At 42.8% G+C, this 128,818-nt stretch overlaps 4 protein-coding genes and 1 long non-coding RNA gene across 12 annotated transcripts in view; 1 reads left to right on the top strand and 4 right to left on the bottom strand.

Moving 5' to 3' along the window:
• Nucleotides 1–10,400: 10,400 nt before the first annotated feature.
• Nucleotides 10,401–37,095, bottom strand: asph (aspartate beta-hydroxylase). Of its 7 annotated transcripts, none has more exons than XM_063886860.1 (12): nt 36,920–37,095; nt 30,907–31,065; nt 28,925–28,969; nt 27,674–27,742; nt 17,109–17,198; nt 16,121–16,201; nt 15,692–15,768; nt 15,490–15,570; nt 14,529–15,399; nt 14,035–14,073; nt 13,857–13,901; nt 10,401–12,525 (listed from the first exon to the last, which is right to left on the bottom strand). In XM_063886860.1, exons 1-12 carry the CDS (start codon nt 36,960–36,962, stop codon nt 12,518–12,520), a joined length of 1,608 nt encoding a protein of 535 aa, XP_063742930.1. In that variant the 5' UTR covers nt 36,963–37,095; the 3' UTR covers nt 10,401–12,517. The 7 variants fall into 7 exon arrangements, with proteins under 7 accessions (XP_063742930.1, XP_063742929.1, XP_063742933.1 ...); XM_063886859.1 differs by lacking the exon at nt 36,920–37,095 and adding an exon at nt 32,435–32,685; XM_063886863.1 differs by lacking the exon at nt 28,925–28,969.
• A 2,613-nt stretch (nt 37,096–39,708) lies between these two features.
• On the bottom strand, nt 39,709–56,890 carry ttpa (tocopherol (alpha) transfer protein). The gene is made up of 5 exons (XM_063884885.1): nt 56,648–56,890; nt 45,634–45,787; nt 43,800–43,993; nt 42,398–42,508; nt 39,709–42,308 (listed from the first exon to the last, which is right to left on the bottom strand). Exons 1-5 carry the CDS (start codon nt 56,819–56,821, stop codon nt 42,060–42,062), a joined length of 882 nt encoding a protein of 293 aa, XP_063740955.1. The 5' UTR covers nt 56,822–56,890; the 3' UTR covers nt 39,709–42,059.
• Nucleotides 56,891–59,338: 2,448 nt separating this feature from the next.
• LOC134865804 (xenotropic and polytropic retrovirus receptor 1 homolog) lies at nt 59,339–102,492 on the bottom strand. Of its 2 annotated transcripts, XM_063885535.1 has the most exons (16): nt 102,059–102,492; nt 84,496–84,547; nt 77,895–77,996; nt 77,536–77,759; nt 76,884–77,033; nt 76,591–76,674; nt 74,313–74,394; nt 70,518–70,607; nt 66,682–66,779; nt 66,383–66,562; nt 65,586–65,751; nt 65,298–65,492; nt 64,033–64,199; nt 63,592–63,731; nt 63,052–63,273; nt 59,339–62,600 (listed from the first exon to the last, which is right to left on the bottom strand). In XM_063885535.1, the coding sequence occupies exons 1-16, from the start codon at nt 102,125–102,127 to the stop codon at nt 62,546–62,548; spliced, it is 2,076 nt and encodes a 691-aa protein (XP_063741605.1). In that variant the 5' UTR covers nt 102,128–102,492; the 3' UTR covers nt 59,339–62,545. The 2 variants fall into 2 exon arrangements, with proteins under 2 accessions (XP_063741605.1, XP_063741606.1); XM_063885536.1 differs by lacking the exon at nt 76,884–77,033.
• A 3,040-nt stretch (nt 102,493–105,532) lies between these two features.
• On the top strand, nt 105,533–112,166 carry LOC134865803 (uncharacterized). Its single transcript, XR_010166000.1, has 4 exons — nt 105,533–105,695; nt 108,297–108,436; nt 111,204–111,353; nt 111,823–112,166. It is a non-coding gene; the product is annotated as an uncharacterized LOC134865803 (long non-coding RNA).
• Nucleotides 112,167–126,956: 14,790 nt separating this feature from the next.
• The window catches only part of tmem70 (transmembrane protein 70), a 4,030-nt gene continuing 2,168 nt past the window's right edge, over nt 126,957–128,818 (bottom strand). Inside the window, exon 3 of the mRNA XM_063885534.1 lies at nt 126,957–127,619. Within this exon, the coding sequence (XP_063741604.1) occupies nt 127,174–127,619 (446 nt within the window). The 3' untranslated portion in view covers nt 126,957–127,173. The remainder of the gene's footprint in view (nt 127,620–128,818) is intronic.

Here is a 128,818-nt window from a genome sequence, read left to right as displayed (position 1 = left end):
CATTCATTCTTTCCTTTACACGGATCAGTCGTCCTGGTCCCTTTGCAGAGAAACATCCCCAAAGCATGATGTTTCCACCCCCATGCTTCACAGTAGGTATGGTGTTCTTTGGATGCAACTCTGCATTCTTTCTCCTCCAAACACGACGAGTTGAGTTTTTACCAAAAAGTTCTATTTTGGTTTCATCTGACCATATGACATTCTCCCAATCCTCTTCTGGATCATCCAAATGCCCTCTAGCAAACTTCAGACGGGCCTGGACATGTACTGGCTTAAGCAGGGAGACACGTCTGGAACTGCAGGATTTAAGTCCCTGGCGGCGTAGTGTGTTACTGATGGTAGCCTCTGTTACTTTGGTCCCAGCTCTCTGCAGGTCATTCACTAGGTCCCCCCGTGTGGTTCTGGGATTTTTGCTCACCGTTCTTGTGATCATTTTGACCCACGGGGTGAGATCTTGCGTGGAGCCCAAGATCGAGGGAGATTAGCAGTGGTCTTGTATGTCTTCCAGTTTCTAATAATTGCTCCCACAGTTGATTTCTTCACACCAAGCTGCTTACCTATTGCAGATTCACTTTTCCCAGCCTGGTGCAGGTCTACAATTTTGTCTCTGGTCTCCTTTGACAGCTCTTTGGTCTTGGCCATAGTGGAGTTTGGAGTATGACTGTTTGAGGTTGTGGACAGGTGTCTTTTATACTGATAACGAGTTCAAAAAGGTGCCATTAATACAGGTAACGAGTGGAGGACAGAGGAGCCTCTTAAAGAAGAAGTTACAGGTCTGTGAGAGCCAGAAATCTTGCTTGTTTGTTATTGACCAAATACTTATTTTACCGAGGAATTGACCAATGAATTCATTAAAAATCCTACAATGTGATTTCCTGGATTGTTTTTTCTCATTTTGTCTCTCATGGTTGAAGTGTACCTATGATAAAAATTACAGGCCTCTCTCATCTTTTTAAATGGGAGAACTTGCACAATTGGTGGCTGACTAAATACTTTTTTGCCCCACTGTACATACAGTACCTACTGACCCCAGAGTCACACGTAACTGCTGAGTCAGCAGCCTTTGCTGAGGCTCTTCTTAATTGAACATCTTTTAATGCTGATATGCACAGATGTGTTGGCCCAACACCTGCATATTATGCAAAAACGTATTTCTATTCAAAACATTTTATATCATTATATCAAAGGGGAATGAGCAACCATTAAGTTTCATTTTCCTTTATTTATTTTCAAACCAAAACAGTACACATCTCCCTGTTGTTCAGGTGTATAAAGCGTGCAGGAAGAACATGATGATAACGCACAGCGGGATTCATGTGCTTTCATTCCATCTTCAGAAAATGAGTTCAGAATCAGAATACCTTTAATCGTCCCACAGAGGAAATTTTCATTTGTACAGCAAAAAGTGCCAAAAATAGCTTAATGTTACACCCAAGATACAAACAAATATTTACATTAATCACACAATTTACAAAGCACACAAAAACAGACCTCAGAAACCATTCTGAGTATAGCAGCCAGATATATATTACACAGTTAAGGTGTTCGGTGGGTGCAGTCTCTTCCTGACTGCTGTGGAACTCTCTCCTCTGTCTCCTCTCTTACTGAGGTTGAGGAAACGTGCTGAGGAGACACACAGAACCTGTTTCCTTTGTAATCTCTCCTGCCTGATCAGGAGCATGGTATCAAAGCTGACACCACCATCTGCTGGTGTTCAGAGCACACTACCAGGGCTAATAGAAGAGCTGAACGCGGGACACAGAGGAAAGAGACTCATGTCTTCAGAGAGCGTTGTATTATGGGTTGTATGGCCTTGAAGTAGCTGGGAGTTCCATCTGTCCGCCTGCACTGTCGTGCTACAGCTGGTCTTATATCAGACCCTGTCATTCAGCTGACACTTTTTTCCAAAGCGACCAACAAAAAGGGAATTAAACATTAAGAATCAGAATCCCTTTATTCGTCCTACAAAAGGGGAAATTTAAATTTGCTACAGCAGCAACAGAGCCAAAGACAGCTTTACAAAAGAAAATATGCATTTAAAAAATATGAAATAAAGAAAACACACAATTTACAAAATACACATCCTGTAGTGAGATATGGTAGGAAGGTAAAGATTGCACAGTTATTGATAATGGCATATTTCTGTTTATATATTGCACATAAACTATTATTGCACAACTAGTCCGTTTTTTGTTGTATATATGTGGGGTCTACCAGGGTCCATGCTGGTTGTAAAGTCTGACCGCCGCAGGAAGGAAGGACCTGCGGTATCTCTCCGTGAGACACCATGGGTGCAGCAGCCTGTCACTGAAGGAGCTGCACAGTGCGGACAGGTAGTCCTGAAGGGGGTGGGAAACATTGTCCAGCAGGGAGGACAGCTTGAAAGGAGAGTCCTGCAGGAACACCAGCCCTCAATGTGCCAAACAGGGTTCTCAGTCTGCCATGGAAGACTCTCTGCTGTCCTGATATCAATAGGGAGCTTGTTGCACCAGATTGGAGCCAGGATAGCCAACAGGTGTGTTTGAGCTCAGGGGTGATTCCCATTCAAGGTGTGAGGCGATTGTCCGATGCAGAGTGAAGTGCACGTGAAATATCAATAGCTTATAGCAATAACATTTCATTTTCAGCCTAAATCTTTTCATTTGTTTAAAAAAGTTTATATTGTACAGATTATTTTATTATTTCTGCCATTACGACAAAGGACAAATACTTGGTGGTGTTCCCTCTCCTGTAGTGTGTTCCATAGCTTTTGGTGCATATAAATGTTCTGCAAAGGCTAAAATCCTGTAATTAAAAAAATGTAGCACCTTCAAGGTTCAGCCCATTTGAAGCCAGACTTCACATGATATGTGATTTAGCTGATGTCTTTATTTAAAGTGACGTACACACACCTCATACCAAACAGAACTGTCCAACCTCCACCACAGAGGGCACTGAACCAGATCGGCTTTCTCTCGGTGTTCAGAGACTCATCAAGTGTTGGAATGTGTGCTTGGTAATATAATTCAAATGTATTGGAACATTGTAATCCTGATATAAGTCCCCGATCTTTACACATGTAACGTAATCCGATTACATTGTATTTTCATGTAACGGTAAGACAATATAGAACCATTTATCTTAAAAATAGAGGTAGTGGTAAGACTTAGGCTGCATTTGCCCACCTGGCTGGGTCGCGTGACCAAAGCCAAAAGGGTGGGTGGAGGGGCTCTGGAGGTGGGATTCGGGTGAACGGCCTGGGGGCAAGGCAGAGGACAAGGAGGGTGTCTCGGGCGGACGGCCCGGGAGCGAGGCAGAAGACGAGGCAGAACATGGACAGGGCCGGTGGCAGGGGAACCGAGGGGGTCAGAGATATGGGCGTAGACCACGGCGAGGGAATTCCAGAGGCCGGAGACATGGGCGTAGATCACGGCGAGGGAACTCCGAAGGCCGCAGACATGGGCGGAGACAGGGGCGGAGACAGGGGCGGAGACCGTGGCGAGGAAACTCTGGAGGACAACGGAATAGCTCCGGAGGGCGCCGAGACAGTTCCGGGGGACAGGCTGTAGGATGGACTGGCGGACGACAGGACGCCTCTGGACGACGGGCTGTAGGACGGGCTGTAGGACGGCGAGACGCCTCTGGACGACGGGCTGGAGGACGGGCAGGAGGCCAGCGGGACCGCTCTGGGCCACCGAGGAGACATGAGCTGTTGTCGGCGGGAACCCGGGTGGTACTGGCGTCTGCGGGAACCCCGGTGGTACTGGCGTCGGTGGGACCCCCAAAGAATCAGGTGTATGGGGGCAGCATCACCGACGGGACTTGAACTAGAGTTGGCGGGACATGAGTTTGAGTCGGCGGGGCCCCCGACTGGAAAGGGACAGGGATTGGTGGGACCACCAACGGAACGGGTTTCGGATGGACCACCGACTTGACGGGGTGAGGAGCTGGCGAGACCCCCTGTGGAACAGGTGACGGCGGGAACCGAAATGGAGCAGGTGTTGGCGGGATCCCCCTCGGAACAGGTGACGGCAGGACCCCCATCGGAACAGGTGACGGCACGACCCCAATCAGAAAAGGAGCAGATGTTGATGGGACCCCCATCGGGACAAGAGCAGGTGTTGGCGGGACCCCCATCGGAACAGGTGACGGCAGGACCCCCAACGGAACAAGTTGCAGTTGTTGGCGGGAACCCCATCAGAGCAGGTGACGGCAGGACCCCCAGTGGAGCGGGCGGGAACCCCATCGGAACAAGAGACGGCAGGACCCCCAACGGAACAGGATCAGGTGTTGGCGGGACCCCCGGTGGATCAGGTGACGGCGGGACCCCCATCGGAACAGGTGACGGTGGGACCCCCAACGGAACAGGAGCAGGTGTTGGCGGGACACTCATCGGAACAGATGATGGCGGAACCCCCAACGGAACAAGAGCTGGTATTGGCGAAACCCCAATCGGAACAAGTGACGGTGGGACCCCCAAAGGAACAAGAGCAGGTATTGGCGAGACCCCCATCGGAATAGGTGATGGTGGGACCCCCAAAGGAACAAGAGCAGGTATTGGCGAGAGCCCCATCGGAATAGGTGATGGCGGGACCCCCAACGGAGTAGGACATGATGTCGACTGGATCCCCGACTGGACAGGCGAGGCTGGAGTCGACTGGACAGGCAAGGCTGGAGTCTGCCGGGCCGCCGACAGGGCAGGCGGGACTGGAGTCGGCCGGGCCGCCGACAGGGCGCCCGGACTGCAGCTGGAAGCATGGCGGCCAGGGCTTGGCTTGGAGTCATGGCGGCCAGGGCTTGGCCTGGAAACATGGCGGCTGGGGCCGGAACTGCAGCCGAAAGCGTTACTGCAGGAGGCTTGGCTGCAGGAGGATTGGCTGCAGGAGGATTGGCTGCGGGAGGCTTGGCTGCAGGAGGATTGGCTGCAGGAGGCTTGGCTGCAGGAGGCTTGGCTGCAGGAGGCTTGGCTGCAGGAGGCTTGGCTGCAAGAGGCTTGACAGTAGGAGGCTTGGCTGCAGGAGGCTTGGCTGCAGGAGGCTTGGCTGCAGGAGGCTTCGCTGGTAGCCGGGCCTTGCGACCCTTTTGAGCTTGTTGAATGCTCCGCGGGCCTCCGAAGGCGTGGCGGGAACCCAAAAAGGGGTCCACAAGAGAAGCTAAGTTGGGAATGGGCAGAGGGCTAGCATGCCTGGAGCTAGCAGGCCGGGAATCAGATTTGGTCTCATGATCACCTATGAAGTATTTTTCCCAATCGGGAAATGAGAACCCTTGAGCCCCCAGGGCCTTGACGTCACTTCTTGGCGCACCATGGACCAGAAACACTGCCTTTCCTCTATACTTGAGGCATATCGACACAAATTCTTTAAGCTAATTAATTTGTATGTCACCTCGTGTAACTCAGCTGCTGGGTTCATCTTTGGCAGTTTGTTCTGTCAAGGGTGGGGGAAATAGGACCCAAGTGCAGCAGCAAAGGGAGGCAGGTGTGGGTCCAAACAAAAGGTGAGCTTTATTCCAAAAAGCTGTTTCACAAAAATACAAAGTTTGGGAAATCCAGGACATGAAAAACATCTAACTCGACATATGAAGAACGACAACGAACTGACAAAGAGCCCAAGGGAAAGCAGGATTAAATACAAAGACACTAATCACAACACAAGCCACAGCTGGGGAGGGGAAGAAGAAACACCAGGGCAACAGGTGACAACAATGAAACAATCAGACACAAGGAAAACCAAAGACAGGAAGTAAAACTACACATGACACAACAGAGGGAAAACATTTCTAAATAAAACAGGAAACAGACACAAAACAAGGATCATGACAGGGATCCCTAGATCTGTGTCAAACCAACTACACACTGTTGCTCTCAATCTAAAGCACTTTCATCTGGCTGTCAAGTCAAGCTTAGTGGTTAGAGCTGGTGGCCTACACACAGAAAACTTTAGCCCAGTAGGCTGGTTCGAGTTAGAGCCGGCTGGTCAATTCTGGCTTCCATTTACCCCTTTACTCTCCAATAAAAAGGCCATCTGGCCAAAAGATACCTTTGTTCTGAAAATGTTTGTTACAAAATTCTGCACTAGAGAAATACAAGTAGAAACACCATTATACTGTTGGAACAAAACACACCACCATGCACGCACAGGAAGAGTTGTGTGAACAAAAATATGCTTTCTATCAAATACAGTACAAGGAAATATAATTTTGAGCTAAAAAAATAAAGATTTATTTATTCAAAAAATAATTTTGATTTGTGGCCAAGCTGTGTGTGGCCCCGGCACCTCCTCACCCTCACAGAGGATATCTCCCCTCTCTCCCACTGCCTGTAGAAGAGGCATGGACACAGGGTTGACGCTCATACAGCTCCATGCTGAAAACAACTCCTCCATCACTAGATCTCCCTCTACCTCTTCATTTTGCTGCTATGTCCATGTATCCATTGTTGTTGTAAAACGTTATTATGTGCTTTATGTCTTTTTCTAGTGCTGACATCCTGATTATTGTGTCAAGACTAAAAGAAGTTCCGTGTTTATGGTCATATATGGCGATTGTATTTGTTAACTGGTTTGTGTGTGTCGCATTTTTAATGGCAGTGTTTTGAATATGGCAAACAAGTGAATCTGACAGATGTCTGTGTCTTACTGGGAGAAATATGTGCAGTGTTTTGCAAGACGTGCCAAGATGAATTAAAAATTGAGTGCAAAACTGAGAATGTGTTTAGAGTTTTGGAGACTTGAGCTGAGGTTTTGCTCTTTGAGTGTCACTTTAAATGATTAGGCTTTATGTGTCATTTTAGTGTGTTAGCAATGGAAAAAAACTGTAACACAGAAATTAGTGTATGGCCCTCAGGGAGCAGGGCTGGGTGCTGTGCACAGGAACCTTCACTGAAAGAGCGTCCCCTCTGACTGTCAGATGGCCTCTGTTATCAACCAATCACATTTTATTTATAAAGCCCACCATCAGGTGGTTACAGCATGTACAGCATACTGTTGTATGGTGTGACCCACCAAAAAATGATAACTTGGTAGTCAGGCAGGAACACAGGGACAGGCACAGCCACGACTCATGATCTTTAATATTGACAACGTGCACCTTCCTGGTGGTGCCACAGATGCTGACTTATGAAGACATGGGTCATGAGCTTAGAGAAAGGGAGGACATGAGTGTGTACAGAAGAAAAGGGAAGAGAGGAGAGAGGAGAGTGTAAGCCTGTGGCAGCAACACTACGTCTGGTTCCAGGCCTGAGCCGGCCCTGCAAGCTTTAAGCTTCTGGCTGTTGGCTCCAGGATGTCCATGTTATAATAATCATATAATAATACATTTTATTTGTATAGAACACTTTAAAAACAACTTCATCTCAATGTGCTTCAAAATACTATGAGGAAAAAAAATTAAAATAATAAAGGACAGTCAGTAAAACGCGGTGAGGAACAGGTGGATCTTGAGGCTTTTCTTAAAAACTGAGAGGTCCTTACGTGTAGAGGCTATTGAGCTCCTTATGTTCCCTGGAAGCTGATTGCAAAGACGTGGACCCAGGGAGGAGAAAGCATGGTCTCCCACGATGTCCAGTTTTGTCCGCAGCACAGCAAGGAGATTGGTGCCGGCAGACCTGAGGGTGTGTGAGGTTTGTAAATGTTGTTTTTTCCTGGAGGTAAGTGGGGCCACTGTGGTCAATGGCTTTGTAAACCATTACTTATAATTCTAATAAACTGCATTTAAAAGGGAAATAATCTCATTACATTTATTTAACAATGATGACAAATTATTTAAATATTTTACAAAAAGTCAATCAGAACTCTGTCTACAACAGTAAAATGCTATATGATGCAACAATATTATGAAATGTCATGTATAGAAATATAATTGTAAACACACATAAAGGCAGTTTTTCTGCACAATGAGCACTTTTACTTTTTATACTTTGAGTACATGTTGCTGATAATACTGTTGTAGTTTTCCGTTTCCTATTATGCTATATTTGAACAATATAATGTAGGGCCATACCTATCCAAAACATGTCTATGTAGTGTTTTGCTCAACATACCAAACAGATCCCCCATTGTAGCATGCCTCACCCCCCTCTATTTCAGCCCTGTTCCTGAAGTGCTGATTCTGTGACTGTAGCTTTAAATGAACTAGCTGCTGCTGGCCACGCTCCTTTTGAGCTACTGCTGGCCACGCCCCGTTGGAGCTGCTGCTGGCCACGCCCCTTTGGAGCTGCTGCTGGTCACGCCCCATTGGAGCGTCATGATCTCTCCTCTGAAGAGAGTTTTCTACCGGGAGAAACTCTGCTAAACGCTGCCGTGATTAAACGCCATATTATGTTCCAAACTACATCCAGCATTATCTCTGAAACAGTATGGAGCTCAAACGTTTCTCTCTCTCGGTTTATCACAAGGATAGGAGCTTTTAAATCCGGCTTTTTACAAACGTCTCTACCATGGATGTATAATAAGAACTGGATACAGCGTTGGAGGCGGGGCCTTGTTAATTCCTATGAAAGCTGCAACGCATGAAGACAAAATGAAGGTTCAATTTCAAGCTTGTTATAGAAATAACTTATTGGGCTTTTTTTTTTTATCAACTAAGATTTGTTAGAAAATGTTTTAAATTCTAAATGAATGAATTTATTTGAAAATTGGGCCGATTAATATATTTTAACATATTTGAGAAGTACAATATAAGACAAGCTAAAGTTTAATTTGTGGGCCATATTCCATTATAATTTTAGAATTTGCTGAGGGCCGATTCAAAATGGCCTGCGGGCCACATCTGGCCCCCGGGCCGTAGTTTGGACACCCTTGTTCGAATATTTTGCTGTCAAAATACTTCATTACCAGAAAAAGGTTTTTCAGAATCCCTTTATTCATCCCACAGAGGGTATATTTAAAGGGTCTCTGCATTTGACCCATCCCAGTGTTAGGAGCAGTGGGCTGCCATTATGCACAGCTCCGGGGGAGCAGTGTAGGGAACGGTGCCTTGCTCAGGGACACCACGGAAGCACTTGGTCTTTTGGGGACTTGAACTGGTGACCTTCCAGTTCCAGTCCCAGGCCAAGTCCCTATGGACTTTGCCACCACTGCCTGACCTTTAATGTCTTTTATATATAAATGTGTAAGTATACTCACAAAGTGTCAGAAAATACAACCCTCTCTCTGTTCCTCCTTACCCACATCTCTAAAAACGGGGGTACAACGGAGCTGATCCAGATTTGCCGTTCTTATGGCGTAATGACCGAAATGTGGGCTGACTTTACATTGAACTCCTGGCAACCTCCCGCCCACGTGACACGTTTACATTAGCAAGCATCGCTAACATTCAGAGCTAACGCTGGACTGGAGAGAAGTATAGACGTAGAGACCGAGACCCCAGGAAATGCTCCGGACTCTGAGGAAAATATTCGTAGTGGCTAAACAGCGGGTACTACAACTTCCGTATCAGTCCGTGACGTCACTCGGCCCAGAAATACTTTTTCCCATTGACTTACATTGGGAAAGAGAAGTCTGTAAATCAGTGGATATTTTTTTTAACTAAATAAATTACCCAGTATGAATCGTTTCATAGCCCTTATGAAAAACATTATGTCATTGAAGTTGTAAAATGCACTAAAAGCTGAATCCAGAGTTATTTTCTCAATCCATTCATTCTAGTGAGCTGAAGCGGGAGATCGGGGGCGGGGCTTAAGGGGAAACTCAACGGTGCGCTCGACAGCCAGGCACTATGGGTAATTTGTGACGTTTTGCTCTCGAGCATCTCAGGCTATATTTACTCTTATAAGCAATCGGAGGCTTCTGTTTTAAGGAATGAGCTGCCATCAAAATAATGAAACCCTAAAGAGAGATTGGATGTAGGCTGTTTTTTCCTTAAAGCATTTGAAAGTATCGTGCATTGTTCACCTACATTTGATTTGTTTTGCTAATTTATAATCTAACTTATGAGGCAATATTCACCTACAAAAGTTAACATAACTCAAGCCTTCACTCTCTCTCCTTATTATAACTTGATCTAAACACAGCCAGATTTAATTGAAATGAATGAATTGATGAAATGGAATAGATGGGTTGATTTTAGTAGTAGTAGAGTATCAAGCCGTCTCCATCTGGATAATCATTTCAAAATGACACAGCATTATGAACTTTAATATAACCTGTTTGTAATGTGTAAAACCTTTTCATTTTAACAAAGGAGTACCACCAAGATGGTAGATATTTTTACAATAACTGGGATTACATGTATTTTCTATACTTTCAGTCATTTGCAATAAAAACCACAGATGTTCAGCTCTGTGGAAAGTATAATGAGATGAGAGCTTAAAGCTGAACCCAGAGCTACGCGGATGGAGCACCGCCATTACACATGATGAACTGCATGCTTGTCTTGAGTGAACTGAGTCAAATACACAATATTAAAAAGATTGGAGTCATTGCCAAGCTGTCCCAAACCTTTTATTAAAGCAACAGATCGTTTACAGAAAACTGAAAATCCATCATTACTTCATAATAATTTATTCACCGTCATTACAGAGTCCAGAACATGTGCTGAAACACTGAGGCAAAGAGGGGCGTTCAACCAGCAGCAGGTCTGCTGCACAGCAGACGGCTAGTTAATCACTCCTTTGTCTGGGAGCGCATAGGTGTTCCCTTCTGATCTCACATGAAAAGATCGCTCGCAGGCTGCTGTAGTGTGGTTTCTGTTTTTGTTATTGAAGTCGCACAGCTCCTTTAACTTGTCGAACAGTTTATGGCTTTACAAAAAGCTATTAAAGCATTTTCAGAAAATTCTTTTTTTATTTTATTTCTCCATGTCCTTTTTAAAAATGTTCCTTTTATAAATCTAGAAGCTCTCTCTCGGTAAAGATTGTAATCTTTAATGTTAAAAAGGTTTTACAGTTCACATAGACTTTCAAAGTGTCAGGAAGTAGAAAAAGACCAGCTAGTGGGCAAGACATTCTACAAAAACCACTTATGCACACTGGACAGACAATCTGGTGTCACAAGTCAGGGACAGCGACACCCTGATGATAGGGGAACAAAAATAAGGAGGTATGTTTAACCCGGCGTATGCTTTTCACAGAAGTGTTGAGAAAAAATGAACCGTAAAAACATTGAGCTAAATATTGTTTATGGTCAGTCTCACTACAGAATGTGTTTTTCTCCACAGTGCTGCACCCATTGTTGATGTCCAGATCATACCTGCTGTGATAGAACAGGAGCTTTCCCTGCAGACAGATCCCTCCCTGAGGACAGTGAGATGCTAACACCCAGGCAGCTTTCTAAAACACTTCTGCCAGACATGATGCAGGAGGAAGTTTTGATCTGTGATCTTCTGCTACCATGAATCAATGAAACAAATTCTGACATCACAAAGGAAAAGGGAACAGGGACTAAAGAAAGTTTCCATTTGAGCTGAACACCAGCCACTGAGGATGAAAACACAGAGCTGGGGTAACCGTCAGCTGGTGTTGGCCCACAGGAACATGACGTCGGATCCATGGAACCCTGTGTGAGCTGCAGAGCCTTCACACTGCACCAGGGGTCCAGATCACACAGGGTTACATGTGTCATGTCATGGTCCAATCTCAATCTGGGGACACATCCATTCTTTACATCACAGTTTAAACCTAAAGAGCTCAACATTAATTAGAAAGTATTCGAACAGATTATTTTTTAGTCTAGTTAGATGGTCTTGGTAGTCATTACAGGAAATGAGAAAAAAATAAAGAACAGCTAGGATTCTACACAACTCACACAGAGGTAAAGGGAGAGGTACAACACACCAGAAGAAAAAGTCTACAGGTCACAAAAACGACTTCATGACATTAACGGCTCACACAAAGGTCTGACTAGTAAAAGAGACTCGCCCACACAAGAACATGCTCATACACACCAACACACACACGCTCTCCTTCACATGCTAGCACACGGCTCATCCTGGATTCAACACATACTGAGTGGTAGGTAAATGGCTGGGTGGGTGGAGGGGGGCAGACACCACCACAGCTTTGCATAGAAACACAGAGCAGAACTAAACACAGCTGAGTGGAATGACCTCTGATCAGCGCTGCCACAGAGAGACAGTTATACTGGGAGGCTGGAGCAGAGGCGTGTCAAACAGCTGGCTGCTACACCGTCTCAGCAGCCTGAGCTCCCCTGGCAACAGATTCACATCCAGGAAGCCAGACTACGTCAATGAGACTTCCACATTAAGTTCCAGCTCTACAGATTGACTGCAGACTGAAGGTGGAGCCGATTCACACTGACCCCCCCCCCCCCCGACAAAAAGAAAATGGACTATCTACTTAAAGAAAAAAAGGGTAGAATCAGGAGTACCAGATCATGGAACAATTCAAAGATCATCACAAACCAACAGCAAGAGGAAAGTATAAGGGAGATGTGAGAACAGAGGGATGGGGAGAGTGTTGTCATGACGACTCAATTGTTTCTCTGGGGGTGGAGAGGTGCATCACTGCTCTGAGCGAGCATAGACGGTGCTTATGCAAGGTCAGTGGGTCCCTGCTCCGTCACCACGACGACCACAGCAGGCTCTACGTTTCTATGGAGAGCACAGACAGGAAGTTTAGTATACTGACGCAGCCGGGGTTCAGTCAGCTCACAGAATAATATGTAACCTTCCAGAGAGAAAACAACCAGCAGATCTCAGAGGTATCAATGAGAGCATGTATGTATGTATGTATGTATGTGTGTGTGTGTGTGTGGGGGGGCGCAAGTCTCCTGTCCCCGGGGATTACTTGCATCTGCCTTTTTTATGGTGCTCGGGCTACGCTGCTTTCGGATATGCCAGAGGCTTTAGAGGCATAGGGCAGGAGGGGGGGGGGTCAAAGTGGATCCTCAGATTGAGGAGGAGCCATGTGGTCCTGGTGGTGGAGTAAGCCTAGCCGGTCTGTGTGTTTTGCAGTTTTGGAAAAGGCGAATGTTAACACCCACAACCAGGTTCTTCACCTGGAAAGACTATGGGAGGGGCTACAGTAGTATGGGGGGAGGGGGAAAGGGCCTTCCAAACCCTGTACGCCCAGAGAGAGTGTACAGGACCAGGCAGTAAGTGGGACTAGTTTTAGGTGAGACTTGGCCTCTGCCAGCGTTGCGCTCTGTTACCATCCCGTTTATGATATTCATGAACAGGGACTCTAGGCATAGTCGGGGGAGGGGGGCTGCGCTTTGTTGGGCTAAAGATTAAATTGTTGCATTGGGTCTGATGGCGTCATCCGACTGCAACTTCAGAGAGCCCATGGGTTTACTCTACGTAGGGAGGGGTGTCCCCACCCAGAGTGAAGAGCCCTTAATGAGTTCAAGAATCTCGGGTCTTGTTTTTGAGAGAGGGGATGCTGAGAATCAGAGCAGCACAAGCTTGTGAGAGCTGAGCCAGAAGCTCCTACTCTCCCAGCTGTGTTTTAACACAGAGGGGGCTCAGGACCAAAAGAAAGGGGGTTGCTTCTCCCTTAGGGATAAGGTGAGTTCAGTCATGGGGAGGGACTCTGAGGAGAAAAGATCCAGTTTAGGATGCCATCCAGCCCACTCCGTAGAAAGGTGGTCCAGTCACATCCTGCTGGGAGGACACCGGGGCCAGCTGTAGGGGCTCTCTGAGCCTCTGATGTGGCCAGGGAAAGAGAAGTTGGGGGGCCCAAATCTACCAAACATTCTCTCGTTTCATCTTCCTAAGGGATGGATTGGTGTCCTGCTTACTCAGCAGTTTCAAATGGGGACAGGGGACCGCCAGATGATCACTGAGGAGGATCTGTCCACAGTGGACAACCACATTCTGTGGTGCTGGTGGAGCGGAGCTAACGTGGTGGTAATTGGGCTTTAGTGTGAAGGTTTTCTTTGGTCACAGAAGAAATCACCCATCTGAATAAAAACACTGTTTACCTATGGTCTCATCCTGAATCTGTTCCTCTGTCTCAAACACAGCTGCTGCAAAAAGAAACAAAGATGCACAGGTAAATCCACCAGATCTTAAACGTATTGTAAATCGTACCCCCTCACAAAGCCCAATTCATGCACAGTGCACCCATCCCAGTTGGAAGGTGTGTGTGAGTGTGCCTACCTTCTGCTACTGCTTCCTCTACTTCCTGTGCTTCTGCCTCTGAAGACGGAACAAAGACATGTGAAACCATTAACCAAGTGTTTGCCAAGACGCCTCCACATACAGTAAGAGGAGAGGTCTCAGACTACTGCAGTGTCAAATAAAGATAATAATGAACACTGGCATACTAAGATTTCACTGACCCTCACACCATGTCAAACTAATGATTCTGCTTTTAGATCATCCATATAAAAAGATACTGAGATTTTAGTTTTTTGTTTTACTGCTGCAACAGCTGGGGGCGAGGGGCAAGCAAGTGTCATATGCAGGAAATGACCATCTAACTGCTTCCAAACGGGTCTGCCTCAGCCTCTTAAAGCACTGAAACACTTTGGTATGGTAAAGACTGATCAAACATGACCAAATGTCTTCATCAGTCTGAGGAGTTCCCCTCTAATGTGGAAAGCAGTTATACAACCCTGGTCTAACTGTCGAGGGTCAGTACTCCTGCTTACCTGGCTCTTTCTGCTCCTCCTCTACTGCTTCTGGACCTGCCTCTGCCTCAACAGCTTCTTCTGAGGATGCTGCCTCCTCTTCCTCCACAGGTGCTGCCTCTTCCTCCAGTGCTGCCTCCACAGGTGCTGCCTCTTCCTCCAGTGCTGCCTCCACAGGTGCTGCCTCTTCCTCCAGTGCTGCCTCCACAGGTGCTGCCTCTTCCTCCAGTGCTGCCTCCACAGGTGCTGCCTCTTCCTCCAGTGCTGCCTCCACAGGTGCTGCCTCTTCCTCCAGTGCTGCCTCCACAGGTGCTGCCTCTTCCTCCAGTGCTGCCTCTTCCTCCAGTGCTGCCTCCACAGGTGCTGCCTCTTCCTCCAGTGCCGCCTCCACAGGTGCTGCCTCTTCCTCCAGTGCTGCCTCTTCCTCCACAGCTTCTTCTGAAGGTGCTGCCTCCTCTTCTTCCAATGGTGCAACTTCCTCTTCCACAGCTTCTTCTAGAGGTGCTGCCTCCTCTTCCCCTGCGGGTGCTGCCTCCTCTTCCTCTGCGAGTGCCGCCTCCTCTTCCACAGCTTCTTCTGCAGGTTCCTCTTCCTCAGCAACTGCTTCTTCCTCAGCTGCTGGCTCTTCCTCAGCTGCTGGCTCTTCCTCAGCTGCTGGCTCTTCCTCAGCTGCTGGCTCCTCCTCAGCTGGCTCCTCGACAGCATCAACCTCTGATGCCACCTGTTCAGCACCAGCCTCTTCATCAGTGTCTTCAAATGCAGCCTCCACCTCTGCCAGAGGTTCCTCCACAGCTGGTTCAATGGCCTCCTCCTCCTCCTCCACCACAGCTGGCTCTATTGCCATGTCCTCTTCAGCTGCTGCCTCCTCTTCCACCTCCTCCACAGGTTCAGCCTGGATCAAGCAACAAAGAATGTTTCTTTAGGACCCATCAGCATATTTTCGTCTATCAGGGAGCTAACACAAAATAGCTTAACTACAGACCTCAGGGGCCTCCTCCACAGGGAACTCCTCTTCGAGAGCAGGAAGCTCCTCCTCTAGCACCTCTGGATCTTCCTCAATAACCTGAAAAGAGATTCATCGACAGGTTTACTTTACAAAGTGACCAGACTACATAGCAGTATAATATAGAGTAATAACTCACTAATCACTGCATCTTTCATAAAATAACTTGGCCTGTACCAACCTCCTCAACCTCGGGTTCGGGTTCCGGTTCAGCCTCGGGTTCAGGTTCTGCCTCAGGTACCACCTCGGGTTCAGGCTCTAGAGGAGGGTCAGATCGTTGGCGAAATTTACACAAATACGTCACAGTTCAAGCCTTCATTCTGATATCCATTTGAGACATCTTCAGTTAGTGAAACAAAAAAAAGATGGTAGAAATGTTATAGTTTTAACTGCCGCCTACCACACCTGGATCAAACATCAGTGTTCAGTTCCCAGAGATGACACTTCATACACATTATATCAAGAAAAATATCCCATCTATTCCGGAGTGAAAACAGACCTTTTATTGAACCAAAAACCTGTTCTCTGCATTTTTTAACTGCCTGAACTGATGAATGATTTTCTAACACTCGTCACATGCAGACATTAGTGTACACACACGCACACGCACCTGCTGGAGGGGCAGAGGTGTCCTCTGCTACAGCAGCTTCAACCACATCCTCCACAATCTCAGGTTCAGGCTCAACAACAGCTGTGGAGGGGGGGGGGGGGGTATGTTACATGTATGAAACATCAAGTAAGCAGAATCATTTAATAAAATGTGAATATGGAACATGTCGCTGCAGTTAGATATGCCCTTGTGCACTGCAGATTCAGCTGAGGTGCAAACTGTGTATTTAGTCCTGCAGAACATGAGATGCTGCACAGCATTAAGGCGTGATGTAATAAACTGAAGTGAAAGCAACTGCAGTGCATTTCTTGTCTTTGCATTGAGAGCATTTATAAACCCAGATTATCACTGAAGCATCTTTTAAACATGGGTTATAACTTTTAAAGCTTCAAGTTCCAGGGATATCTGAAATGATGGATGTCCAAACTCTACGCTCAAGAGTGGTTCTTCACTGGCCACTGAAGTCCTTTCGCTGACTGACTTGCTCTTGTGAAGGGCCTATCCTTCCATACATTGTCAAAATGTACTCTTTCTGCATTTAATTTTATTCATAAAAAAGTTAATGAAAGAAAAAACGGATCATGAAAGGAATCATTTGTTTTCTATATTTTCTAATATGAACGTTTTGTGGTCCTTTTAATGTTTGCATCTAGGCTACACTAAACAGATTTGAGACAACTCTTTAGAGTGACGCTCTTGAAGTTTATTCTGTTATCAACTCGGTGATGTTTCAGATCACCAATAACTGATATACAAGGGCAGCTTTAACAGCCAACATCGAGGTGTAACTTTTTGCAAGATACAACTTCTTTAGGATGTTATAATATTAAAAATAAAAAAAATTATCAATGCAATACCAATTTGTCCTTTAAATTCTACTGCACCTAAAGAAATACATGTTCAGTGCACAGCATTGGTGGTCTCCAGGAGCGGCTGTGCCATTCACATGTTCCTGTGAGGAACAGCACGTTTAAAGAACATGTGGTACCTGGTCGGGCGGGTTCGTCTTCCGGAGTCTTCCCTGGGTAGGCAGCTTCTTCGCTTCGGGAGGTTACCACCACAGCCTTCTCTTTGAGCCCTACATGGGATGAACGCACACGTTGCTGCCACCATTTACATTACAGACACAGGATACCATAACAGTCCTTGGTCCCATTGAAAAAAAATAGCAGATAAATCTGGATTTAAATATGCCAGATGACAGTGATGCACAATAATGAAGAAGAAACTAAATAGTGGGAAATGTTTGTATCAGACAGGAACTTGTCCAGGAACTCTCAGGACATTGGGTTTCTTTTGCTAACAGACTCAGGTTTGATCAGATAACTAAATTTAGTGGATTCATAATTAGGCTCAACATTTGTGTTGCATTTCAACAGTTCTTTTGAATGCCTAAACTGAATCTAGGCCATTAGGTTCTGATTGATCAGATGTTCTTTGCGTCTTCCCAACATGCACTTCAGGATACCACAGACTTTCACTTTAGAAAGGAAGCACTTGCAGAGATCAGAAAACTTTATTGACAAAAGAAAAGAAAACATAATTAATTATGCACAAAAATCATACATTAAGAAAAACTTTTTAAACAATCATTAACACTACATATATATATATCATAAAATGGTTCAGTGCTTGTTTTTGCACATGCAGTTTCCATCCTCTCCGTTTCCATTTGTCTTTACTAACCCTTTAATAAAAAGTACAGCCAGAAAATAAAAAAACAAACAAACTATTATTACTGTTAATCCCAAATAATACCCCAAACATTTAGCAGCTGTACCGCAGGACACTTAATGGTGCCCGCTCACTACAGCCTAGGTTTTTTTTAAAAAGGCTATTGCAGTCCTTTAAAAGTCACTCTCGCTAGTCTATTTACCAACACAAGCCTTTTTAGATCGAACATTACTTTCCGTTTAACTTTTAAACCAAGGATCTGTTCTTATTCATGGTTCTTTGGCGTTATAACATCTACACAGCTCTGGCATGATTTGAAATGTTTTAATTATAGTGCCAATGCCAGTGCTTCCACCACCAGATCATCCCTCTTCATTTCTGGCCTTTCCTGGCAGATCTCTCAGCTTTCCCCTTTCGTTTGTCTTTGGCATTCTCTTTCCCTCTCAATTTGTCTTCCCCCTGTGCCTTCTTTACCTCCCCCTCCCTATTACTCTCAACTTTCTCTTCTTTCTCCTGTCCTTTCTTTGATTTATTCTCCCCATCCTTCTCCTTGCTTGCCTCATCCACCTGTTTTGCTTTTTCCTTCCTTTGTTTCTCCGGAGCGTTCTTCATTTCTTCCTTCTCCATATTTTCCTCTTCCTCTTGCAGTCTTGCCGCAACTCGTTCCTTCACTCTGGTTCTTATTTCCTCTCTCCCTAGCTCAAGCTTCTTTTCCTCCTCCTCTTTGGCCAGGAGCTGTCTGACCTCGGCCAGAGCCAGCTTGGCGATCTTCTTTGCCTCCACACGTTCGTGGATGATGGCCAGCTGCTGCTTTAGAGCCTCCCGAAGCTTTTTGCCCACATCCTTGGTTGGAAAGGATTCTGGGAATGGATGAACAAACTGTTGGGTGTTCACCACTTCCAGACTGACCAAGACCATGCTCAATCTCACTCAGTTATTGGAACACAGCACGCACAGAGCAGGCATGTATGGCAGAATTAGAACCAGAAACCGGTTCATTCCAGACTCTTGCGTTCACCTCCAAGCAGTGAGTAGACCTCTACATCACACTGGTATGTTACTCAGTTTAGACTGATGCTAAACAGGATTAACACTGGTTTGTTAAAATGTCACCAAAATGTGTGTACTGAAGAGAAACCCGTGTTGACCCTAGAGGTGTTCTAATCAAACATCTTTAAGATATTGCAAATCGTCACTCGAAAAATCAGGTTGAACTCCATCATTATTAACATGCTTTGTGAGTAGTTGGATCTTATTCCAACAGCGTGCTGGAGGAGGATACCTCTCTCAGATCCTGCTGTTGCTGCTCCAGGTTTCTCATCTGATGTTGCAAACAGAAGAAACAAGAGTTACACTTGGACCGTTTCCAGGTTCTACCTTTTTAGCTGTCACACACCACTTAGAGATCAGTCCATTACCACAAGTCACCATCTGTTGCACAACCCAATAGACGGATTAATACCATAAACTAGACATGCTGCATAACGCGCATCTCAGCCTCCAGCTGAAGCCTAATTGACTCTATGTCGCCATGTTGTCTTAACTTTGCTATACATCAAGGAGATAAACTCAACATAGAGTGCATAATCTGACATACGCATGGTATAGGCATTTTTCATAGGACGCGCCAGTGCCATCAAAAAGCAGCCATGGGTAATACCAGGATCATGTGTAAATATGAACTATGGTTTGTATTAAAGGACACAGTCAGCAGCTCACCTAAGCCTGGAGACGCTGCTCTCACTCCAGAAAAGTAATTGCTCATCTGCTCCGTTTCCTTATAAATACATAATTTAGAAGCTTGGTCTTTCAATTCCTTGATTTAACAATTTCATGATATTAAACACGTCTTATTTTCATTTAAAAAAATGATGGGTAATAATTAGGGTTGGGAACCGAAACTCTGTTCCAAATGAAAACCTATAACAAAATGCTGGGTACCAGTTACCCATAAAAAATAAAATAATTTCGGTTCTGCTTAACGGTTCTTAAATGCGGTAACCCGTTAGTATTACAAAGAAAGGACTACATATATGCACGGACCTAGGCTATCTGACAGGACCTGTATACTTAACGTGACTACGTCATGCATCAACGCAACGTGTGATTTGTTTAGATACCAGCATGCAGCATGGCCCAGTCACAACAACACTATCAAAGATGGAACGCGGTAAGCGCTCCAAAGTGTGGCTTCACTACGCTAAAAAAGACAGCGACAAGGCACAGTGCAATGCCTGTGGGAAGTTAATTAGCTGTTCGTCAGGTTGCACTTCGAATTTGAGCAAACATTTAAGACAGCACGGCATCGATATCAAAGAATGTACCGTCTTTGATGTCTTGCGGTCTCCGAGCCCGAGTATGCTATCAACAGCTAGCACTAGTAGCACCCGCTATGTTCAGTAGAGACAGGTAGAGCTGACCGCGACACACCGTTCTCTTTAGCATTAAAAGGAAAGCTGACCAAAGAAAAAACGGAGGAGTGTCACAGAGCGGTAACGGCATTTGTAGTAAAAGGGCTTCATCCCTTCTCTGTGGTCGAATCTTTGTCGTTTAGGTATGCAAGGTTAAAAAAAAGTTTGTGGGATTGTAGGGTACTTGTACAATAACAGATACTGTTATGTTGAGTTGTTTTTTGCAGGGAAATGACCAAGGCCCTAAATCCAAAGTACACGCCTCCCTCCAGAGATAGCTTAACCAATGAGTTGATTCCTGCCTGGTATATATCCTTTGCTATCAGAGGTGGCCTTTTCGTATTTGTGCGTGCAGGCTTCCTCAACCCCTAGCGAGAGGGTTTTCTCCACTGCTGGAGACACTATTTGCCCAGAAAGATCACGCATACTACCAGAAAAAGCTGATATACTGATTTTTCTTAACAAGAACTGTTGAGTTGCATACATCTTTAACATACCCTCTGTTTTATTGACTTTGTTTATTTGGTTGCAGGCAGCTGGGTGCTGTGCACTGAATGCACTTTAGTTCTAGCATTTGGCTCCTATTGCTGCTCGGACGGACTTTCATTTTTCTCGAATGTGACTTGTATGATTTATGTCAGTAGGTTTCCTATAAACACACAACATGCAGCTCAAAACATTATTATCCATAAATGGTTCAACCGCTACTGCTTTCCATTGTGTTGTCCACATTTGAATTATATGCATTTAGTATATACTGTTTAGTTTGTGAAATGTTCAGTTCACGCTTAAAAGAATAAAGATATTTTTGTTATCTAAACATTTGACCTCTTTTTTTACCATTTTGGAATCGAAACGGGGAATCGATAAGAACCGGAATCGATAAGCAGAATCGGAATTGATAAATTTCAAACGATACCCAACCCTTGTAATAATACATCACGATAGACCAGGAGAGTCAAGCGGAACCTGACTGTCGAGATATTCAAGGCTTTGTAATTGTTTGTAGGACTAGTCCTCATTCAGAGTTCTGATAAAGGGCTGAAAGAAGGTTCCTTTTTTAAAAATAATAAAGCTGTACTTGTTTAGCTAGCATAAATGATGAATAAATAAAATCGGCTGAGAAATGTGCAAACAGTGCGTCTGATAGTCACACATCTAATGACTAGTTAGTTTGATTCCACACACACACACACACACACACACACACACACACACACACACAAATATGGAATCACAGACAATAAGTTAATGCCAGAAATGCAATAAAACAATTAGATATAATTCAGCAATGTCCTGGTAAAAAGCTGTTATAGGAATTAGTACTGAATGTAGGAGAGACTAAAGACCATGTGGCCTGAAAGCTGCAGGCTCCCATTTATTTATATTAGAGTAGATATGGAATATGTTTGTCACTCATCTTCCAGTGTTTGTTTTTGTTCATCAATGACGGAAGTTTTCAAAACCATTTCTGGTCTCTCCAACATTTCCAGTGAAACGGCAACTGCACGTGCAGCATTAGAAATTCCATCCTTCAAAATAAAAGTGGCCGTGATTTTTTTTTTTCACTTGCATAACTGCGACCCACTCAGAATGTGTCCACGACCCACCAGTTGAGAACCACTGATGTAAATGATCCTTTAGAAAAGCAGTCGCTGGAGTCCAGAGCAGGAAGAGCCTGTTTCTTAATCAGGTTGCTCCATGCATTCAACAGCCATCGAGTTCTTTGCACACACCCTCTGTAGGAACAGAGAGAAGCTTAATGGATAGGCCTCTCCTCTGTGTCACATGACTGTTCTCTCATTGTTCACACAGAACCAAACCAACTGGAAGGTTACCAATAGAACATGAGTGTATTCTACTCGTGCAAAGTCAAAAACTGAACCAGCCAAACAAGTTGGCTTCATGACTGATAACTGCTCTAGGTGTGAGACGTGCATTATGTGTAAAAAAGGAGAGTGGAACAAAGGATTCTAAATCACATCGGCATTTTGACTAGTCAGAGCAGAGGGGAGCACGGAAATAAGCCAGAGGAGAAGGGAAGAGAAGTTTTAGGCATACGTTAGGCAGCGTAGGAAATAATAAGACAGTTAGAAAAGAACATACTGTATGAAAAGTAAAACATTTACAATGGCTCAGTTCCATTTTGTGGAATGCAGAATAGCAGGGCTGTTCCTTGTGCAATGGACTTAAAATGAATCACTTCGCTTTTCAAAATGTATGTGCATGTCAATATCCGCCACAAAAAAAAAAAAAAAGTATATATGCTGTTAATGTCATAAGACAAACAATATGAAGCTTGACTCTAGATTATAGAGAGCCTGATGAATGTGTTGCTTCAGGTCAATTTACTGACACTAAAGTTAAAAACTAATATACCACAAACCTTAGTGCCAAGTATGAGCCCAAGGGCCCATTTCCCTCCTTAAATAAGCCTGCATACCCAACCTGAACCTTTCACTCAGTATCAATACAGGTGGCAGAGAACCATCACTATAAAAGCTTCTCCACGTCCAGATGTTGGCAGGAGGTAGGCTTCATTAATCCAATTTGTTCTCACCCAAACACACCTTATGTGTTAAGGGTCCAGAGTGAAGGCTGAGGATTTGTTCATGGCATGCAGCAGTAGAGGAAAGGTAAAGTGGAGCAGCTGTCTAAGTGGAAATTGCATTAAATATTTTGGAGAATTGCAAACATCTGTGCAAAAGAAAAAAATATACATGTTCTAATAAAGCAGGACTTCTAAAAAAGTGTTCCTGAGTATTGTGTCCATGTTCTAGCACATGGTTCATCATCACAGAACTCCTTCGGACAGGGCATTCACCCTCTCAAGACTCTGCTGATCCAAGAATGAAGCGCGTTTGTCAAATTTCACAATATTATTCTTTGAAACCTGGGATGGGTTGAGCTTACAACACAATGTTGGACTGGACATATTCATATCCAAGGAGACTAGATGGGTCAAGTTTCCAGAAACTCTCCTGAGTCAGCAGAGACATTTGATTGTAGGAACACTTTTCTTGACATCGTATCCTGGGCTGATGAAAGTGCAGCTATTGGTTATGTAAGCCGACTATGACAATCTTCTGGCCCTGATTTCCATTATCATTTGCTCCTCTTTTTCTGACCCCCCGCTCATCTTCGTCCTCCTCGTCCTCCTCCTGTGCCTCGTAGAGTCCTCCTGAGGCATGGTACTCCTCCTGCTCCTCCTCCAGGTACTCCAGGGGGTTTATCAGACCGTACAGCAAAGTGAAGAAACCGTTTAACCAATCAGAGCCGCCCTCCTCCACTTCTTCTAACCAATCCAGAACCTCCGATTCCCCCTGACCATCGCCCTCACTGGTGAGGCCTACGCAAACAAGAGGGGAGGTGGGGGGGTGGCATGTGTGGATGGAGGGTAGAGTTTTTGTGCACAACGTTTGGAAGTGATATAGAAAGGAATGGAATAAACTCATAAAAAAAGGCAGGAAGAGAGATGGGGGAAGAGACATGAGATGATATAATGCCAGAGGGTTAAGAGCAGAGGGGAGGAGGGAAAGAAACAAGAAGAGAAGGTAAGAGAAGTTTTAGGCGTATGTTAGGCAGCGTGGGAACTAATAAGGCTTTATCATCAGCAGCTGGCTCTGGCTGTCTACACATCACCCAGAAATCTGGTCAATAAAATCAAATAAAATCAGATAAAGGAATCTACTTTGAAGTTAAGTTGAGCTCATACTCCTTATCATGTGGAGACAGCCTAACAATCATAGATGGGTTAACAGAAAAATAAAGATAAGCTGAAATGTGGACACAGCCACATGCCGGTGAGCATACACTTATGCTATAAATAATTAATTTTCAGCGTACCGGAGGAAGGCAGTGGAGCAAGATTATTCTACTAAAACTTTTGCTCAAAATGTACTTGTACTGGACAGCTATGTTTGAGCCAGCCATTTAAGTGTGTTATGACAGATTTCCTATGGTTCTATAAAAACAACGCTATGGAGGGACGGGCTCGCACATACACGACAAAGGTTTCAAAATAAAAAAAGGAAAAGAGCAGCATCTGTTTTGGAGCATGCATAACGATGCCATGAAGCAAACTTTGAGGTTGAAGTGTTAACCACGTGTCCGAGCTCATTTGTGTAGGGATGGTATGGATGATGGATTACTAAAGGGATAGAAAGACTAAAAGTGGGCAGGACTTAAGTTCCACCTTACTGAAGAAGGATCAACTGGTGCGAGTGCCTACAACTTTCTATCAGTATAACTGACACTACAGAGCATAAGCTGGAATGCATGTACCTCCGACAGGGAAGATACAAGCAAAGATTGCTGCGTGTAATGATAGCATTCCAAATGTTTTCTTTAAGAGCCAAATGGTGGAGGATTATTTGTTCGTGTATTCGAATGCCAAGTCCATCCGTCTTATCTGCAATGCAAATGTGGCTTTACCAAAGAAAGGGAATTTGGAGCGGCATTTCAAGACGGTCCACAAGAGCTACGATACACACTTCCCAGCTAAATCACCACTGCGCGCCCGAAAAGTCAAGGAATTGAAAAGTCAGCTAGCAGCACAACAGTCCATTTTTACCAGGCCCAATACCACGAGTAAGGCTGCAACCATAGCTTCTTATCGTGTCTGTCGTGTTCTCGCAAAAGGAAAGAAATCTTTCAAGGATGGTGAGATTGTGAAAGAAGCGTTCATGGAAGCTGCAGATTCGCTTTTTGCCGATTTTAAAAATCGAAAGGAGATTGTGTCTGCTATTCAGGATGTGCAGCTATCAAGAAATTCTGTTACACGGCGATGCGAGGGAATGGCGGAGGATGTTGAACAGCAATTGAGGAATGATATTGACACATGCGAGTGTTTTTCTCTGCAATTCGATGAATCCACTGATGCTGTGGATGTGGCTCAGCTATGCGTGTTCATTAGAATGGTTTTCGACAATATGAGTGTAAAAGAAGAGCTGCTGACCATTTTGCCTTTGAAAGGGCACACAAGAGGCACAGATATTTTTCAGGTTTTTATGGAATTCGTTAGTAAGAGCAAGTTGCCCCTCTTCAAACTCATCTCCATTACAACCGATGGGGCTCCAGCATTGATTGGACGCACTGCTGGGTTCATTGGATTGTGCAAACAGTCTGAATCTTTCCCAGATTTCCTGAATTACCATTGTATAATTCACCAGCAAGGAAGATTTTAAATATGAAAGACGTGATGGATGTGGCTAACAAGATTGCCTGTTCTGTTCGGGCCAGGAGTCTGCGGAGGCGATTATTCCGTGCGCAACTGGAGGAGACCGGTGCAGAACACACAGATCTGCTGCTGCACACAGACGTAAGGTGGCTCAGCAGAGGTACATTTCTGGAACGGTTTTCTGAATTGTTGCCCGAAATTAAAGACTTTCTGAAACGTTCAAACCATGCTGAATGCACAGCTAGAAGACAGTCAGTGGCTCTTGGATTTAGCCTTTCTTACTGATCTGACTGACAAGCTCAATAACTTGAATCTAGAGCTGCAGGGTAAGAACAAACACATCATCAACATGATCAGCTCCGTGAACACCTTTAAAAGCAAGTTACAGCTGCTATCAAGCAGGTTGCAACAGTGTGATCTGCAGAACTTTCCACACATGGACACAGAACTTAAGCGTCAGGGCAAAGACTGTGCGGAGCTTGAGAGTGCACGTTATGATGATCAAGTGCAAAGCATCTTTTCAGAATTGGACAGGCGCTTTACTGACTTTGCATCCATTGAGCCTGTCCATCACTCTTCAACTGGATAGCGGTGCTATTGAGAATGAGATCCTCACACTAAATAATGACATTGAGCTCAAATCAAGAGCTACACCTGACACAAATGTCCAATTCTGGAATCTAATGCAGAAAGAGAAGTACCCCAACCTCAGACAAACTGCAAAGAATTTGACTGCACTTTTTGGATCAACATATTTGTGTGAGTCTGCGTTTTCACATATGAAAATCATTAAGTCAAAATACAGATCCATCATGACTGATGACCACCTTGTGGCCTGCTTACGGCTGGCACTCAGCTCCTATTGTCTATGAGAGACTAGCTTCCTCCTCTCAGTGCCAGAAGTCCCACTAAGGTAGAGAACCACTTTTCCAACTTGAATTAGGCATTGTATTAATTAGGTTGTATGTTGTTGAGTTGTTACGGGCCAGTCCTAGGCCTACTTGTGCTTATTCTTTGCACGACGTACATTTACTTCAATAAATGTATTATTATTGTTAAAACTGGATCTTTGTGTCAGAAAATTGTGTTATTATATAGGTGCACAATTAATTGTGGCTACGCTATGGCTTTCGATATGGCTTGGTAGATCTCGACACACCATCAACTTTAAAAGTAGAACTTGGTTCAAAAAAGGTTGGGCAACCCTGGACTAAACCGTACTTTCTCTCCCCTGGTTATTTGTTAGGCAGCCGCAGCGTCAAAGAAGTGACACAGAGCCAGGGAGTCAGGTCAGCTGTGTTTGAGTCAATGGATAAGAAAAGTAAAGTAGACATGGCTAGTGCATGTCAGAATGAAGCCATCACTAAATCATTGGCCTACTTTATAGCAAAGCATGATGTCCTGTAGAATTGTTAGAGGTCAAGGTTTAAAGCACTGATGACAACAGTTGCTCCAAAATCCAAAGAAGACAACCGTTTTTGGTGTTTTTGTACGCTACAAATTGTACGACAAAATGCACAATAACCTAATGAATTTGAGATGAATTTGACTGATAGCATTATTACTATTATCATTATTATTTTGTTAACATTTTCTATAGATCGTGATAATATCTTTATTGTCAATTATTTTGGCCACGATAACCGTGGAATGAAAATCTGATATCACGACAGCCCTACACTGACACCTACATTTTAGTATCTTCTCCTAGCTGTCTTCAATGCTTCACAGGGAGAAGTGTCCAAAATTGGTGCATGTGAGAAGACTGTTAGCCATAATCTCCTCAGGCGGCCTTAAATTATCTTTTGTTAAAAAAGGGAAAAGGGGGACAGGAGCAGCTACCTTCTTGTTGGAACCTTAGCTTTAACAATCTTACATCAATTCAAACTGTAATACTTTGTGTAATACTGAAAGTACAGACATTCAAAGTGGGTTTATTAAGAAAACAAACCAGTTAAGGAAACACCCAGACCTGCGATGCTGAGGTCGGAAGGATTTGGGGAGGGGGCTTTTCATTGATAAGATATTCTCTATGGTAAGTGACGGTTTTTCAATAGTCAGTCATGCAAATCAAACCCAGATTGCAGTTAAATGTAATTAAGGTACACAACACTTCAGTGGCCAGCAATGCTCAAACAAGTGTGTTCCGACTGCATGGCGACGGAGTCATGCACCTCGTCCCCATAATGCAGTGAGAAGCTCCAGATGTTTGGCATTGGAGACGCAGATTCCCCTAATGCTAGATCGTAACATCAAAATGAGTTGTAAATTAGAGATGAATCAACTTGCCTAGGAGAACTTTAGCATCCTCGACATCAAAATCACCATCGCCATCTGTATCGTATGCGACCAGTTTACCTACAGCAGTAACAAACACATGTAGACTTACAGTTTGTACTCACAGGAAAAACAAAGACACATCGCTAACTATACACTGACATGCACCATTCCACACAGACGGACACTTAAAGACATGCACCAAGCTTATCTTTACACTGTAGCAGCTTTTCTGAATCACATTCATAATGTGTGCTCTTTATTTGATTGGGTATACAAGCAAAGGTTACAATCAGCTAACAGCTTGATGAATGTCTTATTGTGAGGGGGTCAAGATACAGCGACAGAGGGTACTAAACGGAGGCATCAGTAAGGGGATTCATGCAAGATGTCTTAGACTAGACAAAAACCAATATGGATATAAACAGTGTGTGTTATTAACATTATTAAACCTTAAGAGAAGTGCCCCAACAACAGCTGGTTAGCAAGGTTACTGTTAACCTGTGTTCTAGGGTTAGTGTGTCCAGGGTAAGGATCAAGAGGACTGGAGCTGAGGCAGAAGCCCTGGATCTACAGCAGTAACTGACAGATGGCTGCTCTAAGAACAATGCAGTAGATTTTGAGCCAGCTGAACATCGACGAACTCTACAGCAATGGTAGCTGTCAGGAAATCAACATGACTTACTAAACCACAGTCATTGATTATTTTCATCAATTGTCATTTTTTCTTTATTATATTACTGTCAGGCAAAAAGAAAAGTTAGCTTAAAAAACAGACATTTATCAATTATTCTATTTCAAAACATTTCTTAACAGAATGTTAGATATATGTTAACATTTATTATACCTCCAATTGTGATTATTTGTATGTGACAAACAGACTTTGACACAGGTGCACCCTACAGGGTCTAGTGCAAATGTCATTATAGCTACTACTAAATAATGTTCTAACCCCTTCAAACATGAATCTCAGATCCATGCAGCACAGTCAAGTCGGAATACGGCAGCCACTTAAACTTTTTGACCGGCCCAGTCTAAGAATACTCCCAACCTTCTTGCACACCATCGACCTGTGTGCAGTTCCTTTACTCTTACTAACAGCCCCAGCAGCCAGCCTCACACTGCCTTCTTTTTTTTTTTATAGATCCAGGGCTCTGAGAAGTATGCAAGGGAGTTAGGAAAATATTTATAAAAGGCAACAATCACCACAGACAACAACCATTCATGTTAATACAGTAATAGAAATATGTCAGTGACTTTTACCTTGCAAGGCCTCAGACAGGTTAATTTGTAAGCCCTTAGCCTTGTCTGCATGCAAAAAAAAAACATATTCATATTGGAGCCATAGCTGGATTAAGACATCAGGGATCCAAAATTCACCAATAAATAATTACAAACTGAAAATGAATAATTAAGGGTGCATATTAATGAGAGACAGTATCATGTGATAGGATGACAGACATGCATCAACAGGAAAAATCAGGTTATCATTTACGGTCCGCATGCTACAGACCTTATAACCCTTTCCCACCAAATCAGTTACCATTAATGCTCCAAGTATGTGCTTTTGTGGTTATGAACCGGTTCTTCTTTTTAGCACCACTTCCACTGCCCAAAGCCCGACTGGTGCTGCGTCATGACATCACAGTTTACGGTACTGATTTTCTCAGCAGCGTTGCTCACAACAACAACAACAACAACAACAACGGAGGACTGCGTTGGGTTGATGCTTGTGTTACTATTAATCGCACAAAGTCAGATTAAATTAAAGCACGACTTATCTGATGTTATACTCTTTCCCAGAGTGCCGTGGTTCACTAATGTGGTTCAGCGGCATTTACCGCCCGCTGCAGTGCTGCTCGTCCACCGGCGTTTAGTCTGCCATTAACTCACGGCTGCGGCAGCTGTAAAGTATTCACTGTCTGACTGTCACACGAGCAGCTGATCATACCCCCCATCCCCATCAGTGCAAGGGTTTTGGTCTGAACTGACGCCGTTTGGCATCACAACGCTGTTATGAACGTTTCTCTGGCATTAGACAGGTGATGTTAGCATAGCAACCGACGCTACTCTGACTATCTTGTTTATTGTAATCATAATGTGGCATAAGCCGTTTTCTACAGGATATTTTACCGGCATATTTTTCATTTTTACTTTCCTTGTGTAGCCCATGTACGGATTCCACCCAACAGCTGCTAGAATACGAAAACAGGAAAGCACACAAGGCAGTGTGCTGGTCTTGAAACAGTGAACAGAGGGTGATTAAAGCAAGGTAAAACAAACAGCATCACACCATGCCCCGTTAGTGTTGCTTCACTTTATACAAGTGGGTTTTTTATAAGTGTGTGGTTCTAGTCACTTTGTTCAGCGCCCCTCCCCCCCACAGACATTAGCCTGTCGTATTTGGTTCTTGAATCTTGACAGGCAGTCGAGAGGGGCTGGATAAGACCCGGTTTTCGGGCCAGAAGCCGACCCCACTTTGGTGGAAACAAGAAGAACCAGTGCTTAATCCGGCACTAGCTCCCAACTGTCCTTAGAACTGCTTTGGTGGGAAAGGGGCATAACAAGGGGTAACAATGTTTGCTGTGTGAAAATGCACTGTTTCTGCAAAAAGCTATAACAATTTTACCATGCAACTGTTAACACATACACAATCAAAAGATGAAAATGGCAAGGCTATAAAAAGCTATGACAATTATATGCCCAACTTCAGTCAAACACTAAATTAGCAATGGACTGGTGTTCTTTGACCAGTTTTTCTGCACCTGATTTGACAGACTCCTATTGAAGTAGACACATGTCAGGTTGGGAATGACTGCTCAGTGTTTCTTACAGAAATAAATCCTTTCAGCTGGCAGCTGATGGGGGGGTGTGGGTTGGGGAGTGGATAGGCACAATAACTTAAAGTTGGGGGCCAAATATACAGCCGTTACTACGCCTATGTAGCTCTGTGCAAAGGAGTATTAACAGCTGTATATTTGTATGACACTGTTGGAAACACTGCTTGTTCTGTGACAATGGTGAATCATAGATAGACTAGTTCTTGCACTGACAGGTGACAGGTGCATGTGTGTGAGACTTGTATGTGAGAAGAGGGAAATGTCACAGGACTTGCTACCACACCTTCTCAGCAACGTGCATGAGGTGTGAGATATTACAGAAAGTCAGCTACTTTCCCCCGGGATAAATGAAGCTTCTTGAATCTACTCTTCAACACACGCATTTGTGAGGCAGCCAATACTCACCAAGGACTCCCTGATAGTCGACCAGATCGAAGTAGACCACAGCTACAGAGGTCCACACACCCAGCAGAGCCAGGACAATAAACCATGTGAAGAAGCTGCTGCTGGACCCAGAGTCCGCCTTCTTCCCATTCTTATTGGCTGATGAGGTTTTGGTAGCATCTGCAACCAAAAGACAGTAGAAGATGTCAGGGTCATATTTAAACTCAAAGTCATGCTATACATTCAAAATACTAATCTCTCAAATCAATCAAAATCCAATAACAGCTAATGCATCATTCAGTGTGTGTGTGTGTGTGTGTGTGTGTGTGTGTGTACATTTTTATATTAGCAGTGCTTAAATCGATAAGCTGGCAGCCATGCATGTTATTTGCGTCAAAGAGGGAACACTACCAATTATATGAAGGCTGAATTTCTTCCCAACGATAACCCCGTTTAAATAAATAAATGAATAACCTTGGATAAGCTTGATTGGTTAACCTTTGCGTTGCCTTCTCTTGACCTTTTTCCCCAGCACAATTGTTAAAACCCCTTCCTTACTTTCAAACAGGAGGAGAACTAACCACGTTTAGGTGGAGAGACCTGATAAGACTCCACTGGAAATGGTACATTAAAACATGGCGTGTCTATAAGGAATAATGGCATCACTGGTATTTGCAATACTCCATCAAAACTGGCTCTAAGGTAAGGCGATGAGGTGAAAGATAAAAAAGCCATAACAAGGTGTTCCATGGGTGCTGAAGTCCCACAATGCAAATGTGAAAAATACTGCGGCAAAGAGAATGAACAGGTGTTGGGGTCTGTTACATGGAGCGAGGTCAACCAAACGATTTGTAACACACAGTTCAAAGTACAGAGCAGAGTATATTCAGATCTACAGTGTAACCTTAGTCTGAACACACACATTCACATAACACAATCTGAGAAGACACTAAAAAACACATACAGCGAGATCAAAGTTAGAGCAAGACTTAATAATTCCATTCTTAAGTTTAAAGTCCACTGAAAGTAACACAAAATAGAGTTCGATATCTTAAATTCATTTTGGGAAATCTTTTTTGTTTGTCATCTGAGAATATCAATCAGCCTGGTTTCCTCACTTTATTACAAACATCTGTCTGCTGTAGAACACAAAATGAAGCAGAGGAACTCTGGCAATTTGCCTTAACTGATTGCTTTATTATTTTATAATAGACATTAATGTTCGTCAAAGATAATATGATCAGATGGAACCATGAGTAATGTATAAAAAATACAATTTGAAAGTATACTATTGCATATCATGGTTAACCTAAATATTAAGAATAGTTTAAACCCATTATTTGGTTACGTATTACCATCCGAATCATGTGTAGTTTAAATGGCAAAACACCCACCAAAGAGACAGACTGACATGAGAAAGTCGAAGTTAAACCTCCAATATGTTCCTCACTGAATCCTTCACCCTGCCACCAACCACCAGGCCCCCCGAAATGACCTCCAGCCTTCGAAGAAACCTCGTTAGAAGCCCTTGAACGAAGGGTTTCCTCACCTTGCGTTACCCCAGCTATCAACCTAGGGATCGCTGTGACGACAGGAGATGTAACGCACTCGAGCAGGGTGGCAGGATCCCCCATCACTGGCCACTAACTGAATAACAGCAAACTGGCAGCAAAGAAAGCTAACAGCGTCTGCCTCCTCTCTCGGTCTGGCCCTCCCCTCTTTCTCTACTGCCTTTCTTTCTCCGGCTCATCTGTCAGTTCTCCTTGTGCTCTGTCACTTTTGTATGAGCCCGATTTGGCGTTGGATGTCAAAGTCAGCTATATATAGAGCTGTTGGACCAGCTGGCCCTGACACAGAGGGAGAGAAGGACAGGCTGCCCAGCACTGCCAGGTTTAAAGGACAGCCCCTTACCCCTTCATCAGGAACTTCTTACACTCAAATTAAACCAAACAAATGGATGTCCAGTTCTAACTAGGAATGTCACCATGTCAGTTCTAATCTGTGCAAAAAGTTTGAGAACCTGATGGTCTTTGGAGACAGGGTCAGAGGGGCTGGTTGCATGCCGCTATTCCAGGGTCCTTAGACAATGTCTTTGGAATCTGCACTGGCAGACATCAATTCTTATATAAACTCAAATATCAGAAATATTTGAATAAGAAAAACGTGAGGAAATCAACACATCTGGGGAATGCAGGGATTTCCCTCGATTTGGGCATGAGAAAAAAAGACAGCTGCAAGATTGTTTTATTGAGATTAAATCATTTGCTATACTTCATAATTCAATGTAAAAATAGTAAACTTTCCTGGGCCATAGAAAGCTTAATTTATTCACATTGCAGAGGGGTTGCAATTATCTTTGTGAATATGGGTGTACAAAAGTTTCCATTCATTTTGGGATAGGAACCACAAGCTAGAGACACGTTGAGATAAGACCGAAACCCATGGGGCTATTTTCACTTGAAGATGTGCTAGAGGGGAGCTTGATAACGGCGGGGCCCTGTCCAGGAATCTGTTTGCATACAATGCTTTGTGATGGCTATCTGACAGAGTAAAGTTACTCTATCTACAAGGTAAACCTAAGGGCTGTTTATTACTGAAACACCTGTATCCTGACATACTTGATACAACAAGAACGTCAGGTTTACATATTCGATCTCACTATCAGTGATGAAAACGAGAATAATAAAAAGTAAAGCTACGATTTGTTCTTTTCCCAAACTGTTTAAATGTGTCCCATAGCAAGCAACTCATAAACACATAAAACTAGATTAATAAGTATGGCTCGATTTCAAGGAATGCTTGACAAGTCTACTGACTTAATAAACATGAATTACTAATGTAAAACTCCCACTGTAGCATACAGTATGTTGACAAACCAATAGTGGCTCAGTCTAATATGGACACATCTCACACACAAGCTAAGCAATCATGCACCACCTCAAAACACATAAAAAACACAATGCAATAACATACCGCTCTGTTCTTCTATACTCTTCATTCTCATAGGACCACAGCAGCCAAGTCTCAACTGTGCACACGCACATTTCTTCTTCAAACTAATGCCTCTCTGCTCAGTGTATTCTCCATGCAGCTCAGAACTCATTGTGGAGGCAGAGCCGCTCCTCTTCACTCTTATGTAAGGCTGTTGTGCATCTCCTTCACTCACTTCTTCCCTCTGGGTTTAACATGCTGTATGTTCATGTGTGTACACAAGGTTTGTCTTTTAACATACATTTCAATCACATTAACTAGGCTAAGACACATAGACCATCACCCAACAATTAATAAAACATGTCTTTTGGAGAAATGTGGACAAGAAAAGGTCATGTGGATGTTATTCATATTTAAAAAAGGGTCTCCTACATTTCTAACTGAGGATCAGCCCCAGAAGGTAACAATTATTGGCCAGGGGTTGTTTGTCAAAGTGATAGGGGAATAGTATTGGCTCACTGCAAACAACAGGTCAAACAGCACGGCAGCAGCAGCAGCCGCCGCCTTTTTTTTTTTTTAAGTTCCCAAGTATTTCCAGCATCCGAGAGGACAGTCCTTTGACACCACCATAAAACAGATGTGTAATTGTCCTGTTCCACTCCTGCTACATGACACATCAAACATAGCTACAGTCAACCCACCATAGACCACATTACTAATGATGGAACATGCTTTACATTATGTTAAGAGTTTAACTTGTTAAGAATGATTTTTAAACTGAAGAAAAGAATCCCAGCTTTTGCTTTACATGTTTGGGTTCAAATAGAAAACAATGTTATTATAGCATCCATAAAAGTATTCTCGCGTAAAACTGCACCTCTTCATTGGCAAAAACTGAGACATAGATGAGCATGATGCAGCTCTAAGCCAACACATGGGAATGGTCCCATCTATGATTACCCTAAAAACACACTCTTGCACATGCCAAGACGAAACACTGCATCACACGTCAGTCCCAGGCGGACAGGTCAGGATTTTACCCTTTCGGTTGTGCACACCTTTGGAGGGGGGTGGGGGTGGAGCCTGAGGGATTGAATTAATAATAAATAAAACACACACAATGTACAATCAAAAAATGATTGGGCTTAGACGAATGAAGCTAAGATTTGAGTAAATGCAAATATCTCCTAATGATTAAAAGCCCATCCCTCACGTATTTATCACGGATCAATGGATTCAATGAAGCACCGGATCAGCACATATAGATAGTCAAGAAGCACGCCGCTAAACGGTTTATTGGGATGTTCAAAACACCTGGCATACAACTTAATGTTTACACTCCATCAAGATGTTCTGTGAGAGCCAAAGTCAATATTTGATAAGCCACTTTCTGTGTTGGATCAAATGGTTTAAACCAAATAAACACATCCGTGGCCTTTCTTTCTCAGTTGAGTGTTAGTTAACTTACTACTGCTCCAGAACTGGGATTACTACATGTGCATCAACCAGACTAGATATGAACCAAAGTTAGGACATTAAGCTTCCACATGAATATTTGTGTTAATCATACTTTTATTGTCACACAATCCAGATCTGTACCTTTAACCTCATGTAGCAAAAACGTTGAATAACATTACAGTAGCTCCATAGAAATAACAATTATAGGTTTATTTTTCCTTCTAAGAGCAGTCCCCCTCCTATAAGAGCCTCGATGGTTTCATTGTGCTGGGTATACAGTGCACGTGGGGGCGTGGCCAGGGAAAAGACGCAAAACTGAACATTTTGTTCCCTGGATGTTTCCAGCCAACTCTGCCCTTTGATCCGCTACAGAAGGATACGTTATGACATCTGAGATAAAGCTACAATCAGTTAAAAAGCAAACGGTGCATATACGAGCACCGTGTCACAGTTTTCGGTGTGCCATGATGAGCCGTTTGTCCGAATGTGCTGTGGAGCGCTGCATTCAACACATGCAGTCAACCGTTTGCACAAACCATTATTTGTTACATAAATATATATAAAACTTTTGTTACTATGCATTGTACATATTATTTTACAATGCATAGTAATGCTGTAGTGTCCGGACCCTTCACATTGTTTTGAAGTATAGGGGGCTTGTCAGTCCTGTGCGGCTACAGGACATAGTGTACCAAGTTTCTTGCCTCTTGCAGTAAGTATGAACACACTACGAGATCATCTACACACTGAACAGCAGCACGGAAAGTACAAAGAATGCAAAACTGCCCCCCTCCCCCTCTCCAAGCCCCCTGCCCAGGACTTATTACACAATATGTCTGCAGCCTGTGTTTAAACGGGATAGAATTATGAGAATATACTGCGACATGACAAGTTTGTTATTGAATTAAGAGGCAGGCCAGGTAATTAAACATCCACTATACTTGGAGCGGTGCGAAATGCTCTGACCAACAACAACAGAGCTGAATGAACGCATATGGGGGGGGGGGGGACAATGGGGACCCCCAAAGGGCCACGTATATGCTACACCACCCACGCCACTCATACTGACACGTGAGCATTTGGAAGAGTGACTCGTCCTACACTGGGGGCGGGGTGCATTGTGCCCGGGGGGGGGCACACAAACTCGCAATGCTGGCTTAACTGGTCCCACTGCTGGAGCTGAAGGGCCTAACGTCCCGGTGTCAGCCCGGTCGTTTGGCCCACTCTCCCGGCAGGAGTGCTCAGTAGTGAGCAGGGACGCTGCTAGCTTCTGTTGCTAATAACGAACTCGTTTTGAAACCTGTAAGCAGACCTAACGTTGGTAAACTCTAATGTATGGCGTAGGCAACCCTGCACGATTAATGTAACGTTAATTTGTGGACGCATTAATAACAGAAAGCTTAAAGACAGTGTTTACGTGCTGCATAAACCCAGCTTAAGTGGCGTTCCCGTTAAACCGAGTCACTCGCACGGAGCAGCTAGCACGTCGTTAACAGTACCTGGAGGTAGATGAAGCTAGCTAGCAGGACCAAGGCCCTGAATGAAAGCACAGCTTGCAAACACTCAGTTCAGAGGCCTGTAGTGAGAGCGGATAACTGCAGGATCCCCCCTCCAGCACCCTGCGCGAAAAACAAAAGCAACATACCTTTGGGCTTCGCGTGCACTTTAGCGTTTTTCTTCGCAGCCATGGCGGATATCAGTTTAAAGGGCAGGTAGACCTCTGAGGGAGAGCACAACAACGTCCGGAGGCTCAACTTCTAGCAGTGAAAAGAAATATAATTTTTTTCTCCTTCCTCATAAAACCCAGCGCCACCCGTCAACCTCGGGACTGATAGCTCTCTAAACCAATGACAATCCCGGTCAACATAAATGGGCGGAGCAGGAGCATTATTGAACCAATTGATGTGGGGAGGCGTCTTGCTTATTCAATCGTGTGGATAGTCTTATCTCTGCCCCGCCCCCCGCTCCTCTGGAACGTGGCAAGATGGAAGACCCTTTCCTTCTCCATACTAATGTTCATATCAAACATAATCTACGCACAAAAATGTTACGTTGTAACAATGAAGATACTTTGACAAGGAAATAACTTTCATACTTTCAACCTCATTTGTAATGGGCCGGCAGTATGGTTTAAGTTAGGCACATTTCTATTTTTTATTTTGGGATGAAAAACACTTTACTGTGAAATACTATGAGATAACTTTCCATTTGATTTATATATTAAGAAAATAATTCAAAGAGTTTCCCTGTCGATACTTAATAAACAATGACATTTGATCAAAGTTGCCTGCTGTTTTTTTTTGCAGAACTTCGCGATGTCAAAATCTTGACTGCACACATTAGGCTGTCCATGTGTTGCTGATAGCACTGACACTGCCTTGTCTTTATAGGTCTCAGCACATATAACTGGCCCCTATAGCAGGAGAAGCACAGTTCAAATCTGCCATCATTCCTTTCATTCATTACTCCTTTGCTTTACTACTTTTTTTAAATTTTATGTTATACTTTAAATACTATGTGCATGGCTTTTTATATAATAGTGTGTTCTTTTTATTTTTCGTCGATCTATACTGCTGTAACAATGTACATTTCTCCCTCTAAGGCACAAATAAAGGAAATATGTTCTGATTGTCATTAAACAACTGTAATCTGCTTTAATCAGAATTTTTTTCTTAATGATTCTTCCCAAGGACAAGTAGGCTACAACCATTTTCTTTGATTGGGATACAAATTCTTATTACAATGAAAACAAACATTTGAATGTATATGTGGTCTATTACTATAAGCATGGTTAAGTTTTAGTTTTCAAAAGCTGGTGTCCTCCAGCCGTTTGAGTGTCTTCAGTTTATGTGTGATATGACAAAGCTTCCTCCTGAGTATACTTTGCCCGATACCTAGCTTCTGTTTTTATTCTTGTACATCTTTTGGGCATTGATCAAATATAAAACCAAGATTCTATTGACATCAAGGAATTTAACAAAACCAAGTTAATTAATATATTGTGTGTGTGGTTGGGGGGAGGGGGGCAAGCATTGTCTGAGGGGGGGCTCACGTGTTCAAACATATTGGTTCTGTGTGGAAAATGAGGAGTGATCTAATCAGCTAGGCGGAACGTCATTTGCATGCTAGGCGTGTTGTGTGTTGTTGGGAATATAAAGGGTTCCACCCCAAAGTCAATTGGAATGTTAAAGAAACACTGGCTGGGGAGGGCGGTGATTATCAGATTCAGAATCAGAATACCGTTATTCGTTCCACACAGGGGACATTTACAGCAGTTACCCACCTATTTCGCTTATACCTTGGCCAATGAATACAAAAAAGTATTTAAGAGTTAACTTGTGCACCAGCACTCACAATGGTCTGGGTTGTCTGAAGTAAATATGTCTGCTGTTCTTGTTGTCCTTAGTTTGAATCTTTATGGTTTATTGCACTTATTGTACGTCGCTTTGGATAACAGTGTCAGCTAAATGGAATGATCATCTAAAACATATAAATAATACGTAAATAAAAACAGTTGAATTAATAAATACCAAGTGTGTTGATTTTTTTTGTGAGAGGATTTGAGAGGTACCGCAGTTCTGTGGCGCCCCCCGCTGACCTGACTCCTACAAAACACTGAGTAACTGTGGCCTATTCTCCTCCCATCACTGTGTGTGTTATATATCATATAACATATTTCGTGTCATAAATATGAGAGAAACTGGCACTTAAGTTAATAAATAAATGTCCACTATGAAAAGACTATATTCTGATCTGGGCCAATCCTTTATCCGGTCCACATAATAAAAACAAAAGCTTTTATTTTTGACAAAGGGACGTTTAAAAGTTCAAACGTGTAGAGATGATAAATTTTGTTTGAAAGTTTGTTTTTAAATGCCAATGCTAATGTCTTCTGTATAAGTCTGTTAACCTCAGCTCTGGAGCTGTATTAATGGGACTTGCTCTGTTATTACTACTTATGATGTATAACTCTGCAAATACATTGCTTTCAAACACGGAATGTGTTAAATTGTTTTAAATCAGGGATTTGGTTGTTATTTCAAGTGATTTGTGCAAACCTTCTTTTATAGAGTGCATCAGTGGGTGCCCCACAGAAAGCCGAGTGCAAACAGGAAGCTGTGGATTGATTTCATCAAGTCTGTTTGCAACACATCAATAGATAAGAGTGACCAATCAAATCCATGCAGTCTGCTAAAGATAACTGACTCATGTCTTCACATGGAAAGAAAATGTACACAATCTCTCCATGTGAATTTATCACACATGCGCACACTGCTGTTTCACATGTGATATTATATGTGAAATTGTGGTTTACACATGTTTTATCTTCCATCTCCCATGTGAAGAATCTGAGAGCCCAGAACCAGTCCTTGGGTTTCCCTCTCAGAGGGTCCGAACCTCAGAGCGGAACAGAGGTGACGCAGTCCAGGTAAATAAATCTGTTCATTATTTATTCTTGTTAAGGGACAATGCCTGTCACATAAAACCAATAAGTGTACACAGGTCAGCACTGGGTCTAAAGATTAACTGTGGGTGTGCACTCACTCAGCAAGCTGTTCAAACACACAGGAGTTACATGGTATCAGCTAGCACTCTAAAAACCCAGTATAAGTTAAAAACTCTTTATTGGTTTCCTTTTTCTTTTAATATACCGTGTTGAGTCAAAAAGCATTGGTTATCAATGACGTAATAAAAGATTTGACCTTACAGGCAAAGTGCTTGGAATGCTGTGCAGCCGAATACCTTCCAGCAGGATTCATTTATTCAGACAGTCCCTTGCATCTGATGTTTCCCCGCTGCCTGCTCTGTCCTCTGACACATCAACGTTTCTCTGTCACTGTTTGGGGAGTTGTGTATGTGTGGAGCTGGTGTAATGTAAACCCAGCAGTATAGCACCGTCTGTTTTAAGGGAAGTTAGTGTTTGGACAGAGGAAGGAAGCTGTATTTCTACAATACTGAACAACACATGGGTTCCTTTCAGTTTAGGAAGTGAAGAGGAATGAAACAGAATGTTTGGGATTAATGTTTCTCAGTGCACATACGCAGTCCATCGTGAAGCTATCAAAGAGCTGGTGCTGGATGTGTGCTAAGCGAATCTCTGGTCAAAGGTCTGCAGCGAGCGTGCACAGAGAGCAGGGGGGGGGGGGGCAGACTACCAAAAGGAACAGCAAAGGTTAGGAAAGTAAACCAAGCTGATTCAAGGGCTTTTATACTTGTGACTTAATGTCAGTGGTTGAAAAAGTTTTAAGATATTTTACTTAAGGAAAACAAGGTATACCACAGTTTAAAAACACTGTTGCAAGTATTCAAATCTTTTTTTTGTATAACTATTTTTGATGCAATAACATGCATTTTAATGTTGTACCTGGCTACCAATCCTCCCATTGTTTTTATTTTTACTGTTTCTATTATTAAAATGAAAAAACATGAAAATGTTACTGTGGTTGTTCTCCTAAAACGTGCGGCACTAAATCTGCCATGCAGGGGTTTAGTATGACTTTTCATGTGTCTTTAGTCTGAGATTTGACCCTCATGTCTATCATGTCAAGCCCTCTCCATGTTAGGGGACTGCATTCTCGTCCTGATCAATACTACAACCCGCTGACACATCAACATGACAGGTATTTATCTGGTAGTCCTTCACTTGAATAGAAAAAAGACCTGTCTGTTACTAAAACATCCTCAGGCTGAGCACAGAAACATTTATTCACAACACTCAGAACCTTTCCTTCATTGACCCTTGAACGTACACAAACCCTACAAGAACACAGGCCTGATGTTTGCTGACCAATCATGTTGATGTCAAAACAGTTCAAATGTGTAAACACATAAGAGCACAACAACATTTTCCTTTATGTCTATACAATTGTATGTGCTCTGAAAAAAGCGAGCATGTAAAAAATACATTCATTCTGTTTTTAGAAAGGGCAAGCTGAATAAATACACATCCTGTTATTAACAACCTATTTCAGGTCTAGCAACACAAATCTTTTTAAACTCAGTGTTAACAGCACATTCATGTCTCAATATACCGGGGAATATGGCATATATTGGTCCTCCAAATATTGTAACATAAGTGGAAACTGTTGAAATGATGACCACGCTAAAACTGATCCACCAAGAACAGGAGATCATTAGGGGAGGGGCTGAGTCGAAGGATCAGGCTCATCTGTCTTGTCTGTCCAGGATCTGTCTTGTCTGTCCAGCTTCCAGGATCATTGCAAAGCATCACAGTGGATTTCAAAGAGATGGACGCTTTCTGGGTTCTTGTAGCCCGTCCCTCAAGGTGATCCATCCCTTAGCTCCACTGGAGAATTGTCTTCACATTATTAATGTTTAAATATAGAACAAAAAATGAACTCTGTAAAAAACTTCCAGCAACATCCTGTGAAAGAGAAACAGCTGATAAGGTTTGTGTGAGAGAGGTGCTGACCTTTCCCTCTGGACCCAGTCACACTCTGTGGCTTGAGAGGAGCTGAACACACTGTCAGCACCGGGAAGCTAGCAGGTACGAGTCACCTTTAAATACTTTGGGGGAAATGTTTATTTTCAATAAGTATCTTTAACGTGTCCCCATGGTCAGATTTCATGAAGGACGTAACCAAGAGACAGCTAACATAATGTAAGCACAACGTGGATCAGATAGAGACAGACAACAACCTGAAGTGAAGTGTGTTAATGAGTGTGTGTGTGTGTGTGTGTGTGTGTGTGTGTGTGTGTGTGTGTGTGTGTGTGTGTGTGTGTGTGTGTGTGTGTGTGTGACCCAGGGGCCAAAATTCCCAACATCATCCCTCCGACAGTTGCTCGGCCTCCACCCTCTCTGAGATCCAGCAGTCCTCGGGAGGGATGGCGATGTCACCTGTTGGGTGGGTGGCAATCTGCTGCAGGAGCGTCTCGGATTGAAGCAGCTCATTGGTCCAGTCCTGACACACCCCCTCTATGCCAGGCCCCTCCCCTCCATATTCTGGAGGCAGGATAGAAGCCGAGAAGAAGTCGCTTAAAGTTTCCTGGAAAGCAGCACCGTGCATGTGGATCTGCAGCGGGGGAGAGGGGTACATGTTTAACACGGTGTGTGTGAGTGTGAGAACAGAGACAGGGGATGTGTGAGTGACAGGCGGCTGACCCTCTGTCTGATCTTATCCGGCAGGAAGGGGCGGATCATGGCGAAGACTGGCCGGAAGAACATTGGCTCGTTCACCAGATGGATTCCTCGGACTTTCAGTGGAAAAGAGTCCTGGACATGCACACACACACACACACAGAGACAGGTGTAGAAACAATCTAACCTTCTTCCAGTTAAAAAATAAAAGATAAAGGAAAACACATTCTGTAAAAATATGAAAAATGAAATGTGCCTTTAATATTATAAAACTCTTGTTCCCTCAGGACAGGAGACTAAACACCTCAGTTTGTCTTCTTACAATTTGTTTATCTAAATAGTTATCATGGTAATAAACAGTATTTAATTTAATTTTACAGCACAAAATTTATATATACAATATTTTACTGTTCATATCCCATTTACATGTATATAGACTTCTTCTTCCACTATTTTATTTCTATTCTGTTATTTCTGTCACTATTTGCATTGGTTTTATTTGTTTTATGTTATATACATATATGTATATATATATATATATATATATATATATATATATATATATATATATAAACAACGTTTTAGAGAGGAGAAACAGGAGCAGGGAATGGATAGAATCATATTCTTCAGCAGACACACTCAGCACCTGTGTTTGGAAACAGCTCCACACACTCATGGAGCACTGAAGCTGTTCAGCTATTTCAATGAACAACATTTCTATGCAATCAAAAATGAGTTAAAAAGATCACCTTTCTACTGGCCGATCTTATAATGCACAAATGGAGCATCTCTCCCATTAGAGCCAGGACTGAGAGCCAGGGATATTGCTGTTTGGTCAGAAGTAGAATAGTAGGTACACCTGTAATGCCACAGCTGTCCATACATCTGCCACAGTTCAGTCTTAGTGAATTCCACTCTGAAAATGTTGGGGAGCTAACTGCCAAACATATATGCTACAACGGTGTGTTGCTTATGCTGTGTTCCTTACTTACGCAGGAACGTTACAGGAACATCCTTCCTGTGTGCAACATGAGGAGCTGAGTACAGACCTCAGCTTCTCCTACAGCCGCGGAAAAAATTAAGAGACAACTTCAGCATTATTATTTTCTCTTATTTTATTATTTATAGGTATGTCTTTGAGTTAAACATTTGCTTTAAATGTTTTATTGTATTCTACTGACACATTTTCATTGTGTTGAAATTCAACAGACACTGGACTGGCTGCCATACCTGTAGAGATAAAGATTTAAGAAACATTTGGAGTGGGCTCTTAATTTTTTCTGGAGCTGTATCTGTTATAAAGTGTTTATATAGTATAATATCTTATTATGGATGCAGCATATGTAGAGGTATGTGTCCAGCTTCACAACACATGTAGGAGCTGTGTTTACAGGAGAGCTGACCTGAGGCAGGAGGCTAGGCCTACCGAGAGCACGGAGGACATCTTTCTGGCCAGGGAAGGGTTAACCTGCAGAGCGTGGCCTAAACTCCATCCCTGCAGGTCAAAAATGGCCTTCAGACCCTGCATCTGTGTCTCTGTCTCCATGGAGATGATCTCTGATGTCATCAGGCTGACACTGAACACCTGGAAGGCCAACCAATCTTTTGGGTCCCACTGTCCTGCACAGAGAAACCACTCTCATCCACATTGCATCCGGCTGTAGCATCATGCTCCAATACGCATCAACAGGAAAACAAATATACATCACCGCAAATATATACAGATGTTGACGAAATTGTTGGTACCCTTCCATTAAAGATAGAAAAACCCACAATGGTCACTGAAATAACTTGAAACTGACAAAATTAATAGTAAATAAAAATGTATTTGAAAAAAAAATGAATGAAAATCAAATTGCTTTTGAATTGTAGTTCAACAGAATCATTTAAAAAAAACAAAATAATGAAACTGGCCTGGACAAAAAATGATGGTTCCCCTAGAAAGGACTGAAAACAATTTGACCACAGGTCCTTCATGTTAAACTAAGGTGTGTCCTGTAATCAGCATCACAGGTGTCTTCAGACTTGTAATCAGTCAGTCTGCTGTTTAGTATCATGGTGTGTACCACTCTGAACATGGAGCACAGAAAGCTAAGGAGAGAGTTGTCTCAGGATATTAGAAAGAAAATTATAGACAAGCATGTTAAAGGTAAAGGCTGTAAGACCATTTCCAAGCAGCTTGATATGTGACTACAGTTGCACATATTATTCAGAAGTTTAAGGTCCACGGGACTGTAGCCAACCTCCCTGGACGAGGCCGCAAGAGGAACATTTATGACAAATTGAAGAGACTGATAATACGAATGGTAACCGAAGAAGCCAGAACAACTTCTAAAGAGATCAGAGGTGAACTCCAAGGTCAAGGTACGTCAGTGTCAGATCGCACCATCTGCCGCTGTTTGAGCCAAAGTGGACTTAATGGAAGACGGCCGAGGAGGACACCACTGTTGAAAGCAAATCATAAAAAAGCGAGACTGCAATTTGCCACAATGCACGTTGACAAGCCACAAAGCTTCTGGGAGAATGTCCTTTGGACAGATCAGACAAAACTGGAACTTTTTGGCAAGTCACCCAGCTCTATGTTTTACAGACGCAAATGTGAAACATGGAGGAGGCTCGGTTATGTTCTGGGGCTGCTTTGCTGCATCTGGCACAGGGTGTGTTGAATCTGTGCAGGGTATCATGAAATCTCAAGACTATCAAGGCATTCTGGAGCGAAATGTGCTGCCCAGTATCAGAAAGCTTGGTCTGAGTCGCAGTTCAGGGGTCCTCCAACAGCATAATGACCCAAAACACACAGCTAAAAACACCCAAGAATGGCTCAGAACAAAACGTTGGACTATTCTGAAGTGGCCTTCTATGAGCCCTGATCTAAACCCTATTGTACATTTGTGGAAGGAACTGAAACATGCTGTCTGGAGAAGACACCCTTCAAACCTGAGACAGCTGGAGCAGTGTGTTAACGAAGAGTGGGCCAAAATACCTGTCGACAGGTGCAGAAGTCTCATTGAGAGACTCCTGCACCATCATTTTTGTCCAAGCCAGTTTCATTAATTTGTTTTTTAAATGATTCTGTTGAACCACCATTCAAAAGCAATGTCTGATTTTCATTCGTTATTTTTCAATACATTTTTATTTATTATTGCTTTTGTCAATTTCAAGTTATTTCAGTGACCATTGTGGGTTTTTCTTTCTTTAACGGAAGGGTACCAACAATTTTGTCCACGTCTGTATATCCATACAAAGACAGGTGTACTGACCGATCCTGTAGATGAGCACCCTGCTGCCGCTGTGGTCCCGCTGGGGGAGGACGGCGTGGTACGTTGTGTTGAGCAGGCCGAGCACAGAAGAGGGGGACAGACAGCGGCTGATCTCAGGACTCTCCCTGCGCCACCGCTGGTAGTTCAGTAACAGCTACACAGGACACAGGAAATGAGAGTTATACCCCCACCCCGTGACTGCGGGTGAAATACTAGGGCACTAAAGAACACATGCTAAACAAGTGCTAACAGCTAGAGGTCAACACAGATCAAATGGTTTACTGCATTTAATCTGTCCTGTTCCCAGTACTAAACCCACAAAGTAAATGCTGATCAAACCAGAAATTTAAAAAATTCAGCTGTGGGGTTTTAATAAAGAAGAATGAGTGTGGTAAGAGTCAGGGTCAGTCTGTGTGTCAGTGATTCTGACTGCTGAGCTTACACACAGTTGGGTGAGCTCCAGGTGTGCGCAAATCACAGTCAGTCACTCAGCTTCCTGTTGAGCCAACAAAGGAGGACCAGCTCCACTGACGCTCACACACACAGCCATCGAACACACAGCCATCGAACACACAGCCATCGAACATCGAACACACAGCCATCGAACACACAGCCATCAAACACACAGCCATCGAACAATGTGTCAAAAATGTCTACACTAACGTCACTATTTCTCTAATGGATATAGTTCTACTGTCCAACACTGAAAGTACCTACTGGCTACTTCAAGTTCTGGATCACATGAAGCTTGTTTGCAAAGAACTGACGCTTTGAGGGAGAAGCTAGTTGATAAAAATGGCTCAAATGTAACAGATACACTTGTCTAAAAAAAGGAAAGCTTCCAAAATCATCGTATATGTATCAGCAACCTGTTTGACAGATATCCCATGCTCAGCTAAATTTCAGAAAGCAAAGTATAAATCTCCTCGGTTTTTATCGAGGGAGCCTAACTTTCAGGTGTGCCTACAAAACTGCGTCCTCACCTCACCATTCATAGCAACGTGTAGTCTAGGCTTAAATGAACAGGTTGCATTATAGCCTGCAAAGATGGCCGACCTACTGTTGATGACGTCACATAAACAAGATTCCACAATGCTGCAGGAACATGCATCTGCTGCACCGTGGAAGTGCATATTACTAATTGTTGTAGCGTTAAAGGTTACAATGAACAAATGAAATGCATATGCTAAGTTGATGACAACAAGCACAAACAAACAATCACAATCTAATCTGCAGGCCCGGACGGCATCAGCCCCAGGGTTCTGAAGACCTGCGCCAGCCAGCTGTCTCCTGTTCTTCAACCTGAGCCTTTTCCATGGAGACCATCCCGGTGCTGTGGAAGACGTCCTGCGTTGTTCCTGTCCCTAAAAAGACGACTCCTTCTGGGCTCAATGACTATCGGCCAGTAGCTCTCACATCTCATGTGATGAAGGTGCTGGAGAGACTGGTCTTCTCCCATCTCAGACCGCAGGTGAGATCATTTGTAGATCATCTGCAATTTGCCTACCAGCCTCAGCTGGGAGTGGACGATGCCATTATCTACCTGCTGCAGCGTGCTCACTCGTACCTGGATGGGTCGGGGTGCACTGTGAGAATCACCTTCTTTGATTTCTCCAGTGCATTCAACACGATCCAGCCACGGCTACTGAGTGACAAGCTGCAGGCTATGAGGGTAGACGTGTCCACCATCTCCTGGATTACCAACTACCTCACAGACAGGCCACAGTGTGTCCGGCTGGGCAGTGTCCTGTCTGATGTGGTGGTTGGTATTACAGGAGCCCCACAGGGAACTGTGCTGTCTCCTTTCCTGGTCAGCTTATACGCCACTTACTTTAAATACAACTCAAGTCATGCCACCTGCAGAAATGTTCAGATGACTCTGCAGTGGTAGAGTGTATAAGGGATGGACGGGAGGAGGAGTACAGAGCGATGGTGGAGGATTTTGTGGAGTGGACGGGGAAAAATCATCTGCTTTTGAATGTGGCCAAGACCAGAGGGATGGTCATTGACTTCAAGAAGAAGAGGACGTCTTCACTGCCCCTGTGCATTCTGGGTGAGGATGTGGCTGTGGTGGAGGACTACAAGTACCTTTGAGTGCACCTCGGAAACGGACTGAACTGGAGGGCCAACACTGTGTACAAGAAGGGGATGAGCCGACTCTATTTTCTGAGGATGCTGAGATCCTTCAACGTGTGCAGCAAGATGTTGGAGATCTTCTACCAGTCTGTTGTTGCTAGTGCACTCTTCTTTGCTGCCGTCTTCTGGGGGGGCAGCATCAGAGCCGGTGACACCAGCAGAATCAATAAACTGATCAGGAAAGCTGGCTCTGTCATCGGCATCAAATTGGACCCTTTTGAGGCTGTGGTGAAGAGGAGGACTCTGAACAAACATCATGGATAACCCCACCCACCCTCTCCACCTGCTGCTGGAACCTGCCCACTGCAATAAAACTTTACAATAATACCCCTCTGGCTGGCAGACAACTCACTGCTCCATAGCCTCTCTGTAAACTGGACTTAACATGCACTCCTTCACACTTACCATTGTACATTTACACTATATTATTATTGCCTTTTCGTACATTTGTGTATTTCATTTTTATTTTTATTCATTTTCATTTTCATTCATTTTTATTTTTAATTTATTTTTTAGTTCTAATTATTTGTATTTGTCTTGCTTCTCTTTGTATTTCGCTGCTGCAACGCAAAAATTTCCCAGTTTGGGATAAATAAAGTACTTCTGATTCTGATAAATCACAGATACTGTTGATGCTGTGCTGTGTGCTAATGGTGGTAATGCAGAGCCCCCAACCCCAATGCAAATACATGTTCACAGTGTGTAGCCTTACAGGCGACATCCCTCCTGCCACCTGCAGCCCAGTGAGCCGGAACAGACCTCAGGAACAGCAGTACTTGAGGTCTTGCACCAAGCGACGTATCACAACAAGTACATTTACTAGTACTACAAGTACTGTACTTATTACAATTTAGAGTATACTCAGTTTATGCTACTTTATACTTTACTCCACTACAATGACTAGTATAAGCTAGAGTAATACAAAATATAAATCAATCAGTAAATGAAATGTGACGTAGAATTATAGGTTAAGATATCCAGCGGCTGTTTAGGTTTCAAGGTTTTATTGGTCATATGCACAGCATATAAAACGTATATGTTGGCAATGAAAATCTTATGTCCCATGCTCCTCCAACAACTCAACATACATGGTGCAAATAAGATAAATACATGGTGCAAAAACAGAGAAGAATATTTACAAGAACCTCAGATTGAAGAGGAACAATGCGGTTTTCGTCCTGGACGGACCAGCTTTTCACTCTCGCAAGGATCCTGGAGGGGGCCTGGGAGTATGCTCATCCGGTCTACATGTGCTTTGTGGATTTGGAGAAGGCGTATGACCGGGTTCCCAGGGAGATACTGTGGGAGGTGCTGCGGGAGTATGGGGTGAGGGGGTCTCTGCTCAGGGCCATCCAATCTCTGTACTTTCAAAGCGAGAGCTGTGTCCGGGTCCTCAGCAGCACGTCGGACCGATTTCCGGTGAGGGTTGGCCTCCGCCAGGGCTGCACTTTGTCACCAATCCTGTTTGTGATATTCATGGACAGGATTTCGAGGCGTAGTCGTGGGGGAGGGGGTTTGCAGTTCGGTGGGCTAAGGATTGCACCACTGCTTTTTGCAGATGATGTGGTCCTAATGGCTTCATCGGTCTGTGTCCTTCAGCACTCACTGGATCGGTTCGCGGCCGAGTGTGAAGCGGCTGGGATGAGGATCAGCACCTCCAAATCTGAGGCCATGGTTCTCAGCAGGAAACCGATGGATTGTCCACTCCAGGTAGGGAATGAAGCCTTACCCCAAGTGAAGGAGTTCAAGTATCTCGGGGTCTTGTTCTCGAGTGAGGGAACAATGGAGCGTGAGATGGGCCGGAGAATCGGAGCAGCGGGAGCGGTACTGCGGTCGCTTTACCGCACCGTTGCGATGGAAAGAGAGCTGAGCCAGAAGGCAAAGCTCTCTGTCTACCGAGCCATCTTCGTTCCTACCCTCACCTATGGTCATGAAGGATGGGTCATGACCGAAAGAACGAGATTGCGGATACAAGCGGCCGAAATGGGATTTCTCCGCAGGGTGGCTGGCATCTCCCTTAGGGATAAGGTGAGAAGTTCAGTCATCCGGGAGGGACTCGGAGTAGAACCGCTGCTCCTTCGCGTTGAAAGGAGCCAGTTGAGGTGGTTCGGGCACCTAGTGAGGATGCCACCTGGGCGCCTCCCTAGGGAGGTGTTCCAGGCACGTCCAGCTGGGAAGAGACCGAGGGGTAGACCTAGGACCAGGTGGAGGGATTATATCTCTTCGCTGGCCTGGGAGCGCCTTGGAATCCCCCAGTCAGAGCTGGTTGATGTGGCCAGGGAAAGGAAAGTTTGGGGCTCTCTGCTAGAGCTGTTACCTCCGCAACCCTGACGGAAAAGCGGGAGAAGATGGATGGATGGATGGACAATAAAGATTTAAGGATGTGAAATATATACATATGTGGAATACATTGAAATTATTTAAATACTTTACGCTGTTGAATGAGGAGGCATGGACAGATGCATATATTACGTATAACAGATGTATATGGCAGATATGTATAATAATATATAGATATACTGTATATATATGCGTGTACTATAAACAGATGTGGGCAGACATTCACAGAGCTCAGGAGTTCAGCAGTCTTATAGCCTGTGGTATAAAACTGTCTCTGAGTCTGGTGGTCTTGGTCCAGATGCTGCGGTACCGTCTGCCAGACGGCAGCAGACAGAACAGATTGTTGCTGGGGTGATGGGGGTCCTTTATTATCCTACCGGCCTTCTTCCTACACCGCTGGGTGTAGAAGTCCTCTATGGATGGCAGCTCCGTCCTGGTGATGTGCTGAGCAGTTTTCCCCACCCTCTGTAGAGTCTTACGGTTGAGGGCGGTGCAACTGCCATACCAGGCGCTGATGCAGCCAGTCAGGATACTCTCGATGGTGCACCTATAGAAGTTGCAGAGTATCCTGGAGTCCATGTTGAACTTCCGCAGCCTGCGGAGGAAGAAGAGCCGCTGTCGAGCCGTCTTGGATATGACCCTGGTGTGATGTGTCCATGTCAGGTCCTCACTGATGTTTACCCCGAGGAACCTGAAGCTGCTGACTCTCTCCACAGGAGTCCAGTCGATGGTGATGGGTGTGTGTGTGCCTCTCTCTGCCTCTTCCTGTAGTCCACAATCAGCTCCTTTGTTTTGCTGACGTTGAGATGGAGGTTGTTGTCCTGGCACCAAGATGTCAGGGCTCTGACCTCCTCTCTGTACGCCGTCTCGTCGCCGTCTGTGATCAGGCCGATGACGGTCGCGTCGTCAGCAAACTTGATGATGGTGTTGGAGCTGTGTGTGGCCACGTAGTCGTGCGTGAACAGGGAGTAGAGGAGAGGGCTGAGCACACAACCCTGAGGGGCTCCGGTGTTGAGGGTCAAGGTGGAGGATGTGATGTTCCCCATCCGCACTGCCTGGGATCTGCCCGTCAGGAAGCTCAGGATCCAGTCACAGAGGGCGCTGTTGAGCCCAAGGTCCCTGAGCTTAATGATGAGCTTGGAGGGCACAATGGTGTTGAATGCTGAACTGTAGTCAATGAACAGCATTCTCACATAAGTGTTCCTCTGGTCCAGGTGGGAGAGGGCAGTGTGGAGGTTGAGGGAGATGGCATCATCCGTGGACCTGTTTGCCCTGTAGGCAAACTGCAGGGGGTCCAGTGAGTCAGGGAGGGAGGAGGTGATAAAAGTTTTGACTAACCGCTCAAAGCACTTCATGATGATGGAGGTGAGTGCAACTGGGAGGTAGTCATTGAGGCAGATGGGTTTTGTCTTTTTGGGGACAGGGACAATGATGGACTCTTTAAAACATGTGGGGACTACAGACTGGAGCAGTGACCTATTGAAAATGTCTGTGAACACATCTGCCAGCTGAACTGCACACACATTGAGAGCACGGCCAGGGATGCCATCAGGTCCAGGAGCCCTGTGTGTGTTGATCCTTTTCAGAGATCTACACACATCTGCACTGATTAAAACCAGTGAGCAGGGATCCTGAGCCTTCTGTGCCTCCACAGCCGGGGGCTTCTCAAAGCATGCATAAAATGTGTTCAGTTCATCTGGGAGAGATGCAGACACTTCCTCAGCACCACTCGTTGTCCTTTTGTAGTCTGTTATTGTTTTTAGTCCAGACCACATATTTCTGCCGTTGGAGCCCTTGTAGTTCGACTCCACCTTGTCCCTGTATTGTCTTTTCGCACTGCTAATAGTTCTCCAGAGTGCATACCTGGAATTCCTGTACTCATCCAAGTCACCGCCGCTGTGCGCGATGGCCCGTGCTTTAAGTTTAGCTCGGACCTCGCCGTTTATCCAGGGCTTCTCATTTGGGAATGTCCGTACAGTAATCCGCGGCACAACGTCATCGATGCATTTGCCGATGTAGCAAATGACCGCGTCAGTATGTGTGTTTTATGTCGTCCTCCTCAAACACACACCACTCCGTGATGCCAAAGCAGTGGCGGAGAGCAGAGTCAGACTGCTTGGACCAACGCTGCACTGTCCTCGTCACAGGTCGGTCCCTCTTCAGTCTCTGCCGTTAAACCGGGAGTAGTTTATTAAGTTATTGAAAGTGTTTCTACATTTACCAGCTGCGATATGAATAATCATAAAAGTAACACAGTAACTCAAATTACAGTGAAGGAAATAAGTATTTGATCCCCTGCTGATCTTGTTAGTTTGCCCACTTACAAAGAACTGAACAGTTTACACTTTTAATTCTAGGTTTATTTTCAAAGTGAGAGACAGAATATCAAAAAGAAAAATCCAGAAATGTAGATTAAAAAAAGATATAAATGAATGTGCATTTAATTGTGGGAGATAAGTATTTGATCCCCTTGCAGAACATGCCTTAGTTCTTGGTGGAGAAAGCCTTGTTGGACAGCACAGAGGTCAGATGCTTCTTGTAGTTGGTCACCAGGTTTGCTCACATCTCAGGATGGATTTTGGTCCTCTCCTCTCTGCAGATTCTTTCCAAATCCTTAAGGTTTGGAAGCTGATGCCTGGCAGCTGGAAGCTCCAGCTCCCTCCACAGATTTTCTATGGGATGGAGGTCCAGAGACTGGCTAGGCCCCTCCCTCACCCTAAGGGAGGGCCGTATATTTTGGGACATTGTCATGCTGGAAGGGCTATCCATGTCCCATTTTCAGGTTCCTGGCTGAGGGAATGAGGTTATCAGCCAATATTTTATGATACATGGCCCCCTCCATCATCCCCTTGATGCGGTGAACAGCCCTGTCCCCTTAGCAGAGAAACCCCCCCAAATCATAATGGTTCCACCTCTGTGCTTGACGGTGGGGATGGTGTTCTTGGGGTAATAGTCAGCATTTCTCTTCCTCCAAACATGACATGTGGAGTTGATGCTAAGGATCTTGATTCTGGTCTCATCTGACCACATCACCTTCTCAGAAGCCTTCTCTGAATCCTTCAGAGGATCACTGGCAGACTTCATACGGCCTCTCCATGTGCTGTACATGTACAATCTTAGATCGTGGTGCCCCAGACCGAGGGCAATTGATGGTCATTTTGTGCTTCTTCCATCTTCTAATAATCAAACCAGTTGTCTCTCTCCAAGCTGCTTGCTGATGGTCTTGTCTTCTATTCCAGCCTTGTGCTGGTCTACACTCCTGTCCCTGATGTCCTTAGACATTAGTTCCACCATGATCACAAGAGCTGTCTTTGGTCTTGCCCTCTGTGGAGAGGTTGTAATCTGATTTATTGACTGTGGACAGCTGTCTTTTATCCAGGTAAAGAGTTGACATCAGGAGTTCTTTCTTAAAGCGAGAGGACTTATTTAAGCGGTCCCTGGGAGCCACAATTCTTGCAAGCGGATCAAATACTTGTTTCCCCCAATTAAATGCCAATCAATTTATATCTTTTTTTAATGTACATTTCTGGATTTTCTTTCTGATATTCTTTCTTTCACTGTTAAAATAAAACTTTTAAGTTCTTTGTAAGTGGGCTTACAAAATCGCGAGGGGATCAAATATTTATTTCCTCCACTGTATATATACAGTGGGGCAAAAAAGTATTTAGCCACCAATTGTGCAAGTTCTCCCATTTAAAAAGATGAGAGAGGCCTGTAATTTTTATCATAGGTATACCTCAACTATGAGAGACAGAATGAGAAAAAAAATCCAGGAAATCACATTGTAGGATTTTTAATGAATTAATTGGTAAATTCCTCGGTAAAATAAGTATTTGGTCACCTACAAACAAGCAAGATTTCTGGCTCTCACAGACCTGTAACTTCTTCTTTAAGAGGCTCCTCTGTCCTCCACTCGTTCCCTGTATTAATGGCACCTTTTTGAACTCGTTATCAGTATAAAAGACACCTGTCCACAACCTCAAACAGTCATACTCCAAACTCCACTATGGCCAAGACCAAAGAGCTGTCAAAGGAGACCAGAGACAAAATTGTAGACCTGCACCAGGCTGGGAAAACTGAATCTGCAATAGGTAAGCAGCTTGGTGTGAAGAAATCAACTGTGGGAGCAATTATTAGAAAATGGAAGACATACAAGACCACTGCTAATCTCCCTCGATCTGGGGCTCCACGCAAGATCTCACCCCGTGGGGTCAAAATGATCACAAGAACGGTGAGCAAAAATCCCAGAACCACACGGGGGGACCTAGTGAATGACCTGCAGAGCTGGGACCAAAGTAACAGAGGCTACCATCAGTAACACACTACGCCGCTAGGGACTTAAATCCTGCAGTTCCAGACGTGTCTCCCTGCTTAAGCCAGTACATGTCCAGGCCTGAAGTTTGCTAGAGGGCATTTGGATGATCCAGAAGAGGATTGGGAGAATGTCATATGGTCAGAAGAAACCAAAATAGAACTTTTTGGTAAAAACTCAAGTCGTCGTGTTTGGAGGAGAAAGAATGCAGAGTTGCATCCAAAGAACACCATACCTACTGTGAAGCATGGGGGTGGAAACATCATGCTTTGGGGCTGTTTTTCTGCAAAGGGACCAGGACGACTGATCCGTGTAAAGGAAAGAATGAATGGGGCCATGTATCGTGAGATTTTGAGTGAAAACCTCCTTCCATCAGCAAGGGCACTGAAGATGAAGCGTGGCTAGGTCTTTCAGCATGACAATGATCCCAAACACACCGCCAGGGCAACGAAGGAGTGGCTTCGTAAGAAGCATTTCAAGGTCCTGGAGTGGCCTAGCCAGTCTCCAGATCTCAACCCCATAGAAAATCTTTGGAGGGAGTTGAAAGTCCGTGTTGCCCAGCGACAGCCCCAAAACATCACTGCTTTAGAGGAGATCTGCATGGAGGAATGGGCCAAAATACCAGCAACAGTGTGTGAAAACCTTGTGAAGACTTACAGAAAACGTTTGACCTCTGTCATTGCCAACAAAGGGTATATAACAAAGTATTGAGATGAACTTTTGTTATTGACCAAATACTTATTTTCCACAATCATTTGAAAATAAATTCATTAAAAATCCTACAATGTGATTTTCTGGATTTTTTTTTCTCATTTTGTCTCTCATAGTTGAGTGTACCTATGATAAAAATTACAGGCTCTCTCATCTTTTTAAATGGGAGAATTTGCACAATTGGTGGCTGACTAAATACTTTTTTGCCCCACTGTATATATATATATATATGATTTTGAAATCGGCCATAAGGAGTACTTTTACTTATACTAATTTGAGTATATTTTAATTCCAATACTTTTAAAAATTTTAGTAAGATGCAGGTATTTTACTTGTAACAAAGTCATTTTAAAATGTAGTATTGCTACTTTTACTTAATTAAAAGTGTGTACTTGTCTGTAAAAGTGTTAAGAATATTACAGCAAACATTAAACCCAATCATTTAAAAAAAAAAATCCATAACGTGTCACTCAAAACACTGAATGGAGTTACAGTGGAGAGGGGGTGAGACGGCTCTGAGCCCGTCTGAAGGGCCTGCAGCCAGAGGGGGGAAGTAACCAAGTTTACTCAACAACTGTACTTATGTACACATTTGAGGTATGTTCACTTTAAGTGAGTATTTACATTTTATGCTACTTTGTACTTCTACCCCAATACAATTCAGAGGTAAATGGTGTACTTTTACTCCACTACATTTATTGAATCCCCTTAGTTACTTTACAGATCTGGATTAAATCAGACTTTAGTTCACCTGGAGTAAATTCAGCAGCTACCCTGCAGTATACAAAGCCATTCAAACTAGCTGCACCTTTACCAGCTCTGAGAACACTTTAATAATCAATAATTATAAAACATATCAGAGATATTATTCTGAAATGGACCAATCAAACAATGACTACTTTTACTGTCGCTACTTTAAGTACATTTAGATGAGAGTACTTTCTACTTTCACTGGAGGAACATTTAGAATGCAGGACTTTTACTGTAACAGAGTATTCCTACACTCTGGTACTTCTACTTTTACTCAAGTACAAGATCTGAGTACTTCTACTTTTACTCAAGTACAAGATCTGAGTACTTCTACTTTACTCAATACAAGATCTGAATACTTCTACTTTTACTCAAGCACAAGATCTGAATACTTCTACTTTTACTCAAGTACAAGATCTGAGTACTTCTACTTTTACTCAAGTACAAGATCTGAATACTTCTACTATTACTCAAGTACAAGATCTGAGTACTTCTACCTTTACTCAAGTACAAGATCTGAGTACTTCTGCTTTTACTCAAGTACAAGATCTGAGTGCCTCTCCACCTCTGCCTGCAACAGACATAAACAGCTGCATACTTCATTCAGTAAATCCGACTGCTCTCTGAAGTAAGTGTGTGTGTGTGTGTGTGTGTGTGTGTGTGTGTGTGTGTGTGTGTGTGTGTGTGTGTGTGTGTGTGTGTGTGTGTGTGTGTGTGTGTGTGTGTGTGTGTGTGTGTGTGTGTGTCGGGCAGGACGGGATGTACCTTCAGGGAGAGCTCCACGTCCAGGTCTCTGGCCCGCAGGAACTTGGTGAGGAACTGGTCTGAGAAGGTCCGGGCGGAAGACAGCTCCTGCAGGGCTCTCCGCCTCAGGCCAAGCAGCCCCAGGCACAGCGGCTCCAAATCCTCCGGGTTGCCCCCGGGCTGAGAGCCGCTCATGTCGCTCCCAGGTCCCGCTACACTAACTGCCAGCAGGCTACTGCGGAGAGAGCCGTTTGTGTGTGTGTGTGTGTGTGAGTTTTGGAGTATATTTACAAATCTATCTTTCGAAAGCTGAAACAGCTCTACCTGCTGGTCAACAGTCGCCACTGCACAGACACGCTCACATTCAAACTGCTGTATTGGCCTGACCATGATGACAGTTCCAACATCTGATTAATTCACATACAATTTGAACAATTTAGCTTAAAAATGTAGCTTTTGTTTTTGTGAAATCTCAAATAAATGTAGTGCAAAAATAGTGTGTAATTGTAATATTACTACCAATTACATCACCACCAGGTCGGAGCCGGACCTCTACTCCCAGCAGCTCAGGAAGAAAGCCCAAGGGATTGTCAAACACCTGAGCTCTGTAAAGTGCCTTCATCTGTTGTCCTCTTGCAATTTATTTATCTAAATAGTTATCACTGTAATAAACAGTATTTCATTTTACATTCTATTCATGTATCATATCCCATTTACATGTATATAGGCTCCTGCTTGCACTATTATTATTTTATTTTTGAATTCCTTTTATTGTTTATAACTATTGTTGGAAGAGCTCTGGACTTAAGGTTTTCATTGGCATTCCTACACCGTGGCAACTGTGCAGATGACATTACAACCTTTGAATCCTTGAACCCCAATGTAAAGAAACTTGACAATGCGCTTCGTAAGAGAACATTGCAGCACTACAGCTTGGTAATGCGGCAGCAGTCACGGCTGTGGCGAGATGAAACTATGGGGGGCAGAACTGAGGCTCATTCAGTCTCATTTTGCTGGGGTTCTGCCTCCCTCCCAAATATAAAGGAATGTTTTTTTTTTATCCAGCCATAAAACAAACAATGCTTCCATCAGTATTTACAGGTCCGATCCAACCTCAAAATGATGACATGTTCCACAGAACACTGGTGAGTAAACTGAAGGCTCTCTGTGATCAGTTCTGAGTGAATGTATCTAACAGCCAGTCCAGAGGCTCCGGTTCATGACGTGTCACTTATTCCACTATAATGCTTACATTTAACAGAGCTGAAAATATAATTTATTCAAAGTATTCTGTGGCTGCATTATACTGTCTTATTAGTACCTGACCTATAGTGTATTCCTTTTCTATACTGCTGTTATTGATGTTTATACTGCCTTATTCTGTTCATACTGTAAATACTGATGTTTGAATTCATGTTCTACCATGAATAACTCTGCACTTTCTGCTTGTTGAGGTCAGAAGCTAAGTGCATTGTTTTAGTACTCTGTAACAATGACAGTAACTCATCTAATTTAAACTAATCTAGTTTAATAAGCACCTCACCGCTGTTATTAAACCCGTTTACCACTTTATACATTGTATGTATTACTTTAAAGATTTTAAAGGAGTTACAGAGTGTAGCCCATCGACATGAGTGTGATGGGACAGAAAGAAGACTGCAGAGGAACAGAGAGAGCGCTGCTGCTTTTACTGAGGAGCTGGAGCAGGCGAGCGAGGCTCTGCAGGGATCAGGTGCACCCACAGCACAGTCACAGTACAAAACTGATCAATATGTTCATCAATATCAAATGGATTGTATATATATATATGTATTGGACGTTTTGACTCTGGAACATGGAGGACACAGGGAACTGTCCGTCACATTGTGTTTGGTTTTTAACTCAAATGTATTCTAGATTAGGTTTTCCTAAACTGCAGGGATGCCAAAGGCTTGAACCCAGGATTGTTTCAGAAGTTACCCTCTGTTCCCCCGGGCTCAGAGCTCTGAATGAATCCTAGTGAGGACTTGGTAGGGTGACTGGTATGTGTATTCAACTGAAGAGGAGGACCGCTCTCCTCATGGGGGGTCAGACATTACAATTCGCAACCCATCCACAGGATAGCGTCTCCCCCAGAAGCTGGGACCTGAAGAGAGGACAGTGTTGCCATGGTAGACCGGGCCAGGCTGTGCTCTGTTCATATGTTGTAAACACTATGCATCCAATCAGAACACTCGATTTTAATCCAATGACTGCTTCACTATAAACTACACATCTACTGAACAGCCAGCCAATCAACGGAGTCTTATGACTTTCGGACGCAGCATTACACTAGACACATGTAGGAAGACCCCCGTAAGAAACACATTTGTTTTTAAGCGGCATTTACAGAACTTGTTTAATTTACGTAATATCATAATATCCTGTTGGGTTTGAACAGACTGCCACTCACTCACAGAGGGAACACTCATTTGAGGTAAGGGTCAATTTACTTAAGATAAAAGAACTTGTAGTTTAAAGATGATACAAAATTCAACTAAAATAAAAATATAATAATAAAATATATCTGATAGAAAAAATGTGATTCTATTTACCATGACTTTCCAAATGTCAGCGTTCATAATAAGACTTTATTTGCGTGTCAGCGGCGGCCTCAGAGTCCCTGCACCTCCGCTGCAACACATGCATCACTTCCTTCTAGAGACAAGAAATAGGAAGTCGGAGGCCTCTGACTTAATTTCCCAGCATGCTCAGCCGGGGCTGGGTATCATTTAGCACACTTTATTACCATCCTTTCAGAAAGAGGGGATTCACCAGTCTGTCACATTGTCAAACATCCCAACATAAATGCAGTGTGGTGTTCATGGGTAATGGGACAGTGAGACACCATCTGGAATGTAGACAAAGAAAAGCAGAAAGACACGAATAAGGCCTTCAGGACACGCTCAGCCTGTCCAAAGTCCACAAACGAAAAGAGTCAGAAACAGCCTCTGATCAGAGGATCGCCCTGTTCAGCAGAATAACAACGCAACGTTAAAACCCTTTCTGGAGGTTCCTTTGGTGTATTCATGGAGAGGAACAAATACATTCAAAGGGTGAGGTTTAAATTAAGGGCTGCTAATGTCACTCTGGAACATGCTGTTCTAACAATGGAATGGCATTGTAGTAAATTTCATTTAAGTAACGTCACAATATAAGACCTGAGGAATTACAAAATAAAACACCTGAATGAAAGCAAAGCGTTTAGTATCAGCTGATGCATGGAAGGATTGTCTGCTGCAGGGAACTGTTCTGATTAAAAGATACATGCACAGGCAAGAAGGCCATCCTGTTACTTGCTCTGTGTGTGTGTGCTGAGCTGAGCTGAGTTGAGCTGAGGCTGGTATGGCTCCTTTTCCTCTGCTGTTCAACTTACACTCTGCTGACTTTTGGTCAGCATACAAAGATGTGTGCGTTACGAAGAAAGAGACCCTAATAAATGCTGTTTTCATATCAGTGGCCTGTAGCAGCGGCAGAGATCGTGGGGTTAATATTACAACTATTTGACTTAAATGATCTACTTTGCACACCAGTGTGTTTGTTAGGAAATATGATCATGCTCCTGTGATCAGGAGTCAGCTCCAGCAGCTGCCTCTCAAACATCTGTTTCTATTGGTCCTTTCCCCTCAACATCCTCACCTATCAAATACTGCTGGTTTTTACAATTCTACAAAACATGTATTTAATATAACTAATGACATACCATATAGCATGTCCCAATAGGAACAGTGGAGCAGATAAGGGAATGTTGCAGTGGGAGATCAGCGCTCAGTCCTCAAATGAACTGAATAGATAAAAAAGACCTTCACAATAGTGACAGTTCAATCATTCATTTCTGTAAATGATTGGCTTATCAACCTCTCAACTATTCCATTGGCTGATGACAGGCTCCAGCGCACTCACTGATGAAAGCACTGAAACCAGATGAAGAATAAAAGCAGAAGTCAGATGTTATGACGGTTACAGAGCATTAAACTGCACATTATGACAGTGAGACGTTAGTCCTCTGATGAGTTCAGCTCAGCCACTCCCATTCACCCCCGCTGACTCCAGACACCGAGTGAAACACCATGATTTGTGTTAAACGGCCGATTCATTTCAACAAAGAGAAGAAGGAAATAAAAAGCTGCAGCTCCTCCCCTGCCTCTGTTAGTCTGAGAGCCCAGCAGGGCCTCTGCATCAGACGTCTGCTCCAGTGACTCCATCTACCTGTCCTTATCATACACGAGCTGTAGGCGGGGGGTCACAACGGTTAATCAAGCATAATATACATTTCCACAGAACTAATGGTGACTAATGCTTGGTGGGGGGGGGTCATACCGTGGGACAGTAACAGTAGTCAGGACTGGATTGATGTTAGATAAAGGACAGGGAGACGCAGAGTGACTGCTTCTATGGAAACCTAAGTCTCAGTCTGCATTATGAGGCGGGGGGGGCCTTTTGGAATAAAATACTGTCCCTGACACAAACCTGATGTTGAGAGGAACTAAAGGCCGGAGCCACTAGTGGAAAATTTACTCTTAAATAGCACATTTACACTGAACATACATTAAAATGACAACAAAGGTATTTATTTATACCAACATTGTGTGTTAGGAGCAAAGCGAGTGTTAAAGGGACCTGAGGGACATGCATCTCATGTAAACACATTCACTCCCTCAGACAGGGGACAGGCCGATTGAACCAGCATGTGACAGACAGTTGCGCTGCCCCCCTCTCCGGCAGCACATTTCAACAAACCCTTTAACTGTTTCAGTCTGCATCGACATGGCAGGGCACAACATCACATTTCCTTGGAACTCATCTGACATCTCAGGGGGCTAGTGGGCCCTCTCCCACTCTTACATACATAAATAGGTTGGCATACATTCAGTAAAAGCAGTTTTTTAAAGATGTATGATACTTTTTCCACATGGGGGGACATGGAGTTAGCGCAGGTGTTCATCTCTCTTCCGGAAACAAAAGACCTCCTCCCAGCTCACGGCTGCTCCATGCAGTCTGAACAGCACTGTTATTCTCTAAGTCTTTTCACACTGCCCCCGAACTTGGTCTGTCTCATATTTAAAACCTTGGGTTATAAATATTTGCACCGCTATGGGTGTGTTTCTTCATCCATGGGTCTCACAAAGATCAATGGTCAAGTTTTGCACATCCATGAACAATAAAACACATTAAATCAAAGTCTGAGTGGACCAAGTCCAAATCACTTCTACAAAGTGCGTCTTTCTAAATGTGTGTGTGTGTGTGTGTGTGTGTTTCTAAAGCATGTAAGGTGCAGGTAGGCAGCTCTGTGATGATTTGAAGGGAAGCTTAAGAGTGAGGGAGACTCACAAATGTTCCAGAGCAGTCTGTAGGCTGGGGGGCTAAATGTCGCTGAAATGGGGGGGTAATTTTTACTATTTTCTTTTACAGGAAAAAAGAGGACAATTTACAAGCCCACTCTGCTCTCATGAGGTGCAGGTGGAGCCTAATCACTGAAGCATGTGGTCCCTGGGGGGGGCTGCTCTGCAGGGGCAGGAAGTGGGGGCTCCCTGTCAGCGGACGGGTCATCCTCCGTTCAGACTCACAGCACAAGGCTGAGCAGTGGGTGTAGTTATATGTCTACCTCTGGGGGGTGTGAATGACAGGAAGAGAGGTTCTTCACCCACTGCTGGGGTAAGGTAGTCTCAGTGAGGAGCCCCCCCTTGTTATTATTGAAGGTGGGAGGAGTAGGTTGATGGCCGTGGTGCGGTTTGCTCCGCTGAAATTCTTCAAACAGTGAACCGTGAGGAGGCTCTAGTAGGTTTAGAACCCCTCTTGGTGGAAGGTCTACGCCCGACTCGCTGGGTCATTCCTCGGTTAGGAGGTGGAGTTTCCTCCTTTGAATAAATTCTGGACCCAGGCGAGGGGCGTGGCCTGATGTCAGGAGTCATCGTCAGTGTCCTCGATCAGAACCTTGGTGTCCCGGGTCTTGGATCTGGAATGGGATAGAGGCAGTGTGTTTACATGAAGTCAGATGGGTGGGGGGTCTGGGTGCTGAATGGCTTGTGACAAAAATAGCCTGAGCTACTGTGGTGGTCCCTCTCTTCTCCTTTCTCTGTAATCTTTACTGACAGGATGAACATTTGCATTTTGGTTTTTAAAAAACCCAGACTGAACCCTGACGGCTCTTTTGTCAACCCCTCCACTCACGTCCATCACCCCCTCATATAAACCAAACCTTGTATCCGCCCCTCCCCCCCGATCCGTGCCTTCATCACATCCAGACCTGATCCCTGCAGCAGCATCTCTATATTTCAAATCTTCAATAAACATCAATATGTCCAAAACTTAGCTGCACAAATGCTGACCCCCCCATCCACCCCCAGCTTTGATGTTCCTTTCTGCTGGTATCCCTCCCCATGCTGCTGCGGGGCGTGAAGACTCACTGTGAGGCCAGCCGCGGCCTGCGCAGACTCATGCTGTAGCTCCTCTTCCAGTTCTTCTTGCCCTGCCGGTTCCGGACACCGTCCTCCTGGTCCATCATCTGCTCCAGCAGCGTCTGGTCGTCTGCGTTGAGCGGAGCCACACTGATGTCTCTTACGGCCCTGAACTCACCACAGTTATTCAGGTGTTCGTTCTCCAGTCGGAAGAAGTTCCACACAAAGCGCCTGCGAAGCACAAACACTGAGTGTCAAAAACAACGTGCTACTTTAGAAATATTCCTACATTATTCAGTTAGTGATACCATCCTGTATCAAAAGTCACTCGTATTGTCTTCTGATTGAGGGACTACATGGGTAATTGAGAGGAAAACGGATCACGTAGAAAAGATAAGACATCTTGGGCTTTTGAAGTTCAGACAAAAGAAGACATTAGGAGTCTATGAAACATTCTGACAGTTTACTGAATAATGGATCAGTAAGAATAATTGAGAGATGAAGAAAGAAAAAGATCGAAAGACTAAAGGAGAGAGAGACTGCGTCTACCTAAAGACCTCCATTGGGGCCAGGAGGGTGGCCAGTATGTCGGAGATGCCGTTCAGCCCAGAGACCGTGCTGAGGGACACGGTCAGAGTCCAAGAGAAGCGCAGGAGCACGTCCTCCACTATGGCGCTGTAGTAATAGGCCTGGGTGGAGAGAGGAAGAGGAGAACAGCTGTTTTTTATTTATTTTATTTTATTTTTTTAAATATATTTCAGGGGCTTTTTGCCTTTAATCGGATAGGACAGTGGAGAGTGACAGGAAAGTGGGAGAGAGAGTCGGGGTGGGATCCGGAAAGGACCACGGGTGGGGAATCGAGCCCGGGTCGCCGGCATACGGTGCAGGTGCCCCAGCGAGTTGTGCCACGGCCGGCGCCGAGAACAGCTGTTTTAACACAACATCACAGGGTGGGTTATATTGTCAGGGGCTCAGTATATGAGGAGATACCTTATGTGGGTACACTATCTCCTCTCTCAGGAAGGTATTCTCTCCGGCGTTCCGGTCAAACAGGCCCCAGTCCATCTTCAGATCCCAGATCAGTGTATAACAAGAGCTGACCACCAAACAGCCGATATACAGGTAGAGGAAGATCTGTGCGTCAGCGTGGGCTTCAGCTGAGGAGAGACGGAGGGGGGACGCTATCAGACAGCTGCCATAGCGTCAGGTTTACACATTTAAAAGTGGAAATGTCTCTCCTATTTGTTTTCTGATAACCCAGACTTCTGCATGTTTACTTAAAGAAAAGAAGACAGCTATCAGCAGGACCATCAGAACCTTCCAAGCCTTTAAACATTCATCTGCTAACCCGCTGCTCTACATCACAGCTCAATACATATATATGTCCAAACAAGTGCACTGAAGCTCAGGTGAGAATTAAACTACATTAGGTATGTCTGTCAGTGTGTTTAGTACTTTTCTGCTCACTGTGTGTGGCTTCAGTGGTCACATAGAACTGTTAGCTGTGATGAGTGGCAAGCATGTTTAAGAAAATAAGAGATGAAAGAGTTTCAATTCAGATGCATTACGTGATATTATTGCCAGAATAAAATCTTTAGGGACAATACATTACTTTATGAAAGATGGATTCATAGCCTCCTAGAAATATGAAGAATAAAGTTGTTTGAGCTGCAGGAAGGCAGAAGTTGAATAAAAAGGCCTTTTGTAATTGTGACAGGGTAATATTTTTTTTTAAGTCAGGGTGGGGAGTATGAAATGACTTTGTTGTAGAGTTTTTTGAATTTAAGGTTTCTCAAAATACATCGCAGAGCCGAGTTCTTTTGGAAAACCTATTACCACAAACCATCACTAGGTGGCACCACACAACATGAGCTGGAACCAGAGGAGCTCTGACAGAGTGGGGTTATATACTAACGATGAGGGCATTAGACTGTCCACCGAGGCATTTCATCACTCCTGGGGATCCTATTAACGTTGTTTAGTTTTTTGTTGTTATTATTATTATGAATTCATTTATATTTCTTATTGATTTATTTTTTTGTGTTTGAGCTGGTATTGCCATCTACTTGAGTATTTCTCCTGTGCTTAATTTGAAAAAACATGGTAAATGGAAACAGGAAGACATTTTACAGAATGATATCTAATTATAAAAGTACAATTAGGGAAAATTATAAATAAAGGTCTTTCTCCAAAAAAAGCATCAGTAAGCTTTCTGTGCATTGAACACGTGTTGTGTATTGGTGTCTGCAGCCTACCTTTATGTGTACTGTATAGGGCAGCAAAGGTGACAACAAAGAAGGAAGTGGAGTATTTCCCAGCGTTCACCAGGTGAGGGAAGGCCCGTTTGGTGTCACGGTAACGGCGCAGACACTGCACAAACCGGAACCAAGCAGGAAGGCACTGGATCACTGCTCTCACCCCGTATGAGTAGGAGTTACACACATCTCTAGCTGCAGGACAGGGCACACAGACATGTGGTCATGACAAGGTGTAGGTCCATGGTGATTGGATCAGGCTGCCAACTTTCCTCTGATCATTCTCACCCTCACTGCTGATGAGCCCATCATGTTTTTTCCAGTCTAGTTCAAAGCTGTAGAAACAGATCATATACTCCAGGTCCATCAGAACGACTCCCAGAGAGTTCAGCTGGTCTGCCAGCCAGAAGTCTGCAAAGCCAACGCGATGGAACGGAGCCGTCACCACTCGAAACTGTGGAGAGGAGACAAAGGACAGAGCAGAGTTTGTGGCAGTCTCCTTCACACTTGGAGTGGACTCCTCATTATAAGTGAATCTGTCTGCATGGAATCCTTATTCTGTTTTGATAGAATTACTGGCTGATTACAAAACAGATTTTTAGGGACCTTTCATTGGTCTGCACATTAGTAAAGACCATTCAAAACACTTCACCACAAACGGTCTCCAAATTGTGCTTCCTGTCCATGCGGGTGTTTTGTAATACTTAAGGTTTAGCAAACATGCAGTTGTTTAGGAAGAAGTGGGCATACTCCAAAGGATCACACCTCTCCGAAATCTGCTGCTTTACTTGCTGCACACTTAAATGCAATGTAGGTATATGGTTTAACTCTGCTGCTTCAAGTTGATAGATTAGGAGCTGTAGAATGCTTATTGTCAAATTAGAAATAAACGGGAGGCACAGATTGCATCGAGTGGTAAAACAAATATGATAGGCTATTTACACGATTCTTACATTTCTTCCAATATTTTCTCTCTCAAACCCTTAAACATTTTGTCACCTCATTGAACATCAATTATACTTACACACAAAGGATGAACAGTGGTGACAATGTAATTCAGTGATTGAGTGATTGAGTGACTGTACCAAGAGTTTTAGGAGCCAGAAGCGGGACTTGTAGTAGCAGGTCTTGAAGGGGTTGATGAGGAAGAGGAAGAAGAGGCCGTAGAGAGCGAGAGGGTTAGCCTGCATTGGTACCAGGATGCTATCACTGAAGAGGCAGGACAGAAGGCTGACACACCACAGCACCCCCAGCAGACCTGCAATCTACACACACACACACACACACACACACACACACACACACACAGTCAGTCACAATGTTTATCAGCATTAAAAACATTTGTTGTGTTTGTTGGACAGAAAGCTGTATTATTTGCTCAGACCTCAAACAGATGTTGGTGTGACAGGTTGTTTCGGGGGTTGAGTTCAAATATGAGCACATGGTTCACTCCTGCCTGCCTCCAGCCGTAGGTGTTGATGCCTGAAAGAGCAGAACAGCAGTTCACAAATTATTAGGATAAACACAACTTCCTTCTTTAGGCCTCAGGCTTTCTCAATTCTACATTTTTTGCCTCCTCGACTCCTCAGGGTAGCTTGTGAGACGGAAATCAATCTCAGCACGCCATCTGAAGGACATCTGATTCCTAAAGTTCATCTGGTGGAACGGTAGTGAAGATGTGTACTGCTATAATATACACTGCCCGGCCAAAAAAAAGGTCTCCACCTGGATTTAACTAAGCAAATAGGTAAGACCCTCCCATTGGATAATTACTGCATGGGTGATTATGTTTCAGCTGGCAACAATTTATTGTACCCTAACTGATGCAGTGAGTAGCTTCTCATTTGTTAAACAGTCCTGTCCAAAGACGTATCCTGTGGTTGCAGAAAAGATGTTAATCTGTTTCAGAAGGGTCAAATTATTGGCACGCATCAAGCAGAGAAAACATCTAAGGAGATTGCTGAAACTACTAAAATCGGTTTAAGAACTGTCCAACGCATTATTAAAAACTGGAAGGACAGTGGGGAAACATCATCTTCCAGGAAGGAATGTGGTCGGAAAAAAATCTTGAATGATCGTGATCGGCGATCACTTAAACGTTTGGTGAAATCAAATGGTAGTAAAACAACAGCAGAACTCACGGCTATGTTTAATAGTGAAAGTAAGAGCATTTCCACACGCACAATGTGAAGGGAACTCAAGGGATTGGGACTAAACAGCTGTGTAGCCGTAAGAAAACCACTTGTCAGCAGTGTTAATTTCGTCAATGAAAAACTATGACGAAAAATGTTCGTCAACGACCTTTTTTACATGACTAAGACGAGAAGATGACGGGCTAAAAATAGATTTTTTTATAATAAAAACTATGACGAAATCTATATTTTGTTTCCGTTGACGAGACGAGACGGAACTAAAGTGTTCATGGTGCTCTATCGGACATTCAAAATGCAGGATATTTTATTTTCCCAAAATTCCCCATCTTGTCTGTCAAAATACATCCCTGTCATTGGTTGAATTAGTTGGCACATTATTTGTGAAAGGAAAACATACTGCACTGTTACTGCGGGAGGAGGAGAGATGCCATGTGGCTACAAATTAGTTGGGAATAATACGACCAACCTGAAGAGACACTAACTAACTAAGCATATCAATTCGCTAATTAAATCAATATTACTGGGCAGTCGGCAACTAGTGGCACATTTGGTAGCTAGCCATGTTGGCTTAGCCTTTCTTGCCACAAAGTTTTCAGTTTGCGGTAGCGAAGGAATGAGCATGGCTTCCAGGCTAATGTTGGCTGGGCTTGCATTGCAATAACGATCCAGTCACGCTGCAATTAGTTGTTTTTTTAAGATTACACAGCAATGTATTTGGAAGATATTTGTGTATGGCTTCTTATCTCTAAGGCCAGGTAGATATATACAGTGGTATGCAAAAGTTTGGGCACCCCTCTGAGATTTCATGACAATTTGCTTTTCCTTTATAATAGAAGATCACAGCAACAACATTTGTTTTCCTACAAAGATGTAGACGTTTTAGTGTTTTCCAGACCAAAATTCTTAGGGTAGCATTACATAGTTTTATTATAATAAAATAAAATGCAAAAAATGGGATGTGCAAAAGTTTGGGCACCCTTATAAATAGCATTCATTTCAACACCTGTACGGATTTATAGCTGACAGGTTGCTGCACAAAATTGCTTTGATTAGCTCATTAGACCTTCAATTACAAAGACAGGTGGAACCAATCATGAAAAAGGCTATTTAACATAGGTAATAGCTGGCTGTGCCTGGCCTAGGTTCTTTCTTAGGGAGTGGCAAGATGGGGACCTCAAAACAACTCTCCACTGACCTGAAAGCTAAGATAATCCAACATTATAAATTAGGAGAAGGGTACAAAAAATTATCTGACAGGTTTAAACTGTCTGTCTCCACAGTCAGAAACGTAGTTGTGAAATGGAAGGCCACAGGAACAGTCCGTGTGAAGGAAAGATGTGGTAGGCCGACAAAAATAGGGGAAAGGCACAGGCGAAGGATGGTGAAAATGGTCACAGAGAAGCCACAGACCACCTCCAGAGAACTACAACAACATCTGGCTGCTGATGGTGTAGTTGTTCACCGTTCCACAATCCAGCGTACTTTGCACCAGGAAGAGCTCATTGGAAGGGTGATGTGCAAAAAGCCTTTCCTGAGTGTTAATCACAAGAAGAGTCGCATGAGGTATGCAAAAGCACATCTGGACAAGCCAGAAGCATTTTGGAACAAAATACTGTGGTCAGATGAGACCAAGATTGAGTTATTTGGTCATAACATGAACAGGTATGCATGGCGAAAAAAACACACTGCATTCAATGAAAAGAACTTGTTGCCCACTGTAAAATTTGGTGGAGGATCTATCATGTTATGGGGCTGTGTGGCTAGCACAGGTACTGGAAAACTTGTTAAAGTTGAGGGCCACATGAATTCCTTACAGTACCAGGAGATTCTTGACAAGAATGTTCTAGAGTCAGTCACAAAGTTGAAGCTACGCCGGGGTTGGATTTTTCAGCAGGACAATGATCCTAAGCACCGATCAAAATCCACCAAGGAATTCATGCAGAAGCACAGGTACAATGTTCTGGAATGGCCATCCCAGTCCCCAGACCTTAACATCATTGAAAATGTATGGATTTATTTGAAGAAGGCTGTCCATGCACGGAGGCCAAGAAACCTGACTGAACTGGAGACGTTTTGTGTGGAAGAATGGGCCAAAATACCACCTGCCAGGCTTAAGGGACTTGTCTGTGGCTACAGGAGGCGTCTACAGGCCGTTATTGCAGCAAAAGGAGGCAATACTAAATATTAATGGAATTATTTCTTAGGGGTGCCCAAATTTATGCACATGCCTATTTTTGTTTGAATGCACATAAACATGTTTCTGTTTGACCAATAAAAGTTATTTCACTACTGAGATGTTTCTGTTACCATAAGGTATAACATATGTTAAAATGAAGTTGCTGCTTCAAAAGCTCAGCAAGTGACAAACTGATGCAGTGGTTTTCCTAAGGAGTGCCCAAACTTTTGCATACCACTGTATATATATATAATAGGCTAGTTGTATTGTGTTGTAACATAACTTGAATCTTCAAAATCTAATCTAGTGCCTACTGTACCAGCCTGTGGGGGCAGTGCTATGATCTGGGGTTGCTGCAGTTGGTCTGGTCTAGGTTCAGCAACGTTATGTGCCCAAAGAGTGAGGTCAGCTGACTACCTGAATATACTGAAGGACCAGGTTATTCCATCAATGGATTTTTTCTTCCCTGATGGAACGGGCATGTTCCAAGATGACAATGCCAGGATCCATCGGGCTCAGATTGTGAAAGAGTGGTTCAGGGAGCATGAGACATCATTTTCACACATGGATTGGCCCCCACAGAGTCCAGACCTGAACCCCATTGAGAATCTTTGTGATGTGCTGGAGAAGACTTTGCGCAGTGGTCTGAATCTCCCGTCATCAATACAAGATCTTGGCGAAAAATGTATGCAAGACAGAAATAAATGTTGTGACATTGCAGAAGCTTGTGGAAACGATGCCACAGCGAATGTATGCCGTAATCAAAGCTAAAGGCGGTCCAACGAATATTAGAGTGTGTGACCTTTTTTTTGACCGGGCAGTGTATAACAGCGACTTCATTTAACCATTTAATTGTATAAATAATTTGTGTGTGTGTATATGTGTGTATACCTAACAGGAAGAGGAATTCTATCAACAGAAAGCCTCCTCTGTAGATCCTGACCATAGGCCAAACATCATTACTGCGGATCACCACAGCCCCTGATGAGAGAAGAGCATGTCACTTTACCATTTACCAACCATGTGTACAAATAGTTTTAAACAAGTTTTAAACTTCTTTCCCCAATATTATTTATAGAGGGAAAGAAGGAAGAAGGGAAGGAAGGAAGGAAGGAGGAGGGAGGAACGCAAGAAATAAGGAAGAAGGACATAGAACAGAAGGAAGGAATGTAGGAAGTAAGGTCAGAAGGAAAAAAGGAAGAAAGGAAGGAAAGATGGAGGGAAGAAAGGGAAGACGTTACGCATCGTTACGTTAAGGTCCGTTACGTTAAGGTCCGTTACGTTATGTGGCGTTATGTTAAGTTACTTTATGTTACATGACGTTACGATACATAACGTTAAGATACATTACGTTATGTTACATTACGTTACGCTGGGTTAGGTTAGGTTACGTCGTGTTACATTATGTCATGATACGTTACGTTATGATATGTTAGGTTACATGATTTTACATTACGCTATGATACATTACGTCATGATACATTAAATTATGTTACATTCTGTTACGCTGGATTAGGTTACGTTATGTTACATTATGATACATTAAGTTATGTTAAATTACGGTAGGTTACATTGTCCAGCAGTGGCTCAGTCGGTCCAGCAGAGGCTTAGTCAGTAGGGGCTTGGACTGTGAATCGTAGGTTCGCCGGTTCAAGTCCCCAAACAGACATGAAATATGGAAAGTGGACTGCTACTTGGAGAGGTCCCAGTTCACCTCCTAGGCCCTGCTGTGGTGTCCTTGAGCAAGGCACCGGACACCTCCAATCCCCCCTCCCCATTGCTCCCCGGGCGCTGCACAATAGCTGTCCACTGCTCCTAGTACTAGGATGGGTCAAATGCAGAGGACCAATTTCATTGTGTGTGCTTTGCTGTGTGCATGTATGTGACAAATAAAGAGGATTTCATCCTCCGATTCTATCTATCTTCTATCTTCTGTCACGCTGGTTTAGGTTACATCATGTTACCTTACATGATGTACGTTACATTACGTTACGCTGGTTCAGGTTACATTATGTCATGTTACGTTATGTTATGTTACATTATGATGCATTACGTTGTGTTACATTCTGTTACACTCGATTAGGTTACGTTATGTTAAATTATGATATATTACGTTATGTTACATTCTGTCAAGCTGGGTTACGTAACATGATGTTACATTACGTCATGTTACATTATGCATGTTACATTACGTTACGCTGGTTTAAGTTACGTTATGTCATGTGACGTTATGATGCATTACATTATGTTACATTCTTTTACACTGGAATAGGTTACGTTATGTAACGTTACATGATGTTACGTTACATTATGATACGTTACATTATGATACGTTACATTATGATACGTTACATTATGATACGTTACATTATGATACGTTACATTATGATACGTTACATTATGATGCATTACATTGATGGTGTTACGTTGGGTTAGGTTACGTAAGGTCATGTTACATTACGTTACGTCATGTTACGTTATGTCATGTAACGATATATTATTATGTTACGCTGGATTAGGTAACTTTATGTTACGTTACATGATGTCACGTTACATTATGATACATTACGTTATGTTACATGATTTTACGTTATGTTATATTACGTTATGTTATATTACGTTATGTTATATTACGTTATGTTATATTACGTTATGTGTTATGTTATATTACGTTATGTTATATTACGTTATGTTACATTACGTTACGCTGGGTTAGGTTACTTTAGGTCATTTTACGTTATGTTATGATACATTATGTTATGATACATTATGTTACGCTATGTCATGTAACGTTATGTTACGCTATGTCATCTGACGTTACGTCACGTGATGTTATATCACGTTACGTTGTCATGTTACGTTGCGTAATGTTACTATATGTCATGTTACATTATGATGCATTACATTATGTTACATTCTGTTACACTGGAATAGGTTACGTTATGTAATGTTACGTTACATTATGATACGTTACATTATGATACGTTACATTATGATACGTTACATTATGATGCATTACATTATGTTACATTGGGTTAGGTTACGTAAGGTCATATTACGTTACGTCATGTTACGTTATGTCATGTAACGATATATCATTATGTTACGCTGGATTAGGTAACTTTATGTTACGTTACATGATGTCACGTTACATGATGTCACGTTACATTATGTCACGTTACATTATGTCACGTTACATTATGTCACGTTACATTATGTCACGTTACATTATGTCACGTTACATTATGTCACGTTACATTATGATACGTTACATTATGATGCATTACATTATGTTACATTGGGTTAGGTTACGTAAGGTCATATTACGTTACGTCATGTTACGTTATGTCATGTAACGATATATCATTATGTTACGCTGGATTAGGTAACTTTATGTTACGTTACATGATGTCACGTTACATTATGTCACGTTACATTATGTCACGTTACATTATGTCACGTTACATTATGTCACGTTACATTATGTCACGTTACATTATGATACATTACGTTATGTTACATGATGTTACGTTATGATATGTTATGTTACATTACGTTACGCTGGGTTAGGTTACTTTAGGTCATTTTACGTTATGTTATGATACATTATGTTACGCTATGTCATGTAACGTTATGTTATGCTATGTCATCTCACGTTACGTCACGTGATGTTATATCACGTGATGTTATATCACGTTACGTTGTCATGTTACGTTGTCATGTTACGTTGCGTAATGTTACTTTATGTCATGTTACATTATGATGCATTACATTATGTTACATTCTGTTACACTGGAATAGGTTACGTTATGTAATGTCACGTTACATTATGATACATTACGTTATGTTACATGATGTTACGTTACATGATGTTACGTTACATGATGTTACGTTATGATATATTACGTTATGTTACATTACGTTACGCTGGGTTAGGTTACTTTAGGTCATTTTACGTTATGTTATGATACATTATGTTATGATACATTATGTTACGTCATGTTACGCTACGTCATGTAACGCTACGTCATGTAACGCTACGTCATGTAACGCTACGTCATGTAACGTTATGTTACGCTATGTCATCTCACGTTACGTCATGTTGCGTTACGTCACGTGATGTTACATCACGTTACGTCATGTCATCTTACGTCATGTTACGTTACATTTTGTAACATTATGTCATCTTATGCTTCGTTATGATCCTTTTTTAGCTAAGGAAGGAAGGCAAAAAAAAGGAAGGAAAGAGGAAAGGAAGGAGGAAAGGAAGGAGGGAACGAAGGCAGGAGGGAAGATTAGAGGGAAGGAAGGGAGGAAGGAAGGAAGGAAAGAATGAAGGAGGAAAGGAAAGAAGGAGGGAAGGATAAGAGGGAAAGAAGGAGGTAAGGAACGAAAAAAGGACGTAAGGAAGAGAGGAAAGAACGAAAGAGGGTAGGAAGGAGGGAATGAAGGAAGAAAGGAAGAATGGGAAGGAAATAAGGAAAGAAGGAATGTCAGAAGAAAGGGAGGAGTGAAGGAAGGAAGAAAAAAGAAAGAAAGGAAGAAAGAAGGAGAAGAGGGAGCAAGGAAGGAAGAAAAAAAAGAAGGAAGGAAGAAAGAAAGAAAGAAAGAAAGAAAGAAAGAAAGAAAGAAAGAAAGAAAGAAAGAAAGAAAGGAATAATTGTGGGAAAGAAGCATGTGTGTTACCTGTGATGACCACAGTGACCATTAGGACAAGGAACACTCCACAGTACAGCCCAACTCTGAAGGTGGTCCAGGCAGGAGCCGGCTGGGGGGGGGGGGGAAATACCACAAATCTCTGAGCACATATACAGCAGGCTTGTGAATGGATACACACTGAGACACCACTGATTCTCTGTGGATGTCATACAGTGCTCAGCGTAAATGAGTACACCCCCTTTGAAAAGTAACATTTTAAACAATATCTCAATGAACACAAAAACAATTTCCAAAATGTTGACAAGACTAAGTTTAATATAGCATTGTTTAACTTATAACATGAAAGTAAGGTTAATAATACAACTTAGATTACACATTTTTCAGTTTTACTCAAATAAGGGTGATGCAAAAATGAGTGCACCCCACAACAACAACTACTACATCTAGTACTTTGTATGGCCTCCATGATTTTTAATGACAGCACCAAGTCTAGGCATGGAATGAACAAGTTGGAAACATTTTGCTACATCAATATTTTTCCATTCTTCTCTTTTAGAGACTGGATGCTGGATGGAGAGTGATGCTCAACTTGTCTCTTCAGAATTCCCCATAGATGTTCAATTGGGTTCAGATCAGGAGACATACTTGGCCACTGAATCACTTTCACCCTGTTCTTCTTCAGAAATCCAACAGTGGCCTTAGATGTGTGTTTAGGATCATTGTCATGTTGGAAAAGTGCACGACGACCAAGGGCACGGATTGATGGTAGCACCTTCTCTTTCAGTATAGAGCAGTACAAATATGAATTCATGATGTCGTCAATGAAACGCAGCTCCCCGACACCAGCAGCACTCATGCAACCCCACATAAGGACACTGCCACCCCCATGTTTCACTGTAGGCACCATTCATGTTTCTTTGTATTCCTCACCTTTGCGATGCCATACAGTTTTGAAGCCATCAGTTCCAAAAACATTTATCTTGGTCTCATCACTCCAGAGTATAGAGTCCCAGTAGTCTTCATCTTTGTCAGATATGGGCCCTGGCAAACTCTAGGCGGACTTTTTGTGCCTGGGCTTCAGGAGAGGCTTCCTTCGTGGACGGCACCCATGCATGCCATTCCTCTGCAGTGTACGCCGTATTGTGTCACGGGAAATAGTCACCCCAGTTTGGCTTTCTACTTCCTCAGATAACTGCAGTGAACTTGCATGCCGATTTTCTTCCACCCTTCTCATCAGAAGACGCTCCTGTTGAGGTGTTAACTTCCGTGGACGACCTGGATGTCTCTGTGAGATGGTTGCAGTTCCATCTTTTTGAAGTTTTTGTACCACTTTTGCTGCAGTATTCTGACTGTTAAGTAAAGCTTTGCTGATCTTCTTGTAGCCTTCACCTTTGTGGTGTAAAGAATTATTTGCTTTCTCTTCCTCGTGGTGCCATTGCTAACAACAAGAAATGGGAAGGGGTTTTCTTTAAGTAACACCCTTTTATAGTCAGCTGTCTGCTGGACACCTGTGTAATGAATAATTAGACTCACCTTTGTTTGATTATTGTTAAATTAGACATTTGTAGTCTAAAATGTAGCTTTGCTCCAGAGACTTTCAGTGGGGTGTACTCATTTTGCATCACCCTTATTTGAGTAAAGTGAAAAATGTGTAATCTAAGTTATATTATTAACCTTACTTTCATGTTATAAGTTAAACAGATGTGATGTAAAACTTAGTCTCGTCAACATTTTGGAAATTGTTTTTGTGTTCATTGAGATATTGTTTAAAATGTTACTTTTCGAAGGGGGTGTACTCATTTACGCTGAGCACTGTACATGTGATCATACAATCACATCGGAGTACAGGTAGTCCATCAGGGTGGGATCGCTGCAGGTCTCCTCTTATCACATTGTATCAGGATCATATGCAGTAAGATCACAGTGGAAGTTGAGAGGTGTTTAGACTTGTGGTATGTTTGTTTTTGGGTCAAATCATTTTGCAACAAAAAAATAAGCAAATTCTCCATTCTGAAGTAGCAGCAATTAAAAATGATCAGATAACCAATTGTTGTCAGATTGTGTAACTTTTGGGAGAAGAAATGTCCATGTAAGGGTCACTATGCTAAAAGTTGCTTTCTTTTACTGAAACACGACAATAGGAGCATGGGCTTTGGTTTTGTTCACAGAAGTGTGTGTGTGTGCATGTTTGTGTGTGTGTGTGTGTGTGTGTGTGTGTGTGTGTGTGTGTGTGTGTGTGTGTGTGTGTGTGTGTGTGTGTGTGTGTGTGTGTGTGTGTGTGCATGTGCATGTGTGTGTGTCAGACCTGTGCAGCTCCCAGGGGGGGGACCCTTAACCTCTTCATGGCCCTCTGCCGGTCACCGCCTTCCAACTCTGTTGTGACCAATGCCTGAAAACACAGAGAGGATGTTTAAGTCTTCTAGCTGACGTTTTTGAAGGTGACTGGTTCATCAATACTAATGGAGCATCTGTAAATGAAGAGGTGTGTGTGTGTGTGTGTGTGTGTGTGTGTGTGTGTGTGTGTGTGTGTGTGTGTGTGTGTGTGTGTGTGTGTGTGTGTGTGTGTGTGTGTGTGTGTGTGTGTGTGTGTGTGTTCACCTCGGTCTCGGAGATGAGCTGTGTGATTTTCTTGCATGTGTAAAATGGAGCAACTTCAACATGAGCCACCCTCCAGTCAGCCCCTCTGGAAGTCTCCAAAATCTTATCATGCTTCTTCAGGATCTTCCTGAAACCTGTGAAGTTCAGGTTCTGCAGAGACAAACAGGGGGGGGGGCAATCAAAGCGGCTGATTGAAGATGTGAAGGATATGTCAGGAGGCTCTGTATGTGGTCCAGCTGTGTTTCTGTGTTTATTATTAACACTTAGTGTGCAGTACACCCAATACAGTACCAGGATTAACAGAAATACCAAGCTGGGAACAAACGTGCAGTAACACACATCTGACATATTATAAAACTGATGTGATGAAACATCGAGCACAACTTTATTTTGAGTTGGCTTTATGTCCACCTGATACATTGAGCTCAAATTATTATTATCATTAATGTGACCCAAAATGTTCTCTCTAAAACGTATTATGAATAGTAAACCATAGCGAACCATGCTCCAGTTTCCTGAAGTTGCACAGGAGAGGATGATAACGCAACCTCCTTTTTTTATTTTCTAAGAATATAAAATCAACAAATGGTAATTGGTGTGAAGAGGTGGACGGAGGGTTGATCATGCTCTGTGTTTTTGATTGAGAGCATACCTGATAGTTCTGCAGCAGAATGAGGCTGAGGTAAAACTCAGAGAAGGCCAGCTGCAGGTCCTTTATGTTTCTGTGTTTGCAACGCTCCTGCTGCGACAGGGCGAACACAGTCTTCCTCTTCCTCAGCCCCTGCCCGTTGGCCCAGCTCTCCCTCTGGGCGTCCAGCGAGGACTGCAGTTCGTTCTGCAGCGTGGCAAACCGCCGCTGGGCCTCAGCCAGCTTTTCTGGAGGGAGGAGAAGAATACAAGAAAAAGGATGAAGACAATTTGAAGTGTAGAAGGCCAGTGCAGGATAATAATCCCAACCAACTGTCAGAGCTTTATTTAGTGTGTGTATGGAGCAGAGGTAGCAGTCATTACCGGAGTAGAAGGTGTTGATCTTGGCCAACTCTTTTTCACATGTCTGGAAGAACTTCTCCTCAAACTTGGCATAGTACCTCTTAACTGTATCCTCATCTGTGACTAGAAGGAAATATCAGCTGTTAAATTAGTGAACCTTCAAAACCAAAAAGACTGTTGCTCTCAGAGCACTGGTTCAATCACCTGATTGGACCTGAATGGTGAAAAGGAGGGCAGAAAACACATTTTATGAACCAGTGTGTTGTGCTGTAACAATGTACATTTCCCCTCTGTGAGATGAATGAAAGTATTCTGATTCTCCATGAGCTCCCTCCGAGCAGCAGAGGGAGCAGCAGAAGACACAGAGGGGTTTATTTAAGCTGTGTAACAACCTGTGTATGTTTATAGCATTTCACACCAACTATTCAGCATGGAGTGAGTGGTGAACTGAAGTGCTATAGTGTTGATATAGTGTTGTCAGATTTTGGGGTTTTCATTAGCTGTAAGCAGTAGTCATCAAGATTAAGACAAATAAAGGCTTGAAAGATTTCACTTTGTGTATAATGAGTCCATATAATATATGAGTTTCCTTTTTTTTTATTGACTTAATGAAATAAATGAACCTTTCCACCATATTCTAATTTATTGAGCTGCACCTGTATATGCTGTTCATATTTAATTAGTTGCTATTCTTTCTGTAGACATTTGAGTCGATAGTGTTCACAGTGAGGTGAGTTTATACTGTGGACAGTCACTACTGGATTATTTTAAATCAGAATATGAGAATGGAATAGGGAAAACTGTGAATCACTGCAACATGTGGCTATAGAGACCTAAACAACAGAGACATTTAAGAATAGGCTCAGACAAATTAGACATGCTGCAAATGAGTCAGTCTGTGAGCCACACCACAATGTCTGTATCCCTGCACACTATATGGACTACATTACATCCATGTTTTTTACTTTATGTTTACATGCTGAGAGAAATGCCACTAAAATCAGGGGATAATCACAGAAAGTTCTTTCATCCTGAAGGATTACTACATTTAAACTACAAATGGCAACATCATGGGAGAGAAAAATTAGGGCATCGCCAGACTCAAAAGAATTCATTCGTAGAAGAATATACATTTCTTTAAATAAATTCTATGGCAATGCATCTAATAGTTATTCAATTATTTCAGTGTAGTCCAAAGTGGCTGATCCCTAGCTACTGTTTAAGTGCCTTTGAGCAAGATAGAGTCCTGATGGCGGTTGGCACACCTCCACAGGGCAAACTTGTGTGCAACTGTGACAGTAAAGCAGGGTGTTGCTGGAATATGGAGCCAAAAAACATCAATTGTCAAATGGAAAGTATAGCCTATTACTGAAAAACAGACATGTCACAATGATAATAATTATAATAATCATGGCACATGAGCCCAGTCAGAGAGAAAAGAGCAGAATAAGGCCAAAAAAGGATAAGGAGATTACTGGAGTCTGACTGTTGGTTGTTTTCTGCTCTGCTGATGTTGGGTAGTGGTTGGGACACTCCAATTGAGTTAATTTGGCGTCTTGTTTAAAAGCAGCCAGTCTGAAACAGTGAATCACTGAGGGTGCAGAGTCTGACTCAAAAGCACCTGCAGTCTGCGTCTGCTGACAGGAGAGCTGCTCCCTCATCGCTTCCTGTCTGCTTTCTGAGGAAAATGACTGGACTGTGTACACACAGAAAGCATTAGACTCAATGTGAGGAAAAGGAATTCTCTTTTCGATATGGTATTTGGCATACAAGTATATATTATTGATTATCAACATCCATCCATCCATCTTCTCCTGCTTTTCTGTCAGGGTCGCGGAGGTAACAGCTCCAGCAGAGAGCCCCAAACTTCTCTTTCCCTGGCCACATCAACCAGCTCTGACTGGGGGATTCCAAGGCGCTCCCAGGCCAGCGAAGAGATATAATCCCTCCACCTGGTCCTAGGTCTACCCCTCGGTCTCTTCCCAGCTGGACGTGCCTGGAACACCTCCCTAGGGAGGCGCCCAGGTGGCATCCTCACTAGGTGCCCGAACCACCTCAACTGGCTCCTTTCAACGCGAAGGAGCAGCGGTTCTACTCCGAGTCCCTCCCGGGTGACTGAACTTCTCACCTTATCCCTAAGGGGAGATGCCAGCCACCCTGCGGAGAAATCCCATTTCGGCCGCTTGTATCCGCGATCTCATTCTTTCGGTCATGACCCATCCTTCTTGACCATAGGTGAGGGTAGGAACGAAGATGGCCTGGTAGACAGAGAGCTTTGCCTTCTGGCTCAGCTCTCTTTTCGTCACAACGGTGCGGTAAAGCGACTGCAGTACCGCTCCCGCTGCTCCGATTCTCCGGCCCATCTCACGCTCCATTGTTCCCTCACTCGCGAACAAGACCCCGAGATACTTGAACTCCTTCACTTGGGGTAAGGCCTCATTCCCTACCTGGAGTGGACAGTCCATCGGTTTCCTGCTGAGAACCATGGCCTCAGATTTGGAGGTGCTGATCCTCATCCCAGCCGCTTCACACTAGGGATCGACCGATATGCTTTTTTCAGGGCCGATACCGATATCAATTATTACCAAAAAAGGAGTCCGATAACCGATATGTAAAACCGATATTAAATTTTTTTTTTTTTAAAAACCAATATGTCAGTTGTCAAAAAAAAGGCGATATGCAGCAGAAATGTAATTCAAAAGTATTTAATAGTTCTTATTTTGTAACACAAAGTGTAGGAAGCTGCCTGCAGCATTTAAAAAAAAATATGCATATAATGTAAAATCATAGAAAAATAGAAAAAGTAAATCATATCACTCCCTGATGTTTAATGAACTAATGAATTAATTGAATAAATAAAATCACTCCCTGTAGATTAATGAACCAAAAAATGGCAAAAAAAACCCACTTTGGTTTACTCAAGTCTAGTATTCCCAATTTAGCAAGAGTAGGTTATGGTGGAGGAAGCAGAGCTTTTCTGCATTTTCTCCAGTGAGGCGGCTTCTGGTTTTTTCATATATAGCAGAGACCTCACTGAACACACGCTCACTTGGCACAGAAGAGGGTGGGGCACACAGGAACTTCCTTGCCTTTGGAGCAAGAAGCTTGAAACGGGTCTCATGTTGGCATATCATATCAACATCTCAGGTGATTGAGGTGTTTGTTTTAACTTCTTATTTGTGCAGTTAGCAAAGCACGTCATATGACAGGCCTACTGAGGTGACTTGCGCCACCAGTCATCCATTCACTCGCAGCGATGCAGATTGCAGACAAACGGACGGTCATAACTCGTAACAATAATGGGCCCAAGCCCGTATGACAGTCAAGTTTTTGACCGAAAAATGTCACGTTTATCTTGCTGTATCCACCCGTTGACCAATAAAAGTTTAAACAAATCTGATTTATCGTCAGTCAATTGCGACCAGGTAAGATAAACAGCTAGCTAGCCCTCTCCATAACACTGCCTGAAACATGTTATAATTTAGCTCGAATAGCTAAACCTATCGTCTATCGTCTGTGACTGTCAGGCACTGATGAAAACTGAGGTTTAGATTGGTGTAGGCCTATTTATTAAAAATGCTTAGGGAAAGTGAGTAAAATGTAACAAATGATATCGCTGGTGTTTCACAGAATTTTAGCTGGGACAGAAAACTTTTACTGGATAGGTAGATTTAAAATGACGAGTGACATCAGGCGAACCACGCTCCCTCCGTTGCGGACACTGATGTAACTCATAAGAAAACGAAATTATTCCAAATTAGTTCAATACAAATATAAGGTCTATAGACTACAGCTATATGAACTACCAAATTGTGAGACATTTAAACGTAACGTTACGTTTTGTAAATGGCTAGCTAGTTTGGATTATGTTTCAGTAGTTAGACTGACATCTATTAAGGCTCTATTGGCGAACTAGTAAACTAACGTGCATCAATCGGGAATTAGCTAAATGGAGGAAATGGGCGCTTTGCTTATGGGTCCGGAATGAAAGAGAATAGCTTACAAAGTGGTGTTATTGCAACTTCAGTGTAGTGGATTGTGATTCATTGCAACTTCAGCAATGAATGTACGTTACCTTACCTTTGAAAAATTAGCTCCGTACCGTTGAAGCCCAGTCTGCTACTGCCTCGCTGAGAAGCCAAACTGTTCTGAGCATTCAGTCCTCCATCCTGATTGGCTGGATCCGTGCTCACTAACAAATCAGATGGTGTAGTGGGTGGGACAATGCTATCGACCACAGAGTGGCAAACGCAGGGAGTGAGAGACGCTTTACAGACAAAGTAGCGCGTTCCATTCTTTATCCATTTCAATATCGGCTTATCGGTGGAAAAAATGACCGATACCGATTATTATAAAAATGCTAAATATCGGCCATAATAATCGGCCCGGCCGATAATTGGTCGATCCCTACTTCACACACGTAATGTGAGTAATGTGATGCCTCTGTAATTGGCACACACCCTCTGATCCCCCTTTTTAAAAAGAGGAACCACCACCCCGGTCTGCCACTCCTTCGGTAATGTTTCCGACTTCCACGCAATGTTGATGAGACGTGTCAACCATGACAGTCCACACCCAGAGCCTTCAGCATTTCTGGGCGGATCTCATCCACCCCTGGGGCTTTGCCACTGTGGAGCTGTTTAACTACCTCAGTGACTTCCCCCTGTGAGATTGGAATTGATCCCCCTTCATACTCCAGCTCCGCCTCTAACATAGAGGGCGGAGTTGTCGGATTCAGGAGTTCCTCAAAGTGTTACTTCCACCGCCTTAACACACTATCAGTTGGGGTCAAAAGCGTCCCATCCTTACTGTACACAGCTTGGATGGTTCCCTGCTTCCCCATCCTGAGGTGTCGGACGGTTTTCCAGAACAACTTTGGTGCCGACCGAAAGTCCTTCTCCATGGCTTCTCCGAACTTCTCCCACACCCGCTGCTTTGCCTCGGCCACGGCTGAGGCTGCTGCCCTTCGGCCCCGTCAATACCTTGCAAATGCGTCAGGAGTACCCAGGGATAACATATCCCGGAAGGCCTCCTTCTTCAGTGGGACGGCTTCCCTGACCACCGGTGTCCACCAGGAGGTTCGAGGGTTACCGCCCCTTGAGGCACCAAAGACCTTGAGACCACAGCTCCCCGCCGCAGCTTCGGCAATGGAGGCTTTGAACACCGCCCACTCTGGTTCAATGTCCCCAACCTCCACAGGGATGCCTGAAAAGCTCCGCCGGAGGTGTGAGTTGAAGGCCTCCTGGACTTGGAACTCCTCCAGACGTTCCCAGTTCACCCGCACTACACGTTTGGGCTTACCAGGTCCATCCAGAGGCTTCCCCTGCCACTCAACTCAACTCACCACCAGATGGTGATCAGTTGACAACTCCGCCCCTCTCTTCACCCGAGTGTCCAAAACATGCGGCCTCAGGTCCGATGATACAATAACAAAATCGATCATGGACCTTCTGCCGAGGGTGCTTTGGTACCACGTACACTTATGATCATCGTTATGTTCGAACATGGTGTTGGTTATAGCCAATCCATTACTAGCACAGAAGTCCAGTAACAAACCACCACTCCGATTCAGATCAGGGGGGGCCTTCCTCCCAATCATGCCCCTCCAAGTTTCTCCATCATTGCCCACGTGTGCGTTGAAGTCTCCAAGCAAGACTAGCGTACATGCATAAGCACACACAACAGTCAAGAGTTTTCCCCCCCATAACCCGCAGGCGTAGGGAGGCAACCCTCATCAACATAGTTCTCCAAAACAACTTGAGGGGTACTGACTATACATTCCTTATGACACAATGCTAAATTGCTATGAAAATCTGAATTCAAAAGTTTGTTTTGTTTGTCAAATATGTTTTCCAAACATGTTATCTGTCTTATGATTTTGTATAAAATGATATAGATGATTTGACAGCCAATTGAAGGCTCAATGGAACGGCTGTTCAGAATCAAAATCAGAGATCCTGTATTAGTCCCACAGCGGGCAAATTGACATCTGTTCATGTGACAGTAAAGAAGCTGCTGTGTCTCCTTCAGGATTTTTAGTCCAGTAGTGTGAGGAAAAAGGATAGCCATAAACTCTATCCCAAAAAATAACTAATTATTGACTTTATTCGGTCCAGGGAGCATTATGGTCAACTCTTTGTTTCTGACTAAGATCTAGAGCATGATCCCCATTTAGAAAGTTGTGAACATTTTTGAGATCAATGGTGGATGGGGAAAGGTTAATTGAAAGCTAATGGTTAGAGAGAGGAACTTTCTTCTGGGCTTTTCCAGGACTCCCGTCACAGAGCATCAAGGGAGGGAATTACCCGACCACAGTTGAGAAGTGTACAAGTATTTTTGGTTAATTATGAAACTGTGGGCAGATACATTTGTTAATGAATGGGACACTGCAAGACAAACAGCAGCTCCACATTAAAAATAAACACAAAGATCAGATTCTGAGATCATGGTAATAATCAAATCATGTGTTTTTATACCAATATGGGTCTTTGAGGACTGTCAGCATACTTAGATACATGTTTGTTTGTGTGTGTGTATGTGTATGTGTATGTGTATGTGTATGTGTATATGTGTGTGTGTGTGTGTGTGTGTGTGTGTGTGTGTGTGTGTGTGGTATTAGTACCTTCAATAGATGGGGCCTGGTCCTGAGCAGCATACAGCATCTCTTTGAAAGCCTGTAGACACAGGAGAGAAACCGTTTCCATGGTTAGACATTGTCCCGTGACCTTGTTGTTCTAACTTCACAGTCACATGTCAGGCTGCTTCACAAGTTAATGTGATTTTTCAGACAGTATTTTGTCAAGTCTGTTTTTATGAAAAACAGCTAAATCCAGCAGGAAAATAATTGGGGTATTGTTTTTTCTCCAATGTCTCATTCAAAACCCAATTGAAGCCAACAAGTTTAACAACCTCCAAAACCCAAGATTCACTCTGATCTGTGTGCTTTGTGTGTGTAAAATGTGGACATGGCAGCAGATTGTCTTAAGTTTCCTTTTTCGTGTTTTGAAGGAAGACATTTTACATGGGAGGCTATTGGACAGCTTTTTTTGAGTTTTTGCGACGTTGATCACTATTGGGCCAGAACGATGGGTCAGTTTGGTTTGATGGAAGCCCTGGAGCAGGCCTGACTAATTTTGCTCCTGAAATCTTAAGAAATTATTTGAATTATTATTTTATTGTATTTTGGGTCTGAGAGCAGTTTTGAAATATTTTTTCAGAAGATTTCAAAGACCCTCTACACTAAGTCAGTGGTTCTCAACTGGTGGGATCAATTTTGAGTGGGTCGCAGGTACGCAAACGAAAAAAAAAATCTATGTATATATATATATACATATATACATATATATATATATATATATATACATATATACATGTATATATATATATATATATATATATATATATATATGTATGTGTACATAGATTTTTTTTTTCGTTTGCAAAAATTAGATGTTGATAAGTCAAAAACTGTAAAAGATATCAAACATCTGAAAGGATTTTTTATAGCTGAATGTCTTGTCTGACCGTTTTAAAGTGTCTAGCTGAAAGTATCTGGAAAGAGTATTATATTGAACACGGTGTAGGTAAAAGAGGATTTGAAGGTTCCTCCCATTGACTTACGTTGGAAAAAAATAGTTGAAAAAGCTGTGTGCTGAAATTGCTGAATGTTTTGATATTTGAATGGTTTCTGTAGCTGAAAGTACGCTGAAGTTATTGGAAGCCAAAAAAAGTACGGAAGAAGTGAAATTAGCGGAAGAATAAAGAACATTAAAGGTCTCCTATTATGCTATATTTGAACAATATATTGTCGGGCCATATCTATACACAACATGTCTGTGAAGTGTTTTGCTCAAAATAACAAACAGATCCCCTATTGTAAAATGTCTTATCCCCTTCTATTTCAGCCCTGTTCCTGAAGTGCTGATTCTGTGACTGTAGCTTTAAATGAACTAGCTGCTGCTGGCAACGCCCCTAAGGAGCTCCTGCTGGCCACGCCCCTTTGGAGCTGCTGCTGGCCCCGCCCCTTTGGAGCGTCATGATCTCTCATCTGAAGAGTTTTCTACCGGGAGAAACTCAGCTAAACGCTGCCGTGATTAAACGCCATTCTCAGTGTTTACCACTAGAACAGAGACATTATATAGAACATCTCTAAGTCCCTCCTGCAGACATCCTGCTGAACACACAGACACACAGAGCTGCGCGAGCGAGGAGATTCAGCTCGCCCTGTATATTGCGGCCAATTGATTGGGACGTGTCAGGAGGGCGGGACGTTGCCAGGAGTTCAATGTAAAGCCAGCCCACATTTCCGTTTTTACGTCATAAGGACAGCAAATCTGGATCTGCTCGTTTGTATCCCCATTTTTGGAGATGTGGGTAAGGAGGAAAAGAGAGAGGATTGTATTTTCTGACACTTTGTGAGTCTACTTACACACCGGGGACACATATGTATGTATAAAAGACATCTAAAAGTGCATTTTGCATAATACGGGACCTTTAACACAATAACTTGATCTGTATGGTGCCCGACCAACTTCTTCATCTCTCGCCCACTTAACTGGTTTTGCACCAAGGTCCAGCTTTTGTTGTTTGGGTGGTGGGAGACCTCCTGCTTTAGTCGCAGCTCTCTGCTTCGCTCCACCTGGTGGGACTTGCTCTGTAAATTTGACTGTGCAGTGCAGCGACTCCAAATGTTTCTTCAAATTTGACGTAGTGTTTTTGAAGCTAGATTAGCACTTTGTCTCCAGCACAGAGAGAACAACGAACCTTGATATTATCATCTGTAGCTGACTCAAACTCAAAATAGTGACTGTATTTCCAGCTAGAAAACGTGCATCTCTCTCCTCCCTCCATTGTTGTTTACGTTTGTGTTGCTGCGTGGTATTACACGTGAGTTGTCCTCGTGCTGAAAACGTGACTTAATTGTTGCATAGACTTAACTCCCCGAGACGCAAGAAGAAAGCAAAAATATATCTTTTAACTAAGGAAAATGACACAAATCGTAACGCACGGTGACTTGGATAAGTAACTTTAATCTGATTACTGGTTTGGAAATAGTAACGCGTTAGATTACTCGTTAATAAAAAAAGTGGTCAGATTAGAGATTACTAAGTAACGCGTTACCAACATCACTGCGTATGACTGCTGCCAGCGTTGCTGCAAGGGTTAAAGGGGTGGAGGGTCAGTCTGTTAGTGCTCAGACCATACGCCGCACTCTGTATCAGAAACAGAAGTACTTTATTTATCCCAAACTGGGAAATGTTTGCATTGCAGCAGCGAAATGCAAAGAGAATCAAAACAAATACAAATAATTAGAACTAAAATATAAAGTAAAAATAAAAATGAATGAAATTGAATAAAAATGAAAGTGAAATATACAAATGTATCAAATTGGTCTGCATTGCTGTCATCCCAGAAAGAAGCCTCTTCTAAAGATGATGCACAAGAAAGCCTGCAAACAGTTTGCTGAAGACAAGCAGACTAAGGACATGGATTACTGGAACCATGTCCTGTAGTCTGATGAGACCATGATACACTTATTTGGTTCAGATGGTGTCGAGTGTGTGTGGCAGCAACCAGGTGAGGAGTACAAAGACAAGTGTGTCTTGCCTACAGTCAAGCCTGGTGGTGGGAGTGTCATGGTTTGGGGCTGCATGAGTGCTGCCGGCTGTGGGGAGCTACAGTTCATTGAGGGAACCATGAATGCCAACATGTACTGTGACATACTGAAGCAGAGCATGATCCCCTCCTTTCGGAAACTGGGCCGCAGGGCAGTATTCTAACATGATAACGACCCCAAACACACCTCCAAGATGACCACTGCCTTGCTAAAGAAACTGAGGGTAAAGGTGATTGACTGGCCAAGCATGTCTCCAGACCTAAACCCTATTGAGCATCTGTGGGGCATCCTCAAACCGAAGGTGGAGGAACGCAAGGTCTCTAACATCCACCAGCTCCGTGATGTCGTCATGGAGGAGTCGAAGAGGATTCCAGTGGCAACCTGTGGAGCTCTAGTGAACTCTATGCCCAAGAGAGTTAAGGCAGTTCTGGAAAATAACGGTGGCCACACAAAATATTGACACTTTGGGCACAATTTGGCCATTTTCACTTGGTACTCACTTTTGTTGCCAGCGGTTTAGACATTAATGGCTGTGTGTTGAGTTATTTTGAGGGCACAGCAAACTTACACTGTTATAAAGGCTGTACACTGACTACTTTACATTGTATCAGAGTGTCATATCTTCAGTGTTGTCCCATGAAAAGATATAATAACATATTTACAAAAATGTGAGGGGTGTACTCACTTTTGTGAGATACTGTATACTGTTACTGTGATATATAAACTGTGTGGTTTTATCTACAGACAGTTCCTGAATCGATTTTTCAGAAAATATGACATCGCTTTGGCTACGTTGCTTGCGCTGAAAGTTGAGAAAGTTAAATTTTTCAAGCGTCGACGGAAGTGCCAGCCAATCAAATCCCGCATATGCAAATATGCCTGCACAGGCGCAAGCCAATCAAACCACGTGTATGTGTCCGGGGCGGGAGATTAATGTGATTGGTTGTTGGTCTCATTAACCCCAAGTGCCAGACACGCCCACTGGCAAGCGTCAACACAACGGAACCGTGTGTACACTGCGTTAGACTCATTACATACTATAACACATAAAAGAAAGCTTTAGTTATCACTATCTGTCCAAGCATTGAGAGCCAATTCCTACCATGAACTGGCTGTTTATTGTTAGTGACTTTATATTGACACAAATGTGTAGCTAAATGAAGAAGACCTACACACGCATGCTGGAATGACCTTTGTGAACCTGTAGATCCATAGAAGGACGCAAGTGGCTAAGAAAATGGTAGGCTGCGTCTTGCAGATAGGTGCTGAAAAAGGATGTTTCTTTGTTGTCTTATCGTCTTCAAGTCACATGAACTTGTTTAAAGAAAGGCAATTCTTTACACAGGTCATCACCGAGGGACAGACCCTAGTGCCACAGCTTTCATCCACTCTGCAGTGTGGTCTGTTAGTAAAATACTTAAGGAACAACATGGTCTTTTGATATTCATTTTTATTACATAAACTTTAATAAATACAGATGTTTGAATGAAATGTTTTAAAAAATATATAACTGTGACTCCTTTTAGCAGTGCTGATAATACAGCCGTGAGTCTCCATGCTCTGCGTTGGTATACTGCAGCTGCCCTGCTGTGAGGCTGGTGAGTGGAGTACAGTCATTGAGTCTCAGTAAGATTTGAGTAGGACAGGAGGACACACAGCCTCTTTCATACGCTCTCACTCCAGAGTTAGACAGTGAGCTGCCAGTCAGTGTTTCAGAAAGCTATCACAGCACAACACTACAATGGCCTCACTGTGAGCCAGCCGCTATAAGAGAGAGAGCTGGCTTCTGCAGCAGACATCAGGGCAAGTCAAGGTCATGCTGCTCAGTGTAAGAGCGCAGCCCCAAAACAATGTAAAGCACATCAGCACAGACTACCATCAAGACTCCGGATTTACATTTAGAGATTCTATGGCAGCAGCACGTTAGGTTTGTCTATGGTGATCAGGGAACAGATCCAACCTCATCTGCACCCATTTCAGCAGCCCTGGTAAACAAACAGCCAAATACAACAACGTCTATTTAAAATGACAAGTTCATAGTGACAGAGTGCTTTGTTTGTACATCTGAGTGATGACTGCACAATGTCCATCCAGAGTTTTTAATAACCAACAGCTGACTACTCATTAGAGTCTAGGTTGCTACCCTTTCCACTGTTCTATGCATGTACATTTTACTATCACCAGCCCTGGCCTATTGTTGTTTGTAGTTTGTGTTGTAAAGTGTGTCGAGTGGTTGCTTGGACTAGATAAGCACTATATCAATATAGTATTTTTACAATGCAGAGAGAAACAAGAGGCAGCCCACAGGCAGCTTCCCAAGCACTGAATGCAGCAACTTGACAACTGCACAGTGAGCATGAAAAGCTCCACTGGATAGCTGAATGTTCCTAAAACAGGGAATAGAGCCAAGGTACAGGTCTCTTGCCCCTTTTCCACCAACTGGATCCGGTTCAAGATCCGATCCTTTGCTTTTCTGGCGCTTTTCTGGTTCTGGCCTGTAGCACCCCTTGTGTTTCCACTGCTCAGAGGCCGAGTGGAGCTCAAGTGGAGCTGCGTCATTGCGTCATGACATAACCGTTTCCATGCCCTCTTATGACTGATTCATATTCACTCTCTGCTGTCACACAAGCAGCTGATGCATACCCCCCCTCCCCATAAGTATATGACTTTCAGTCTGAACTGACGCTGTTTGGCATCACAACACTATTATGAAAGTGTCTCTGGCATTAGACAGGTGATGTTAGCATAGCAACCGAAGCTACTTTGACCTATCTTGACTACTCTGTTATCCTATTGTGGCATAAGCTGTTTTCTACAGGCATATTTTACCGGCGTAGTTTTCGTTATGATTTTACTTCTGATGGCAACCTGTGTAGCCCATGTGTGTCTGCCTGCTCTTCTCGGAACGGATGGTGATTAAAGTAAAAATAAACAGCATCACACTGAGACCTGTTAGTGTTGCCTGACTTTATAAAGTGTGTGTTTTATAAGTGTGTGTTCGCGTTCTAGTCACTTTGCTCAGTGATACTACTTGTTACAACTTGTACTCGCTGTACTCGCCATTAACTGTTATTGCTCAGGTTATTCTCCCCCATCCGAAGTAAGCGTGACGTATTGGTTCGTATCGGATCTTGGATCTTGCCGGGCAGCCGAGTGGGACCAGAAAGATCAGTTTTTTCTGTGCTTAAAGCTGGCGCTGCTGCGTTGGAAACACAAAAAAACAGATCTTTATCGGCTCCAGCTCCGACTCAGGGTTGGTGGAAAAGCTTAACTACCTCCTTATCGGAATTTAATTAATAATTCCCTAAACCTCTACTGCGTTTAAAGACGTTTCTTGTGAAGCAGCATGTCTCCCTGCAGAGCATATGCTTCAGTGTCCGTCTGTCTCAGTTCTGGAAGTCCTTGCTACTGTCCTCCTATATACAGCATGTTTGGAGTCTGCACATTGAGCAGGTTGGGACTGAGGGAGCAAAGCGGTATTCTTTATCATCCAAGCTGTGTTTTTTTTTTATTAGATAAACATATATATGATCAATTATTATGTGAAATAGATTTGACTGAAATGACAAATATTGGCTTTGGGCAGACTGGAGTGACTAAAATGTTCAATTACAATTTGATGAGTATAGGAATCGACATAGGGCCACTCTTTAAAAGATTCAGACCAAAGAGAAGAAACATTTTGACCAAAATGAATGAACATTATGTTGACTAAAAATTGATAAAAAATATATTGTGTTGTTGTAGTAGACTGAAACTATATTACAACCATCAAGGATAAAAATGACCTGTTATTTTGTCTTAAGACTTAGACCAAGACTAAATCTAAAGCAGCTGCCAAAATGGACCTTGCTGGAAAACTCTGTTCTTGCTTAACCATAGTTATCCTGAGGCCCATTGAACATACAAGTGTGTGTGTGTGTGTGTGTGTGTGTGTGTGTGTGTGTGTGTGTGTGTGTGTGTGTGTGTGTGTGTGTGTGTGTGCGAGATCAGTAGGCAGGCTCAGCATGTGCTATGGAGTGAGTTTCCAAAACCAAACTCACGCAGCTCAACAGAGAGAGGGCAGCTATGATCCTCACAGATTACCCTACTTTTGTGCTTTCCCCGTCTCCACCCTCCACCTCTTCACACACACACTCTCACACTCCCTCTCTAGGCTCTTAGCCTCTTGCTGGCCTTGTTAATCAACCAAGAGCATTTTCTCTTTTCTCTCACACACCTGCCTTCATCCAGACGTATGACTGGTGGCTAGTCCCTTAGACAGAGCACAGACCTGTGGGACCGAGAGTGTGTGTGTGTGTGTGTGTGTGTGTGTGTGTGTGTGTGTGTGTGTGTGTGTGTGTGTGTGTGTGTGTGTGTGTGTCTCCATGCTATGCTTTGTTTTGTTTTCCTCAATCATTCATAACAAGTGGTTTTGTCTTCCTTTTTCTGGCCTTCTCTGTTCCTCCTGTGTCTATTTATTTCATACTGGAAACCATCTTCCTCTCTTACTCACTCTCAGCATGTATCTTTTGTTTCGGTTCTTTTTATACATTATTTTCCCTCAGCCCCTCTCTCTCTCTCTTTATATCTTGACACCAAACTGTCAGTAGGATTATGAGTCAGAACTGGATTATGTAGGAACCTCACATCTCTACATCCTTTCTCTATTTTTATTTTTTTTAGTTACTTGTTCCGGTTTGTGCTCTTATCACAGTCAGATGGGAGCCAATGCTTTCAGCACTCAACTTTTGTACTAGTTTCCTCTCTTTCTCAATCTATCAGTGTTAAGGCTTTGTTTTTCTTCTCCATATGTTTCCCTTTGGTACATGAAAGAAGTTAATTAGAGGTTCTATGGGGATTATCTCAATAAAGTCAGCATAGATGTAAGATTATCTGCTTTTCTCTCTTTTAATCCCTTGTTTCTGTCTCCACAGTTATTCTCACTTTTTTTCTGATGACATTTTCTGGAATCTGTTTCTTGTGGGTCACATAACTGACCAGCATCTTTTACCAAAAACTGGTCTCAAAGACTTCCATAAAGACAGCGCTGCTGCTTCTTAGGTCTGCAGTTTAGGCTGGATTTGTCCTAACATGTTGATAAGGCCTGTCCCATTCGGAAGGGTTCTCCAAATACAGTAACAAAGATACAGTTTGTTGCCCAAACACAGATGTAGGGCCCTGTCTATCCCCCCATACAGTGCATTACAGTTTCACGTTGCACTTCGTAGATATCCTCACATGACCATGTCGTATTTACCAGCCGTCAGTGTTCAGACGTTTAACAATAGCTTGTGAATAGAGAGGTGCAGGAATGACTCATACAACTCAGGAAAGAGTCAGCATTTGAATACTTCTGTGCAATATTCCAAAAGCATTGCTTTAGGAAGATAAACAGATGTGGTTAACTCTGACGGTTGAAGAGCAGTGTCATTTGTTCCAACGCTGATTATTTCTCTCCTGACGGAGGATGGGAATCTTGTCAATAAATCCTGGATCTTTTTCAAACCGGGCCCTGAGGTCCTCTGAGCAAGGCCTTTTAAGGCTGCCACGGACCAGGCTAAAAACTAAGGGGGATCATGCCTTTGAGGCGGTGGCTCCAAGGCTTTGGAACAAACTCCCCCAGGGCCTGAGAGCCGCTGTCTCAGTGGAAATGTTTAAGGGGCAGCTGAAGACTCTCCTTTTCTGACAAGCTTTTGGGTTGTCGGGGGAGGTGAGTTTTTAGCTGTCCCTACACCGGTGTTAATTTGTACTGTTGTTTGTACTTTTTATTGTACATTTTAAAGCTGTAATTGTGTATTTTACTGTGTACTGCCTGTAAAGCACTTTGTACATTCGTGTTGAGAAGGGTGCTATATAAATAAAATTGTACTTACTTACTTTCCATATGCTGTGTGGAAACAGTGTGTGGAGGCATTTAAGAAAGACGTTCCTGGTTATGGACTCACTGATATCTGAAATCCTTCGGGAAAAGTTGCCAACTGCTGCTGGGCGCACAATCTAAAGGGCAGTTCTTTGTCTGTGGCACACTTTAGACAGGATCTTGGAAGCGTTTGGTTAAATAAACTCCAAATGATCCAAAAACAATAAGATCAGTTTTAGAATAAGTGACCGAAGAGGTTATCGTCATGAAGATATCATAATAGACTATTATAAACAATTAACCAATACTGTAGGTGCTCCTGTCTGTAGCTTCAACACACACAAAGGCACACCTCTGTTTCCTTCAATACTGTAATTCAGAAACTTGAAACAGTATTATCATTTTTTTTCTTTTTTTTCCAGGTGGCAGAGTCAATATGATTTTAACCATGAAAGTATAAGATAATTCTAACTAATAGTGGAAGTTTGTTATTGTGTTATATAAGTTTGTCTGTGTTGTTCCAGCGAGCCTTCACTAAACACATGGTGCTGGGGACTGCAAGTGAAAAAGAGAATTGTTTATCACCCTTATTCTCAGCTTCTCTCTTCATTATGCTCGATGAAAACAGCTACCCTCAGCAAACTGACTTCCCATGAACTAAGGCTGCTGCGGCATCAATGCTGCTGTGCACAGACTCCAGAGCAGTATTAATTGGAAGACCGGTCAAAAGGAATATGGGAATTATATTACCAACATTGGTAACAAAAGCTTATAATGGAAGTGGTAAATAAATGTTGCAATATGGCGAAGTGCTACCTCAGTCCCCAGCAAGGGGATTTTCCTGTCTTTGACACGACTTTCAAATAGATAAAATGAAAGGTGATTCAACTTTGGGTAATCATTCAACCATACACTTAGCCTCATCTTTCTCATAAGATCGGAGGGTAACCTGGCTGTTGTATAAAACCTGTATGATCATCGCTAGACTGTTATCCCTTTTTTCCCATTTCACATTAATAAGCAACAAGACAGTTTGAGGTGAGCAGAGGGCTGAATACCTAGGTAGATAGAAAAATAATACTTCAAGACACTTGTGTGACAAGATGCTTCGACAGAAAAAGAAAAAAATTATAAATAAACACATACACTGCCTGGCCAAAAAAAAGGTCACACACTCTAATATTCGTTGGACCGCCTTTAGCTTTGATTACAGCACGCATTCTCTGTGGCATCGTTTCCACAAGCTTCTGCAATGTCACAACATCTATTTCTGTCTTGCATTCATTTTTTTTTTAAATCTTGCATTATGATGACGGGAGATTTGGAACACTGCGCAAAGTTTTCTCCAGCACATCCCAAAGATTCTCAATCAGGTTCAGGTCTGGACTCTGTGGGGACCAATCCATGTGTGAAAATGATGTCTCATGCTCCCTGAACCACTCTTTCACAATCTGAGCCCGATGGATCCTGGCATTGTCATCTTGGAACATGCCCGTGCCATCAGGGAAGAAAAGATCCATTGATGGAATAACCTGGTCCTTCAGTATATTCAGGTAGTCAGCTGACCTCATTCTTTGGGCACGTTGCTGAACCTAGACCAGAACAACTGCAATCCCAGATCATAGCACTGCCCCCACAGGCTGGTGACCTTTTTTTTTGGTTAACACAAAAAGCAATGAAATTTGTGTTTGGTAATTTCTTTCTTTGTCTTACCTTTCAGATGGTGAGGAACATGCATTTGTGGGAGGAGCAGCAGAGCTGAGTATGTGGGGTGACCCCATGACAAATGTGACAAATCTCCTCTGCCACACAGCTTTTTTTTGCTGTTGACTCTTTTGGTGTTGTTTGGTGGATTGGATGATTGAAGTCTGATGAAACAAGACATATTGGCAACAATTTATTAACAAGCAGCCTGAGTAGCGTGTGGAAGAACCATACACAGCCTGGCCTCTCCTCCTCATGCTGGTCTCCAGTCTGATCACACTGCTGTGGGATGGCATCCCATTCTTTAACCAGCATTGGTCCCAAGTCAGCCAGCGTGGTTGTGTTCGTCACTCTGGCACGGACAGTACGCCCAGCTGATCCCATAAGTGTTCAATGGGGTTGAGGTCAGGACTGCAGGCCATTCCCTCCTCTCCACTCCTACTCTATCAGTGCAGCAATCAGCAGAGCGTTCTCCGTGTGTTCTCCACACTGTGACCCTACGATCCATGTGCCGTAGGCCGAATCTGGACTCATCACTGAACATAATGTTACTCCACATGTTGAGGTTCCAGTGCAAGTGGGCCTGACAGTGAAGGTCAGTGGCAGGCCTTCTGACAGTCGTACGAGACCGGAGATTGGCTGCAGTTTGGCAGACGATATTTGTCACATTTTTAATGGGTGCAACCCACATACTCAGCTCTGCTGCTCCTCCCAAATGTGACACCAATGGCAATTTTGTCCATGTCTGTACACACACACACACACACACACACACACACACACACACACACACACACACACACACACACACACACACACACACACACACACACACACACACACACACACACACACACACACACACACACACACACACACACACACACACACACACACACACACACACACACACACACACACACACACACACACACACACACACACACACACACACACACACACACACACACACACACACACACACACACACACACACACACCCTTCCATTAAAGAAAGAAAAACCCACAATGGTCACTGAAATAACTTGAAATTGACAAAAGTAATAATAAATAAAAATGTATTGAAAAATAACGAATGAAAATCAGACATTGCTTTTGAATTGTGGTTCAACAGAATCATTAAAAAACTAATTCATGAAACTGGCTTGGACAAAAATGACGGTACCCTTAAGTAAATATTTTGTTGCACAACCTTTTGAGTGAATCACTGCAATCAAGCGATTTCTGTAACTCTCTATGAAACTTCTGCACCTGTCGACAGGTATTTTGGCCCACTCTTCGTTAACAAACTGCTCCAGCTGAAGGGTGCCTTCTCCAGACAGCATGTTTCAGTTCCTTCCACAGATGTTCAATAGTGTTTAGATCAGGGCTCATAGAAGGTCACTTCAGAATATTCCAACGTTTTGTTCTGAGCCATTCTTGGGTGTTTTTAGCTGTGTGTTTTGGGTCACTATCCTGTTGGAGGACCCATGAACTGCAACTAAGACCAAGCTTTCTGACACTGGGCAGCACATTTCGCTCCAGAATGCCTTGATAGTCTTGAGATTTCATGATACCCTGCACAGATTCAACACACACACCCTGTGCCAGATGCAGCAAAGCAGCCCCAGAACATAACGAGCCTCCTCCATGTTTCACAGCAGGTATAGTGTTCTTTTCTTTGTACGCTTCATTTTTGCGTCTGTAAACATAGAGCTGATGTGACTTGCCAAAAAGTTCCAGTTTTGTCTCATTAGTCCAAAGGACATCCTCCCAGAAGCTTTGTGGCTTGTCAACGTGCATTGTGGCAAATTGCAGTCTCACTTTTTTATGATTTGCTTTCAACAGTGGTGTCCTCCTCTGCCGTCTTCCATTAAGTCCACTTTGGCTCAAACAGGGAGATTGGCAGATGGTGCGATCTGACACTGACATACCTAGACTTTGGAGTTCACCTCTGATCTCTTTAGAAGTTGTTCTGGGTTCTTCGGTTACCATTCGTATTATCAGTCTCTTCAATTTGTCATAAATGTTCCTCTTGAGGCCACGTCCAGGGAGGTTGGCTACAGTCCCGTGGACCTTAAACTTCTGAATAATATGTGCAACTGTAGTCACATATCAAGCTGCTTGGAAATGGTCTTACAGCCTTTACCTTTAACATGCTTGTCTATAATTTTCTTTCTAATATCCTGAGACAACTCTCTCCTTAGCTTTCTGTGCTCCATGTTCAGAGTGGTACACACCATGATACTAAACAGCAGACTGACTGATTACAAGTCTGAAGACACCTGTGATGCTGATTACAGGACACACCTTAGTTTAACATGAAGGACCTGTGGTCAAATTGTTTTCAGTCTTTCTAGGGGTACCATCATTTTTGTCCAGGCCAGTTTCATTATTTTGTTTTTTTTAAATGATTCTGTTGAACTACAATTCAAAAGCAATTTGATTTTCATTCGTTATTTTTGTGATGTGATGGTGCAGTAAAAGGAACGCATAACTAAAACAATGTGTCAGAAGTGCAAAGCAGATGATTGATTGCTCCTGATTTGGAGCCACAAAGCTAAGTTCTGCCTTATTCTAATGCATGAATAAATCATCTAAATCAGAGGTGCCCAGTACGTCGATAGCGGTTGACCAGTAGACCGCAAGGGCAATGCTGGTAGATCGTGAGTCATTCATAAATAAAACAAATCCAGCTCTGTTAAAAAAACGAAACAGGTTTTGATCCCTCCTCCCTTGGTCTGCCTGCCACTTAATTCAGGAGTTACTTGATTGACAAAAAAAACGACCTATTGCTTTCCAGTCTTTTAACCCAGAATGCAAAGCGATAGAAAATCAGTCCGCGAAAACTCAAATAAAGTTAAAGAGACAAAGCTACAACAAAATAAGTGCGGGACCGAGCAAAAAGCAAAAAAAAATATTTTCAGTCTTTTCTAAGGGTACCATCATTTTTGTCCAGGCCAGTTTCATAATTTTGTTTTTTTAAATGATTCTGTTGAACCCCAATTCAAAAGCAATGTCTGATTTTCATTCGTTATTTTTCAATACATTTTGATTTATTATTACTTTTGTCAGGTTTCAAGTTATTTCAGTGACCATTGTGGGTTTTTCTTTCTTTAACGGAAGGGTACCAACAATTTTGTCCATGTCTGTATATAGATTTATTGCCTCCCCCTGATTTTCTCACACTGCTGAGATAGTGCCAATCGGCCCGTGGGGCATCAGTTTATTAGCTGTTTCAAAGAGGCCGTTAGTAGTGATGGTCTAAGTATGCCCAGGCGGACCAGGCTTTCAAAGGTTGCTACAGAACAGCTGATATAATACCAAATATCTTGACCCTGGGCAATGCATTATCTAATCAGCAATGACAGTGAGACAAAATGTTGTTTTCGGTCATATTTGCATGAAAAATAATTGACAACTGATGAATTAATACCATTAATTAGTTGACTTACAGTCGCAGCATTGATAGAAACCCTGATGGCTGCAAAGCACTAAAGCCCTGTAAAATCCCAAGGGAAACCCCTAATATTAGATCAAAACAGCCAGATACACTCTGCTTAACGGTTCTGCTAAGTGTCTGACCCACACACAGCTACCATGGGAAAACATGCAGTGCATGTAGAAGCCCTGGTCAGCATGGCTCTGCAAACTTCACTGGCCTTGGTCCCCCATCTTCACAGGACCAAAAAAAAACGGGCTCAGGGCCAGATCTACAGCTGGGTGGAACAACAAGCTACATCTGGCCTGCATCTTAACACTGCAAGAGCAAAAATAAACTAGATTCCAAACTACAGTGGAAAAAAGCCAAAGAAAAGAGCAAAAAGTTTCCAATTCACCAAAGGCTATTTGGTAGGGATGCACCGATACATCGGTGAGATATCGGCATTGGCCGATGTTAGCCCTATTTACCACGATCGGCACATCGGTAAATGAGGTGACATCACAGAAACGTACCATGGCACACTCAACCTCGCTCTTACACATGCACACATGTATCCCCCCACTCTCTGTCTTAAAGGCGATAGGCTGTATTATTCTACTATTAGGCTACAGTTTACATAGTAAAACATTGGCCATCAGCAAAATTGTTATTCTTAGCATCGGCAGACATTTTTTCAAACGGTGCATCCCTACTATTTGGTTTGGTCATAACAAAAGTTCATTCTGATTTGGACCTCTGGAGCGGAGCTAAACTTGGGTACATTTTTAAGGTGGTAGGCTCATTTACACTGAATAGCACTGCTGAAGATCTAACACTCATTAGTGACTCCAAAAAGGACTTTTGGCTCAAAGCTTGATGTGATGGTGCAGTAAAAGGAACGCATAACTAAAACAATGTGTCAGAAGTGCAAAGCAGATGATTGATTGCTCCTGATTTGGAGCCACAAAGCTAAGTTCTGCCTTATTCTAATGCATGAATAAATCATCTAAATCAGAGGTGCCCAGTACGTCGATAGCGGTCGACCAGTAGACCGCAAGGGCAATGCTGGTAGATCGTGAGTCATTCCTAAATAAAAAAAATCCAGCCCTGTTAAAAAAACGAAACAGGTTTTGATCCCTCCTCCCTTGGTCTGCCTGCCACTTAATTCAGGAGTTACTTGATTGACAGAAAAAGCGACCTATTGCTTTCCAGTCTTTTAACCCAGAATGCAAAGCGATAGAAAATCAGTCCGCGAAAACTCAAATAAAGTTAAAGAGACAAAGCTACAACAAAATAAGTGCGGGACCGAGCAAAAAGCAAAAAACATATCACTTCCACACAGAATGGGAGGAAGATTACTTTCGGTGTGTTTTTCAGGCTGGTGTTCACAGACATGGGGTGAAAGAGGAACTACTGACAATTCTCCCAATGAAGGAACACACTCGGAGCGAAGACATTTTTCGGACATTTGTTGACAAAACTAAACTCCCCATGTCTAGTCATGGTCTGGTCATTTCAAAAGTAGCTCACAAGCCCAAAAAGGTGTGGGCTCCCCTGATCTAAACTATCTAATTATCTAACTCATATATATATATACATAGACAGAGAGAACATATATAGAACGTGGCAGGTTTTCACAAGTCACACTGAGCTGGAGCTCTAAGCAGAGCAAGGCCATGACTGCTGAGAACACTTCAGATGCTACAGGTCAACAGAGGGATGGCTGCAGGCCTGTTATAGCTGATTGGTATAGATACATATTGGCATGAGCTGTAACAAATTAAAATGTAGGAGACAAAAATACAATGCTGCATTGTCTGATGCTTTGGAACCATAAAAGGCAACTCTACAGTTAATATAAAATCATAGTATCACTAATGAAGAAATGAAAATGCTAGATCTACAAAAAGTGTTTCTTCACGAGCCATGCTTGATGGTCCACAACAGTAATTCATTCATTGATTGGCATTGATTGGGTTTGAGGTATAGTTTAGTTTCTGATCAAAGTCAATGATGATACAGTCCTTACATTTGGTAGGTCCAGATCTCTTTTGGCTTAAGTTATTACGCAATAATTTGTTGAAAGCAGTTATCTTGATAATAATTTAATTTCTTTAGCGAAAAAGACCAAATGTTTCATAGTTGCTTCAGCTTAGATGTGAAGTTGTACAGTTTTCCTTTGTCCTTTTTGGGGGGTTGGGGGGAGTATGTGGGAGGGAAACTCCCTCTTGCGGGACCACAGGGATTTTAGCCTTTGCAGACCATTTACTGTACATGCACAAAAACACCATAGAACAGACTACAGGGGAGGGAAAACCCAAAAAGCATAATAAGTATGTTCGATTTTTCTCGTAGTAGGACTAGTTTCGTTAAAGGGGGTTTAACGAAACTAGTTTCGTTAAAGGGGGTTTAACGAAACTAGTCCTACTATGAGAAAAATCGAACATACTCCAAAAAGGAGACATAATAAACTTTTATTGATGCCTGTAGGGAAATGCAGGTGTTTTAGCTGCAACATACAACATACATGTTTGTATGGACAGATTACAGTCTGCGCAGCAGTCTCAATCATCTCAATTTCAAGATGTCACTACAAATGGCAGAAATTATGCTGGCACCAAATGTAATTACACTATAACCAATAGACATGTACAGTTAACACCTATTATTCAAAATGGATGGAGTTTGTGTCACAGTTCAACCTAATAAGCATGAGGCATTGTTTTTACTGACTTGTGTAACTCTGTGTATCTTTCACTTGTGTGTATCTTTCACTGGGTTACAAATTGATTACTGGTAATGAAATGTGTCCAGCACACAGAACAACTGGGTAACCGCTTTCAATTGCATTTATGGCTATATATAGCTCAATATGACGTGAACTAGCATTCTCTTAGAATGAGTGCTATGTTCCTGCTGTTTAAAAATACCGAGTTCCAAATAAACAACCTTATAATGTTTGCTTGGAATAAGATGTTACAATATAATGGCATAAAATTATAAAGAATACGTTTACTGGCAGCCCTGTATATGAATTAAGGCAACATAAATAATTGAATTGCAAACGTGAATGTCTTGAGTGGGTCAGAGGTTGTAGATTGAGCTATCAGCATCCTGTGCAGGCTGATGACAGAACACCAGCAGACTTGTGAGCTGGCTCAGCAATTTGGGAAACAGACAGGGTGGTTAACAGGCTCAAATAACTAACTAACGTTAGCTCAATAATGATGAGCCAGCCGAATGGCTATTGTCTCCAAAACACATTCCAACTCATTCCAAGTAGCTTATCGGTAGAGGGCAGAAACACGGGTCTCTGCAGGCCGGGTCATATCAGCTGGATGTGAGCAGTCTGCAGAGCAACAACAGAGCCTCTCGCCCTGTCTGCTAGCTAACGTTAGCTAACAACTGCCTGCTGTTGGTTTGCGGTTGTTATCATTTAAGCAGTTCCTCCCTTCCTGTTGTATAAAGACAGGGGTATGATATATAATGCAGATACCTCCAAGTGTACTCGCATAGTTGTCAACAGAAAATACGGGTATAAATGGATAAGACATCAGTTAGCCTGTGAGCTAGCTGCTGGCTGCAGAGCAGGTTCTCACCTCATACTGAATGTACTGCTTCCTCCACTCCGGGGTGATGTGAGCCGAGAGATGCTCCGTGAACTTCATGTTGACAGTTTGCTCAGTAACCCTCCTCTGCTTGTATAGTAACCAGGACCGGTGGGTGATTTAGCAGCGGGAGGTTCACAGAGCTGGTTCATCGACGGTAACACAGACACTGTCATTGAAGACTGCAGTCACAGCCTCAGCCTCACAGCAGCCCTGTTTGTCCTCGCGGTATCCTAGCTAGCTACCGGGGCGCATCTCTTCCGTTTGTGACACAGTCGACGCAGTGCTGGCGGAGTCACATCTTAGCTAAAAGAAACGCTTAGATGTGCTTTTATCTGTTGAGCCAGTATCGCAGAATAGCGACTGGTTTCTGATAAACACGCTGCTGTGTGGTGCGAGCTGCCTGTCGCTGGCTGACTGGCTGGCTCGCTCGCTCGCTCGCTCTCTCTCTCTCTCTCTCTCTCTCTCTCTCTCTCTCTCTCTCTCTCTCTCTCTCTCTCTCTCTCTCTCTCTCTCTCTCTCTCTCTCTCTCTCTCTCTCTCTGCTCAGCCTCTCTCCACCTCCTGTCTCCCGCTGCATTCATGTACAGTTGTAAATATTAAACCAACACAATATTGAGCGCACATGAACATGTCTTTAATGGATGAAGAAAGGTGTGGCCCACTTTTGCTTAATGAAAGGTCGGACGGTTATCTAGTTCGCTTATAACTTGACAGGGAACATGCAATGGGTGTGGAACGGGAGGAACATGCGTTGATGTTCCATTCAGGGTCTGTCATCATGCGATTTTTACTCCCAGCACTGTTCCCGTGGTTCATCCGCAGAGGGTTTTCATTGTTAATTTTACTGTGGTGGGTTATGTTTGTGCTTTGGCTGGAATTTTTAAACTTAACTAGTAGAGAAAATAGAGAAAATGCCATTTTGAATTTTAACATTAATAATAATGATGCTTTTTGCTCCCGAGAGCAACCCTTTGGCATTTATAAAATACTACTTAGTGTTGTATCTCTGTGAACATATTTAATTATGTCTCTTCAAAAGTATTTATTTTAAACCCTCCCAAAATTTACTTCGAGAACAAACCTTGTCCTCCTATATATTCCGATGATACGTGAATGTCACGTGTGACGTCGCCAGCCACCCATGCCTTTGTGAACCGATGACGTACTTTGAGATGTTTTTTCAGGGAAGGGGGAAGTTCACACTACGGTTCAAAGCCCAGACCCCCACTTTGGTGAAAATGTGGTCACAAGATCCAGTAATACAGTAAATGAAACAATTAACATAATGATACTGTGATGAATGTATACAAAGACTCAAAAAAGATTATAAATAAAATTACTAAACACTTCTATCAGGCATGGAGGAATGCTTTATGTCTAGAGGAGAGCCCTGAAGAGTTGAAACATCTGTTATTCGCTTGTTGTTATTGATTCTTTCTGGCTACATACTAACGATACTATCTATGAGTCGAAAGTATGGACATTTAAAGATGTTGAGTTCAAAATACATATATTTCAATCTCTTCTCTTCATAATCACAGTTACAGCTTCCTCTAGTGCTTAAAACATACATTGCATCCCAAACTAAAGATTGATTAAAACATGTTATTTCCCTTAAGCTGTTCCCCTGTTATAACTCTGTTGTTAACCCTGTGGTTCCAGCTGAATTGACTTTTTTTCCAGATTTTTTTATTGACTTCACTGCACCAGGAGTTTCAAAGTTCATGTTTTTCTTTTTGTATCTGTATTTATCGAAGAAAACCTGAACTAAAAACACCTGTATTATTTTCTGAAAATAAATATTTTTGATGATGTATGAATAAATGTAAATTAATTACAATTACATTTATGTAAAGATAATCAAAACATACTGCTGGCTTTCACTGGATGAATCAGGTTGAATGATGAAACACACACAATAACTGTTTTAACACAACACAACTATGAAAATCTGACTATGGTTGACACGATTCCCTGGCTGTGGAAACATCCAGAGAGCCAGCAGGATGAAATGTAGAGCAATCATTACTGAGGATTAACAGCCAAGGTCAGATTAGGCCAGCTCCACTTTTAACAAGGCTGTTTAGAATCAGAATCAGCTTTATTCATCCCACAGAAGGGACATTTACATTTGTTACTGCAGTAAAGAACCAAAGCTAGCTTAGTAGTAATTAAGAAGCATCTATAACACATAAGATAAAAGTACATATTACACAATTTACAAATACACAGTAACAGTTTTTAAAATAAATATAGCAGCCAGTTGAAAGTATTAAAGGTGGAAGTGTATATTGCACAGCTATTTACGGTATATATACTGTAAATATATATAGTATATAGTGTGTGACATATAGTGTTTTAGTCTTTGTTATTATTTGTGTTTATGGGGTCTACCAGGGACAATGATGGCTGTACAGCCTGACCGCTGCAGGAAGGAAGGACCTGCGGTTTCTCTCTGTGAGACAGCGAGGGTGCAGCAGCCTGTCAATGAAGGAGCTGCAAAGTGCCAACAGGGTGTGCTGGAGGGGGTGGGACACGTTGTCCAGTGGGGAGTACAGCTTGGCTGCCATTTTCCTGTCTACCACCACCTCCACAGTGTCCAGAGGACTCCCCTGGAAAGAATGAGTTTCATCCTTTGAAACTCATTCAGCTGACTAAAAGAAGTGTTAGCAGAACCATGATCACCTCTTCCTTTGAATTTGTACCTGAGTAAAGCTGGGCACATACCGTCAAAATAAACAGTTTTCCCATTTTATTTCACACTAAATGGCATCTAAGAATCCTGATTTCTTACTACACAGAGATACCATGTGATACTAATGTTGTTATACTTTACTCACAAGCTTTGTTAGCATCAGCACTGGAACATACCACATGTCAAATATCTCAGGGCCCTGACACACCAAGCCAATTATTGGCCGTTGAGTTATTTGGAGACGTTGGCAAGCATGTGTTTGCTAGTTTTTGCCAATTACTTTTGCCGACATGCTCAATCACTGATTAGACATTTTGAATCGGTGGCAGAGCCAAATGTGTCCCTCTGATTGGTTGTTAACCCTAAGCGAACAGCGCACGGGAGCAGACTGAAGGAAAAAGCCATTTTGCTCCAAGAACTGCTACTTCTGTAACCCTGTCTACACTTTACTCGCCATGAACTGTTATTACTCAGGATAATCTCACCCAGCCAACGTACAGCACTAAGTCGGTTCTTTATGTTTGCAGAGAAGATACCTGGTTACCAAGTTTAACCAGTTTTTGGGGCTGAGAGCCAGCGCTGCTGAAGTGAAAAGAAGAAAAACTGGTTAGGCTATTTTTAACTTTTTATCTGCAGCTCATCTGATCATTTTAATACACAGGTAGTTTCAGAAGGGAACGGCAGTCTAGAATGAAGATAAGAGGTTAGAAAGACAGGTGTTAAGATTGGTCTGGAAACAACCCTTTTTGAATGACAAATACAGTCTACAGTAGTACAGGGTGTACGGAGCACAAGAAACTAACACAGGACTTTACTTGGAGCCAGAAAAAACACCTCAGGCCTAAAACAGGGAAGACCAAGGAGCTTGTGGTGGACTCCAGGAGGCACCATCTTTCTCCCACCACACCAGTGAACATCCAGGAAACAGACAGTGAGATTTTAAATCGAACAATATTTAAAATCTGATCTAGGTGTCAGGAAGAGACTGAACCGATTTTGGTTAAGAAGGCCCTGGGGGGCCCTCTGGACACAGTTGGGGGGGCTCCACTCTGCACTGCCGTTGAGTTGTTAACTTTTACTCAACCTCAGAGTTTGTGATTTGTAACAGTTAGTCCAATGCACTTAAGGCAATGGCAACAGCACACATAGCAATGCCCATCCTGCTACAGATGAATTTGAAAATATCCGTACTACTCCTGTTATTTTCTATGACTCGCCGAAACAATCCTCATCAGCCCAAACAGGTGAAATCAACAGTGGTGTAAAATTCATGACTATAATTCCTCTTCAAAAATGAGAAGTATGCACTTACAACTTAAATATGTTAAATTTTAAGCTGTTTGATGATGCTAGACAGAATATAAAGTGTAAAAACATTATTGAGTTATAATTTAACCTGCCACCGGGGGCTGCACAAACTAGTTTAATCATTGACTCTCAGTTGATATGACAAACTTTTAGCATGAAAAGCCTAGTTGCTTATTTATTTGGAGTTGTTTTTGCTCACCTGGCAAACATAGGTCTAATCGTTATTCTGTTATAGATGTTTTTCGGTCTCTTCAATTCTTCAATTGTGTATGCTAACTGCTTAATTTAGCATACACAATACTGTAGACATGCTATTGGGTTTAAGTATTTTGTCTTAGGACATGACATGTTATCTAGGCTGGGGATCAAACCACTCACCCGCATTAAAATTGTATATTATATTATCTTTTTACATCAGTAAGCGTAGGGTAAATAAATACAATTATTGCACCACAAACGACATTCTCAGATAATCCTCAACCTCTCCAAACCATTGTGACCTTCAGGACTGTATCAGAATGCACTAGTTTTAGTGAGCTCAATAAAGTGGCCACTGAGTGTTTATAATAATGACCATTGCACCATTCAGCCCCCAGGTCTGGAGCCTCATGAGAAACCGCAGGGATTTCATTAGCTGAATCTGAAATAACTGTGTTGTTGTGACCTTTGACTTCAATAAAGAACCTCAGTTTAGCTAGAACTTCAACAACTGTATCTGTTGTATTACAAAGTGAATCTACCACACAGCATTAATTACATTTATTTTATTACATAACATTTTACCCCTTGACCAAAAATGGCAGTACCATTCGGACACAATAGGAGAGGTTTTCTGTAATGACAAAAAAAAATGTAAAAGAAGACTGTTCAAAATTGAAGCATCAGCACTGGGAGATCCTGACTTTAAGTACCTCTTACGGGTCAAAAAAACAATGGATGCCACATTTCCCACAATGCAACACAAGAGCCTCTTGTTTTGGGTGATCTCCACTCTTTCAGTTTGTAAGACAATATGATTGCATTCACAGAAAATCAGGTGTTGGGAGTGGGGGTGTATGGACGGTCATCATGTTAACAGCTAATCGCTAAACAGCCAGATGATGCAAAGCTACATGGTCTACCAGGTTCATCTTCCCCAGGCCGGTTCTGGTCTGAGTGACAGTTCTGAGGTTTGATGATGCTGCCATCCTACTAAGGTTGTTTCTGTTTGGACTTTTCACCCCTGGGCTGCGGCACTTTCCTTTCTCAAAATACCCTGCAGTCTTCTTGTCAGTAATCTAAAACCCAAATGCATATTCCCATGTTGTGCTCCTTCTTACCTTTAGTTCACACAAATCACCCTGGGATGTTTCTTTTAAATCAGATTTATTCAGCTATTATATAAATACATCAATAATATTGACAATATGATATAATAACATACTATTATTACAATAGAGCAGTGAGGTCTCTCAGACGACAGGAAATTAGAAAGCAATATAATAAACAATAATATAAATGATTTGAAATCTTGACTGTATATTTATATGTACAGCACACACACACATATATATATATATATATATATAAAGAGAGAGAGAGAGAGAGAGAGAGAGAGAGAGAGAGAGAGAGAGAGAGAGAGAGAGAGAGAGAGAGAGAGAGAGAGAGAGAGAGAGATATGCATACAAAGGTGATGACATTCTCCTCCCCATCCATCCTGGAGCAGCAGCCTCCTCTCTTGGCATTCACCGCGTGCCTTAATTGACTGATTTTAAATCAAGGTCCACTGTGAACACTGAGAGAGGATGCCCAGAGACACAGGGACAATAACCTTGAGGTTTAAAGAGGTAAACCTACCATATATGTGTTTATTCCTGCACACTGTGAATATTGCTCTGAATACTTTCAACTTTCACTTGAATAGTGTAAAACCGTACATTTCCAACATGTGTTTTTTGTGTTTCAAGTATGCTGCAGCTATGTATTTTATAATTATGTAGTTCTGTCACTGCCGTCTCAGTATCACCCGGAAACGCCAGATAACTAACACAATATTTATACATTTGTAAAAAGTGACAAAATGTAAACCCTTTTTGTGATTTCAAAACAGACTTCCTTGATGATTATATTTAGAGGTAACCAGATACTTGCTGATCAGCTGTTTACACTAACAGACAGTATTCCAAGGTTATGTCATGCACAGATACAGATCATATTCAATCTCTCTGTTTCATGACATGTCAAGGACACATCCAGCAGGCAGCCATTACAGAGCGGAACAGGCTGCCGGATCTAAATGAGGCTAAGACGGGATTTGATGGAGCCTTATCAGAGTGTGAGCAGATGGAAGCCTGAGCATCTCCATCAGCTGATCCTGCTAGAAAGGTGACTTCAACAGTGTGCAAAAATGGCTCAAAAATATATGCAGATGAATCCCTTCATCTTGTCTCATGCCAAATGGTGACCTATTCTCAAAAAATGGTGAAATAGAAATGTAAAGGTTTGATTAAACTCTAAAAAAAAAAATAAAAAAAAACTAAAGGCACCACAATACTGTCAACACACCATACTGCTACAGACACATTGGGATATAGTAGTGATGATCAAATATTTACAATAAATTAAGCCTATGGTCACAATAAACTCAGTATATATACGCCAGCAAACAAAATGTCCCTTCCTGTTCTGTAGGGGATGTGTCTCCTGTAACCCTGACGTTATTCGAAGGGCATGATGACAGTATGTAGGCCGTGCAGCATTAGCCTCAACAACCATTTTCTGTCCAACAATAATAACACAAAATAAGCACTTGAAAGGAAAAGGAGCAAGGAAAGAATTCTACATATCCATATTTCCAATTGCTATCTGTTGAAACCTACAGCAGCCTGTTCCACACACTGAGGCAGCCTCTCAGCAACAGATATAGTTAAAATAAGCAGAATGGATCCTAAAGATGAAGCTTTGCATAGAATCACCAGCTGCGGCTCTCCGTGTCGCATCCTCCCCTCCAGGATCCATCCCGCAGCTCCCCCACCTCCTCCTCTCTGCCGATCCTTCCGTTCATCTTTAGCCTATGATGTAAAAAGAAAGTGTCGACGGTGTGCAATCTCTCAGTGTGATCCCCCTCTTCCTCCACGGTGCGGATGGGAGTGATCTGTTAAATGTCTTCCTGTTGGAGGCAGACTGTAAATGGAGTCCGAGCGTTGGATCCATCCTCGTGCACAGTGCAGACGGTGGATTACGCACAGGAGAAGGCTTCAGAGGTTCGGGCGGGATGACGTCACCATGCAGACAGATGCACTCACTCTTTTACCGACCAAGTCCCCCCCCGCCCTCTCCCACCACCACCCTCCCCCTCTTTGCCCTTGAGACCGGAGGAGGCTGCGCTGTTTCCATTTTTCCGTTGTTTGCTGTAAAATCAAAGCGCCAAACAGAACAGTGTTGGGGAGAAAATATAATTGACAAAAACTTTTTTTGAAGTCATTAACAAACCTCCCGTTGAAAGGAAGCATGGCTGCAGCAGGATCTGACATCAGCATTTCCATCAACAGTGTTTCTGTGGCACACACGCTCATATTGTGCATAATCATTTCTAAATAGTGCAAATTAAATAGTCTTTTGTTCATTTGACTTTGTGTTCACGGTAAGAAACGTTATAAGAAGTTAAGAGAATAATCATGCTCAAAGCCAGTCATTAGTGCCAGATGATTCCAGTAGGTGTCAGGTTTGCTCTACAAAGTGTGTGTGTGTGTGTGTGTGTGTGTGTGTGTGTGCCAGAGAGAATTATATGAAAACGTCAAGAAGCGAATCTTTATGTTCATCCCAATTCCTTATTTGGCCTCTTCCTTTCCCTCACACGCGTCTTAGCTCCGCCCCCGTAAGACGCGAGGAGGAGACAGAGGAGTCCTCAGGTATGAGTTGGGATGTCCTCTTTCACTCGAGCATCACTTTTAAACAATTCCCTTTGCTGCGATACTCAACATAAATCCCACATATTATTTTACAAAATAATATATTTCAATAGTTATACCTAAATAACTTGTTTTATTGAAGAAATAAACCATTCAAACCTGCATATTCAGTGTCTGTGGGAGTGTGAAGGGCCCAGCAATAGTAATTCAATGAGAGAGTAAAGTCAAATGACAGTAAAATGGACAAATCATATATTCCGTCTAAATGGGAATATTACTACTGAATATTAGTTAACATTTTTCACCAGAAACAACAACAAACTCACCTGCTGGCATTTTTTTTCAGCAAAAGACATTACACAAACACATAGATAATCCCCAAAAGAAGGAATACAAATAAATACAACAAAGTTACAATAAAAAAGTGATATTTCAATTAATAATAGAATAGAATTTCTTTATTGATCCCAATTTGGGACATTTTTATTTTGCAGCAGCATAAAAACAAGGCAATATTACGGAACCCGTAAAGGGACATGGGGAAATAAAAAAAAGTTAAATGTTTCTCGTGCTCACGCGAAAGTTTCCCTTGCTCACGAGAAAGAGAAAGTATTTCGAAAACAAGTAGCCATCAGATGTGCTAACCATGGCAGAAGACATATACGTGTACATGAAGTCAAGAGATATACCTGACCGGGTAATAAACTAACTAAAAGCAGATAAGGTGAGAATGAATGTTAACTTATATAAAGTAAACAATAGACTGTCACTATAGTGTAATATTTCTATCTTTCTGGTGCAAGCACCTTCAATTCAATGGATTTCCGACCCTGAAACAAAAATCAGAAAACAATAACGTAAGGGGAAATGTCAGCATTTTAGTTTTAACCAAATAGAATTTTGACTCGTTTTAACTTTGTGAGTATTTAAGATAATAGGCCTATCTCAACCACTGAAACCCAAAAATGTAAAAAGATTATCCTTTTCGTGTTAGTGTAGGCCTTCGGTTTTGAACAACAACTATGTAGCCTATAGGCCGCTATTGCCCTGCTACCTTCAATTTAATTTAAACGTGCTTCTGGCACAACCTCTTGGCGTAATGTGGTAGGCCTATAAGCAACACCTGCGGACAGTTATGCAGAACGCCGCGGCCTAAAATTAAACAAATCAGCCGGTATATAGGTAGGCTATATCTGTGTATTCCATGTATATGTCCAAAATATCATCTGATTTCTTTATAGACTAGGACAAGGCTGAGACGATCCTTGAGGAACAAAACCAGGAGAAGTCATCACTGGAGGACTACAACTGATTATCAAGTGGATCATCCAGAGAGTTCCGCCGATTTAGGTGCAGCACCCAGTGGTTCAATGGAGGAAAAACATGAAAACGTAAGCCCCATTTCGTGGACCCAGTCTGTGATAGAACTTGTGTTGTATGGAGATTCATTTGTGAAGTAATGTTCAAAAATTACTTTTCAACATTCTAACAAAAACATATTTATTGAAAGTTATAGTTTCCTGTAGTGACATTTAAGTTACATCTGCATGACACAGCAGCTATTTTTAGAATAAATCACAGGTGAAATCTATGAGGACAGAGAGATGGAGAAATCATGATTTCATTGCAAAAAAAACCAATGTAATTCGATCTTAAATTTTGACTGCAGCTAATGGAAATGGGCCAATGGTTTTCAATTCAATGCCACATTAACTCAATGCATATACCATAACAAACCTGCTCAGGTGCAAGGTGTGAATGTCATAGTACACATGACTGCTTGGATCAGATGATGCAAAATCAAAGATAAGGTAATAATTGCAAATTTTTTTGTATGTTTTTTAACTGAATTATCAACAGACATGAGAACCAATCAGCCAATCAAGACAAGCAACTCCTATGATGAGTAACACAGAGGTTCTGCATCCACCATCTGCCGATACTTGCCAATCAACAAGCAGCCATGGATCTGAAGATGAATGTTTAATGGCTGAGTCAAATCAAGATGCAAACCACTCGTTAAATGATGAGGCAGATCTTGCCCTTGCAATCCAAGCATCTCTTGAGGAATTCGAAGTACACTTTGAACCCGTTATTGGTGATGATGGGGATAATCAAGACTCCACCCTTCCCTGGAATCCACATGACTTTAACAGTATGCAGGTATAGTTTAAAACTAAGCTCTAACATTACTGCCATGGATGACAGCCATTATTGATCCATTTGAAGAGTTTTTCTTATAATTACAATGTCTATAAAATGTACAAAATACAGTGACAAATTGCCAATGTCTTCAGATTGATTTTTCATGCAAATATTCCAAATTAAAAGATATTCTATTTATTGTGATGTAACAAAAGAAAAGCAGTACATCTATGTAATTTATAATATCTACTGTACCTAATCACACCTTTTCATGCTGATTAATATATTGATTGTCACATATGTTTATTCATTTTATACTTACTAATTGATGAATCAATAAACAATCACATCTAATTGCCTTTTTAAAAATCTTGTAGCACTCTACACTGAATGACGGACCTGAATCATCAAGCAGTCTTCCAGCTGCTCCAGACCCATCTGAAAAAGAATTTCTCCTTGTGAAAGTAAGACGAGTAAACATAGTCGATGATGTCCTTAATATCTTCATGGAACCAAAAGTACTGAAAGCTAATCTAAAAATGGAGTTTACAAATGAGAAAGCTGTGGATATTGATGGTGTGTCAAGAGAGGCATACTCCGCGTTCTGGGAACATTTCTTGGAACAGTGTGAGGGGGAAGAAGAACGAGTACCCAGACTGCAACCAGACTATTCCGAGAAGAAATGGCAAGCTCTTGGAAGAGTGTGGTTGAAAGGATACCTGGACCACAAATTCATGCCAATCAGACTGTCACCAGCATTTGTTCTAGCCTGTTGTCAAGGAGTTATTTCGGTGGATGAAGAATTCTTGATGATGTAATTTTCCAGATTTCTTTCAGGGAATGAGCGTGCATCGCTTGAAAAAGCACTACAGGGCAACATTGATGAAACTGTTGAAGAGGACTTACTTGAGATCTTTTCAAGAATGGGCTCACACTGCCTGCCCTCTAAAGACAACTTACAAGCTGCCATCTTAACAATGGCGCACAAAGCTCTGATTCAAGAGCCTAAGTTCATAATTGACTGTTTCCACTCCAGTATTCAATGCTGTGCCAGCACTCATAACCAAAGAGAGCATAATGGAGCTTTACGAATCTAAGAGGCCAACTAACAAGAAAGTGGCCCAGATGATAAAGCCATCAACTGAAAGTCTAAATCCTCAAGAGCAGACCGCTCTTAACCACCTGCTACGGTATGTTAGAAGCATCGACCAAAAAACATTGGAGATGTTCTTATGCTTCTGCACAGGATCCACTGTGCTGTGCAAAGACACAATCAACGTAACTTTTAATAGATTGTGTGGTTTAACTCGCAGGCCTGTAGCACACACATGTGGAGCGGTTCTTGAGTTACCATGCACCTACAGCTCATACCCTGAGTTTCGTAAAGAATTTGACAATATCCTGTCTGGTGACTGCTTTACAATGGATATTGTGTCGTGAATGTAAGGGAACTTACACATGTCCATCTTCCACAGATATTGTTATGACATTTGTCGGTAACATTTTATTTTATGGGGTCCCAAATACAGTGTATCTACACCATGAAGTGTAATAAACTGTGTAACAATATGTAATATCATGTATGTAACCACTGACCCTTACCCTATGTACACTGTAAATGCATGGTATTAGTACACAGTTTGTTACACTGCACTTAGTGATTTAGATACATTTGATCATTGTAAAATAAAGTTTTACCAATTTGGGTAAAACTAAAGTTTTAAGGGGTCCCTGATACAATGTATCAACACCATCAAGTAGAGTGTGACTACTAATATGTAATGCCACGCATTTACATTGTACATACATTGTGGAAGGTTAGGGGTTAGGTACAATTTAAATACATGATATTAGTACATAGGTTGTTACACTGTACTTAATGATGTAGATTCATTGTATCAGGGACCCCTTAAAATAAAGTGTTACCCCCATTTCTTTGAAACAAACTATTTCTACAGATTTACATTTATTTACATTCAAAACACTTCTTTTGTTCATAAATGTATTACACAACCAAGAAAACAATGTACGGAGAAGTGATGTAGAGAGCTGAGATCAGTCAGATGAATTATCTGATGAGACTGTTGTACACTTAAAATGAACACATTTCAGTTTTGACCGTTTTTGGTTTTATCTCCTTTCTCTAAATGTTTTTGATGTAGGCCTAATATGAGTTAGGAATCCACTTTGTATATTTACAGTAACAGACAGTTTAAGTTTAGTCAGAAAGGTCGGTGATCATATTGGTTCATTCATGTATTACAACTAAGACAACAGTGCTGGCTACTACAAGGAGAGGAACTTAAATCAGATGAACTGTTTTGATTTTTGTTTTATTTTGTTATCGTAACATTTATTTTGCTGTGATATGTGCCAGCACTCTGAGTTTGGAATTTTGCTTAAGTCCAAAAGACAGGTCTAGTTTAATAATTTTGACAAGTCAGAAAGGTCGGTCCGTGTAGCCTACTTATACAAATGATTGCATATACAAATATTTGCATGTTGGTACTGTTCTGTCAAGAGCATAATATTGTTCTATTTTGTTCAATAAAGATTGCTTGTTCTTCTTTTCTTTATTGTGGTTTTGTTTGTTTCCTGTTCATTACAGATTTAAAGTCAAAGTAAAACATCAATGACAATGCTCCTGTCCTGTACCACATCAAATGTAGTTACATCTCACATTAGAGCGCAGATCTTATCTCATTCTTCAAATGCAGGTACAAATCCACTGCTTGATAAGCATCAGCTGGAAGATGCAGCTGTGACTCAACCATCAGAACGTTGCAGATGTTGTAGATGTCTGTGTCACATGGCACTGCTGGTCGAAATGTGCAGTTACTCTGACATAACTGTCCATCAGCTCTGTCCACTGGGGAAAGGCAGTCTTCACTTCGGTAGAGTTCTGGGAACATGTACATGATTCGGGGTCGACCACTGGGTACCCCGTCATTCTTCGATGGTCTGATGACATGTGAATCCCACACTTTGGTGGTCTCATCTAATTCTTCCTAGAAAAATAGAATTCATTATTCTCATGGGCCTTACATACATTCTGAAATTATTTGAAACTAATCACGTTAAATGTTGAAGTTGTTGATGAAGTTAATTATTGGAAATAAACAAAACATCGAACATCAGAGTTGGTTGCGCTGCATTTGCCATGTCAGCACCATGGACAGCCTCGTAGCTCAGCTGACGTGGAAAAGCACCGCAGACCATGCTAAAAAAAACGCTGTTAGAGCCATCTTCACTTTTCATTATGAATTATTGGAATTATCCCTGTATGGACACCACATGGATGAGACACTTGAGTGCCATACAGTAGGCCTTTTTCACCGCCATGCAGTGCCTGCTCATTGGAAAGTTTAAGATGATAGAATGTTTAACACAATAGCCTGTGGCACATTTGTAGCTTACCTGAATGATACCCATGAAGCAGAACTGAATTAGACTTCTGTCCAAATAAGTACCATCGAACAAACCACGGTCCTTCAGATCAGTGAACAGAGAAATGTAGAATTCCATTGATTCCCTTCTGAGGAAGCCCCACCAACTCTCTATTCGCTGATTTGCTGTGCTTGCCCCGTCGATGTAGCTGTCAATACCAGAGCCGTTGTGAATGTTGCGACGGAGAAAACGCTGAAAGTCTCTGATTTTAACATTCTCTGTGCCCCGGTCGGCTCTGGTAATCCTTGGACAGCCACCTGATCTCTTGACCGCCTCTATGTAGTAGCCTCCAATGATTTTTGGATCACTGCTGGTAGTGAATGCATTCATCCAGATAATGTTACGGGAAAACCCGTCAATGCAGCCGTTTATACAGATACTGAAATTTTTCAGTTTGTCATAGGAGTTGAAGTGCCAAATATAATTGGGCCCTTTTGCAAAATACCTTCGGCGATGGAGACGTCTTAGTCCTCTGAGTTCAACACCCCGTGGGTCAAGTTCTTTCAGAATTAATCGGATCTGTTCTTTCTTGACGTGCAATCCATTCTCCATGCATTTTCTGTACATCCACTTATACCCACAGAGCTGGCCAGGTGTTTTTAACTGTTCCTCAATTAACTCAACTACGCGATCTAAAGTGGTGTAGTTCTTGCGCCGAGAAAGACCACACAACTTCAGAATTCGTTTTAAATGTCTTTGAGACACAACATAACGGTGACGACTTGCAAGTAAAGTAACTACAGTGGGGAGAACAAGTATTTGATACACTGCCGATTTTGCAGGTTTTCCCACTTACAAAGCATGTAGAAGTCTGTAATTTTTATCATAGGTACTCTTCAACTGTGAGTGACGGAATCTAAAACAAAAATCCAGAAAATCTCAGTGTATGATTTTTAAATAATTCATTTGCATTTTATTGCATGACATAAGTATTTGATCACCTACCAACCAGTAAGAATTCCGGCTCTCACAGACCTGTTAGTGTTTCTTTAAGAAGCCCTCCTGTTCTCCACTCATTACTTGTATTAACTGCACCTGTTTGAACTCGTTACCTGTATAAAAGAGACCTGTCCACACACTCAATCAAACAGACTCCAACCTCTCCACAATGGCCAAGACCAGAGAGCTGTGTAAGGACATCAGGGATAAAATTGTAGACCTGCATAAGGCTGGGATGGGCTACAGGACAATAGGCAAGCAGCGTGGTGAGAAGGCAACAACTGTTGGCGCAATTATTAGAAAATGGAAGAAGTTCAAGATGACGGTCAATCTCCCTCAGTCTGGGGCTCCATGCAAGATCTCACCTCGTGGGGCATCAATGATCATGAGGAAGGTGAGGGATCAGCCCTGAACTACACGGCAGGACCTGGTCAATGACCTGAAGAGAGCTGGGACCACAGTCTCAAAGAAAACCATTAGTAACACACTACGCCGTCATGGATTAAAATCCTGCAGTGCACGCAAGGTCCCCTTGCTCAAGCCAGCGCATGTCCTGGCCCGTCTGAAGTTTGCCAATGACCATCTGGATGATCCAGAGGAGGAATTGGAGAAGGTCATGTGGTCTGATGAGACAAAAATAGAGCTTTTTGGTCTAAACTCCACTCGTCGTGTTTGGAGGAAGAAGAAGGATGAGTACAACCCCAAGAACACCATCCCAACCGTGAAGCATTGAGGTGGAAACATCATTCTTTGGGGATGCTTTTCTGCAAACGGGACAGGACGACTGCCCCGTATTGAGGGGAGGATGGGGCCATGTATCGTGAGATCTTGGCCAACAATCTCCTTCCATAAGTAAGAGCATTGAAGATGGGTCGTGGCTGGGTCTTTCAGCATGACAACGACCCAAAACACAGAGCCAGGGCAACTAAGGAGTGGCTCCGTAAGAAGCATCTCAAGGTCCTGGAGTGGCCTAACCAGTCTCCAGACCTGAACCCAATAGAAAATCTTTGGAGGGAGATGAAAGTCCATCCAAAATACAGCTTGACTAATTCTTGAACTATCATACTGTCATACATAAAGAAACACAATCCGCAACACCCTGACAAAATACTTTCTCGTGATCACGCAAAACTTTCGCGTGAGCACGAGAAACATTTTAATGTTTTTTTATTTCCCCATGTCCCTTTACGGGTTCCGTACAATATAGTTACAATACAAACATTTTAAATTTAAAAATATATACATTTTTGACAAAAAATGTACAAAAAATGTTAACAAAATACAAAATGTAAAAAAAAACAAAATATAAAGCAGGATGTAATATTTACAATAAATGTGAGAGGTGTGGAATATTATTAGAATAAGTATAGAATGTACAGTATGTAATGTTTTAAATACAGTTCACACAGAGGCTACAGAGCAGAGAGTCATCTTTCAGCCTGATTTGAATTGTTATAGAATGTTATTGCAGTGGGCAGGAATGTTCTCCTGTACCTGTCCTTGTGACAGTGGAGCTGGAACAGTCTGTTGAAGAATGAGCTCTGCTGTCCTTCCAGCTGCAGATGGAGAGGGTGCACAGCAAAAATCACAGTGTATATTGTACTCTATAAGAGTACATTTAACACCAGTTTCGGTGTATATATAGGTCCAAGAGTTAGGTGTTCTCCGAACAGTCAAAAGATTAAAATATTTACTCCAAATAAAGAGTTAGATTTGAACACTTTTGGAGTCAAAATATCCTCTATAACTGGTACTTTTTGACACTGTTTGAGTGCTTTCCAACACGTACAGTGCAAACCTAGAACCCTCAGATATAAAAATGTACTCTTGGACAGTGTTTTAGTATCACTTTTTAGAGCTGATTATTCAACACTTTGAGAGAGAAAATGTATTCCATGGTCATTTCTAACACTGTTGCAGCACTGTTTAGCTGGTGTACACCAAACAAACTATGTTGGGGTGAATCATTAACACTTAAGGAATTAAAAGTACACATTAGATTCTTGAAAACATGCATTTATTTTCAAAAATGTGTTTTACTTAGATAACATCTAATCAGTAGCAACCTCAACCAACCCACAAAATATATTGGTCATAGGTGAGCATTTGAACATTTGCTCTTTAAGCCTCATCACTATCAGCACTATTTTTGCTATGGAGATGTTTCCTGAAGCCTGAAAAAGTGCAAAATCTCTGGTGGCATCCATTCTGGTCACACAACAATTGAAACTTCTTACCAGGATAAAATGCATGTGAAAGCTTGACATGACGGACCAACTGTTGAATGGTGATGAAAGTGGACTTGCAACCAAAGCATCTTAACATCAGTTGAGGAGCTTAGCCCTAAGGTCTTTGACTCTAGGAGTTTCATGAAAAACACCTACATCAATGTTGTAGATGGTGGTCTGCACGAATGTGTACATGCCGTTCAAGGCCTGGTCATAGGAGATCCCAAACCCATAATGTGCTTTAAAAAGTTCCTCAAAAGCTGACAGGGAAGACTTGGCCTTGCAGGGAAGGAGCTCACCATCCAACGCAATGTAGTACTCATGGATGCTGTTTCTTGTGGTCCCAACTGCTAGGATGTAGGGTTGCCTCCGCTGGTCTGGACCGGCATACTCCTGAAGGCTGCGACATGACTGTGAGATAACAATAAACTCAAATATAACTACAATGTACATCACATTTTGATGGTTAGGTCAGACTCTGACAAAAACCTTTGATAGCACAGTTGACTTTTTTCTATGCAGGTTCTGTTCAGCCTGAAATGTACAATGAATGTTTTTGTAGCACGGTCACACAACGAGAATAAAACTTCAAAGAGATCGTCTGTGTTATCTACCTTATCACCTGTCCCTGCAAACGCCTAAACAAAGGCACAACTGAAAATAACAATAACCTGGACATCTTTTAAGATGCACATAAAATACTGAACTCTGAATAATAATGTGTATGATATAGTTTGTCCCATACACAAAAGTTACAAAAAGTTAAATTAACTTGTTAAAATCCTTAAAACAACATTTGTTCCTTTTCCCTGATAAAAAATTTATACATTTGCATATATTTTTCATCTCAATACATTCACTCCTGGACACAAGATCTCTCCTACTTCACTGTAAAGTCCATTCTCACTGTGCACTGGAGGCTTCAATTTTCCAGATCACACTTGTGTAGCTTGAATATTGGACCAGGATTGGTTCCCAAACTATTTGTGGTGTCACACATCATGCTTGTAGGCCCACCTCTTAAAATCAGATTTTGAATGAGCACAGAGAATCTGCCCATACAACAGTCTGCACACTTACTCTATTCAGTTTGTATGTTGAACAGTCATGTGACAATCCACCTGTATAGTTCCTTCGTTTGGAGTGGAAGGCATGATATTTGGCCAACATTTTTATTTATTTTTTTTGGAGTGCAGGTTTGGCTTGCTCTATCGCTTTGGCCTTCAGGAGTGTTCCCCATGTTCAGCCATTATGATGTACAGATGTAAAATGCAACATACACATTAATGCAGCAGTAATATGAATCCAAAAGCATCCTGTAAATAGTAAAACACTGACAGGGACAATTTTACTGCATTTTTACTGCACAATGAGTGCTTTTACCTTTACATTTTGCTGATAATACTCACATACTTTTACTCAAGTAAGGTTTTAAATGCAGGCCTTTTACTTACAGTGGAGTATTTTCACAGGGTGTTATTAGTACTTTTACTGAACTTAAGGAGAGGAAAACTTCATCCACCACTGCAATTGGTTTATTGCCCATTTACTTTCAAAAGGACGAGGGTCACGAGACTGCATTAAACCAATTAAAAGGCATGGCTTATCTGATGATGAATCGAAACTAAAAATCAGATGCCGGACTGACTCGATCAAAAGATAGACTCTCAAGGAGTCCATCATCCCAGAATAAACACTACACAACTCAACACCAACACCACACCAAGAAACAACACTAAAGAGAAATTGTGGTGCACTCGGAGAAGTGTACTTTATGTCCATTCTACTCCAAAGTGTAAAATATGGTACTCTGGTCATCAGTACTCTGGGATTTTAACACTTTGGTATTTGCTGTGTGGGTGGGGTTATCCAGCATGGATAACAGTTTGTTCAGAGTCCTTCTCTCCACCACAGCCTCAAAATTGTCCAGTTTGATGCCGATGACAGAGCCAGCTTTCCTGATCAGTTTGTTAAGTCTGCTGGTGTCACCGGCTCTGATGCTGCCCCCCCAGCAGACGGCAGCAAAGAAGAGTGCACTAGCAACAACAGACTGGTAGAAGATCTCCAACATCTTGTTGCACACGTTGAAGGATCTCAGCTTCCTCAGGAAATAGAGTCGGCTCATCCCCTTCTTGTACACAGCGTCAGTGTTGGCCCTCCAGTTCAGTCCAATGTCTAGGTGCACTCCACGGTACTTGTAGTCCTCCACCACAGCCACATCCTCTCCCAGAATGCACAGGGGCTGTGGAGACGTCCTCTTTCTCCCAAAGTCAATGACCATCCCTCTGGCCACATTCAGAAGCAGATGGTTTCTTCCATTCCACTCCACAAAATGCTCCACTATCGCTCTGTACTCCTCCTCCCGTCCATCCCTTATACACTCTACCAATGCGAAAGTTTCATCCGAAAGTTTCTGCATACGGCATGACTCTGAGTTGTATTTAAAGTAAGTGGCGTATAAGGTGAACAGCAAGGGAGACAGCACAGTTCCCTGTGGGGCTCCTGTACTACCAACCACCACATCAGACAGGACACTGCCCAGCCGGACATATTGTGGCCTGTCTGTGAGGTAGCTGGTAATCCAGGAGATGGTGGACACGTCTACCCGCATAGCCTGCAGCTTGTCACTCAGAAGCCGTGGCTGGATCGTGTTGAATGCACTGGAGAAATCAAAGAAGGTGATTCTCACAGTGCACCCCGACCCATCCAGGTACGAGTGAGCACGCTGCAGCAGGTAGATAATGGCATCATCCACCCCCAGGTGAGGCTGGCAGGCAAATTGCAGAGGGTCTATAAACGATCTCACCTGCGGTCTGAGATGGGACAAGATCAGTCTCTCCAGCACCTTCATCACATGAGATGTGAGAGCTACTGGCCGATAGTCATTGAGCCCAGAAGGAGTCGTCTTTTTAGGGACAGGAACAACGCAGGACGTCTTCCACAGCACCGGGATGGTCTCCAGGAACAGGCTCAGGTTGAACAGGTGTTGAAGAACAGGAGACAGCTGGCTGGCACAGGTCTTCAGAGCCCTGGGGCTGATGCCGTCAGGGCCCGCAGATTTGCCTTGGTGTAGTTTCTCCAGCTGTCTCTTAACCTGGCGTACTCACAGTGAGGCAGGGAGGGGGTCTGATGTCTCAGAGGGGGGGGAGACATATCAACGGTTAGGTGGTAGAGTTGAGGGTAGTCAGCAGGGGGGATAGAGGTGGAGGGGGGGTGGGTCGAAGGCATAGAGTGTTGTAACTTAATAGCTTACAGTTATAAGATTAATGATTTAATCTGTTTATTGATTTAATGCATAGAAAGCTGCTAAAGGTTGTATTAATATTTACAGTTAAAAGGAGAGTTAGAAATAATTATAACTTGTTGTATTCTATCTGATTGATATTGATTTGAGATATGTTTTCTGTTCTATTGCCTAACAAAGGGTTAAGAAACTGAACTACCAGAATGCTTAGCGGCTAAAACTAAACAAGAGTTACGCGCGTTTTCCTTAGGATGAAAGTAGTGCCGCGTATACGAAAAATGACTAGTAAATACATGGAGCTGTTGATTATATGTTTTGTGGTGTTTGCTGAACGCGTAATGGTCGCTACTGATTTCTCTACATAAAGAAGCCTTTGTTTTCATATCCGACGTCCTGCTGTTTATTTTGGAGGTAGTTAATCTACATAGAGAGCAGTGGGGCGATGTTGAAGCCAGGATGAGTGGTGTAGGTGAGATGTGAAGAGGAGGAGACAGCAGCAGGGTGGGGTGGGGGGGAGCTGAACCTATTGAAGAAGGTGGTCAGCTCGTTAACCCCCAAGGTGCCGGTCATCAACCTGTCTCTCCCCTTGAACCGCGTGATGGCCTTCATTCCAGTCCACACATCCATGCTATTGTTCTGCTGGAGCTTGACCTCCAGCTTCTTCCTGTAGGAATCCTTGCTCAGCCTGAGCTTGTCCCTCGGGTCGTGCTGGATGCTCCTCAGCAGTTGTTTGTCCCCAGACTCGAAAGCTTCCTTCTTCTTGTTTAAAAGCTGTTTCACGTCACATGCAATCCAGGGTTTATTGTTCGGGAAGCAGTGTAAAGTTTCAGCTGGCAGTGTTATTTGCTCACAGAACTTTATGTAATCGGTAATGCAGTCGGTCATGTTGTTGATGTCCTCTCCATGGGGCACACAAAGCACATCCCAGTCAGTTCTCTCTCTCGCCACAGAAACGCTCCTTCACGGTGACATGTCCAGGATTACGCTATCGTTCATTCACATACAGTGCAATGCAATCCCTCCTCCTTTCTTCTTACCACTCAGAGTAGCGTCCCTGTCCGCCTGAACGCTCATGAAGTCAGGGAGAGCCGTGCTGTTTTCCGGGATATGCGAGTGCAGCCACGTCTCCGTAAGACACATAACGCTGCTCTTACGGTACTCCCACTGGGTCTTTGTCAACATACCGAGCTCGTCCATCTTATTTTCCAATGATCTCACATTCCCCATTACTATTGCCGGGTACGGAAGGCTTGTATCTCCTATTCTTCTTCGTTTTCCACATGGTTCCAGCCCTGCAACCCCGCCGGTGCCTCCGTAGCTCCTCTGGGATGTCATGCCTGGCGTCCAGCAACAACACAGGTCGGCAGAGCGTGATCAGCTGGTGACGGATGAAAACAATGCCGTCCGTCCTTTGAGCGTGGCTCTCCGTAACAAAAAGTGCAGAAAGTAACAGAACAGAACGTGAACATAGCTGTTCAAAACTTACATAAATATGTGAAAGAAAGAAGCTAAATAAAAGTAGTAAAAAACAAACTATATCAAAAAAACACAGGGAGCTGCTCCAACAGGCTGCCATCTAGCACGGTGCCAACAGCGCAAATGCAAAAATATACAGATGCTGTCAGCATAATTCAAAAGAAAACTCAAAACAACATACATTATAACACATTATGTAAAAGGGAAAATGGGAAATTGTCAAAAGGTTGTGGAAAATAATTAATCTTTCCCCTCATCAGTTAAACCTGCAATGCTGTGATCTACTCTGGCCTGTTTCACCCTCAGATAAATTTGCTCTATCTCACTACACAGATTTCATTTTCCTCTGATTTGTTTGTGGATTGCTATGGTGAGTTCCATAAAACGGTCAAATAATTCAATAAGTGTATATAAAGAGTTGAGGGATTTAGATACCCTAAAAGATAAAAACGTGAGAATGCAGCAGGAACACAGTGAGGCGCGACGTTAGAAGATAGGCTAGGAGTAGAGGATACCAGACTAACACTGCACTACCCGCCACATTCCTAAAGGTGGCGCTGAGGTAGGAGTCTTGTGGGCAGATTGAAGCGACCATACATGCAGTCCAGGCCTGCATCTGAGGAAGATGGTTCAGGCATTATCAGGGCCAAAGTCTGAAAGCAAGCAAACAAGATCTGAAAGCGAAAAGATAAGATTTAAACTGAAAAAAAGAAAAAGTCGAATTTTGAAAGCATGAAATCTGCCACTGAAAAGACTATAATATCCAATTTTGAAAGCTATATCAAAACGAAAAGTACATAATATCGTAGAAATTTATCGTATGTCTTATTCATTTATATATACTGCATATAGGTCAAGAAATTACTTCCCTGGTTTGATTTCCCCAGTATGTTAACTACAGCTATCTTTCCCAGGCTTTTGTATAACCTTCAATACAAAAGACTGACAACCTTATCTTCTCTAGAGACAGGAGGTTCAGGCAAATTATCATACGATGTTACCTGATATAATTAAACATGCCTTATGTCCTTTGTTTTAACATCATTTAATTTAAATTGCTTTGTTGTATGCAGTTCGCCCCTCTGACCAGATGTGCTAATTTGATTGGCTGTTCCCCTTCTTCCTTCCCTTTAAGAAACTGGTTTAATGTTTGATCGGGGTCAGATCCTTGTACGACATTGGTTGTGCAGTTTATCTGGCCTACAGCTGGAATTGATTCTGTTAAATGCTCTGCTCTTTATTGAATAACAAAACTTTGATTTGAAGCTTGTAGATTTGTTCTTTTCTTACCAGAAGGTGATTAAGTGTGACATTCCCACAACACATAACTGAATTAAAATTCAACTTAAAAAACTTTTCCAATTCTTATTTTTAATTGAAATGATGAAATTATTGTAAGTTTCCCAAGTTCAGGACGGCCTGGGGCAAGGCAGAGGCCCAAAAAGAGCAACGGTCGCGGCGGGGAAACTCTGTAAGACAGCGAGGCGCCTCTGGAGAACAGGCTGGAGGACGGGCTGGAAGACGGGCAGGAGGTGGCGTTGGCGGACACCCGAAGAGACATCTGCTGGTGTAGACGGGACCCCCGAAGAGACAGGTGCTGAGTTTGGCGGGACCCCCGAAGAGACAGGTGCTGGACCCCCAACGGACAAGGAACAGGTGTTGGCGGGACCCCTTACAGAACAGGTGACGGCGGGATCCCCGGCTTAACAGGTGTTGGCGGGACCCCTTACAGAACAGGTGACGGCGGGATCCCCGGCTTAACAGGTGTTGGCAGGACCCCCGGCGGAAGAGGTGATGGTGGGACCCCCGGCGGACAAGGAACAGGTGTTGGCAGGACCCCCGACGGAACAGGGGACCCCCAGTGAGACAGGAGCTGATCGGACCTCCGACAGGACCCCAGCCCTGAGTTGGAGCCGGAAACACGGCTGCTGGGGCCGGAGCTTGAGCGGGGATCATGGCAGCTGGGGCCGGAGCTGGAATCCTGGCCTTGCATCGCTTGCCATGAGTCCTTGAGCCTTGCGGAGGCTCAGAGGACCTCCCAAAGCCAGACGATATCCAACAAAAGGGCCTACAAAATGAGCTACGTTAGGAACTGTGGCAGGCAAGGGCTGCCACAGGAATCAGGTTTGGCATCAAAACTACCAAAAAAGTCTTCTACCCACTTAGGTAATAAGTTCCTTAACAAGGGCCTCGAAGTTACTTCCATGCTCTCCTCCGTAGCAGCAACAGTCTTTTCTTAGGCAAATTAAATGATAAGTTACCTCATACAGGTCACCTGCTGGGTCCATCTTTGGTGAGATCCTTCTGTCAGGAGGAGCGAAGCAGGCAGGACCCAAATGCAGGAAGGACACAGGGGGTATGGTCGAATTGTCAAAAAATCAGCTCCTATCGTCTATTCCTCTCTACTATTCCTTGACCTTTGTGTGAAACGTCACGGGGTTAAGGAATAGTGGATAGGAGAATTCAGAAGGACTTAGGAAAAGAGCCTGCGGTGCTTTGAGAATCCGACTCCACTTACACTATCCACCGTATTTATGATGGACGTTATAATGTGCGTCTGCTGTGGGGAACTATAGTTTCTATAAAGCGGCCTACTGAAAGCTCATCTACTCTACACCGTGCTCTCTGATGGTGTTGTTTTTCTGCTTTATGAACGTGGACAACAGAGAGACATTCTAACGAGATAATCAGTCCAGCAGAGGCTCAGTCAGTAGGGGCTTGGATTGGGAATCGTAGGGTCGCCGGTTCAAGTCCCCGAACAGACTTGAAATATGGAAAGTGGACTGCTACAGTTCACCTCCTAGGCCCTGCTGTGGTACCCTTGAGCAAGGCACCAGACACCTCCAATCCCCCCTCCCCATTGCTCCCCGGGCGCTGCACAATAGCTGCCCACTGCTCCTAGTACTAGGATGGGTTAAATGCAGAGGACCAATTTCACTGTGTGTGCTCTGCTGTGTGCATGTATGTGACAATAAAGAGGGTTTCATCCTCCGATTCTATCTATCTATTGTTCTTCACTTAGCCTGTCAGGGGTCATGATGTTATGGCTGATCGGTGTAGATAGATAGATAGATAAATATATGTATTTATCCAAAGTTGGGAAATTATTTTGTCACAGCATCATTTCGACAGTATTATCTTCAGGGATGACAAAACTAATTAAAGAAATAGAAATAGAAATAAAATAAGATAAATATAAAATAAGGTGTTCAAGGCACATCCAGCTGGGAGGAGACTGGGTGGCAGAGCCAGGACCGGCTGGAGGGACTATATCTCCATGCTGAACTGGGTCAGAGCTGGTTGATGTGGTCAGGTCTAGGCCCTCTTGCTGGAACTGCTTGGTGCACTGCACTGGAGACTAGTCTAAACTAGAGGTTTACTAGTAAAACATTTTGGAGGGGAAGAAAGCATATACTGTGACCACAGCGTAATATTCAGTTGAAATGTACAAAGCCATTTTTTTAAGGTGTACTTTTAAAAACGAATAATAAAAGTATGGAATTTGACTACGTACAACAAGTTAGAATTTGTCTTTAATCATTTGAATGTGCACAGTCATGACACAATTGTAGAGACACACAAAGGGAAAGTGTTTCAAACAGACTTTATAATTTATTAACATGAAACATCCTCAAAATATTGACAAAAAAACTAAAATGAGAAAATAATTCTGTCAATTTTGTGGGTAAATATACGGTGCAGTTTGGAGTTGTGGACCAACACTAAGCTGCCTCAGCTGTGGTCAGGTCGACCTACATCCTCTGTGCTGAAGCTAAAGGGCTTATCATAGCCCATCAGGTGGTTGTAGTCATGTGGAATGGGGAACATGTCCGGGTTAACCAGCAACCCTGTGTCACCAGCGTAGAAGGTGGTGAACATCTGGCTGACGGCTGGGATCCTGACCTGCCTCTGGTAAAACACGCTCCTCTTCTCCGTGAGGAATAGGCTGCAGGTGATAGCGGTGTACGTGTCTCTGTTTGGGTTGTGGTACAGGCGGATCACATAGCCCTTGCTGATGAAGTGGAGGACGACCGGGGTGATGAAGGTGAAAAATCCCACGACTCCACAGAATGCAGCCTGTAGGGCGAGGCTCTGGACCCCCAACCCGGTCTTCATGAGGATCTGAGGCATGAGGAGGAGGCTGGCCCCGCTGGAACTGTAAGAAAACAGCTTCACCCCTGACAGAAGATCCAGGGAACACAGGTTACAGGAGAAGGGTACACCTCCAAGTACAGTATGAATGGCCTCCTTTTCTGTGACTGTTAAATATTATATTATTCAGGCCAACTAATAATCTGATCGGTACTTTTTTAGATTTGAATTCCATTTCTATGTGCGCACCTCTTTCATTCATATTTTAGTGTGCTCTTTTAATTTGAGTTTAATCACTTTGCTCTATCAATGTTCATTTCCCCATTGTGTGACCACTTTAAAGGATTTCTGATTTTGAAACACTATCGAAATCACAGCTAGTTCTACTACCAAAGAAAGCACAAAATATGTGTCAAAACATCCTTCTATATACAGTGGGGCAAAAAAGTATTTAGTCAGCCACCAATTGTGCAAGTTCTCCCATTTAAAAAGACGAGAGAGGCCTGTAATTTTTATCATAGGTACACTTCAACTATGAGAGACAGAATGAGAAAAAAAAATCCAGGAAATCACATTGTAGGATTTTTAATGAATTAATTGGTAAATTCCTCTGTAAAATAAGTATTTGGTCACCTACAAACAAGCAAGATTTCTGGCTCTCACAGACCTGTAACTTCTTCTTTAAGAGGCTCCTCTGTCCTCCACTCGTTACCTGTATTAATGGCACCTTTTTGAACTCGTTATCAGTATAAAAGACACCTGTCCACAACCTCAAACAGTCATACTCAAAACTCCACTATGGCCAAGACCAAAGAGCTGTCAAAGGAGACCAGAGACAAAATTGTGGACCTGCACCAGGCTGGGAAAACTGAATCTGCAATAGGTAAGCAGCTTGGTGTGAAGAAATCAACTGTGGGAACAATTATTAGAAAATGGAAGACATACAAGACCACTGCTACTCTCCCTCGATCTGGGGCTCCACGCAAGATCTCACCCCGTGGGGTCAAAATGATCACAAGAACGGTGAGCAAAAATCCCAGAACCACACGGGGGGACCTAGTGAATGACCTGCAGAGAGCTGGGACCAAAGTAACAAAGGCTACCATCAGTAACACACTACGCCGCCAGGGACTTAAATCCTGCAGTTCCAGACGTGTCCCCCTGCTTAAGCCAGTACATGTCCAGGCCCGTCTGAAGTTTGCTAGAGGGCATTTGGATGATCCAGAAGAGGATTGGGAGAATGTCATATGGTCAGATGAAACCAAAATAGAACTTTTTGGTAAAA

The sequence above is a fragment of the Eleginops maclovinus genome, chromosome 6 (assembly GCF_036324505.1).
Source record: "Eleginops maclovinus isolate JMC-PN-2008 ecotype Puerto Natales chromosome 6, JC_Emac_rtc_rv5, whole genome shotgun sequence".
Classification (NCBI taxonomy): Eukaryota; Metazoa; Chordata; class Actinopteri; order Perciformes; family Eleginopidae; genus Eleginops; species Eleginops maclovinus.
Note: the sequence above shows the minus strand (reverse complement) of the source record. Positions and strands in the feature narration are given on the sequence as shown.

Bases quoted from the DNA above. Each gene is read 5' to 3' on its own strand.
- ttpa (XM_063884885.1), bottom strand. From the start codon at position 56,821: ATGAGCGGCTCTCAGCCCGGGGGCAACCCGGAGGATTTGGAGCCGCTG. The intron at 42,509-43,799 runs GTAGGCCTAGCC...GTGCATGTCCAG, and splicing joins AGATGTCCTCCGTGCTCTCG to GACTCTTTTCCACTGAAAGT. The intron at 42,309-42,397 runs GTCAGCCGCCTG...CCCCCGCTGCAG, and splicing joins CGGATAAGATCAGACAGAGG to ATCCACATGCACGGTGCTGC.
- LOC134865804 (XM_063885535.1), bottom strand. From the start codon at position 102,127: ATGAAGTTCACGGAGCATCTCTCGGCTCACATCACCCCGGAGTGGAGG. The intron at 76,675-76,883 runs GTGAACACACAC...CTGTGTTTTCAG, and splicing joins AGCTCATCTCCGAGACCGAG to GCATTGGTCACAACAGAGTT. The intron at 66,780-70,517 runs GTATACACACAT...CTGCTCTTTCAG, and splicing joins AGAATTCCTCTTCCTGTTAG to GCATCAACACCTACGGCTGG.
- asph (XM_063886859.1), bottom strand. From the start codon at position 32,519: ATGGGGGATCCTGCCACCCTGCTCGAGTGCGTTACATCTCCTGTCGTC. The intron at 31,066-32,434 runs GTGAGGAAACCC...TTTTGGTTGCAG, and splicing joins GATAGCTGGGGTAACGCAAG to ATGCTACCAAAACCTCATCA. The intron at 28,970-30,906 runs GTGAGTATTGGC...TTTTGCATGCAG, and splicing joins CGACTATCAGGGAGTCCTTG to ACAAGGCTAAGGGCTTACAA.